At 45.0% G+C, this 144,179-nt stretch overlaps 1 protein-coding gene across 5 annotated transcripts; it reads right to left on the minus strand.

The window, feature by feature from the left end:
* Window positions 1-2,119: 2,119 nt before the first annotated feature.
* EPHA4 (EPH receptor A4) lies at window positions 2,120-97,449 on the minus strand. Of its 5 annotated transcripts, XM_068691519.1 has the most exons (18): window positions 97,285-97,449; window positions 97,001-97,068; window positions 92,941-93,604; window positions 62,123-62,278; window positions 48,304-48,642; window positions 29,101-29,225; window positions 27,747-27,906; window positions 26,581-26,692; window positions 21,408-21,466; window positions 20,489-20,602; window positions 20,123-20,308; window positions 16,267-16,328; window positions 15,514-15,723; window positions 12,814-12,963; window positions 10,223-10,416; window positions 7,630-7,785; window positions 6,451-7,344; window positions 2,120-4,424 (listed from the first exon to the last, which is right to left on the minus strand). In XM_068691519.1, the coding sequence occupies exons 1-17, from the start codon at window positions 97,373-97,375 to the stop codon at window positions 7,230-7,232; spliced, it is 2,961 nt and encodes a 986-aa protein (XP_068547620.1). In that variant the 5' UTR covers window positions 97,376-97,449; the 3' UTR covers window positions 2,120-4,424; window positions 6,451-7,229. The 5 variants fall into 5 exon arrangements, with proteins under 5 accessions (XP_068547620.1, XP_068547621.1, XP_068547622.1 ...); XM_068691520.1 differs by lacking the exons at window positions 2,120-4,424; window positions 6,451-7,344; window positions 7,630-7,785; ... (8 more) ...; window positions 27,747-27,906; window positions 29,101-29,225 and adding an exon at window positions 39,727-40,799; XM_068691521.1 differs by lacking the exons at window positions 2,120-4,424; window positions 6,451-7,344; window positions 7,630-7,785; ... (10 more) ...; window positions 48,304-48,642; window positions 62,123-62,278 and adding an exon at window positions 70,369-73,775.
* Window positions 97,450-144,179: the final 46,730 nt, after the last annotated feature.

Consider the following 144,179-nt stretch of genomic DNA (forward strand, 5'->3'; position numbering starts at 1 on the left):
ATAGAGCAGAGTCTGGAGTAAGTTCAAGAGCACCAAAAAACAAGGATTTCATTATCTTTTGTTGGTCTGGATACAGGCTAGTAATCCGCAGCAGATTGCTGGAATTTAACTAGAACATATAAAAAGTAAGTTACGATAGCATGGTCCTGTGGCTACTCTCTCCGTCCGCCCAGGGAGAAAACATTTACTAAGCTGATTGGAAAAGAATACTTCAGGTTTTAATTTTTGTTTTTCAAAGAAAACTTCTATGTATTCATAAAACTTCCTCAGAGGCTGCTGTAAACAAAGAATTATGTTCAGGGCCGCTGCCAGAAACGAGGTATGTCTGAGGTCTGTAACCCATTCAGTGGAGAATCAGTCAGCGGCCCAAGGGGACTCCCAAAAACAGAGAGGGTGGAATAACTGAGGTCAAGGCCTCAAACGCAGCTCTAATTTTAATTCTGTTGATTTAGAGCTTTTTGTAACATGTTGGATTTTTTTTTCAATTGTCAAAACCCATTTAATTTTTCTTGACATGCTTAGAACAGCCCCAGTGTGACTGGAGGAGCGGTGCCCATGTGCTTTGTACCCAACCAGTGTCCCTTGCCTTGTGCTACAGTGCAAGTGCGTGGGCAAAACAAGGAGCAGAGAGAGAACAAGAGTGTTGTTAGTAAGGAAATATCGTAATAAAATCCATATATTTCAAGAAAACAAAACCATTGTGGTAAAAACTTTCAGTAGGATGGTTCCTTAGATTTGGGAACTGGAAGGGAAACTGAGCGGGGAATCGGAGAGAGAAAAATGACGGTGCCCAATTCTCGCTGGACATTCGACAATTGTTTCTTAAAAAGATGTACAGGTTTTGCTTTCATTTCACAATAAGGCTGAACTATCTGTACAAGTTTTTCTTTGTGTGTGCGCAATGGAATCTGTTTTTCCAGCCAAGACACACATTCCCTCTTAACACACCGCCTGGCCAAATAAAGACACCAGAGAAACACCCAGTTTGTTGCCTTTGTGTTCTCAAGCACTGAAGGAAACAATGAACCAGCTTTTGAAATATGCTAAGCCAGTGCCATCAGCAGGACTTCCTGGGGATTAAGGCTGCATGTTGCAGCTCCATTGGCTTCACTGGAACCCTTCCCAAGAAGAGCTGGGTTCAAAGTATTTGTCAGGCAGACAAGTCAAAAGCTTAAGCACCATTTCTGGAAGAACCAGCATCCTTTTTGCCCTACCTTTGAACTGTGTACACCCATGACGAGGTGGGTGCAATGGGAGGAGCTCTGTGCACCCCAGTTAAGCAGGGCCACCCAGGAGGGGTGGTTAAGGACATGGCACCCTTGGCACACACCTGCCCAGGCGCTGCCATCGCCCAGCAGCACCCTTTACACACCGCACCCACTCCCCCGTTCCCTGCTCCGAGCCCTCGCCATCGCAGCTCCGTTTCCTGCTCCCCCTGACACTCACACCTCCGGTTCCCATTTCACCCCCCAGCTTCTTCTCCCTCCCTGGCCACGTTTCCTACACCAGCCCCAGGACGCCCAGCACGGCTGGCAGTGCCACGAGGCAGCAGCCAGGCTGCAAAAGGGAGCTGTGAAACCTCCAAGTCTTTGCCTTGGCCAGAAGAGACCATGCCAAGGCCCAGGCAACTGGAGAGATGGGTGCAGAATAACTCAGACTACCCCAGAGGACAAATGAAACTATCTCATGGTCCTGCAATTGGTTTGTCAGGGACAGCACCCAGAGAGGGGACCTAGTCCCCAAGGAAAAATCACTGCGATTGTTCACAAGGCCAGCCCGCCTGCAGCATCCTTCCCACATCACAGCTATGTCTGGTGGTTGGACTTGGTGATCTTGCAGGTCTTTTCCAGCCTAGGTGATTCTCTGATTCTCTGATGTTCAGCACACCACACAACCTGGGGCAGTAACAGGAGCATGAGACGTGCTTGAAGATACAGCTGGGAGCTGCACAGTGTAAACGAGCTTTGGGAGTGTGTTCCTCCAAAATCTCCCAAAGAAAACTGATCCCCTCAGGGCAAACAGCAGGGTTATTACCTCAAGTTTTGTATTCATATTTGTTGTGGATAAGCACTAAGTAATAAAAGAGTAATAAAAAGATGCAATAATTAGAAAGAGTCCATTTCAGGTTTGTACAGCAACTACTTTATTATTTTCAAATGCAAATGTTTGCATTGCTATTTTACAATTTTACAAACTAGGTATAAAAGACCATAAATAAATGACATAAGTTATGTGTACCTAAAATTCATGGAAGGGAAAAACATTACAAATTAAAACAAAATAGAAAATCTATATATCTAACCCAGAGATCGTTCAAATGCACGAACCAAGAAATGCTGTTAGATTTTTTCAGTATGAACTAAATTATAATATGCCTCATACATTCTAATTTTAACCACAGTCCTTGCATATTCCAACATACTTGCAGTGATACAAAAAAATAAATGCACTCTCTTTTTATTTGTCTGATTAGTATTTCAGTTCTTTTTTTTTTTTCTGGTTATGAAAATGTCACAAAAGAAAAATACTGCTTTTTAAGTCCCCTTTACTGGTTACTTACCAGCCTTTTGTATTTTATACATATATTTTTTAATACATAGATCCATCACAAAATTAGTACAGCAAGAAACCCGGACAAACATCAACCAGTGGGGTGCGAGCAGGACAATTCCTTAACGAGCAGAGGCCTGTGGTGCCGGCCAGGCTTCTCGATGACATCCTGGGCAGTGGGGAAGCTGCCCCGGGTCCCCTTCGCCCCAGCTGCCTCCGGAGCCGTGGCCCCCGGTGCCCGAAGCCTGCAGCCCCTCACTGCCTGCCCTGGCTGCCCCCAGCCCAGCTCCTTCTCCTTCTCCTCCTCCTCCAGCACGGCCACTGGTGGGGACGGTCTTCCAGTGCAGCACACCCGGATCCCCCCGAGGGGAGCGCTCCCCATCCCGTGACATTTGTTGCGCTGCTCTGGGCACGCGGTGGCACCTCGCGCCCTGCTCCTAACGCCCAGCGCCCGCACACTCCCTGGGCTCTAGGTGCACGGCTCCACTCAGAAACTCTGTGAGTTTACTGTAAGTTAGCAGTGAATTCTCTGAAGGCAGAAAGCTGCTGTAGGTAGCACCAGCAGGCCGTAGCACTGCTCCCTGGGCCACGGGAGGCGCCTCCTCCAGCACCTCACCACATGCTGGGAACAGGACACGCTGCAACGCTCTGGCTCTCTACTGTAACCTTAACAGTCTCGTGACTGTGTTCCTTAACTGTGCCAGGAGCAAATGAAGTGTTTTGATTATTAAAGTTACAAGATTTCACAGCTTGCACACAGAGCAAGGTGCTCCTGTGAATGGAAGAATTGCATATATTTGTTTGCATTCAACAAGTCTTTAAAACGCTCCTTTGCAGATAAAAAAGGCTACTTAAGAATGCAGTTTGGGGTTACCAGTGGATGGATGTGCAGGTGCTGCCTCCATCAACTTGCCATTGAGAAACTGGTTGCGCTTTATCATAAACAGGGCATTAGTAAGAATAAACAACACTTAGGAAAACCTTTAGCACCCTTACGGATCCTGTAATCTACAGTTTGAAAACTACCTTGAAATGGTCCCTCTTTTAGGCCGCAGAACTACTCATTACAGGTAGTGTGGCAGTTAAAAATACATCTACAGACACAGAAATTTCAACGTTTTCAAATGTGTGTGTTCTTGCTACCACTGCAGACAGGAGCTGTTGGCCTGCGCTCACGCGGCAGCGGGGCTCCTGCGCTTCCAGGGGTGCTTTCGGCACATTCACAGGCAGCTCTACACGAGGCGACTTGCACGCACACGCACACAAACACACATACGCACCTGTCAGAGGAGATAATAATCCATTATCCATTCAAGGAAAAAAAATATATTTATATCACTGCAATGGCACGTTTCGTGTAAAATGTCACTTCAGCAATGTATATAGGCAGCTCACAGGAACTGGGTTCTTTGCTGTGGCACCTGGCCTGGCGTCCATGGTAAGATGTGTAGGGTTCTGCCACCTGCATCCGTCTGCGATGCAGCAGTGACAGCCAGGGGATAAGGAGAGAAAACAACAAAATATATAAATAAAGTCCAAGGTAGGAAGAGAAAGCAGAAGGGGAGGAAAAAAAATCAAGAAGTCTGCAGGGCTTTGACACAGTACATTCCTCCAGTGACAACTGGGCGCTGAATCTCATCGAGTTAGTTATCTTTCAATGAATCAAAAATGGAGTGGCAAGGAAAAAAAAAAGAGAAAGTAAAAGTCACGCTCTCTTCAGGTCCCAATGACTGTTCAGTGCGTGGTTTCCAGGATCAGTGCTAGGGAAGACACAACCGTGGATCCAGAAGGCTTCGTGTCTGGTCTGTGTTCCTCCGCGGTCAATATGATCATCAGGACGGGCTATGAGGCCATGAAAGCAAAATCTGATTTCCCTGCACAAAAAGAAAACACAAATATTTCACCAACGCGCAACACAACAGACACCTACCCCTGCCCTAGTATCTCCTCTGAGGTTTCCCTGCAGAAGCTGCTGCTCCACCTTGGGCTAGCCAGCACCTCCTCGGCTGCTGCAATCCTTCATTCACATCCTTGGAACAGAGCTGAATTCATTCCTGCCTGGTGAAGAGCTGACATGGGAGCAGGTCAAGCTTCCACGACACACCTTGTAACTGCCTATGTAAGGGACTGGAGCTGCCTTCAGAGTTTTCACTTCACATGGACACAATTTTTCATTTTGGGTAGCAAATATTGGAGTGTCCTGAATGACTGTCACTAGGCTGCAAGAAAACATTTTTTCAAATAGGCCAGAAAATTGGTGTATTTTGTTTTAATGTAAAAGATGATCTCAACAGACTGCAACAGATCTACAGCAAGGGGAAACTGAAATGTATCTCTGCACTTCAGCAAAAGAATTTCTGCTGCTGGAAGTACAAGTGTCAGGTCTCTAAAATGAGTAACCGCTTCTTATGTCGCCTGGCAACGTGACATTAAAACATGCTGGTTTAAATAGTTTCTTATAAGAAATATTAAAGTTCTCCAAATGGAAAAGCTTTTATAAGTAATACTGCAGAACAGTTTTTACTAAGCTGTCATGACATGACAGGATGTGAATTTAGCATCCCATAATCTGAACAAGTTGTTTTCTGAGAAAGTTGGGGGTGAGGGAGAGTTAGTGGTTAAAATCAGCAAGTTATTGTTAAAAGTGACAAAAATGATGTGAGCAGCGCTGTGGATGCAGTAAGTGTGACTTGTCCAACTGAGTGAGCTGTTTTGGATTTAGAATAAAGTCAATCGTTAAAAAGAATCTGACATATAAAGCTGCTAAATTATTTCTGAATTTGCTGTCAGGTGCAAAGTGGGACCAAAATATTGCAGACCAAAGAACCAGTTTTAGCACCATCAAAATATAAATCTCACCTTCTTGACACTGTGCCTGGCACAGCTGAAATGCAGTGTCTCTTCAGGAGCATGTATCCTGAAAGTCCCCCTCTTCCCCATCACAGCATAAGATCCTGTCACTTTTCTAAGGTCATCTCACCCCTACAGTCCGCAAAAGGACTTTAAAAGGCATCCGATCTGTACAAATCTCAGGTCCCCTTTCACTGATCAAAGAGTTACAGAAGCCTCAACATAAATAAAACCCAGGCCTGTTCAGAGATTTGCTGGATAACGCTTTGTCCGACGTGATCTAACGAGGACAAGCACAATCCTACAGCAGCCACCTCCACCCAGCGAGCTAGGGGATGCTTCCACTCGGCTTCCCATCTGCTCAGAGGAAAGGGAGGCAGCTTTTCCAGCAGTTATGGGCCACCTTCTTGGCCATACTCACAGAAGGGTGCTTAGACCTCGGCCATGCAGCCTACAGCCACTGGTAGAAGAAACTGAGGCTGCACTTGGTGAGAAATATTCCTCTGTTCAAATTTGGCATGTGCCAGGCATTCAGACCCACAGATGCTTTGATAACCCAGGCTATGGGGCTGGCCCTAAAGGGGGCTGTGCACGGAGCCCTTCGCATTTCCTTCTACTCAGATAAAACCAGTGACAGCAACTCAGGCTGATCTTCCTGAAGCACACACACTGGTTCTGCCACTATAGACAGGAAAAGCCCTTGGTCCTCCTTCTGTGAACAGTTATCTGTGTATGTACTTTGAAACACTGCTCTTCCTTTTTATGGGATCCACATGTGGGTTTTTCCACCCCCAGAAATAAAGGCATCCCTACTGCTTACACCGAGAAGCGGGGTCAGGCTCTGAGCACTGCACGGCCTGAGGCCCGAGGCACTTTTACTGCACCTGGTCTGCACATCCCAGCCTGCAACAGCTTGTGAGCCAGACTGGGTTCTGGATCCCCGAATAATCCATAGAGGTTGGTTGGTTTGGTTTTTTACAGTGATGAAATACTAGCACAGGTTAAGAAATAAAGCACCACAAACATGTTGGATGCTATACTTCCACTGACCTTCTCCACGTGGCAATGGGAATCACTTCTTGAAAGAGCAAAGATGTCCGAAAGCTCCACAGCCACGATTGTCACAGCTGACTACTGGCAAGATGTTCATGAAAAGTCTCTACATGGTAGGATTCAGCACAGCACAACAGCCAGCAATCTCCCCAGAAGTCCAGTTTTGCCCAGTAATCCACGAGGTGGGTCATTTCATGTCTCAAGCCCGTCAGTGGGCAGGTCACGAATCGACAGGCACTGATTAGCCAGATGATATTCTCACTGAGGTTTCTGCAAGGTATTAGTGATGCATCAAGTCTGCAAAAAATATCCTAGGGCAGATTCTTCATTCCAGTGAAAGATGCACAACTGTGGTTTCACCCACAAATAAAACACTATGGTTGTAATCCTACAGGTCACAGGGAAAAGGAAAGTAATTTTTTTTTGTTTTTGTTTTTGTTTTTTTAAGGACAATATCTGGCAGCAAACATAGCATCAAAACTCGAATGTGACTTTATATTTATATAGATACATGTATTTTACATATCGTTGATCAACAGAGAAGTATGTTCCAAGAAACAATTTGTTCCAGGTCTGGTTTAAAATGACGGCTTGTCATTTCTGGAGGCCCCCCTCCCAACACACACGCTCGGTTTCCACAATCTGTACATCAAGCAATGCTGCAGATCTCTATTTCAACGGGCGAGGAGACGAAGTAAAAAAAGTGCAGTTCTTCAATTAAAGTGCATGGATGAGGTAAACTAATTTCAAGAGTTTTGAGTTTATTCAGTACTGGCTCAGACTGGCACCATCCTGCCGTGCATCTGTTGCATTTGGGTGCGCATGGCTTGAACGCTGCTCAGGATCTTGTTCTGGTGCGCGAGGGCAGTGATCCCAATCCTGGCCAGGTCGCTGCGGGAAGCAAGAGAAGAAGCAGGGGGCTGAGAACTGTGGGTCAGATGCTGATGCAGAGACAAATATTAAGTCAGCCACAAGTAACACAGCAAAAGCAAGGCAGATGTACAGAAATGTTTAATTAAATAAGTGAAGGCATTGTGGAGGCATTTTAAAGTTATACTCCGTCCAAATGAAAGGCATTCCATTCCTTTAATGAGTGTAATGATATGCAGCACAAAGCAAAGGAGGCTGATTAAATCCAGATTTACCAGTTTTTTTGTTATAGCGCTGAGTACTTACTCCTGGTTCATATGCACCACAGCCTCTAGGGTGGTATAGCCAGCAGCTGTGAAGTTATCCTTGTATCGCTCCATTTTAATGGCTTGGAGCCAGTCACCGACAGAAACAACCGCCGAGAACTCCGGGGAGCTGGGATCCAGCAGGGCTGTGCTGGGCCTGCATGCCAAACAGCGAAAGGACAGACAGACTGCGTCAGCCGCATCGTGACTTTCAAACCCAGCTTTGGTCTCTGCAATGCTTATTCTAAGTTATTAGGAAAAGCAAGGGTGACAAGTCGTGCCTAACAAAACCTGTAGCTCTCTGGACAGCCAAGGAGATCACCTGCAAGGAACTTAACCAAGTGCAAGGTAATGGGCCAACTTTTGCCAAGAATGAACTCGACCTTAGGTTTTTATTTTTGCTTTCATATGTAACTTGAACAACCACGCTGCTTTGTTTCCACCTCAGATGCAACAAAGGTCCTAGAAAACGCTTTTGCTGCGGGCACCAAAAAGATGGCATTGCCGTGGCGTGCTCGGCCGACCGGCTCCGCGTCTCAGTGGCAGCAGTGGAAGGCAGAGCCAGCCCCGCGTGTGTCAGCCCCCAGCTCGGCAGCTATGGAAACCCCACCCGAGTGTGCGCAGGGGCAGGGTGAGCTCGCAACCCCACAGACGCGTTTGGAGAGCAGAACTCAGGGCGGGTTCTGATAAGCCCTGTTCCTAGCCAGGTTCACAGGCAAGCTGGGTGCATTCAATCAAACTCAGGCCAGCAGGGAGCTAATCCCCTCTTTAATCAGCCCATTCCTGACCAGCACGTGTGCCAGCACTGGCGGACTGACGCGGGCTTTGATCTTTGTTTGCACCGTGGAATGTGCTTCTCATTTGGCCTTGCACAGATTTGCAAATAACTATTTTCACAAAATTCGCTCCACTTATTAGTATCTCATTTAATTTTTCATGTATATTGTAAATCACACCGTTTCATTAAGCCATTATTAATTACTCCTGTCTATCTAACCCCAACAATTATCATCTCGCAGTTTATTTGGGAAGGCGCATCATCAAAGATGAGGTGTGCAACAGCAGAGCTAAGTGCTGCCTACGGCACTGCATGCGTGGCGGCAGGGCTTGGTACGGCTCTCTTACACTATCTCACACAAGACCGGTGATGGCAACCTAATTATATACAATTATGCTTCACTTATAAAGTCATATATTATATTAATAAAGTTTTATGCAAATTTGAGATCCGTATTCCAAAGAAAAGAAAGAAAAGCATCTAAAAATAGTCGTGCACGTGGAATGACCTTGAACAGGTCTTGAACTTTTGCAAAATACGGGTATTTACAGAAAGCACCTGTGAACTGGAAGCAAAGCAAAATGGAGAAGGTTGATACGGCAATGCTCAGATTATCATAGCAGATCATATCATGATTCTCACCATGTCAATTATTTAAGTCTCGAGGGCGGATACATGTTTGCCAGGCTATCACTGCAATTAGGGCCGTTTGGAAGGTATCTAGTGACAGTGGCCTCACGGGATTAATAATCCCTCTTCGGATAATGCTAATTGTAGGTAAGAGTCCCAAAAGGACATGGGACTTAAAAAAAAATAAAATAGCTTTTCCAGAATGTTTTCCAGCTTCTGTTGGAGGCTGAATCTGAACCTCTCTGGCCCCTGTTATTCCTTCACTGTATCAAGAAGCTGAATTTTGTATTGCTCAACAGTCTTTTTTGCACCTTCTCTTCTTCTGAAAAATATTCTTCTCTTATCTTCCTTTTGTTTCTTCCCTGCTAAGCTTTTCTCCACATTTGCTGTAAGCAAATTCACCTTACAAACCAAAGGCATTTGAAAACAACAGAGCAAACTTGGTGTAAATTAGTACGGCTCCTATTACTTCAGCAGTGTTTCATCAGTTCAAACAAACTGCTGATCTGTCCCAACAAAGATTTGTTGTTTCTGTAACTCTGGGAGTTTCCTTCCTACTGTGCTTTTTTTGCACGCACCAGGTATACCATGCTCAGCAAACAAAACACAAAAGTAATGTGGGATCAGTGGAGACATGAAACTGGCTTTCCACAAAATTAAATTCAAATTCACATAAAAATTAATCCACACCTTCCCAATGCCCGCAAGGTGTTGGCTGTAATGCCATAATGCTCATTTGCAAATCCTACACAAATCTAGGGTTTATAAAACTTGATGATGTACTTTTCCTGCAGAAAACCACATCACTCTTGTTACCTACATTGCGTTAAGGAAACCCCTTCGAGCCCTTTTACTGAGGTGGGAGAGGGGAAGACGCCGCAAACAGGGCTTGCCCGCATCAGAACTTTTCCAGGATTTACTTTAGACTGTGTTAAAAACCTGGCCAGCGCTGGTGCGATGCAGCTCATTTGACTTTCCTTCTCACAGAGCAAAGAGAGGCTGAGGTGCCCAGCTGGGCTCGGCGGCGTGCCAGGACAGCCTGTGCTCTCTTGCACAGCGCCTGCTGCGCAGCCCGGCTGGGCAGGGCACGCTCTGATCCCAGAGCGGCAGCCGGGGTGACTTGCAGCTCTGCCTGTCACCTCCACTCTGCTGCCCCATACATCACCAACACAAAAGCACAGCTGACCTGGAGCTCTCGCTGCCCGTCCTCTTCAGGCTGTTGGGGTTGCGGATGAGTTTGTCCAGCATGTTGACGATCTGTCCAAATTTAGGCCTGTCGCTGCGCTCCTTCTGCCAGCAGTCTAGCATCAGCTGATGGAGAGCAATGGGGCAGTCCATTGGGGGTGGCAACCGATACCCTTCTTCAATGGCTTTAATAACCTGCAAATGGCACAATTAGGAAGACATTAGAGAACATCAGAGACTACTCACATCTACCAGCTGAGTATCATTTATCCTAGGGCAATCTGAAATATGGAAACAAATCCACAATTAAGTGAAGCAATATGGAAGATTGCACTCAGACTCAAGCAGTTGGTGGTCTCAGTACTGCCATTTCTCCTCAACAGTTCAGAACTAAAAGGGTACAGCATCGAAAGCAGGCATCAGATACAACACAGCAACGTACCATGAAAGAGCATCATGGGATAAAGGGAAGACAAAATAGAAAAGAAGGCAAAACTGTCCTCGATGCACAGAAAGTTGGCAAAGCAATAGATCTACAACAAAACTTCAACATCCATCAGTTTGGGGTACATAGTTATGCTGGTGATGAACATTTTCCCATCATTTTTAGGGGACAGCAGATCATCCCCTCTTTCCTCTTCTCCTGGGCTAGCTCATCTCTGTCAGTAATACAGGCCTGTGGAGAACTTGTTCACTCACCACTGCGCATTTCAAAGAAACTCAGAGATAGGAACCTTTTGGTGCAACTTTACAAAGAAAGTTACTGTAGTCCAACGCAGCAGCTCACTTATGCAACTCATACTTAATGGGATCCAGAAAAACTGCAAGCTGATGGCGTTTCGAACCCTCCAGAGACAGCTCCAGAGCTCAGCACTTTGATGGCGTGTTAGTTCTCTCAGGAGAAAGGGACATGACCAGGGCTCCATTCTGAGATGACAGGGACTTGCTGAGGAGCCTTCAGGCCTTAATCAATATGAGTTTCCTGGCAGGATTCACCAAGACACTAAAGACCAGGAGTGCACAGGGACTGAATTGCACTAAATTCCCTCCTTCTCGTCTTGTCCAATTAGTGGCTAAAACCCACTGGGAGAACAGAGTGGGGGGAAAATGCTTGCACTATTAGCAGCTAATCAGTGACCGCAAAGTGGTTTTGACAAATTCAGGAAGTAAGAAGATCCTTTTGCCTCCTCTTTATTCAACAGACATGGAGAATAATTTCAAATCCACTTCTGCTTTGTTGTGAAAGCACGGCTTTCACTGCTGTTAAGGAGAAAAAACACGGTATGTCTACGCCAGGTACTAAAAAGGGGATGCAGAGACAGTGTTGTTGGCTTTGACTGTCCTGTTCAGACTGTTTGACATGGTCTAGCACTGCACATTTGCAGTGTGTATCAGCCTAGTATGTCAGCTCCGTGGTTTTTGCACTGAGCTCCGCTATGTTGTGTAGACATGCCTGATATAACTCAGACACATCTGGTGTTTTATTTTCTTGCTAAGTCTTGATGACTTCCTCTTAGCAAAGGAAGGCAAGATTGGGTGCCAGAAGAGACATTTCACATCAGAAGGAAATTAAAATTACATCCCCCTGTTTAGATTAAATGCCATCACATCTAGACACTCTTTGAAAATGTTTCGGCTCTACATAAGAAAGCAGATGACTTGTAAAATGACTTAACCACTCCCATGACCATATATATTCAGATTAACATTTTTTTCTTCCTTTGTATGTTTGCAAATTCCATGGGAAAAGTATTATGGATAATCTATGTCTCGTTTCCACTGGATTTTTTTTTTAATTTAATAAAAAATCTATTAGCAAAAGCTCTTATTAGTATTAATACTAAATATTCTTCTGGAATAGCAGCCGTTGTGTGCGGTCCCTCTTGGAATACACTGAAGTAGTCCAGATGGTACACTTAAACAGGACATACATAATTTAAGAACGGTCATTTAGGAAAGCTGCTCTTTAATGTCCTCAGGGGGCACCTATGCAATTGTCACAAGGATGCTCTGATAATCAGAATCGGATTTTGGATGTGTTGTTTCAGATTTCCTACAAGAAATAAAATTATCTGGAAGAATTACAAGCATTCTGGGGTTTGAAGAATTAACTACTAATAGGAAACCCCATTAAATTCAAGTGTTTTTTCATATAGATTTTCAATAAACTTGAGATTTAAAATCAATATTCAACTTTTCCTCCTCTTTACAGTGTTATGATCTAATAGTTTAAATACATTCATTTTCCTTTTCTCCACTCTCCTCTGTCCTCTGTTTTCTTTAACTGATTAATAATTTTCCTTAAAAAAAAGAAAAGAAGAAAGATATGCGCACAAGTTAGATCCTGACTAGAGAATCCCCCATTCCCTTACCACAGATGACACTTGAAGTATTCAGGGAACTCTTTACTCTGGAGAGGTTCCCTGGGAAAACGAATCCACCACTCATGATAACCTTTTAAAAACCTGGAGTGTTTTATAACTGCACAGCAACAGACACAGAAACACATCAGGGAACATCTACAGAAAAAGATAAAGCTGTGGGGGAAGAAAGGGAGAGAAGAGGAAGACGAAGCCTCAGAGGGAAACTCACATCTTGATTGGACATATCCCAGTAAGGCCTCTCTCCGTAGGACATCACTTCCCACATGACGATGCCGTAGCTCCACACATCGCTCGCCGATGTAAATTTACGGTAGGCAATCGCCTCTGGTGCAGTCCACCTGATAGGGATCTTGCCACCCTGTCACAAATAAAAGAAAATGCAGGCTAGTGAGTCACTGACCCCGTCACGTGCGTGGCTGACACTGTTCCACATTGCCATTCCAAATACAAAATGGTTTCCTGTATGCAATTCCAGATTATTCTTTAAAAGGCCTTCACTTTCCCTTTTCCGTGCCATAAAACTGTCACATCTAACCAGGAGGCAATGCTGCCCATCTGTTTTCTTTAGTCACATGGAGGGGAACCAGGACATTGTTAAGTGTATTTTTATCAGTCCTCTACAAGATCTCTGCTCAGGGCTATGCCGAAGCATGAGAAAAAGCCAGGAGTTGTACAAAGTGTATTTCGGAGATTTGGTTGACAAACCAAGTATACGCTGTTAATTGCTATTTCCTTGCTCACCTGTCTGACCTGTTTGGCCTGTTTCAGAAAGAAATGGGATTATAACCGTTTTGCTTTTCAAAAAGGTAAAATAAAGGGAGGATAAACTGCAAAGATTTATGAATACTGGGGTGTTTCCCACGGGCAATGTCCCAGCTCCTACCAGAGATGTGAGAAGGCGAGCAAGCCCCTGGGCTCTCCCAGTCCCACACCAGAGCAGGTTGCAGAGTTGCTTTTGGTACCGGTTGGAGAGAGCTACCTCTTGTTACAACACTCCTTTCTACACAAGTAAGGACACTTGGGCACCTAACCCGGGCCACTGCGGTCCTGCACTGCTTTAAAAGGAGCTCGCTCCATCCTGTTTATCTGATTTTGCGTTAGCTGAGTGATCCCAGGCCACAGACTTCTCTTCTTGTTTATGCTAATATGCAAGGTGTTTTTAATTGAGCTTTTGGTTTCCTGCAGTTTCATCCGGGGAATGACTTAAGCCGAACAAAGATTTCATTTATTTTTTTCATTTGCTTTTATGCTTTTTTGATTAAGTTTATTTTGGTAATTTTTTTCCTCAGCAATCCTGTAGATAGTTTCTATCCAAAACTGAGTGCAGCATGTGCATGCTTAATGGCTTATTGTCCTAGTATCTCTCTCAAGTGTTTAACATGGACTCGTTCCAAAGCCAACTGAAATCAAAAGGGGTCCTTCTTCTGGCTCCTTTGGCCTTTGCATCAGACCCTCCGTGAATCAGTTCGCAGCAGTAAGTGCCTCATGGGGCTCCAGGATGCTTTCACTTTAATGAGATGTTACTAACGGGGAGCAGGACGCACCGTTCTCTTAAGAAAGGATGCTTTAAAAATTGCATTTGACTGCATCATTTCCGGTTACGAAAAAGCTCTACTCCCCCTTTCAGACACAGATGCGTAAACATTGCTTATACATGGTCATCATTCTAAAAATTGTCAATAAGCTCCTTTTATTTAGCTGCTTGACTACAGTGGAGTTTATCCAAATTTTCCTGATCCTTCATTGCTGATACCAAATGAAGACAATGCACTGTGATGCAAATTGCATTGATTCCCTCTAGTTTACTCGAGTACAAACATAATACTGTATCTGCACTCACTACATTCAAAGGGAGGCTTTTCAATCATTTCTTTCTTGTCTTTTTGTTGCCTAAACTTTGATTTCCCTGAATGCAGCTTTCCAGACCTCTGCTTCTGCTTTTTCCACTTGCCATCCTTAAAAGTGAGAAATACCAAGGTTGCCCAGCATTTAATACTATCCAAGTCTATCTTTCCCTGTAATGAATGTGAATCCATTAAAGGATGTGTGCTGGGATTAAACCGCAAAATGTGAGCACTGCAAACAAACTCTGCGCTAGGGAGAACAGATGGAGAATGGCAGATATTTAAAAATGAAGAAAATAAGCAATTTAAAAAAGAGACTTTATAAACTGAGATTTTTTTCCACGCACATGTTAATTACAGAGGTATTGGTACAAAGGTTGGTAACAGCCGAGATGTTGTTCTGTGGCCAGAAGTACTTGCATTAGCACTATTCCACATGCAGCATATTAAAAGGGCTGAGCAAAATTAGTGGGACACAGGGAAATATAGACAAAACAGGAAAGAAACAAATAAATAAACAAACAAAAAGTGAGGCAAAAGCATTTACTACCTCCAAGTTTGGGAAGGCAGGCCCAATGCTATTCCCAGCCCAAATTATTTGGAGTCAAAGTGACGAGATGAGCAAAAGTTGATTTATTTACTTATTTATTTTTAACTCTTTTTTTTTGGTAGCATATCTAGACTTGCTGTACGAAACCTCACTGGGACTAGCCAGTTGCAAATAATTATGCATATGTGTAGATATCAGAAGGAATAGAAGCCCAGGCTCTAATTTCTGGCATCAGATTCTTGTCACGCACTCCTAGCACACTGAGGAAACCAGAGGAGTACATGGGTCACAATCTCAGAGAAGAAATACTGATGTAGCCATTGATGGAGCAATAATACTACATCAATTTATAGCAGTTACGGAGTCTGGGCCGATGTTGATTTTTATGCTGTGATATAGGTTTAACTTTATGACTGCGATTATTTCCAAACAAACCATTGTCACCTCTCACACCGTCACACAAAAACATCAGGTAGGCAAGAAAACCCACTCGACGTTTTCTCTCCCCCCTTACCCTTGTGGTGTAAGCTGCCTCGGGGTCATCTTCCAAGACACGGGACATGCCAAAGTCAGACACTTTGCAGACCAAGTTGCTGTTGACGAGTATGTTTCGAGCAGCTAGATCCCGATGCACATAGCTCATGTCAGACAGGTACTTCATTCCTGAGCCAATGCCTCGAAGCATCCCTACCAACTGGATTACTGTAAATCTGCCATCATTCTTCTGCGGATGGGGAAAGGAAGAAAATCACATAGCATTAAGCTAAAAGCTACATTATTGCCATTGCTGAAATTGGCCAAGAGAATATCGCTGGATCCCCATCTTCTCTCAAATAAAATGCAATGTTATGTCCCCGCTCTCCTGACTAGCGTCTATAATTCACCCGTAAAGTACAAACTTAGAGGTTTTGTCACAGCTTCCACTGATGCTGTATCTGGGTTGCTATATATCCAGCTTTAATGAGTCTATAGCATTGCAGTGCTTTCAAAAATGGAGAAAATCAAATCCGTTCCCATTAAACATGGATTATTTAAGACCCTGCTATTTTAAACATCACATTTATTCTGTATTCATCCACATTGCATTTACTCTGTGTTTTTGATAGGAACAACACCAGAAAAGAGACAGAATTTCCCAAGTACAACCATAATTTCTTTTAGAAAGCTGAATTTTCAGTATCCCTCGGCAAACCAGAACCAAAATAAGAAACCATAAGACATTTCCCAATATAAAATCTCTTTAGCTTATTATGAAGAAATCACCTACCCTGAGGAAGGCATCCAAGGAGCCGTTCTCCATGTACTCAGTTATGATCATTACCGGTTTACCTAGAGTTCACAGAAAGAAAAACACAATTTCTTGATGAACGCCAATGTTAATGGGATAAAAATGGGTTGCACATGATTTTACTGCCAAGACACCTGTCTTGCACAATCTCATTTAATTTGAAAAGCACCGAGCTTATGCCTCAGCTGTGGGGAGCAAGGGAAGAAATATTATAGGTTGGGAACATTCAAAGAGCCCCATCTGGAAGGTTAACCCTTCGTCTGACTCATTGACAAGGTCTTTAACTAAAGTGGCTCCTGGTCTCTAAGGAATACATGAATTGATAATCGAGAGCTCAGAAAAAAAGATCCGTTCAAACTTGACAAAAATCTTTACTGTAATTAAATTGCTTACAGACTAGAAAGCTTTCCTTTTCTAAAATGGAATTCATGAACGCTTTCGTCTCCCTCTCTTTCAAAAGATCAACGCTTTAGGCGAGTTAGAAGCTGTCAGCAGCTACAAGGTACTCGAAGACAAGAGTGCAAAATACAAACTGTTCCTCTCAACTTTCTCTGTCTCGAGTCTGTATCCTTTGTCCCTTGTTATTTATAAATGAGCCAAAGCCATTTGCCTCATGAATTCAACTACAGGATAAATGATTCAATGAATTGTGTCACATGAGGTAAGATGCTTCAGCAGCACTCAGCTTTCCCCTCTGCAATACAGAGAACCAAGCCTGAAGAGAAATGTGATGCAACTTTGCTGACATGGGGATGCTTTCTAGGCACTCTGCTGCCTATAAATAACAGCAGATATCTAAGTAATGCTTGATGTTGCCTCAAGTGCTTTACAAAGTCATACAATGCTGAAACTGGAAGCATTTAGGTACATACAAGTAACACTAATTATTTCAAGGGGTTCATTATGTTCCACATTCAGCATCTGGGTATTTGCAGAAAAGGATCCAGTATCACCTCCCTTCTAAAAGTGAGCAATGGGAGGAGAGAAGAAGGTAAGTGACTTGTTAGAGACAGAATGGCAGGAGCCCAGTCCCAAGATGAGCACTGTTAAGCCCACCTGAAGTCAGGGGATCACCTTATCATCAACACCAGGCTGGCATGGCAGCCCAGCTGTTTGTTCTAGCTACTCGAACTAGCAAGTTTCTTCCTATATAAAAGGCACTGACCAAGAGAAATGCTGCTCTTGTACTTCCTGTGGCAGCTCTGAAGACGAAAACATTGTGAAAACAGAAGGGATCAACGGACACATCACTGACTGCACATAGCTCAATTCTGTCTTGGTATCACATTTCAGAACTGCTCAGCAACTGCACCAGCAAGTCTTTGCTCCAGAACAACATGGTATGAAAACATGCAGTATTTTAGTACCGAAAGTTCCCATCCTCATTTATATCTCTGTGAGTTTTTCATCAAGATGATTTTCCCTTTATTTTTCAGGGATTTCCCTTTTTGAAACAGTCCTTTTATTCTTTTTTGGGGGTTAGAAAACAATGTACTACGAGGACTACTGACTGGTTTTACATCATTTCAGTTAGACCAACATATATGTGAGACACATCACTTATTTCACCTATCATTAATTTAGTTCACCTTTCCAGTTTCAATCTAGCCTTTGCAGGCCACTTACTGCTCCGATTCTCCTTCCCCTTTCCAACCAGTATCAAAAATCTTAGTGTTTTGGTCACAAGCAAACTGGCACGCCTGTGAATGCCAGTCTGGCAGCTGAGCCCTTTCTGATTTGCATGAACAAAGCAGGGGAGAGACAGTATGGCATAAAGCAAACTATTCTGGATGTAGGGCTTAGTGACCTTGGCTGAGTACTCGCATCCTTACGGACAGAGATGTAATAAAGTAATATCCTCTCTCTAATTCACCTTTGCCAGCATTCTTTGGTAAAAAGAAAGAAAACTCCAACCAAATCTGCATGTGTCACTGTTTCATTTATCCTTTGCAACTGTGACCGGAATGCTTCCACTGAACAAATAGAGCTAAATGAGTTTTAATTAACCTTCCTCAATCAAAAGACACTATGTCAACGTAGAAAGGAAAAAAGGGAGACTCTTTCAGTGCATTAACACATAATTTCATTACTCAGGCACTTCTTTAGCAGAGAAGAGGGAAAGAGAGAGGAGAAGTTACCATCAGTGAGTCAATTATTAAAGTACTTGACTAGCAGCCAATAATGTATTCACGGTTTTTTGCTGCCTCTCTCCCCTCAACCCCCACCTACTCCACTATTTATCTCACATTTTAATTTTAAGTTTATTAAATGCATTCATTTATCACAGCATTCAGAAAACCTACAGAGAAATTGAGATAAATGTCTTCTTAAGTAGCCCTGTTTACCAAACACGCGAGCTCTGAGGTAAGCAAGCTGGCTTGCTGCAGGAGCAGTGCTCACTGCGAGCCAGGCAATGAAGCGTTCTTGGGTCAGGCTGCTACCTCCTCGGTGAAAATTTCCAATCATTTTAATTCAGTGACAACTGCATTATGCAAATGCAGACAGCCATTTATAACTGCTAAAGCTGTAATAGCTAAGGGGGTTCAAGCCTCAGTAGGTTTTCAACATAAAGACTCCCATGTTGCCTTGCTTTTACAGAGGTGCTTCAAAAATTATTGCCTGCAGCGAGCACTGTGAGCTGACCACAAACACCCCCTCTTTGTTACAGCAACAACAACAAAAGAGAGACGAGAATCAGACCTGAAAAATTTAAACAAAGCATTATTTTAAATTTCAGTTTTGAGGGAGGCCTTCAGTAAATGACAGGCAAAAAAAAAAACCAAACCCCTGTTTTCCCTAGCAGAATTTATCTTGAAAAGCCAACAGTGACACTCAGTACGAGCCCCATCCCACAACTGTTAGAGGGGAGAGATGTCCAGAAACGTTACATGGCAGTGTAAGCATCCAGCTCCTGCTCTAACAGCAGCTCACAAGCTCACTGTCTGCTTTCATTTTGCTCTTTCTGCCCTGAGAACGAACCCCTATGTCCAAAGGGTCCCTTAGGATTAGCAACCAGTGTCAGGCTTTGCCAACACACCACCTAGTGTGGTTGGAGTAGGGACAATAACTACATCATTTCAGTGGTGTTTCATCAAGTCAGACCCAAGTGCATCTGTCTCACAGGTGTATTTTCAGTTCAAGCCTGGAAACAGCATCCGGTAAGCTCTGTCTTTGTCTTTCTAAGGCAGGGTTCATGGCACAGTGAATGCTAACAGACTTAAACAAAAATAAATAAATAAATAAAGCAAAAAATTAATCAAACAAAAAAATCAGCCAGGTAATTTCTGCAAAGTGCAATTATCACACCTGTAAATCATTAAAAAAAAAACAAATAAGAAAGTTTCATACTAAAACAGAATACTTCATTTCAAAGGCTTGCTCCTTACATCTGTGCTTTGTACCTTAAACATATGACTCCGTAGTTTTGTTTTGGGATTTTTCTCCCAACTATTTTAAATTCTTTGCTCACCATCTGCTTTTGCCTATCCTGTAACAATCAGCTCAGACTAGCAAAGATGTGAAAGATGCCTGCTTGGCATAGCAAAAAGGAAAAAAAACAGTGAACCCCTGCTGTATTAATTCCCCCTACAAAATCTTGTACAAGCTGCCTACAGATAGAGTATCATCTGAAACCATAAACCCATTTATAGCTGACAACGAGATTAATGACTTGTCCCACACTGATTTCCTCCTATTAGCTATCAGTGGATCTTTTCCATCTGTCATTTCACAGGAAAGAGGGTAAAAAACCAGCAAAACAAAAGAAAAAAACACCCACAGACTTTATTTCTCAGTGACTTCTAAATTGGCCTTGTCATGAAAATGACCTACTTACATTTAGTAACTACTCCTTCCAAGTGGATGATATTGGGGTGGTCAAATTGTCCCATGATGCTGGCCTCGCTCAGGAAGTCTCTCCGTTGTTTATCAGTGTAACCAGCTTTTAGGGTCTTAATAGCAACACAGATCTCTCTTTTTCCTGGTACTTTGAGACGTCCACTGCATACTTCACCAAATTCCCCTTAAGCAAAAAGGCAAAAGAATCCATGATCATGAGCATGGAGCACATGTTTGTACTGTCAAGATGTTAAATCGGTTCATTCTGGGAAACTGTCATACAAAGATCACAGGATCCCACGTTTCCTAAAAACAAATTTTAAACTATATTTACTGCAAAAAATGCAAAAGTTCTGGCACTTACCCACACCAATAACTTTTTCAATCTTTATGCAGGAGGCATCAATTTCTTTGGCAAATTCCCTCACAGCTTGATTTGGATCCTCATATGTAAAAGGATCCACATATGTTCTAACACCTGCAAGGCAGAAATGTTTTATTTGAAGTCACTGATCTACATGCTGCTGAACACATAACATATGAGACTGAAGCCTTAATGATATACAACAGCAAAGAGAGTGCACAATAAAAATGTACTGTAAGCCAGGAATGACTGATGAAAGAAGGAAGGCCTTAATGTATTTTTTCCTCAACGTGATTTTTTTTTTTTTAACGTAATCCTTTAATATTTCCCAATATTGATGTAAGGAAACAGACTTTTGCCAATAAATGAATTTCACGAGTCATTGCCATCAATCACTGCCAGGCCAACAGCCTGGCCATAGACCTGTGAGAATAAAAGACATCACATTTCTTTTTTGGGATCCAAGAGCTCAGGTAATCGTTTTAGTAAGTGGATAAGTGGAATGGAAGTAATGGTAGGATTCAGTCCTAGAAACAGGGCAGCAAAGTTCGCATTTACTTTCCTGCAGGACTGCCTCTGGTCCATCCAAAAACTGCCTCTGCAGAATATTGTGGTGAAAAGTCATGCCTAGACAGCCTAGATAGTGTGATTTTTCATAGAAATAGAAATCTTTCAATGGAAAGGAATAATTGAAAAATTTCATGAACCTTTCTCCCAACTCAAAAATTTTACCCAGATGCTTTTATTGCCCCTGTTACTAAAGTGCCTAGTTTGGAAGGAGGATGGTGGGAAGCAAGGAAAACAGAAACATATTCATCTCATGAGGAGTGTCATCTCTTATTTGCCAAGCATCTGAACATGGAACATGTTTTGTGAACCGAACCAAAAAAAAAATGCACCAAGCACAACTGCCTTTTACCTTGGTTCAAATGTTTCTCCTCATCTGCCTCTTGCTTAGCCTTACTGTATTTACTGCGCCTGTCAGAACAAAAAAAAAGAACATTACAGTTCAAAATAAATATCTTACTTTGAGACAAGCTCTGTCTTCTTAACCTGCCGAGACTCGAGCTGTTTGCACCTGCCACGACCTGTGCTTGGCAGCTCCCCTACAACAGCCCGTGACACAACTTACACTTTCCAGAAGGGTAGGAGACTCCTCTCCTCAAACTGCTCTAAGTGTTATTGGCATCAACAAAGCATTAGGGGAAACACAGATCTCCATATTTGCATCTCGGCATTTAAACAAAGAAAAGAAAGCTTGTGTTCCAGCTACTTTTTCTTCAAATGCACATTTGCAATACTGTGCAAAAAAAAAAAAAAGGACTAAATTGCTTTTTAGCATGAACTTCTATAGATTTAGATGCTACAACAGAGGTGTTTTGGTAGATTGATTTTCAAACCCAATTAGGCAAATGCCAATACCAACACTCTTCTTCAACTACAAATTTAAAGGTGGAAGCAGTCTATTAATGCATAAATCAGGGTGGTAGCAAAAAAACCCCTGACCATCAAAAATGCAGATCCTGAGGATGTTGTTTATTCTTTTAATCACTGTACAACTGAGGGGAGTAAAGAACTCCTGATGTCAGAGGTCCTCTATTAAGCCCGAGTTGGACACAATAATACAGTGCACTATGTTAATTCTATAGATTATTATTTCTACAAGTACACACATGATTTTGTATCCAGTTACAAATTTAATTAGTCCAGCTTTAAACTTCAATGGACAAGCTGTATTCAGAAAAGTTAATGCAAGAGGTTAATCCAATAGAGAGGATATGTAGCTCAACCAAATGTGCATTGGGATTTGAAGTTCCCCAAAATCTAATGGTATGTAGATGTAGAGATTTTATTTTGAGTATTCATGGAAAATTCAGAACCAGGCACAAAAGCAGACATTGCCAAAGAGAAGGGCTTGTTGTTTACTCCTCAGCTTCCTTGTCCCTATGGAAGTCAGCAGCAAATCTCCCAGCACATCAGACCCCAGTTAGTCACTGTCAAGAGCCTGGATTGGAGTGAGGAAGAGGGAAGGAAGAGAAACCAAGCCCAGAGGAAGGGTGGTGAGACTGGTGGTGCCTGCAACGTGCAACCCGCTGCCTGGAGCGGGGCAGGAGCTGACCAGGCCTGGGGCACCAGGCCGAGACTGGGTTAGATCTCTGAAAACAGTGAATAGGCAGAGGAGATAAATGAGAATGGGTGAGAGAAAGACCTAACAGCAGATGTGAGATGAAGAGGATAAAATTTGGAGAAAACGTGACTTTGAGAGCCTTGGTTTCACTTCCCTTCTGCCTGGCCTTCAGGGAACAGCAGCTTCCCGTCACTCCCAGCTGAAAGGCCACGTCCTAGCTTTTGTCTTTGCAACCCTTTAGTGTTGGGGATTAAATACACTATTCTAGTAATGAAAGCTATAAATTGCACATGAACAGAAGGAAAAAAATCCAGTTTAACATGTGAAGACTACCTGATCTTTGAACCAAGCCTCGCAGCTCCCAGCATCACCAACAGGACTTGTGTTCAGACACAAGAAGCAGGTACATACCCAACCATAAGTGGCTGGGAGCTTTTTTTCTTGATGAAAGTCAATTAAACACAAATGGCACCAAATCATAACAAGAGCCTTATTAAAAACCACACTGGATCCAAACACCAATTTAAACCATTTTTTTGCCTGAGGACTTATGGCTCTGGTATAAAAGAGCTGAGTGAAACTGAGGGACTACGTTCTGCTCCCGGTGCCTGACCTGAATCAGGAGGAGAAATCTCACCCAGTGCCACGCAGGGCTAAGTCAGCTTAGGGGGACTGCAGAGGGGGTTTCAGGTACAACGTAACTTCTCTCAGAGGAAAGAAAAAAAGAAGGAAAAAAAGAAGAAAAAAAGATCCTGCAATTTAAGCAGGACCCTTTCAAATTCATATTATTAGTCTTCAGATACAGATGGGAAAAATGAAACACAAATGGCTTTGCATGAATGCATTTTAAGTATGTAAAAATGCTTTAAATCTTATTTCTAAAAAGTAAAATCACCCTAACAACAGATACAAATAACCTTCCCCCACTAAAACCCAAAGACATGCAAAAAGCAGAGGGAAACAAAGGGATTGCTGTTCAAGCAATATAATTGTAGCTTATTAACGTTAAATAATACCTTCCAAACTAACTACCTGCTTCCACCTCTGCCCCTGTCACCTGCTGACCTTTCCTGCCTGGCTTGGGGCAGGCCACTCCTGCCTGCCATTGTCCCCTGGCTGCTCGGGGCACCTCACCTGAATGGCAGAAGGGAGCCTTTGTCATAGGCTTGAATTCCGTAATTACAGGGATTTGGGCAAGAGTGATTAAATAGCCGTATTCAGGAAAAGAACACAGAAGCTTTCAGAAGCTGCAGGGGTCAGAGACATAGGGAAATCCACAGGTGGGGCCTGGAGATAAGGAGGGGAAGGTCTCTGCCCGGCCGGAGGTAGCGGCAGAGGGTATTAGCACGCACTGAGGTGAAGCAGCATGGAGCCCGCGCCCCCACAGCCCATGCTGCCCCTTTCTCCACCCCAAAGAAGAGGGCTGGGGGTGCTTCAGTGCAGAAGGTAAAGCAATCTATCTGCCAGAAAAATTTCCGATGGTAACTCTTGAATGACCAAAGGAATCTGTAGGGCCAACTTACTGCAGCCAAACCCCTCCAGAAAGCAGCTTACTGCTTTACACTTTCCCAAATCTTTTAAAACTCTGTCACTGTAATTTTACTCTGTGCTCCTACAGCGTAGGGTTTAGAAACACTCCTGCTACCTCTCCCGCATCCTGCTGTCCTAACCTCAGTAAATTTAAACTAACATTTAGGCAGATTACTTCTCACGTTGACACAAACACCGTGGTCGCAGGACAGACCCAAACAGCTTGAGCTGCCTAAAGGCAAAGTCTGTTGACAAATTCTGTTGAGAAGATGAATTTGGGGATTTGAGTAATGACTTGAAAAAACATAATGCTACATTAGTAATAACAACCTAGAGTTCAAAACTGGGCACCTCCAGCATATGTCCAGTTCCCACACTTGGCTCATGGATGCAGAGAGGCCATGTCCGCAGGCCAAAGCACAGTTTTGATTGTACAAATATGACTTCTAGGTCACAGCTATATTACAAAACCTCCTCGTGGGAACTCTATGGACAAAGAAGCATTTCCTCAGCTGAAGTAATTTTGGAACAAAGTATAATTATTTTGCTATTAACTTCAGCTGGTATAGGAACATCATGAAATATCCCCAAAGCCCACACCTCTAAATGACATTGGTGATGTGGTTAAAATCATGTGTGTAATAGTGAATATTAAAGTCGGTTCTGTTTATTGAGAACTACTTCCAGCTACTGGAGAGCTGTGTATTGAGGAAGGTTGCTAATTAACAAGGCACATGCATTAGTATGCACAGAGCAGTTTCACTGTCCTGGTATTTCATTCATATTGCTATTATATCTTTCCCCTTCCACAGCTTCCCTAAGACCTACCGGTATGGAACTACGGAGCATCTCTGAAGCCACTGCCACCAGACTACTTCCACCCCCATTCCCACCAGTGCTTGGACCAACCTCTTGTCCATATAGCCCACCTGCCTTTTTCTTTTTTTTTTTTTTTTTTTTTTTTTTTTTTAACTCAGTCCAAGTTAAACACTTGTGGGCAGAGATAACTGAACAGACAACCTGAGCAGGGAGCAGACCTGGCTGAGCAGGCACCCACACCAGCTTGTCTATCAGCTACCTGGCTCCAGGCAGCCTTTCCTTTGACAGCTTTATGGCTGATACTAAAGAGAATCAATATGAGGGCAAGGGGCTGACATTTCATTTTCTAAAAAGTGATCCATTGAGGGCCAATCACCAAGCAATGTTTATCAGCCTTGGGAAGTGACATTTTTTTTATAGGGGGAGGAGGGGAAGGAATCATCTCAAAGCAACTCGACAGGCTCAATTCTCCAAGGTGGCGACTCATAATTAGAAATCCAATGCATCCTGCTATCAATCCTGCCTTAAATAATAAAGTGATCAATAAAAGTGGAGAGGAGATTAAGTCATCAAGCTCAGTGATGCTATTTTCTGTTGCAATGGCTTTTAATAAACCTGTCTCTCCACATTACATTTTCATATGGCCTGTTCTTCTTTCTTATTGCCAGCATGGAGGCTTTGAGGTGAACACCCACAGAAAGCTGTAACAATGCTTGACTACTTTCCAGATATTACAGCTATAGTGACTTAACTGCTCTTTAAGACAATTTGAAGTGAGAAAGTAAATCAAGAAAATTTGTGTGCATTTATGGCTGATGCCATTAAACTGATCAACAGAGGTTGACAAAATTTGCATCCCTCAGATCCCACGCTTCAGATGCAGTAACGATATGTCCAATTTTATCTCTGAATTACATTGAGGCAAAATCATGCTGATCTTTTTAAATGAGACTGAACATAAACTTGAAGACAAACACTCACACTGTGTTTCTGCTACACTGTCCTCCCATTTGCAGGATTGCTCCTGATGCACTGGTTGAATTTGGGAATGAACAAGTACTTGGTAGAAGTATGGTTCTGCTCTGATCAAATAACCATCAACCCATTCTGCTGTGTTACTGCGTATGATGCTGAATGACTGCAGCTTCTACTTTACAATCATTTCCACACACAGTGGAAGGACTAACCCAAAGACTAATGCAGACTCAGAAAGCCTAAGACAAAATCACAAGCACAGCAGTCTGATAGCTTAGTTCATAACAGTGTGGTTGTTTATTCCCTGTGTATCAGGAGTCAGTCCAAGAAAATCTACTGTACCCATACCCATTAAACTTAACTTCAAATTACACTAACCACAAATCTCTAGTTGGCTTGATTCTCAGTGCCAGTTATTGGAACCAGCTTTGCATTTCAAGGGCAAATAGAGCTGGAACTATTGCCATTACATCACATGCTGCTGTGGTACTAATGTTGAGAAGATCAAAGCTACATGGGAGAAGGCTTGTAATGCAAATGCACTGTTTATGATGCTAATCAAAGAATTTAGCTTTGTTTGGAGGAGACAAAAAGCTCCCTCATGAAAGAGAGAAGGGGGGAGAGAAGCTTAAGTTCTTACCTCCTGCTGATGACAAAGGCTGCAATGAGAATGACCACAAGAACAACACTGCCAGCCACTGAAACAAGCAGCACTGTGGGATTGGTACCATCGCCAATGATGGGGGAAGGAACTGGAAACAGAAAAGAGAGCATTAGCGTCAGACACCCTCAAAATATCAACCTGGGCAGCACTCAATGAGGCTTTCTGGCTTGTGAAGGTAGTTTAGAGTAGGGCTCAAATCTACTTTCAGGCCTTTATTATATAGTCATTTCACACAATTTTCCAAGAGGGCCCTAATTAGCTGAAGACGTGATGTTTGATAATGATTTGGGGAACTTCAGTTCACTGGGAACAAGGACTCCCTCTCCTTCTCCCCTTCAGTGTTGCTCAGAGGGTATAATGGCTATTTCTTTCACCTTCCTAATTGCTCTCCACTCTTCTTTCCTCTTTCATTTTCTCTCAGTGGGGCCAGATGATCACTCCCCAACTGACACAAAGAGTAAGTCATTTTAAAATGTCTTCCGTCTTCCTGCTGGATTGATTATTTTCAGCTGTTAACATCCTGAAGGATGTTGCCACTGACTGGCATGACCTTAAATTGATTTAAACAGACTTTTATGTCCAAAATAAAACAGGCTTGGTCACATCACCTTCCTACCACTGAGAAGCAAACATTTTGGGGGGCAAATTTGCATGTTACCCTGAACAAAGGGAGAAGCTGTACTAACAACATAGTTCAAACATTCTGTCTTTATATGACTATGTAAGGGAAAGTGCAAATATCTGAGCTGATGTAGGACACCTAAGTGATCTTTGTCAATAGTTGCAAAGGAGAGCAACAGGGTTCCATTCCCCTGCAAATGACACGCTCCAAAAAACATCTGCACACATTAAACAAAATAGGTGCATGTATCTCTGAAGCATTGGTGGCTTCCAAGCATTTGTAAGCTGTGTATCTCCTTGGGCCATTTGAAGCATTTTCATTGTTAGTGTCTAGGATATAACATAGGTGTCTAAGGTCAGATTTATCATACCACTAATAGTCATGCAGCCACGGAGGAACGTTTTCCCAGAATAGATACACCACAGTCCGATTAACCAACGGGAGACTCCCAACACACGGCTCAGTTACATTTTCACTCCTCACTCAAAGAAAAGAAAGATATCAGCGGGCATGTTACTACCTGTGTTAGTTGTGAACTCAAACGGTCCGCTGAAGTCTCCGTATCCTGCTGCTGTCCTGGCCCGCACATGAAACACATATGAAGTCAGAGGGTTCAAACCTTTGATGTCAGTATTCCTGGAGGCTGTCTTCACAATGCGATAGCTGCGCTCGTTTTGGTCCTAACAAGAAAAGAACACTGCAGTGATCAAGTAAAAATGCCTCACTGCACCATGAACCATGGAATCCCACTTCCTTGCCAAAACTGTTATGATGAAAGAAGATGAGTAACACCGATGGAATTCTCAAAATACGTCCCGAGGGCTTCTGCTGTCTGCCTTGCTCAATACCCCTAGCGCTGAGTGCTGCATGGGGCTCTGAGCAAGCCAAATAAGGGTGGTGAGACAGTAGGTATGATGCTCATATATCACCGATTACTTAAGAAATCACACAATGAAATCCTTTGGAAAATAGCCAAGCCTTCAAATATGATCCTCCTGATGAACAAACATTTTACTCATCCATGCTGGCACTCTTTTTCTTCCTACCAGCCAGAAGCTGTATCAAAAAAAATGGTAATGTATTTCAAAAAAGAAAATGTTCTGAAAATGTCTTCCACAAATCCAATCTTGAAAATTTTTCTATTTTTGGCTGGAAAATGCATCAGAAAATGCATTAATCAAGTTTCCCTGAAAAATCGGTTGCCTTCTTCTGTATGTGTTGGGGAAGCAAATAACACAATTATCTTTATTGAAAAAAAAAAAAAAAAAAAAAAAGTACACATATACATGAGAGAGAGTGCAAGCAAGACCAAGTAATTGTCCATTTCTGCAGAGGACCTTCAAGGAAATAGCTTTCTTCATAGTTTCATAGTTCCATAGTTGAGAAGTTATTTGCAGGAATAACATCTCTGTGTAACTTGGAAAGTATAAAGAATGTAATTTTCTTTCCTTATTCTCTATTAAAAGCCATCCAGCCCACACCATCACTCTAAGCAGAAGCTATTGGCAAACAGATCTGATTACCGTATTATATACTTCATTATTATACTTCTGTCTATGATGTAAAGCTAATGTCTCACTTCTGCCCAACATTATTGATTCTCATTATAAATATGCTTGCTACAAAAGCTCAGTTCCAAGGTAAGAAAAAAATAGCAAAATAAATTCCTACCATGCAGCTGGAACAGCCTATAAGTCTTACTATTTCAAGCAACCATTCAAGTGCATGAAATCCTTAATTGGATATTATTAACCTGAACCTATTCAGTTTCAAATGATGGAATCCTACCTGGAAATAAACCGAATGGAATGAAGTAAAAAAACCTCTTTCCAAATTCAAACAAAGCTCCTTGCTTGTCTATTTTTGAGCAGTACCTTTTCATAGTATTTGACTTCGTACTCCAGAATGACTCCATTTGGCCTGTCGGGTTCTAGCCAGGCCAAGGCAACGCTGTGCCTCGTTATCTCTTTAGCCTGGATCAACGCAATTGGGGATGGAGCTGCCAGAAAGAAAAAAAAGAAAAAAAAAAAGATGTAAGCAATAATTTAGTTTTAATAAGACACAGCATAACATATGCACTTTCAGAAATTATGTTTTTCTTGTGTGGGGGTTAGAAGCATTAAGTGTTTTTCCTGTTTTCTCTAACAAATTTGCATTTAATTTCTCTCTAATAAAGGTTGCTCTTAGATGCTGGGCCATACTGGACAGGTAAGATTTGGAGTAACACTGCGGTTTCCTAAATACCATAATGTTCTTAATTCGTAGGTACAAACCTTCACAACAGGCTGACAGTGAAAGATTCTGCTTTTTTTTTTTTTAACCTTTGTTAGACCCAGCACACAGACTTGTCCCTGTGTTTTGGTCCATAATGATTCTCTTCTTCCATGTCCTAAAATTAACTGGTGTTACTTCATTAGCTATTCACTCTACAGGAACTATGAAATTCCTGACAGACCAATCTGGTTTTCTCTAAAGCTGAGAAAACTTTGCCACTGAATTAAGTAAGAGCAGAATAAAGCTGAATACATATGAACTGGGACCCTCCCATGAAAACCAGAAAACTTGTATTTCAGGAGTCGGAGCCAACCTGTGCTTCCTAGCTTGCCCTGCTTACACCCGCCCATGTCTGTGAGCAGTGCCTGGAGAATGAGGAAGCTCAGCGCCCGGGGGCCAGATTCGGCCTTTGATAGCTCCTTCCCAGCCAGGAGATAGCAGAGACAACTGGCACAACCAGACCCCGTCCCACGTGGCACTGTACAGACGCGAGGAGCAGAAAAAGCAGGACGTGGGTAAGGGCTGCCTGGCTTGGGGAAAAACCCAACCGAGCAACAAGCTGCATGCCAAGACCCTTTAAACTGTATCCGTGTGCAGTAATAAGGGCTGCCATGCAGAAGATAATGGGAAGCATCTCATTGTGCGCCCTGCTCAATAGAGCCCCTGCTAATGCTGAAGTTCAGGTTTTTGCCTGGCCGGAGGACAATGCGTTCTCCCTTTGACTGTGATCGCAGCAGATCCATGGCAGTGCAGGAGGAACGGGGTTTCTGAAGATTTATGAACCCGGCTGCCCCTTTCTTGCCGTCGTGTTGCTGTGTGGTCACGTCTCTAGCCAGCTGTTATCAAGCTCTTTTGATGCTGACAATAGCTGGAATAAATGGTGGAGTCTCCAGGGATAAAAAGGGACATTCATGAAATTTTTAATCTTATCTAACAAAGCTGTCCTGTATAACCAGAGATTAGAGGTCTTCCCAAATTGAATATATTTCTTCTTTTGTCCCCTGAAGCTGTAGATACGTTGCTCTTTTTTGCCTCCTTCCCTTTCTTTTTGCTGCTTTTTTCTACCCTTAACGTTGGGATGACGATCCATGAAAGCGTTAAAGAAAGAAAAAAGTATCCTTGAAACATATCCTTGAAAACTACCAAGAAAGACAAATAAATAAAACAGTCACAATAAATGAAAGGAAAATTGAATGTTGAAAGCCTCAAACCTACTTGACCATATCAGACAGCTCTGATGGAAGTGAAAATAACCAGTAGACGCCACAAAGTCACAAAAGGGTGTCTCCTCTTGATGTGAAACCATCAGGGAGCTGCTTCCTGATTTACTATCTGACAGTTTGGCATCTCTGTTAGAAATGCCTCCAGAACCTCTCTCTTTTTCCCTGTCTGTCTCATGCAAAGGCAAACGCTGGCTGACAGAGGAGACTATAAACACAGCCAACGGGGAGGATCCAGGTGTGCTCCATCAAGTTGTATCTGCGGCACGACTGCAAACCTGCTTAATAACCTCACCGTTCCTCAACACAGAACAGGACTTTTTTTTCGCCCTTTGCAGTACGAATGCCACACAGATAATAAATTACAGATCAGATTTGTTACCCTAAAACATACATGACGTTACTGATAAACCAACCAGAGAGAAACCTGCTTAGTTAATCCATGCCTCATGCCAGGCAGACAGGCAATTCATATTACCGAGAGTCTTTCACTTACGCCGGTCTGACCTCAAGAATTGCAGAGAGAAAGTTCACTTTCCTTGCTTCATCCTCTTTTTAACCTCCTCAGTTTCCCATTTCATTTCTTCAGGCATTTATATTGGAATTTACTGAGTCCTTCGATGCTGGGCTGGTGAGTGCTGGATGGCAAGGCATTTCTCCTCTGCTGTAAAGTGGCTATTCGCTGCAGCAGAATATGCATTAACTTCCAGCCCTTGTGGAAGATGCTCGGTTTTATACAGTTTCAGAAGTGCTTTCTCAGGTCTCTCAAAAATGGACAGTTGATCTCAGGCAGTGCTCCAAACCGGAATAAACCACCTGCTCCTTGCCTCCAGGACGGGAAAAGACTTGTACATCAATTCCTTCATTGATTCTTACTATTAGAGTTGTAAGAACAGCCCTAGTTTTACCCCTCCTGTCAAATACTAACCATTATGCAACTCTGTGCTGCTTAACTTTCAATCTATTCATTTGCCTCTCATTGCGTGGATGAAGACGTGCTGCCTATTTTTTAGTTTTGGCTGAATATCCTGCCTCTCCACACGAGTTACAGAAATCCTCAGAGTGCTAAAGGCCAAGGGCAGGACAAAGTACCAAAAGGACGTGAAGCGGTCTGGGGGCTCCTTAGCATTTCTGCAGCACAAACCTAGAGGGGTCTATGCAACAGGATGATTACCCACACCTCTGTGGACCTCGAGGAACTGGACTGTCAGCCACAGGGAGTACTACAGATACCCCACTGCGCAGATAAAACCCTCCTTAACCAACTCTGATACCTGCAAATAGCCCTGCAACTCGCGTTTGTGTGTGTGTGTTTTCCAAGATCTACCAGGTGACCAGTAAAAATTACTGCTGAAGGGCTGGGCTGCTGGGAGAACATCAGCTCTGGGTCTCCTTGGTCATCCGCACGCAAGAGGACGAAGAAGCCAGGCAGGATAGTGCTGGACAGACAGGGCAGCACCCTGCACACAGCATTTCCATTCTTTTTTCTCCTGCCTTTTGCCTTTCTATTGCCTCAGAGATGATGTGAAGATAAACATGGAGCAGACTGTAAAATGACTCTCTGACCACGAGCAGCACAAAAGGCAGGAACGTCCCTCATACACGCATGGGCTAGCTGGTTGCTACACACTGCAGGAAACATCCTGAGCATGGCTCGACCCGAAGCAGTGTGCCCAGCTGAGCACCCCACGTTCTGCCCCACGCACACAGGTCCACGCACCATGTCCCACCAGCACAGCCCATTGCACAGGTGAGAAGGACGAGGCCTCTTGGTGTTGAAAAAGTGGTCCCCTTGAACAAAAGCACCGAGTGTAACTTTCCTGAGTTCAAAGCTCAGCAGTTCCTCTCCCTCAGAAAACTTCACTCCCTACTGATGTGAACGTTGCAATTTTCTTTTATCTACTTCCTCAATAACCCACCATTAAACACCTACCAGTAGTTTTATTACTGCAGTTCTGAGCTTGTGGCGTACAGAGAGAGAAGGAGCACAGATGTACTACAAAAACTTCACCCAAATGCCATAAAGCCATATCCCAAGGCTAATAAGTGCTGAATTATAACAGTTTTGAGGCACTTTAAAGGATGGCAGAGGCAGAGTGTCAGTTTTTCATTACTGGTTCAAATTAAGAAGGGGGGGAGAAGGAAAAAAACAGGAAATAAATAGATGCAATAAAGTCTCTGGCATGTAGGCAGCCATGAGTGAAAACAGCCCTTTATAAAAGCAGGGAACATCAGTGCTCTGGAAGATACACAATGCCCCGTGTTTTAGGGAAGATGCCTTCTTAACCACAGCAGGGTTTACTTTCCACTCCCCATGATTTGAATTTAAATGGATCATGTTTACTCAAGGGGTCTTCCACTGATTGAAAAATATACCCACAGTTTGTACATTATCTCAGCTAAATTCAAATAACATATTTAAATTTAATTACTTGAAGCTTAGGGGTTTTCATGCTTTTCTTTTTTCCCTCAATTGCACACAACAACACTTATTTGTTCTTATCAATGGCTATGCGTTTTGTCAAGCATCAAAATTAAATGCTTGAAAGCACTAATGATGTTACTGTGATTAAGGGTTTTTACCTTCCAGGGTAGATACTAAAAGCTTGTTCCATTATTAATTACTTTAAAAAAAAAAAAAAGAAAGAAAGAAAAAAAAAAAGATTTCTGGGAATCTAACACTGAAAAAAAAAAAGTCCTTTTGGAAATCCAAACAAGAAAATAAAAGATCTTCTATTAACTGGAACAAAACACATTTAGGGAAACCTGGCACATTTCAAGTTTTCTCTTTAAATATTTACCTTGTAATATTGTGGGTTTTTTACGTGGCATTTTGTAAATTATATTATCAAATAATCTCACAGCAGGAAAAGGATATACAACACAGGGAATCAAATATGCTTTTAATAATTTCTAAAGGCAACATTCTCCAGGCCAGATCCTGATAATTTTATTCACGTAGGAGAGCAACCTACCCCAGTGAGTGCTGTGCCGAGTTCAAGTGAAGGGCGAAGCACCCGGCCCCACGGCGCCACACGGACCAGCCTCTCAGTCCCCGGGGCCGTACACCCACTCCTCTCTCTTGCCCAGGCAGAGCCAAACTGCTCAAGGAGCCCTGTTTTGGGGTACCACCACCCCAAGCCCCAAGCTCCCAGCAATCCCCTTTGCAAACGAAGGGGGATGCGTTTTGCCATGACCAAATTCCCAAGTGTATGCACAGCACGCGTGTAACCCATACAGGCGCCCAAGGACAAGCACACGGAAGGGTTTGGCGTTTCTGAACCTATCTGCACACAGAGTTGAGGTGCAGACACACATCTGAGGATCGCAGTGCTCCTGGTGCTCCTGCTCCTCGCCGCCAGCTGCGGCTTTCTCCCAGGGGCCGGCACGAGCCTGCAGGCCGGCCGTGCATTCAGCGAGTAACCGCACACACCTCGATTTTTGTCATTAATCCTTGTGAACAAGCGGAGCAAACATTTCTCCCAGTGATAACTGGACCGGGACGGGACTTGGCCAAGGAGGCAGAAGCCTGATTGCTCAGCCGAGCCCCTGGAAGCTTCCCAAGACATTCCCCAGCCCGCTGTCTTCCCACCGTCTGCCTCTCCCTCCCCAGGGAGGGACAACTGGCGAGGAACACCTCCCAGCTTGGAAATGGAGATGCGCCAGGACTCAGGCCAGCGTTTTCAAGCTTTAGCATTTAAAGCACAGACTTTAAGTCTGCACCACTGGAGAAAAACGCCTCAGGTTATTCACCCGCACTGGAAAGTCCTGGCAACGCCACGCGGCGCGGTGTGACAGCCGAGCGTGGCCTGCCTCTCCCAGCCCTCCCAGTCTGCCATAACACTTCTCAACTCCTCTTGCTTTCCTTCTTACTAGAAACTGCACTGCTGAGGAACAGATCCAGCTCAGCTCAACCACTCTCACACGACATCTCCATCCCCAAACGAACAGCACACATCATCCTTCCTCTCTTTCCAGGCCCACAACCCAGAGCCTAGGAGCGCTAAGAAAAACAAGGGACAAGCTCTCAAATCCCGGGACCAGCCCTCATCAGTTATGTTTATAACGATGTGTTCATAAAGGAAGGGGCTTGAAAATGAGATTTTAAAGACTGTTAACACTGCATTATTATGTTTTAAACATTTCCTCTGTTTTAAAGTTTTCATTTCTTGCCTCTCCCAAAAGAACCTGCACTGCAAATCTTGCCAAACCACAAAAGCTGGCTCTGACTTGCATCAAATCAAAAGCTCGCAGAAAAAAACAGGCTGTTAGCAGCAACAAATAGGAGTAGTTGAGGATTATTAGAGTACTTTATATTTACCATCCTACTCCAGCTTTAGCTCTTGGAGATGTGCAGCAACTGCTGAGGATTCACAAAGAGCCAGGGCATCTTCTGGACTGAGCATGTCACTGTTCGCACTTCAGCATACCAAAAGTGCCCTCATTTAGACCGAACCCAATCCTGAGGTCTGGGCACAGCTCACCACGGCTCACATCAGGAACTGCAGTGAGACAGGGGTGACAAAGAAGCTTTTGCACACCCTGGAGATGGCTCACCCTGGCGGTCCATTTCTGGGGACCAGCTCTTGACACCCACACATCGCTGTCAGGTACCGGCCCTCCGATTCTGGAGGCCACCTCGTGATGTCAGCTAGTGCAATGCAGGTCTGGAGCAGCTCCAGAGATCTGAATCTGCAACCCACAACCCCAAAGATTGCCTTAAAGCAGAAGAATCTGCATAATTTTTAGCAAGAGATCCGTATTGCAGCTCAAGCATGGGGTCTGTTTAGTCTGAGAACTGCTTGTTTTCTTTCTGCTAGCTTGCTAAGAAATCCTGTTGGCATGTTCTGACAAGGATAACTTAATAGTTGCCAACAGAAACATGGCATAATACTGTGTGTGTATTTCCTGTATGTATGAATGCCAGTTTAAAACAAACAGGAAAACAAGGCTTTCAGTTGGAAGGCAATTTATAAAAATCTGTCTGAACATTACAATCACTTACAAATCAGCATAGAAGCATTTCTAAATGCTTAAACCAGAATGATTAACACAAGGAGCGTGAACGTACTTAGTGCCGTAAATTGCCCTAAGAAATTCTACTGCTGTAAGCAATTTGTTAGGATTTGGAATTAGTCAGCAGCACTCTGACCTGAGCAGGTTGAGAGCCGCTGGCCACAAAGCAGGTCACGGTGCCGTTAGCCTTCCCTGCAGCTGAGGTTAGAGCCTGACCCAGCATAAACAAAAATAAATCCCTTAGCCCAGAGAAGCTAACAGCGATGCTCCGCTGCCGTACGCTGGATGGAGAGCCACACAGCCCGGTCGGGGCGTGCTGCAGCTCTCAGAGCCCTCCTTTAGGGCCCGGAGCAGTTGCAGCTGGAGGCAGGGTCCCACAACCCAAATTTAGGTTGAGCACTTCTGGGAAGCACGCGGTGCAATCACCTGGCTACTTCCCAGAGGCTGATCCCCCCACAAGCACCTCCAGAAGCCTCTGGCAGGGCCACAGCGTGCACGGCCCCGGGGTGCAGCAGCGCTGGGGGAAGCAGGAGGAGGACTGGAGAGCACAACCTCCCGTTACTAAAACAGATCGTGCTGTTGGAAGCAGGGCACTCCCCAGCCTCTCAAAGTAAGCATTCCGGAGCAATCTGACCCACTTAGCACCCTCCTTACAGGGCAACAGTGCTGCAGAGGAGGGGACTGCTGAGCTGCCTTTGCAGAACAAGCTCCTCTCCAGCTCCTTCCACGAGGAAACCAGAGCTACCCTCGAGGATGCACCGGGTGCCCTGGAACGATGCCCATGTCCCCAGCCCTTCCCCGAGTCAAGCAAGCACCCAGCTACTGCACTCCCTGCTCTCACCCCAAGCCACCTGAGCAGGAGGTTGGCTCGGCAGTCACGGCATCAAGCTTAATCCACCGAGGGGCAGATGGGGGGTTCGGGACCTAAGGCAACACATCTTCATTCCCACACAGTTCCTTTTTATGTACTCGAAACGTGAATGTCTAGATATACAGCTGTCAAATAACTTCCTCTGTCACTTCCTCACGGCATTGAGAATATGAGATTTTGTAAAAAGAACTGCTCAAAAGCCTCTTTGAAACCCAGACAAATAAAAGCCTCTGTCCCTACTCACTTACATGCTTTGGAAATATTGAAGTACCTTCGAAACAAAATAAATAAATAAAAGCTATGACTCATTTTCCCAAAGCAGCATTTGTTATTTTAATAAATAGATTTGGCCATGTTGTCTCATCCTGGCTGCTGAAGTGCTTCGGTGATAGCAGAGAGTTCAACTTTGCCATTTGGGTTTCTCAGATCAATCACCCAACATCAGAAACGCCACGGAAGAAAAAATAATAAAATCAGAAACATTTTCCTCCCACGGTGATACACCTCAGTGACAGGCTCTAGTGGCAACTGCAGGCTGGGTTTCAAATGTGCCCTCCTGAGCCTGTGGCACCTGAAAGAGCCAAAACCCAGGGCTCATCTGACAATAAAAAACGTAATTCCCATTTTAATGCTTGAGTATAACTTGTTTTGGAGTCACCCAAGATAAGGAACTGCACTTTAGGGTCCATCATGCAGAAGAAGCTGGTGCAGAAGCACCAAGCATTTATGCGCTAACGTTTTGCTGGATGACCTTAAGGTTTTAATTATACCTGACATTCAGGGAGTTCACGGGAACTCCGGTAAAGCACCGTCAGTACAAAAGTTAGATGGATTCAACACGATATAACCTCTGTCTCTGGGCTGCTGACTCTCAAGGTTCAGGTTTTCTGTGCTCACATTGGTAGCACTTTGTGAAGGACACTGCTCTGACAGCACTTGGAGACCCACAGCTCTTCTCCAAACAGCAACAAACCCTTCTGTGCCACCAAACAGCCTCTCTTCTCGAGTGGGAAAAAGAAGATCCTTTGTGCTTTTGGAAAAGCATCAAAATTAGTGAGCAGCACACCAAGCTCTCCCGGGCATTCCCAACCACAGGTCCTCTCATCAAAAGTGAATTAAGCCCATTTTCCTTCATCTGCGACAGGCAGATTTCTTCAGGAAATTAAAAATCCGAAATAGAGCTGCTGAGAGAGAGAACTACATCCTGCACACGGTGCTGCTGGAAAAGCGGAGCTACCTGAAGGTTGTTGTGCAGGTAAAACAAATAATGTGATGAGGGACAAACTGGGGAAGAGCCTTCAGCTTCCTGAAACACACAGGCCTTGAAATTAAAATCTTAGCTCATGATGTCAGTAACTGATTACATCATAGGTGGCACATAATTAAACTTACATAGGGGTTTCATTATTTTGGGTTTATGCCGGATACTGAAAACTAGTGCATTATTCATTTAGAACTTGTGTCAATTGGAAAAACCCCAAATGGAGTAAGCAATTAAATATTAAAAGTGGCTGCCTCAGTGGAAAATGGTCAGAAAGACGGCTGGTAAAACTTCCTGTGCAAGGCAAGTGCCATTACAAAGTCTGAGCAGTTTCAATCCTGAAAAAAAGAGAATAAAAAAACAATCAACCTCGGGAGGTTATGAAGATTTGGGGCTGCACAAAGAGATCTGCCACGCTTATTTCCTAGAGGGGTACTGAGTACGCCAGGCAAATAAAAGCCTGTGAAAACACTAATTTTTAGTGCCAAAGCCGTGGTACAATGGGAGCAGGACCCCGAGAGCCCTGCCCGGCTCCTGGCCAGAAGAGCCCCGGGGCGCTGCTGGGGCAGGCAGGGCCTCGGAGGGTTCTCACGGGGTGCGACTGAGAGGTGGTCGGGATGGGGACTGCAGTGAGAAGTACAATCTTCAGCCCAAATCTTCAATTCAGAAGGAATTTCTTCTGCTGACAGCATGCAAAGCACTTTGCAGTGTTACATTTGCCCTCCCTGCCAGGCTCATCCTTTTCCTTTCTGGTCTGTTTCGTCATCTACAGGCCCACAAATTCGATTATCTTCGTACTTGATCCAGATGAAGCCAAGCTGATAACCTCCAGTAAGGCCCGTTCTGGCTCTAAATAAGCTGGGCAACTCCTGTGCTGCAGAGCCCCTCTTGCCAGTGACGCTTGCAGCTCCGTGTACAAAAACACCCTCCGCTTAAAGACAAACTGTGTGCGTGCAAGCAGAGCTAACGAAGCCTCCCTCCAAGCCCAGTCCACTCCTTTCAACACCAGTCCTTCCCAGCACGTGCATAGTCACAGTTTTAACTTCCAGCACCAGCAGCCGTGTAAGTCAGAGGCTGAAATGCTCTTGGAAACGCACCGCTGGGTCTGCATGCCCTGCCTCAGGTACGACACAGAGCCCCCAGGTCTCTGCAGCTCCCCAGGCCCGCGCTTGGCCACCTTGCCCCCGAGCTCCAAAACCCTGGGACTGAGCACTCAGCCCCTCACATGCTGCTCTCGCCTCCTGCCTTACTGATGTACACGCACGGGAGCCTGACAGAGGAGAGGGGAGGATGCAGCCATTCCATCTGCATTCCCTTTTATGCTAAGAAAGATAAATGGAGGCTGATTCAGAGGACAGATTTAAAGAACGCACTATGTTATCTAGACAAGTGCAATCTTCCCAGGGAGCTGTTGTAGTGGTTGTCTCGAGATCATGCCTTTATTTGTTAGCTAAAATAAATGGACACCGCACAAAATTCAATTCATAGAGGAGGAATCCTTTCCAGCCCACTATTCCTTCCTATTTTACTTAGCCAGAACTGTCTTGTCTTATTATTTATTGATGTGACCATTTAATACTATATAGAAAATTAAAAATAATAAAAAGCTAATTAAAAACTTCAGTGCTTTCCTTTTAGCCTTCAGAAATCTTCTGAACTGCAAGACATTTATATCCACAGAACATTACAATTTAAGGGGTTTTCTCTCTGTCATAATCCACGGATACTTTCAATGGATTTTAATGTAGGCAAAACCAAAGAGATTTTCTTGCACAAGAAAAGCATTTAATAAAAAATCAGAATCAGTCAATCTTCTTTTTAAGACCAGGTGATAGAATTCAATAGCGGTGATAAAAGTCCTAATAAATTCTAGAGGAACAGTTCAGAGAGCTGAGAAAGAGCTTACAATTTCCTTTTAAGTTCATAAGGGACTTTTCTATAAGGGATGGTTTAAAATGTAAATGACCACGGGGATAAAAATACAGATGCTGTAGCTTCCTATGCCTCTCCAGACTGTATTAAAAAAATCTAAAACCACGTAACTTTTGTTATTAGCAGTTCGCAAATTACAGCTTCCATAGACCCTGAACCTGTTTTTCGAGTGCGCTGTAAGACTGCTGGGATCCCGGCTCTTGAATTTAGTAATGAGGGCAGATTACGTTAATCTAAGGAGACGCCATGAAATCCTTCAAGTAGCTGCAGATAGAGCCTAGACATTTGCCTGCTTTGTTTGGGAGGGGAAGCCCAGCGGAGCCTTGCCGCAATAATAAAGTGCTCCCTGCATGCCAGTTCACACGTGGGGCTAAATCTGAAGTGACATTTCCCGATGAAAGGAGCAGTATTCACTCGTGTGCTCAGCATTTTGATGTCCGCCCAAACCTGGCAAACATGATTACAGAGATCCGGCAGCCGTGCCACAGCTCTATTTAGTCCTCACGGCTCAACGCAACGCCACGCAGAAAATAAATAAAAAATCACAGGCTGCCTTGGGATGGCACTCTGGGAATAGGGCTTCATGCATATGGATGGCCTTGACACACTTTTTGCAACTCCTCGAACAAGGACGGAATATCTGAGGCGCCCCGGGCTGCTGTACCACCCTTGCCAGGCCAGCTCAGCCTCCTGCCCTTCAAACCGTGCGCCGGGGCAGAAACTTGGGCACTCGGGGACGAGCTGTGTTTATTTGTGCTCCTCTGCGTGGCATTTTAATTAGTAACTGTGCGGACTTAAAACCTTTGAATGGACGCACAGGGACAGTTGTGCAGCCTAGCTTTTGTGTTTCCACTCTCTCACAAGAAATCCTGTTTGAGGACATCAGCAGGGGGTTAATGGAAGCTTTGATAAAGTTCTCCGAGGCCTTTTCTTGTTGCTCAACTACAGACTGGACTCTGCTGTCTTTCTGGCTGCTTTCCAACTAATTAATTTAGTCAGCTGCAAAAAGAACGAGAAGAGTTAGAAGCCCAGATAAACATTTGGTAGCCTCGAATACTGCGAGGCGAAGCCTCCGTCCATATGAAAGTCCTTCCTAGCACGTTGCTGACGGGGAGCGCCCAGGCTGCGCGGCAAGCTGGGGGAACGCGACTTGTCAGCGTGCTGCCGGGGGAAGGAAACGAGCACTTAAATCATCCTCTGCAAATGAACGCTCCAGGACCGTGCCTTGATCTCTGTCAGGTTAGTAACTACTCATCTGTACCTCCAGACCCGAGACCAGAATTTGATCAGATTTGATGCCTCTTAAAAGTTAATTCATATAATTACAAGCATGTTCAGTGCTAACCAGTCCTGAAATTAAACACCTTTTTCCTGAGGTAACAAGCCCTATTTTCCACAGCAAACCATGAGATCCTTTTAAAAATGTGACCAACTTTTATTTAAATGCTGCAATTACTTCTTGGCACTATCTGACACGCAACTTGTCTAAGCTGCTCGCTGAACCCTGAAGCTGGTTATTTACTAAGGATCTTTAGAAAGCACTTTTTTTTTTTTTTCCTTCCGAGCAAGACTTGTATTCCCCACCTTGAATACAAATTCATGGAAATGGGTGGTGCAGGTGGCTTTGCCAGCAAGCAGGCAGTTGTTATTTTAATTATTATTTCTTTGTGGAAAGCTGCAGTTACCTTAAAATAATAATGTAATCCCTCCCAACAATAGCTTTCCCGGTTTTGTTTTGAAGACAGCAGCACGTATACTTACAGCTAGGCATTTATTACAGGCCATCAGCTAAAGCCTGCCCAAGAACACGGAGTCGTTCATAAGAAACTCCCACTTGCATCTGCCAGCTTGCAGAAGCTCCTTACTCAGAAACATTACCTTACACGCAGAATTAAACGTGCAGGAGGACAAAGCTGAAATGGCCAGCCCTTAACATCCCCGAGACACGCAGAAATCTCACGCTAAACACGGAAAACTTCCAGCTTGGAAGCGTTCCCAACTGTTTGCTTCCACGCAATTCCCAAGTTTCCTGTGCTGGGATCACTTATCTTCCTTGTGGATCTCCCTCCCACCGCGGCTCTGTTTGAAAGGTCTGTGGTTTCCCAAAAGACGTGGTTTGGTTTGCTTCAGAAGCCCTTGCGGTAACTCCCTTGGATGGAGATCTGCAGGGGGCAGGCACAGCTCGGCTCCCCCGCACACGGCTCGTCCTGCACCGTGGCACCTCGCCTCGCTGGCCACGAGACCCCACCGCAGCTGACAGCTCGCCCCAGCCCTTCTGCTGGAAAAGCAGGGGAGGGGTTGCTAATTCTGCCTAGCAGACCAGCACAAAGCCTTAGAAGGCACACTGGTTTAGATCCAAACTGAGAAAGTTGCATACCATTAGCCCGGAATTCGGCAAGATGCTGCAAGAAATCACCCGGAGTGTCACGCTCCCGTATCACCCCTTTTTTAAGTCTCTGCTTGCGGGTTTTGAATCTCTTTCCCTATTGAATAGATGCTTGACACAGCTCCACTTGAGGAACAAGGTGACTGCTGATCCATCATCCTCAGTACAAACACCTTTAAAGCAAAATAAAAACAACCCTTCGCAACTCCCCTTTTCCATCACCCTGGCGTTTTGCGGGCAAAAAAAAAAACACAGCAGCCAGAAGTGCTGAACACATCCAGAGCTCTGGACATCTGGCACAGACGCCGCTGTTTGCCAAGAGATTATTTTAAATCAGGCTTTGGGGGAACGTAGGGAGCCAGGGCACTGCGAGTGTTTGCACACCCACAGACAGCAGCACCGGGAGCCCCCCCGGGTGCTGTGCCCGGGGAGAGGCCTCCTGGAACAGGCTGTTTGTGTCCTCTGGCCGCAGGGAACAAGGAACGGGGAAGGGTGGGACCGTGCTGGATGCAAGTCCTTTGAGGAAAATTACTTCAACTCCGGGACCAGCAGCGGGGGCCCTTGGCCACCCGTGGCAGCGCCCAGGATTTCTTAGGAAAAAGGGAAAAGGTTTGCGAGGGCTGAGTGTAAAAGTGCAGGACTCTGAACAAGCAGAGAGCTTGCTGTTCCTGCAAGCAAAATTAATTTCTTGGACCACCTGCCTGTTGGTAAGATTCTCAAGATGCACATAGGTATCAATAGCTCGACTCTGCTTCATCTCTGTCCTCCTCTGTAAAAAAGTCAAAAAATGTTATATTCACTCTCCAGGTAAAGAAATTATTTGCTGTTATTTCTACTGAAACCAGGACTGTACTCAAAGAACACGATGGAGCTTCCAGAATCAGATGGACGGATTGATCTTCAGACTATCTGCTAATTTCTCTTTTCTAGTAGCAGTTTTAATGGTATTCATGCAGCCACATAAAGAGAATTCTGCAATTGAAATCTAGTTAACAATGGCTTTTGATGTTTTGCTCTATAGCAGTTCTCCATAGATAAGCTATAAATATCCAGGAAAGTAACACATTTAAAAAAAAATAATACTGAAAGCCTGAGGTTTACTGGCTTTGGCATGTTTTGCTTTTGATCTGCCTGAGCAACTATTACTTTGTCGATATACGCAGCGTGCACTGACCAAGGGCAATGTACGGCCATGAATTTTTACTGACTGCAAATCCAGTTCTGCACGGGCTAAACCACGCTGGCAGCATGCAAGACCTTATATGCATTTTCCGTGCCGTTCGGCACAACACGTGAGGAATGCTAATCGACATTTGAAAGGGAACGTGGGCTTTCAAAGACCCACCGAAAGGCCAAGTGGGAACATATTCCTCCACCACCGGGCCCAGCGGAGCTGGCGGGTCATCTGGAAGCACGCAGCTCCCACTTTTCCCCCCTTCATTTCTAACCTAAAACCTGATCTGCACCAAGAGGGTTTCAGATTTGTTGTTCTTGCCGATGGAATTAAGAACATCCACAAACGAGCACGCCTAAAGGCCGAATAAAGCCGAGCAGCAGCTGACATTTCCCTTCCCCGCACTGAATTTCGGGTTCACCGCAGCTCGGTCACCGCAAGCGCCGCCTGTCCCAGAAGAACACAGGATTCACGTGGGTCCTCTCAGCGGGTCCTGCTGGCACCGTGACCCATTTTAGCCCTGCCTGGAAGTGGCAGCTGAACAACTGCAGGGCTCTGAGTGACGGTGAGGGACCAGGGGAGCATACAAAAGAGGGGGAAGGACTGCGGCACCGCCAGGCGCGCCGAGATGAAGCGGCTGGGAGACAGGCGAACAGACAGCTAGACAGGCAAGGTGTGGGGGATCGGAGACAAAGGAGCGGGGAGGGAAGCGAGAAGAGAAAGAGGAAAAAATGGGACGGGGAGCCTGAGATATTCGTAAGGAAGATCCCTTCTTGAACCTGAGCACAGGCAGCGTAAAGATTTCTAGTTTTATGCAGGGGGAGAAGGAGGAAGTTTCTTTATTTATCCTCTTTTTTTCATCTTAATTGGCACATCCTTCCTCTACCGAGCTGAGATGGTCTCCTTAAAGACGCACCGAGCCCCAGGTACCTAACAAGGCAACAAATCACCAGGCAGCCTGCCTACTCAGAAACATCAAGCGTTTAACTCCCGTACGAAGGGAGCAAGAAGGAAGCCCATCCCTCACAAAACACAAACAAAAACAAGGGAGGAAGGAAAGCTGCAGAATGAGTTTGGGTTTTAAATCTCTTTTAGAGCTTACTTAGGTTTCCCCCCACCATTGCTCCCCTGCCTTATGAGCTCCTTTAGCACCCGTACAAAGACGTGGTCCCGGCTGTGCAGCACCCTCGGACACGCATGAGGCTCACCGGACAGCGAACCCATCTAGATGCCTAAGAAGTCAGGCTGTAGTCTTTATTAAAATATAAAGTGTGCAGTGCCTCTTCAAGAAAAAAAAAAAAAAAAGGAGAAAAAAAAAAAAAGCTTCCTGCTTGCTGTGAACAAGGTCTCTTTATTGAGAGATTTACTTTTAATTTTGAACAGCTTCGCAGCATTATCCTTAGTGGGGGGAAAAAAAAAAAGAGCCTGGAGATTTTTGAAGTGTTCAGTCAGCTGCCTGGCAGGGATTCGCACTGAAACCAGCCTCTTCGCAGCACCATATGAGAACTGCTGGTTTGCAGCTCTTCCACAAGTCGTTTCACATTTTTAAGGGATGGGCAAAGTGCTGATTTCATTTGAGCAAAAAGAGCCAGCCACAAAAGCCACCACTGCTAGCAGGGACCCTCAGTATCAGTATTTCCCAGTCCTCACTGTGAGGAGGTGCTGGCTGCAAGTTTCTACAGCTCAGGGCTTCATCCTTTACTTTTTTAATTTTGTTTTAATCTTATATGGGAAAAGAGCGGCAGCTCCCGTCTCAAAAAAATCAAAAAATTATTATAATAAACATGCGTAATAATAGCGAGCTGAATTCACCATTCAAAATTCTTAAAATGTCACAACACTGAAGTGTTTCACTAGGAGATAGAAAATTTTACTTGGTTCAAAGCCTGAAATTTAGATTCTCTCTTAAATATATATACACACATATATATATACGTACACATAAAAACCAGGACCTTTTCGAAGCAAGCAGGAAAAATACTTTTTCAAACGCTTTTTGATCCCACTTTGAATGGCAAAAGCTTATTTTCATTTAAACATTTTTCTACAGAATTGGAAACTGAAAAGAGTTTCTAAACAAAGGTGGAAAGTAAACAGCCTCATTTCATTATCTCCAGGAGTAAAGCGGCAAAAAGCAAACACAAAAACACCTGTGCCTTTCAACTGCACCTTTTATGTCACTGCAACACATTTCTTCAATTTCGTGCTGAATACACCAGTACCTGGTTTCTCATTGTTTTCTGTCTGCCTCCAAGCGCATGCCTTCTTTAGGGGCTGGCACCGATGCAAGCAAACATACAAAAAATAGGATTTCTGATTCCAACATTAAAAAACTGTGTTCTAAAATGTCCATAGATTTTCTTCAGACTACATGGTTGCATATTTGGGAGATCAGCTTGAGACTGTACGTAAGATGAAGCATTTTTAGTCCCAATCATCCCTATTGATTTTATCTCTAGAATGCACCTCTTGCAAGCAATTCCCTGGGATATGACCCACAAGCACTGCTCACATCACTAAAGAACCATGCTAACAACATTTCATTTCTATCAAATGTTGGAAAGCACAACCATAGATAGCAAAAACAGCAGAGCAGTTTATAGATTTTCAGTGTTGGTAGACTTGTTTTTATTAGCAAAAGAGTGAAAGAATTTTATTAAAGGAGGAGTTTGTCTCTAATCTTTCTTAAATTAAAAACTGCTGCAATGAAACCAAGGTAGCTTTACATTAGTATGAGAAAGGTGCAAGATCGAAATCATACCTATGGCAGTGCTCTGTCATGACATGATTTCTTTGTAATGAAATATAGTGAAAGAAAATGAGTGGCACTGGAATTCTACTGCACCCCAGACACACATTTACAATGATTAAACAGATCAGTACTTGTAAAACCCAAGGGTCCAACTTTATAAACCTATACTCAAGCCAAGCAGTTCCACTGAAATCAATAGGATTATTTGCATATGTAAGGACTATGTATCTTAGTTGAGATCTATACGTTTAGATCACACATTTCTATTCAGATCTTCTATGCAGCAGAATACACAAAGATGTATGAAGAACAGGAGAACAGCAGCACCTTGGAGTTAATTTTCATGTGTACCGGTACAGCTCTCTCCAGCCCTCTGAAGCATTTGATAGACTGGGCATGTCTCATAATTGGAAATGCTGGCAAAAATACAAATTTCCTGATGTGAAGAACTGCTACTCATGGATAATAAACAAAATCAATTCTTATTTGCATATTCAATCAGATTTCGGTTTGCATATTAAAGCGTAAGATGGTAGAATTTTCACACGGTAGATGGATCCCACTCACTTATTCATGCATATATGCATCCACTAATCCCTACACATGCCAAAATCAGTCAGAAATACTCTCTTTGCTAGGCATTCGTAGCACAAAAACACTGTCCCTGCTGCTGTTCTCAACCTTTTCTCTTTTCATATAGCATATGACAGCATTCTCCCGGAGCTTTCTCCTACATCTCTGTAATAGCTCCTGTTCTCTATTAATCGTCTTTTCACTGGACAAAACAATAGTTTGGATTTTTGAATTATAATTTAAAAGGGATTCTGTATCACTTTACTGTCATCTGTATGTATAAAGAACAAAAATACAAATAAAAAAAGGACCAGATTTGCAAAGGAGCTTCAGTGTGGACTTGACAATTTTACTTTCAACTGTGACTGCAAAATTAAACACACCTCTCACGGTTAATATTGAAGTGCAGTGGACTAGAGCTAGGATTTGCAAGTTTTGATTATGGGTACCTATTTTTCACATGCTTCTACTAGGAAACAGAACTCACAATATTTATGTAGTCCAGTACTCTCAGAACATACAATATTCATATTGTCCCATACACCAGAACTCCACAGATAAAAGATAACCCCACAAGCTACGCTTTAAGGTGCTGAATGCCTGCAATGTTTATAGGACTTGAAGGCAATCAGTGCTGCAAGTGATTAGATAACAGGTTTGACAGTCTTGTAGCCAGTCTGACAGTCTGGATATCTAATTTGCATATAGAAGAGTGTCATATTCAAATGTACATAATTTTGTGCATTAAATTAAAAATTGAACTGGAACCCTGTGCTTGAAATCCTAGCTATCTGCAAACAATAAAAGTTTTCATGTAATTAAAGAAAAAAAAAAGAAATTATCGTCAGCACTAAACCCCATTCTGCTGCAGCCTTTGCTAGGTCAAACACAGGGAACAGAAAAAAATGGAAGCATTTAGGATATCTGAAATAATCAGGTATAGACAGAAATAGTGTTTCACTCTCCCAGACGAGCGAAATGTAAAAATCAGGCAGCATGAAGATGAAAGCTCATAAGGGATTTCTCAAGTAATGCCAGCTCTGATCAATTGAAATGTTGTTAGCAGCAGGTTAAGGAGGTATTTATTTAACAACAGGACAGAATCTAATTGACTTTGCAAGGAGAAGAGCGCTAGCATGCAGGCAAGCGAGAGCCGACTCATTCTTCTTTCTGAACGGTACACAGAGCTCTTTGGGAGCAGGCAGAAGCACAATGCTGCGCTCCCCAGCCACGTATTTGTCCCTCTGCAAACTCCAAGGGCACGTCCACGTCCACGTGCGGCGTCTCCCTGACAAAGGGCAGAGCTGCTGAGTGGCTCTGGCTCTGTCCCCTCCGTGTCGCCCACGGCAGCTGTGCTGTTCTGCTTCTGCAGAATGCCTCCCAGTGTCCTCACAGTGTGCTGCAGCGCAGCTCTGCAACCAGCTACGCTAGTCAAACCCTCCTTGGTTTTTCTAGCTCTACAGAATTTAAACTATCCACATAAATAACCCAGAAAATAAGGGTTTGACCCAGTTATGCATCCTTGTGTTCATTTGCTCGTGTTAAATTTAATGGAAACCACAGCTTTCCTAAAAACAGGCAAAATGGACAGGAATAAAGTTTGTATTTAGGTTCCTACCTGCTTGGTTCGTTGTCACAGTGACTGACACAGCTTGGTCCTGGCTGGGATTGTGCTTGGACACTCCATTCACTGCCCAGACTTCAAAGGTGTAGTTTGTGTGCGCCAAGAGGTCGGTAATGGAGACCTTGGTGGTTTTCAAGCCGTTCTGCTGCGGGCTGAAATGCACACCACTGCCACACGACCGGCAACGGCTGAGGTCACCCGCGCCGCACCTCTTGCACACCACGTTGTAGGAGATGTCCTCCCGACCACCTTTGTTCTGCGGGGGGCTCCACTCCAAGTTCACCGATGTCTCATTGACGTTGGAAATCAGGTTCTGGGGAGCAGACGGAGGGCCTAGAAAGAAAACGTCCACATCATTAGTAACTGGAAAGACTGTGTGTACAATCCCAGTGAAGTTAATGTCAGCGGAGACTATGCAGAATTTTACTTATGTGCTTCATGAGGATGAAAAATTAAGTAGTAAATCAAACTCTAACCTCTTCATGAAGTAACAGTATTTTCCAGCTCAAAATTAACCTGCAAGTCCAGTACTGCAATCAAACAAGAACTGTATTCTTCACTTGCATTCTTTATACTCCTTAGGAAATCTTAAATACTTATTTGGTCTACTTTACATTCATTTTTCATGATCTCTCAAGCAAAGCATTAAATGCATAAAACTCCTGCTTTATTTGAAATTTTCAGGGTCCTCCATTACACACAGGCATACACCCATTCAAAATCTTGATCTCCCAATATTTTTATTTTCTTAACATTAGAAGTGCAATATTTTCCAGACCAATTGACATCAGATCACCTTCAGCAAATCCTGAAGCCCATCAAGCAAAGGGCTGGAGGTGGCGCTCTGAGAAGATACAACCTGTGGGGTGCAGGAGGAAGACTTGGGCAGAAGGAGAGCTACAGCTCTTGGGCAGAAGGAGGGAGGAGGTTGCAACACAGCAGCCCCATGCTGCCCATCAGGAACCTGCTGCCATGTTCAGGGTCGGCTCTGCCCGGCCCCGCACACTGCCTCCAGCACCGCCCTGCCCACTCCGCAGCCAAAGCACAGCAGAAACCTTATTGACATGCTTCAGTCCCCACAGGCACCAGCCCAATATGCACATCAAAAATGCAGAAGAGCTAATCCTGTGATCCTTAATCTAATTTCAATACAGTTGAGGTGAGACACACTTTTTCCATCCTTAAATTTAACAGGAATGATTCAGAGCAACCCCATGAAATAGATGAAGGATTTTATACAACACAAAAAGCTTCACTGATCATCAAAATGCAGCCACTTCTGGGGCTGAGCACAATGGCTCTCTGACTACATGCACAATACTGAGGTACGATATTTTACCTTGTGTCCTGTCCTAAACAGAAATGAAGCAGAGTGAGAATGGAGCATGCAAAATGTAATGATCCAAACCAGAATGCAGTGAAAATGGCAGTCCCTAGTAATCACGCATGGCTAGAGCTTTAAATACAGATGTTATTACTGGCAAAACACTGGAAATGATTTTGTAGGAAGTCACAAATCCAATTTTCATTCAAGACACAGGAGAGCTCCTTAAATTTCCCAAAATATATTTGATGGTTGGAATTCAAAAACATACAACTAGATCTGCAGGCAGAAAGGAAGGGAAGAAAAAGTTCTTACTACTTTCATTCCAGGTTTTTCGTTCTTGTTATTTGTTAAATGTTGTGAAATTGGAAAACAATTCAGCCAGCACCAATAGTTTCATTAAGCGTATAAATAAATTAATCTTAATCTCTCGTATGCCAAAGGTACAACAGCACCCACCAGGCTAAGCTGGGAACTGAATAAATTGTGGTGAAACTCTGCTGAAACCATGAAATGACTCAAGTATAGCAGCAAAGAGGTTAAGCCATCTAAAGGTGTCTGTGGTAAAGATGAATTTTGGCTGCCTGGATTCATCAGGGCCTCAACATGGAAGGCTGAGATCCGAGCACGCTGCGGAGGTGGACGTTTTGAGGGCTGCATCATGTCCTGGGGTCTGTGCTTGAAGCTGCCAGGATGTAACAGATGTTCAGCAGGACACAGAGTATTTGGATTTTTTAAGAAGCAGATATGTAAGGAAAAAGTCTGAAATGACACAGAGGTCAAATGTACCTACTTATCTTCAGCACCTAGATGAAAGGCTTCTGCTGCAAAAGTGGCTGAGCAAGGACTGTGTCTCTGTGCTCAACTTCACAAATACAAAATTAATATATTCATTTTGAGAGGAGGGAAATCCTCCCTTCCTGCCAAACCTTTGAAGCACAGTCTCTGGGCTAAGCCGAGCTGGCAGGCAGAATTAGTGCCACGAGAAGACAGAGCACAGGGAGGCCCTGCCACAGGGACTCCTCCTGCCTGCCACAACACAGGGCTGCAAGCCTGCACTTTGGTTTATGCACTGGCAGCACACGGGACTCCCAGGGACAAAACCCTTTTACCCAAGGGTCAGCTAGTGCACAGCAAGACCCTGAGAGGAAAAAGCAAGCAGCTTTTTCTTGCAGAGTGCTACCTGGCTGCATTGCACTGCCCAGGGCTGGGACAGCACGGGGCCAATGCCCCCTGCCAGGGCGGCCCTGGTGTGCCCGTTAGCTCACAGACAGCAGCCGGTTTGGGGTTAATCTCAGACTTGCTCTGACGTCCATTAAGATATTTTCCAAGGCTCTAGGTCCAGTTTCACGTGGGAAAATGTGCCAGAATGAATCAAGCTCCTCAGAAGCAAAAAGTCAGTAATTAGTATGTGGGACAGGGCAGAGCAGTGTCTAAACAGAGACGCACCGAAGCGGAAAACCAGGGAAGCAGATGCTTGCAGGTCACAGAGATGAGCGCACCACCTCCAGCATGAAAAGGAAGATGCGGGGGAGTTTCCAAATGGTGGGCTGACATTGCAGTGAGGGGAAAAGCAATTTCCTTTCTTTCTGGAGCATAGTTGTTAATGGAGCTGTTGGCACCGGGAGTGGGGAATAGTTACAGATTGATGGGCCTGGTTTCAGATGTTGAAACACGGGGCGTATCTGCTCCTTCAATGGTGATCAGGATTTGCTTTGTTTCTGACAACAGAGCCACTGCTGCTAGAGGAGAGGAAAACCCTTTCATGGCCGTGGGAGGCTGCAAACGCCAGCACGGGGGCACCCAGACAGGGACCTGCGGAGCTGCCCCACTCTGACACTGGGGGGACCCCAAAGAGGCCCCGGGTTGAGCACAGGGCCTGAGAGCAGGATCCCTCGCCCACCTATTCAGCAGCACCACGAGCAGACACGGGGGAACGGAAGTTTTTAATTTTATTCCTTCTTGAGACTCCATAAATCTTGCTTCACAATAAACCCATCGAAATCAACTGAGCCATGAAGCAAATGGAAAGGCCTTGGGTGGAGCAACTTCGCTGTGTGTGTCTGAGCTCAGGGAAACACCGAAGAGTCTGTTTAGCAACAAATAATCTTTGTCAAGCTAATCTTGCTATCTTCCTCAACCCTCCTATTAGATTTACTTAAATGTATTGGGCAATGCAGATTGTGTGTGTCTTTCCCTTGCTGCAATAAGCTACAGGCTTTATATCTTTCTATCTCCCTTTCATCCACAGATAGACAGCTCTGTCTGTCTTAAGGACACGTACCCCATCTCAAATGAATATTCAGGAAGACTAGAGTCTTTAAGGAGTTAACAGCATCAGCACTGACTTGCACTAAGGATATATTTTCACAGTCTTACCTGCATTTTAACGTTTCTATCCACCACTATTTCTCTCCCCCCATTCCTACAAGGTACCCAGGTCCCACTCCCAGGCAGAGGCCTCCTGCAAGCCACTGCAAGGCTGATAAGAGGCTGTTGAAATCCGTGACAAAGACAGGAATCATCACCTGACCAGCTCCCTCCTGCCTTATCCGAGCCATCTCTGAGGATTACAGGCCTCCCTGAGCACACCTGAGGAGCCCCCTCTGCCTTGTGCCAGGGACTGGCAGCTCTGCAGGACTGAGGGAGCCCCTCTGCAGTGCGGACACTGCTGTCAAGTGAAGCAGGGTACAGACATGAGGACATCTCATTACGCTGTTTGTTTGCACGAGAATAATGTTCAGCCTTTAAGACAGCTGCCCTACACGTTGCAGGACCACTGGAGGTTGCAGGCTCAAAGTGTGCCCGTTGTTCAGACAGCAGCCTGCCGAGGAAGCCATCCCTAAGCCCCTTTCTTCCTGCCACCAAACAGCCACGGGAGGTTCAACCCAGTGGAGGTAGCAGGAAGAAGAAAGCCCATCCCCAACGCAGCAAACAATTTCAAGAGGCAAACAGCACAAACAAGATTAGCAGCAACCGAGTGAAAGCTCCTCCTGCCCTCGGGGATCCGTCTTGCCCAGACCTCCAAGCGTGCCAAAGGGAAGGTGCCAACACCAGGACCCTCAGTGTGCCCCAGGACAGAGCAGCCAGCACCCACTAAACCTTGCTGAGCATTGAGCCCGAAGGAGAAAGCCTTCCCCTGAGCAGACTGGGTGTACCACAGAGCTGTGGGGAAGGGGGTGCTGGAGCTGGAGGGCCCCCAGCCAGGCACAACCTGCCCCTCCTGCAGCTGCGAACATGGGCAGCTGGCAAATACCTGTGGAAAGAACTGCCCTGGCATCTGAGGGCAGACCTGTAAATGTGCTGTGTGACTGCATTTAAATGGCTGGAACAAAGGTTTTAATATCACTGGTTTTGCATCTTGCTTTTTTATTTTTTTCTTACTGATCTGCCCAGCACTGTGCTTCTCTGAAAGCCTCTGTGGGTGTATGCAGTAAATTCAATTACAGTTTTCTACAACCAGACCAGACAGACTTGTTTGACACAGAGAATACTGTCTTCACTAAACCAGTTCATTTAGTTCAGCAGCAGTGTATGGTTAGAAGGCGTGGATTAAAAGGCAGCAAGAGGAGACGAGAAATAAATGATTCCAGGCAAAACACCTCCCAAGTGACTTCGCTGTCCCACAAAACGACAAGGCACGAGGAAGAACTTGCAGCTGGGCCCTGTGCTGGCCCAGGCTGACACAAGTCTGAACCCCAACGCTGACAACCAGCAGCCTCAGATTTTGGTCAGGCCTTTAGAGCAGCCAGAGCAGATTTCATCCCCTGTGAAGTGCAATGTTGACAAACAACTTTTGTTCACCAAAGCTGTATGTGACTAAAAAAAAAATTGTTGTTTTTGTTTTTTCTTTTCCTAGAGGTCCCATAGACAAAGCACTGAAGACAACAAAGCTGCAAGGCTTTGGCCTAGCCAATTTTAATGGACCTGAGTAACCTTACGAGCTATTTTCTCAGGTTGAAAACCAGAAACATCACAAAACAAACAAAAAAGCACTTCAGCACAAGGTTCTGACACTTTCTGACTTAAAGTGAATTCAGGACTTTGAGAAACCCACTGTGTTGGCACTGAAAGTAAGGCTCTCTCCAGCCACCCACAGCTGTCCCGGCCCAGCCCCTGGCAGAGGGGACTCCTTTCTTTGTGCTGACTGCGTCCTCAACCACTGATGGTGGTGGTGGATTACTTTGGCAGCAACATTATCCATTAAGGACTACGTAGATATTATCAGTATTTGGACTGTAACCACATCTGTTTACTATTAACCTGTGTTATGGTTAATATTTATTACCTTGAAAGATAGATCTGTGGGAGGACATCTATTAAAAACGCATGCTGAAACCCACACTCTCCTCGGAAGTGCTAATGGAGATATTTCAAATATATACCCTCAAGAAGCCAAGACTTCGTTATGAGCATCCTGTCAGTCACCAGATCAGTGCATTTAAAGTGCATTCTCTTTTAAAAAAAGGAAGATGCTTTCAAAACCTACGTATGCAGCTGAGTAACAAGCAGGATGAGGTTTTTCAGCCCTGGAAGGAGAAAATGATTAAAAAAATAATTTAGTCTGTATGTGCATGTGTGTAAAAGCACATTTCTCTATCAGGTAACGGATGCCTCTGCAGCCAGGGCAATGGATAATTATTTTCAAGTGGGTTGTCACCCTGCATTCAGCCTGCGTTTGCCTGACAGTGTGAAATCGGAAGGAAGCTTCATTGGCAATTCCCACCAGACATCAGAAAACCTCAAGCATGTAGAAAAGACTTTAATCTTCTTTAACCATTCCCGCGCTCTCCTTGAGGAAAATATCAGCTCTTTTTTGAGGCAGAAAAAGCAGACCTTAGCTTGATAAGGATTAAAAATTACTCTAAAACTAAAATAATACGATAGCCTGCTGCAGTTGGAAGCTTTTTAACTTCACCCTCAAACAAAGAAAACTCTATAAATGTACTGTTAAGTGCAGCAGAGTGCCAATTATACGTTTGTTAATCAATCAGACGGACAAGTAAGCTTCAATGGGCCTCAGACCAGGACTGACAAAAGGATCCTCTTTACAAGCCTGCACCAGAGAGAAGCTGACCCTCTTCATCTGCAACAATTTCAAAGGGAACCCAGGGTATTCAGAAATCTTGAGCTAATTTGCTATATAATAAACAAGATTCGTACAACAGGGAAGACTGCTATGACTCAGTGTACTGAAAAAGCAGCCTAGTATGAACAGGACTGATTTGAATCAGCAACTTTGGCTCTGGCTATACTACAGACATGCAGTCAAAAGTTAAGTCTTTGATAAGTTACAGGAACAGCAGGCACCTGGAAGTAAGCTTCCAACTGCCTAATAGCAGGAAAACCTAACCGGAAATGCAGGATCAGAAACAGTGAGAAGTTCAGCCCATCTTCTGCTATACAAGATCTGAAAGCCAGCGGCTGTGTACAACACAGCAAGAACAAGGAGAGCAGATACAAAGGTGTGCAGCAGAAAGGACCCATACAGCAAACAACTCCAAAGATCTCTGGAGCATATCTACAGAGAGCAATGAAACGTGACGTGAAGTACATCACGGCCCTTTGCAGGGGTGAGCTGGGGCTCCGAGAGGCAACAGGGCTGCACGAGGGCTTTCTGCTGTCCTGTCAGCCTCGTCAGTGTGGCCACACTGCGGCTCTCTCCATGGAGCTCACCATGCCGTCACTGCAGGGCGAGCCTTGAACAATTCCAATCAATACGGTAACTCAATCATCAGCCGAACATTTGTCTCCCTGGAGGCAAGGCTGAGTGTGAAATGAAGAGTTTACTATTTTTGGAGTGGACGCAAAGAAAGTAATTATTAAATAATCAATTAAACTCTTTAAGTTGCCTTACTGAAATGTCTGGCAAAGCGGTGCCAGGCACAGCCTTTAAGAAAAAGCACCTCAGCCTCCTCTTTCCATTTCATAAAGCTTCATTAAACACGGACAACTGTGGTGCTGTCAATAAAGCTTCAGCAGGTGAGACGTGAAGCCCTTCGGATAAACCTTTCTTGTTGATCTCTACCCATCTGAAAGACAAGTTATAAAGCAGAGCAAACTCCCGGGCTGTGCAGTTTGGGCTCAGAAGTAAAGCCCACGCTCCCCCGTGACAGTTGTGTATCTCGTGGCCACTAATTGCTTCTTTCAGCAGTTGTGGACAGCTCTCCTGTTGCTGTGGGCTGGTTTACACAAGTGCTGACAGTTGGGGAAACCCTCGCTTCTCGTCTGGCTGGCTACCCCTGACCATTTATCATTACAGATCATGTGTTTTTACAACTGGTGAGACTAAAGTCAACAGCCTGCAAGGCGCAGCAGCCACTTGAAATATCAGTCATCTGCTTCCCCCTGCCTCCTTTCTGTGCATGGTTAGCATTGCAATGGGGTTTTAATAAGGCATCTGATTTGGTAAACAATTCTTAATTTATTTACTCGGGCAAGACTCCTTTGACTTCAGCAGGAGTTCTGCCAAGCTAGGGATCTTGGGCCGATGCCAATGATAAAATGCCCATTTCACTGGCATGTACGATTTCCTATTTAGTTGCCAAAGAACCCTGGTTACCAGCTTCACAATAGGCTTTGTTTCCTTTACATGGAGAACAATGCAATTGATATTTCCTCTTCTCTCCAGGCAAAGGGAGTTAAGCAGAGAGGTCCAGTTACTGCTGGCAGAGGCATGGGAAAACTGATGCTTGCAGGTGCTGCTCCGTGGGCTCTGTGTTTCTCTCCCCAGAACTGCCAAAAAGGAACACTTTGCATTGCCCCATATGCTAAGACACGTTACATCTTCTCTAATATGCTGTGCTGCAGACAACATCGCATGTGTCCACTCATTCTTGCAAGATAAAAAGAAAAATTCCACTGTGAATACCAGAAGGTTATCTGACAGGTTGACAAGAACAAAGTCCAACCAGAGAAACATGTCATTCTGTCACTGGCCTGACTGCTGGATTTCTTATTGTTAGTCCTCTAATTTATTCCAGTGACTCTGCAGAACTAGGGCCTGACTAACCAAATCAAAGCCCCCACTTAATTGAGTAAACGTCTCAGTTAATTTAAGGCTCTGAACAGAGAAAATCAGAAGACAGCTAATAAACAGTTGCTGTATTTAAAGGAATGACGATTTTAAATCTACTGATTATAAACACGCATCGTCAAATTATGCCTGTCTCCTCTCTTAAAGCCATAACCACTCCCCTTCTTATTCAGTGCTTCCTCAGCTCCTTCAGTCTGTCTCCACAGACGACGGGACAGAGCCTTCTCCTCTGAGATCCCCGTCAGTCACAGTCCCAGCCCTTCCCCTGGGTCTGGCAGCGATGGAGGATTTATTTTCCCAACCTGCCTGGAAGAATTGTTCTTTCCATACCGCTCACCCACTGCTCTCTCACGTTGCAGCTGCCATACTGCACCTGATGAGGCACTCGGACACACTGTTCACACAATGAACAACCTTCCAGGATGTTTTAGGAACAAAATCATTTACTGGAGGCATGAACATATGGAAAGGTGCAGAAGAATTATGACGCAGTACACATTTCACTTCTGAAGATGAGGGGCTGTGCTGGCAGATAGAGGGGGCTCCTACAGAACCAGGGCCAGAGCAAGCGTGCAAAGCCCTGTGAAGGAAGCAAGGCAAAGCCAGTGCAAAGCTACCCACAACCTACCAGCCATTATATGACCTTGCGCTGTATCCTACTTTCTCACTCTTCTAAAAGGCAGAGCACTGATAATCAGCGTCTGTCTGGAAATCCAGAAGAGGCACAAGTTAAGTTGAAGGAAAAAGAGCACACTTGTTTATTTAGAAGTCTAAGCAATCATAATAAACATATGCTCAAATAATCAGCTCCCATGTAATTACTCATTTGCAAGCATAGTTATTAGGTAGGTAAATTCAGTCTTTTTTGGAAATGCAGGTCAAATATTTATCTCTGAGATACATTAACTTCAACACAAGATTGAGCTAAGGGCACATATTAGAGTGCAATATTTACCAAATTGAAGTGTTTAGACCTTTCAGACCTCTTTTAAAACCTTGACCTTGGAAACAAATAAGGACAGTGTTATTTTAATGTGCATTCAAATTTTAACAACACAGTCACACAGCTCTAGTGGAATCCACATCGAGTTTCCACTGTAGATTGCTCATCATTTCATTATGGTTCATTATGCTGATAACTGTCAGAAAGCATTAGAAGCAGGGGCCTTGAGTAATAGCACTGAAATGGTAATTTAAAAACAATATACTTTCTGGAGGAAATACAGCAGTGCACTAAATTCAATTAGAAGAGGCGAATGTAAAGACAACTAAGTGACGTTTGCTGTTTCAAGTCAGGCTCTTCGATTTCTTGATAACCTAAACTGGAGAAAGACCTTTCAAAGCAGGCACTTTTCTCTTGCATCTCACTGAATTTGCCCTCATTATCTCTAAGCTTCTCTGGTATAAACTGTCTTAAATGCAACCGTTTCAGAAATATTTCAGGCCACGCCAAAATACCAATCAACCAGTCACTGTTTGGGTGGCAACAACGGACTAAATTTTTCAGGGTCATTTACTGAGACAAATTTCAAGCTGGACAGCCTGTGCTGGTAATCTCTCTTTTGTAAAGGGCTTCCAATTAAAAATCATTAATAATCGGAACCAAACGGACAATATAAACAATACAAAACCATCCCGTACTTGCTCATAATGTGAGCATTGTTTGGTAAGACACAGTCTGAGAACCCGACTCATTAATGGTGGGGACGTGGGACCAACGCCCATTAGCTTGGGCAGGAGCTGCACCTGCCTGCACCAGGCTGCAATTCGGTCTCCTACCCGCATCCTTACGGAGAAGGAAACTTGGGAACGAGGCTCATGATTGAGACTGATTGTTCGTCAGCCTTGGGGATGTGTGTGCTGGTAAGGCAATTTATTCCCCATTAGATTGCTAACCCTATGAAAAGCCCATCCCCTCAGCAAGCACTGAAGCATAATGAAGGTCTGAGTATTTGTCTTAACGCAACTTTTGCAGTGCTTCCAGAAGGGAAAAACGTCTGTGTTTTCGTAAGTTTATGCTCGAGTGTACTACGGGTCAATCATACCACCTCCATGCCCAAGCACACAGCTGACAAGCCCACTGTGCCTCAAAACTCAGTCTAAATTCCCGAGTTAGGTCAAGGAGGCAGACCCAGGGTGGCTCTGCTCCTCGGTGGTGACAGACACAATGATGAATATCCCCGTGAGGCAAGAGTGAGGGAAAAGAGGCATCGGTAAATGCGTATGTCAGGGTTTCTATGCCCGGCCTTCCGACACAGCCCACTGTCTCCTATGCTCACATCCAGCCATCTTCTGCCCTTTCTCGTAGGAGATTTAAGGCAAACATAACCACTCACTTCAGCAGAGATAAATAGAGCAGAATGCTAAAAACGGAGCACAAGTTATTTGTTATATGCCTGGCTTAACTGAAGGTTAGGCACAGTTATTACAACTCAGCAAGGGACAGAGATGTCAGATCGTGGTGTTAAGGAGCAGGAAAACGCTGGAGCACCTCTTCTGACCAGCGCATCAGGACGTGGGTATTGCTCAGGACTTACCATGGGATTTGTGAGAAGGGAAAGGAAGGGGATTCTCCAATTCCCCTTCATCCACCAGCACAGTCAGGCTAATGGAAAGTCCTAACAATCCTCCTCCCTCAACCCACAAGGCTAGATAAGTGACGAGGCCAGCCAGTCTATTACTAAAGGAAATCAATAGCCAAGGGTCAAAGCTCTACAAAAACACATCCTAAGAAGCCTGAAGTTCTTCATCTCAAAAATTGTTTAGAAATAATAAAGAAAGTATCAATCCTCAGTCTATTCCAGGTGTTCTCTCCAAATTACCTGATGTTACTTATATTCACCTGGTCTAATAGTTCTCCAAGTGAACAGAAACCTGATTTTACAGGCCAGTGGAGCAGAGTCTATCTTTTTGCTAGAAGAATGGATCTCAGATACTGCGTTTTATTTCTTCATTAGTGTGCCGTCACACTGAGTGATTACTAAATGCTGGGCTGAATGAGAATACCAGGGTTAAAGAGACCATAATGAACAAAGAAGGTGCCTGATTATTATGGCTGTCAGCACAAGGGAATTGGGTTTGTCACCTGGTTTAACCAACTGGTAAGAACTGATTAGAGTCTGAATCCGTCTGAACGAACCTTTGATGTTTATGCTCCCTTCCGTCTCCGCATCTTGTCAGGAAGGGCGGACAAACGGGGAGTTTCTTCCGGAGGGGCTTCCTTCAGCAGGAGCCCTTTAAACAGCTTCTGTCACTTGCCTCAAACACCGGGGAGGTGACCACTTGGTCCGGGAACATGGCAAGCAGCGGCCCCACCGTCCCCATGCACCGTGGGCCTGCGCCACATGGGCTGTGTCGCGCCCATGCAGGTGGCACCACCACAGCCATGTTCAAGCTCTGCTGAGGCAACCTCAAAGAGAAGGTGGCAGCGAACAAAGCTGCCCCAAGAGCCAGCTCAGAAACAACTTCTGAGTCTTCCTTCACTTTGGATCACAGCAAAAACAGCTTTTAAGCTGCTGGTGAATTCGAAGCTCTGAAATGGGATCTCCAGAGACAGGCCTGTTTCCCAGGGCCAGACGGCCGTGGGATCGTGCTGTCGGCCTGCCTCTGCGTGCCAAGTCCTCCTAGATGCTGCAGAGATGAAGACTGAGAGCAGCACCGTGGCCCTTGCCCTCTCTTTTTCACTCTTCATATTTGCAGTGTAAAAGACCGAGATCGGGGACTTCAACTTTGACTGACCTCCAAAGACCAGAGTGGGGAAGGCTGCCAGCAGCAGGCCCAAGACTTGACAAAAAAGGGCTAAGCTTGCAGGAGAGCATGCTGCAAGCAAACATACATATCATTTGTTCACAATTCCCCCATCTGGAAGTGTTTTGCTCTCCCTTCAGACTTCGGTCCCTGCACATGCCTAGTTAAATTCAACCAGCTGATTACTAATTTGATTTCTGTTTGGTCAGGATATCACTCACTGCAACCAGGGCTTTATGAGAAACTTTTGCTGCTATAATGTTATTTAGGATGTATCTTGTGACAACAGTTTTATTGTTGCAAAAAGACATTTTCCCTAACAAAATTGTCAGGCTTTACATCTTCCACTGTAAATTGTGTTATAAAAAGCATGATCTTACCCACTTCAGCGAGGTTTCACAACACAGCTAGACCTCCATCCCCAGTCAATGTTTGGCAAGGGTCACAGGGACCTCTCTGCTTTCTTGCTAAGCAAAAGCAGCTGCTCCTGCCTATGCCCAGACCTGCTTAACCACCATCCAGCAGAGTTTACAGCTGAAAGGAAGGAGATTGCTGAGGAAGAGCTCAAATCAAGGGGGTGTGGGGAAGGGATGAGTGCTGCTGAGTTATGGACATGCTTTGTTTCTGCCTTGTAAGGGAGAAATTAAGATTTAAACAAATGTGAGTCATCTCTCTAAAATGAATTTGGAATATATTAAAACGTTACAAAAGAAATATCTCAGCCTTCCCTCACAGACACACACACACACTACATAAATATACAGCTGAGCTCCAAAAATCTGGAAGCATTTCCAATGGCTTTCAGGGAAAGCCACACATGGATATCCCCTAGCAAAACACAACCCTTTCACTTATTGTTTCAAACTGCTCTGCTCCTATAGAAACGAAAACCAAAGCTCTAGATGATCACGATTTAACACCAGGGCATGTCTAGAATCCCAGGTCTTTGGCTGCCTAAACCATTAGCTGACACAGAGGAGAAGGAGCTGTTCCAGTAACTCTGCGGGTGCGCTCAGCGTGCTACGCCTCTTATTCCCCATGCTGAAAACGTTCTGGTGGAACTAAAGCATAATGCCATTTGCTGTGCACGATGTATTTATATACAAAGGATAAAATAAACCCTATTTTGCTGGGTTTGTTTCATTATGGTTTCAGATTTATTATTACCATTCTTTTCAGAGGAACGGTTTTATGCTCCTAAGGATCACCAGCAACATTTTGAGCAAATTCAGTATTTAATGGAATTATAAATATTATATATTTACCCTATGTAACATAATTATAAGAAAACCTGAAACAATTTCTAGAAATATCAACATTTAAGATGATGAAAGGTGATGTGATCTATGGGACAGGTGCTCAGACTGGAAATTAGACCTGTAATTAGACCCAACTCTGTTATAGACGTCTGCAAGTCACTGCTCCTGCAGCTCCTCATTTATTTAGACTGTAAGCTCTCAAGGGTCAGCGCAACCACGTCACTGTTAGGAATTGTGGGCTGAAAACTAAACGTTTTCTCTCCCAGAAGATGATCCAAAATGCAGACTGCAACTGCAAAGGACTGCAGGAGCTACCGACCGCTGCTGTCAGAAGTCGGACACTTCCTGGACACAGCTCTCCAGGCAACATGCCACCCATGCACATTTGGAGAACAACAGAGGAAATAGATGCCGAAAGGGAAAGAGACTGTTTAAAGACCAACTTACGAGTGCAGGGCATGGATGCTGCATCATTTTCAGCTCGGAAAAAGCCCCGGTCGCAGGTGCAGGAGGTAGAGCCTTCCCAGATGGAGTAGCTGTGAGGCGGGCATTTGGCACACGCAGCATCTGTCGAGAGCGCCTTGTAGTATCCGATTTTGCAAGCTACATGGAGGAACAGGAAGGGAGAGTGTTACTTGCCCAGGATGCGATCATAAATTGCTGGCTTACTTATTCAAAATCGAGGAAGGAGACATTTCAAAAAGATCTAATGATGTCCTCTTAGCCCCGGGTGAAGAATTAACAATCATCACACTCTTAATGAGTACTCCTATGTCAGGATATACTGATTTCTAATTCCAACAAGAGCCATTCTGAAAGCTGGCTTGGAGATGGTAAAAAAAAATATGGTCTTGTGTTGACACTGCCAGAAAATCAGCTGCCTCTTTGTGCTTACCACGGAGTTAACACATCACTTAACCCATGTCCACCTGCAATCACACACACACACGGAGCACAACAAAAGGGGTGCGATTGGTTTATTCTGTGACCACTTAAGGAATGGCAGCTGACAGCCAGACACTGCCAATTTTGAAGAAGGAGTGGGAGAGGAACCCACTGCGATTGGCAGCGAGGCCCTCAGCCTGCCATGCCCGGAAACAGCTCGTCTCCCTCCTGGCAAGGCAGGATTCGTTTGGCTCCTTCCCCCCCGGGGAGGAAATCAGTGATGCTCTCCCTCCCCAAAGCCAGGGCCCATCAGTGACTGCACCGCTGGCACGAGGACCCATGTGCGGCTTGGAAAGCTTTCTGTGACATCATCTTCACAAATGCAATGCTTACACGGGTGGCTGCTTCTACATCACTTGGAAAAAAACTCATTAGTATCACTAATAACACATTTTTAATAGCGGCTAACAGGTATGGCATCCCAGAAACAACTCCCTTGGCTACAGATAAAAGCCCACCGTCACCACTGGCGTTCAGCGCTATGGAGAAGAGGGAAGACGTGAGCACTCAATTGTGCAAAAAGGAAAGGTGGTCCCAGCACCTGCTGCGTGACTCACTCTTGCCACTTGTCACCTACAGTACCTTTAGGGCTCGCCAGATGCAGCTCCCACCTGCCCCGAGCCCACCCTGGGCCACCTCTCCTGCTTTGCCTTCCATCAGCCCCTCTCCTCTTTCCCTCTTTCTTTTATGAAGCTGTCCAAATTGGGAACGGGAAGGGATTTGAGGAACACATTTATGAAGAGGCAAGTTCCTTCACACGCTAACCAAAGCCATTTCTGGCACTTCCTTACCGAGCCCTGATTTTAGGACATGCCATGCGCCAACCGTAAAAGCGCTGGGACATCAACCCACTTTAGCTGCCCCTGGACCAGAGGATTGTACCAAAACACATCGCCCGAACGACTAGGACATGCTCCCAGAGTTTATATACATCCCACAAGCAGATCAGGTTCAACACGCAAGGTGCTTTTTGGCCACGCTTCCAATGGCCTTGGGGATCCCATGAAAAAAGCAAGGGGAGCTCTGGAGGGAGGACAATTACCTTTCCTTTCATCCTATGACTGCAATATGTGGAGAGGGAGCTGTGCTACCGCTGAATGTCCCAGCCGAGTGGCAGGATCTGATCTGAGATCTCACTCCCAGGTTTTGTGGTTGCAGCTCAGAGCAGAAACATGGCCAGGCCCGTGCACGGCCAGAGCAGGTACCCACGGATGGGACCCTACGGCCACACATAAAGAGAAGGGATGGGGAAAAAAACAGCACAAGAGGAGAGCAAGCTAACTGCTCCCATCCATTATTCAAGGTTTTTAAAATAAAACACGCAAACTAACATTACTTTGAACATGAGCATGACAGTTCACAGAAATTATTAAATGATGAGCCGCCTTTTGCTTTTTCACAGTATTCGAGTACTCAGAGACAAACAACCCTGCACCAGCTGTAATGTGTTATTGGAAAGGTAGAGAAATGGCACAGGTTTTTGGGACCATTCCTCCCCCTCTTCTTTACAGGGACCAAACGGATACAGTGGGTACTGCAAGGTCAACAGACTCTAATCCAAGGATTTTTTCCCCTTTGTTTCATGCGCTGTATTTTGTTTTCTACTATATTAAGCCAAGATCATTAATATTTCAGGACCTGAAGAAAGCTCTCTGAAGGCAGGGGCTGCTCCTAAAGCACACACAGCCATTTCGCTTCAGCTGCACAAAATCAGCGGCTGCCCTCTTCATTTTAGCATGCCCATGGCAGCACGTGGCACAAAACAGGATTGGAGAACACTGCGTTAAACCGAGACACCTCCGTGGTACCGTCACCTAAAAACTTGAAACTAATCCTGGAGGAGCAGCTCCTCGCATGGAGAGCTTCGCTCTGCTCAGGCTGGGGCCGGGCGTTTGGGTAGGTCACTGGTTCAGCAGGCAAACAAGCAGCCTGGACACAACCTGTCCCTGAAATTCCTTACGGCTCGCTCAGGACAAATCTCCATTCTGCTGCTTTTCTGGGAAGGATTTGCCGGGTGAGACAGGGCATGAATGGCGTCCTTACACAGCTTTCGAAAGATACCATTGTAAAAAGATTAGTTCACATGTGCAATGCAAACTTTGAGTTCAATTCCTTAGCTTTGCCTTAATTAGTTCTTTCTGTTAGCTTAAAAAAAAAAAAAAAAAAAAAAAACACGGAGAAATCTTTTCTCACATTCAGATCACCCACAACCATAACAAGGTTACAACCATCTGCACTATTTCCAAGGAAAATTGTCAAACAAAAATATTTTCAATATGAGAAAGCTCTCGGCTTTTTCTCAGAACAAATCACATTGATTCTAAATGGACACCAGCATGAAGTAATTACGCTGATATCTTTGAGTTCCAACGTATAAATCTATTTAATTTATATTTCTCTGAAAGTGAGACAGGATTTACCAAACATTGCTGGGTGGTTTTTTATTTATTTATTTTTTTAATTTACCAGTGATACATGTTAAAATTGCAAAAACTGTTCCAAAGAATGATGGAGCTTCAGTCAAATCTCTATGCAAATTTTTCTCAAGCTGTTTTTCAAACCCCATTTTCTCATTAAAAGCTGATTTTCTGACTCCTATGGTTTTCTTTAAAAAAGAAGAAAAAAAAAAAAGAATGCATGTGTGGGCTGGAAAGTCTGCTTGCTTGCTCTCGCCAAATGCTGAATTTTCCATTAGAAAATTTCAGCCAGCAATTTCAGAATTTAAAAACCTATCTCCTAATGGATGTGGTCCCAGTAATATCCTTTTAGTCACAGCTACAATAAAATCTAAGTATTAAATAGTTTTTTTAAATATTTTAAATATTTTTTAAATAGGTTTTGATTTTTCTCTGATTGGGGGAAAAAAAAAATCTTTAAAAAGCATTCTTCTTGCATATTTAAAACTGTTCAAAAAAATAAATTGGGCACAGGAAACCCGGGCTGCAGAGCCGCCCCCTTGTAAATCACGGTGCCGAATCTGCGACCTCCAAGCGCGTTCTCTGCAAGGGGGGCGCCCGCAGCCTGGACGGAGCCCAGGGTGGGAGCAGAGCTGAATGAGAAATGGGCTCCCGCCGCGCCCCCCTGCCCAGAAGGCACCGGCGCACCACCAGCAACATTTATTATGGCAGGCAAGTGAGTAACACAGCTAACAATCTGGGGGGTTAAAGTCAACGAGAGTAGCCGACTTTGATGAAAAATCCTGGAATAATATTCTTGGTTAAGTGAAGGACAGCGCAAATAATGTAAGAACAGACACGTCAGTGTCGAGCTCCTAAATTTCATCGAGAAAAGAAATTTGTGCGTCAAATGCTTTGATAGCACATTCCATGTTTTTCTATCAGTGGTTACTTTTTCTACAGCTCCTGCCCGTGTGAAAGTATTTTAAGCTCTTGCTTTAATTGTGCCCTTAGGAATAAAAAGTTAGTTTTATTTTCCCCCTCTAATGTTCTTCCTATTCTTTAAAAGGATGGATTTTCTCTCTCAGATTGTAACAAAACCACATCTGCCACATAAGTAGGCAGCATCTTCTCAGCTCTCTTTTACTGTTATTACCATTTCTGAGCAGATTTTTGTGTGTTAATTATAGAACTCAATTGTTTGGATAGCCTCTTTTGATGAGCTTTCTGCCCCGAACCATGAACCCCTCTGTTATTGTACAGCTGTTTTAGTTCCAAATGCTCATCAGGGTTTTCTAATTGTCAAGCTGTCCCAGTGACTAGTTCTTTTGACCTAAAAGTCAAAGAAAGGGAGTCACCCTTGTCTCCCCGACATGAATACCATGGGAGTCCCAGTGGCCCCCCTCATGCCTGCGAGACAATGCCTTTCCAGATCATTGCCACTACAAGCATAATTGGTTTTTGGGTGAAATGAGAAGATTTTAAATAGGATGAATTAATGAGTTTCTTGTAAAATTAAGTCGTTCTCCTGGTCCAATCTAATTACTCACTGTAATGCCCCTGAGGGTGATAAATAAAGATCCTTAGAAGCCAGCGGGTGAAAAGGAAAAAAAAGAAAAAAAAAAAAGTGGCTTCTATTTCTTAAAAGTCAGGTTGCAGAATTAGATGCGAGGCACCAAACGCTGTTCCCAAGTAAAGCCAGATTCCTTTGATGTTCATACTGAAAGATCTTTACCTTCTATTTTGCCTCCTATTAATAATGACTGTATGATCTCTACAAATTAAAATGAGCTCCACGGCTTTAACTCCTGTCTATCTCCAAGGGGAAAAGCTGAGCCCGTATCCCTGTGGCACTGCCACACGGGAATGAGGAAGAAGGCAGTGTCCCGAGCACAGAAGGCGCAGTGGCTGTAGGGTCACAGCAGCACGTGGAAGCCTCCAGCAGTTCAAAGGATGAGGTGCTGGCTGCTAACTGCAAGCCGCTGACTGCCACGGCCTTCCAAAGCCCTGCACTGACACCAGCCAAACCCCTCAGCACCCTCAGGTCCCACAGACCTGCCCACGTCCCGCTAACTTCCACGGGTGCCCCTCCTGCAGCACCTCGCTCGCAGACCCTCCTGCACCCGGATGGCCACGCAGCCAACGCGATGGGTAAAACCAAGGCCAAACACAGCATCCAGTGAACCTCAGTTAGCTTTTATTCTAAAAACTATTCAGAATTATTCTTAAGTTTGCCATGCAGTTGATAGATCAACTGCAAAAAAAACTCCCCAAAAATACACACTCCGAAAATATCATATTTGGATGAATTAGCAAAAACAGCCTACATACGCAATGCCCATCATTGCTCTTGCTGTATGCTACTCGCTCTGCTTTGTCAGTTGGACGTTTTCCACACCATGATCGCTGCCGATCTCTGATGCTGCCCTGATCTTCCATCAGCACCGCCAACACCGCCCACACGAGCTGCTCCCAGCCCCACGCTGGGAGGCTCGGCTCCAGCATCAAGACATTGCAAAAGGAAAAGCAGCCCCTGGACTTAATATCTGCCACATTTATTTATTTATTTTTTGTCTGAAATTAAAACAAAAAGGCAGAAGGACACCCCGGCCGCAGAGGCCAGGCAGCACGCACAACTTCAGCGCCTTCACACAGCTCAGCGAATAGGGACGTGCTGCTGAACCGGGCGCTCACCACCTCCACGGGGTTGGCAAGAATTAATGCTCTCATTCATTCATTAATCCGACAAAAACAGAGTTAAGGCATTGTTTAAAAGTGTATTCAAGCAATAAGCCCTGGTGAGGTGAGTCCCCTCGCCCCAGAAGGTGGCATCGGGCTGCTGGTCCTCGCTGTGAGCATCGCTGGGAGGCTGCCGAGCCCAGCCCTCGGACGCTCTGCACCTCTGCTCGAGCTGTCGCCGTGCTCTGGCACAGACTTCATCCAACTTTGAAAGTTTAATCACCTTTCTCCAAGCTGTGAGGTTTAGGGGATGAGTCAACTAATCAGTTTCAAATAATTACTCAATTAGAAAAACAATTTGACAGTTTCCCCCGAACAGAAGCAGCAAGAGGAGAATTTCTAACAGATTTTTAAGCCAATCTAAGATCTATTTTTTTTTTTTTTAAGAAACAGAAAAATAATGGGTTTCTTGTTCTGCTAAGAAACTAAATTTTACAAAAAAAAAAAAAAAAAACACATTATTACTAAAGTTTTACAATCTGCTCTAGTGAAAGCTGATTAATTGTCCTAAATCTCCACATTAACAAACCCTAATCCCCTTGTCAGGAGACCTGCTTACAAGCGCCTCTCCCCAGCCCTGCCAGCACTGAAGGGAGCAGAGATCTGTATCTCAGAGCACTGTCCGGCCAGCCTGGGATTACCTCTCATCTCCTGAATTTTAACAGCTCCGTAAAAAGGCAATTAAATTTCCTAAATGAGATAAAGCCTGCGACACGGCGTAGTAGCAGCTTGAAATGGAAAGACCTAACACTATTAACACGGAGCCCCAGCATTACTGTTTAACGCATCTGTTTGCTCCCAACCCGGGCATCAGCTGTCATCAGCTGAAGCCTTGTGCTAAAAAAGAACGAGTGCTGCCAAGGTGCTAACGCGCATCCAACGTGTTATTTTCGGGTATTTTAAAGGTGCCTTTACTTTATATATGCTAATGAGGAATTGCAATTTGCCGCGAGTAATTATTACATTAATCCCCTCTAAGGAATTGTCTATTGACAAGAATTTGTGGATTCATCCTGCCTATAAATCCTTTAATGCTGTTTCCTTTGTGCGGGAGGAATGCCGCTCGCTGCAGCAGAGCTGGGATGTTTTCTGCTACTGTTTGAACTTGTACCACCACTGCCACGGAGCCAGGTCCTGCCAGCACACCAGAAACCAGCTGCTTCTGCAAGTGCACACGCACACATCCACGTACACGCGCGGCTTCTTCCTTTTCATACTTGGGTTAACTGGGGACCGTCCTGATCAAAGTTCGAGCCGATCCCTCTGCAGCTCCAGCAAGATGCCTTAATATGGTGTAATTGTCACATCCTCTCTCCATGGCTGTGCCACGCGACTTAAAAAAGAAAGAAAAGCTATTTTTATCTCCCCAGAGAACTGCTTGACACAAAGGTTTTGGAAGATGCCTAAATATAGACAGTTCTGGTGAGATCAGGGTGTATGCAACCAGATAACAACTGCACTATTTTTGACTGTCTCACATGGACCCTGGATGCGTGGCTCTGCCCCGCTTCAGAGAAAATAGGCAGAGGTACTTCTGGGAGCCTCCCATCAACATCACTGTAAAAAACTATCAATCCTCTCCTAAGTAGTACATCAATCAAAATGGTGGCGTGCAAATCATGATCCATTAAGTACTTCACACTTGATTACCCCTGACATTTTAGAGAGGGTCATACACTGATGAGTTGCTTCTCTCTTCTTTGCCCTTTGCTATTTGGAGTGCACGACCACTTTTAGTTCATTACTGATGCAAAGATCATCACGGAGCTTAATTTCAACAAGAGAGGAAAACAGCAGCTCGATTGTTTGTCCTTTTCTCCTTCTATGTCCCAAGCTGTACGTTTCTTTATCCTATGCAGATCGCACCTTTCCGAGGAGGTGCCCGACACGGTGCCGTGCAGATTTGTTCAGATTTGGCGTTCTCCACCAAAGATGTTCTGAACGCGGAGGAGAGTGACTCAAACCGCCCACCGCTTCTCTTTTTTCCACAACTCTAGCCTAGATGTGAAAGCGAGGCTGGGGATTTGCTCCACACTGGTCTAATTCACAAAAATACTCAGGGAGGCATCTGGAAGCCGTCCTCCTGCGCTTGCTCTCACTGCAGCCTGGTGCCTCGCAGCGAGGTGAGATCTTCTCCTTCCAGCTGGTCTGGCCTCAGCCTCTGCTCAGTAACTTCCAGGCCATCTCCCTGAGGGTGTCGGTGCAGACAACCCCTTCTCATCGGAGCTAGGGGCAGGAGAGCAGCAGAGAGCAGGGAAGGGAAAGCAGGGCCGTTCCTCGGGGCCCCTTATTTGAAGGGAGCAACTGCACCGACACCCAGAGCGTAAACTTCAGCACCCCTGCCTCAGTTTATCCACTTACAAAGTGGCAATAAAATTCACAATAGATGCGTTGAAAAGCTGTTGTGAGGTTTAATTAAGCAATAAGTGCGTACAGAGCACTCGGAGATCTCCAGATAACGAGGCGCCCGCACGAGAGAGGAGGTGATTACTTCTGATGAAACAAAATCTCATGGCAACAGCCTGGCAGCCTCAGCGGGGAATATCCAGGGCTGTCTCAGCTCCCCTCTTCCAGCCTCGGCAGCGGAGGCGCACGGAGGTTGTTTACCTGCTCTTTTGCATCACAGGCTTTGGCAGGATAGTCGGAGGGAAAGCAGAGAAATGCCAGCATGGGCTGGATGCTCCGAGCTGTGAAACGCTGTCCCTATTTAAAAATCAAAAGAGCCGGGAATCTGCTCCTGTCAACAAGCCTTTCAACAGAGAGCGCATAATTTAGCGGGAATAGATGAAATCTCCCACCTTAGGGTGATCTGGGTGGCTGCGAGGGGAAACGCATCTTGGCAGTTCCCACATTCTTTTGTCAAACGTCTCTTGTCTGGGAAAGAGCGGAGCGCCAAAAGCCCTTGCAGGTGAATACCTTGGCTGTTTCAAGTTGACTTGATTTAGAGCGATAGCACGTTTATCTGGGCGTTTGGAAAGTTATTAATGAGATCAGCAAATCCTTTCCATGTATAAATTATAAATCACCTTCAGCAATGCCATGTAAATTATCAAGTCAAGTGAGAACATGCTTATTTATCTGTGACAGTCTTTTATCACCAATAAATAAAAGCAAGAGAGGGAATTATCTGCGGAGAAAGACATCCCTCGGAGCACAGGTGCCCAGGGTTAGGTGCCGGCTGGCAGCGCAGGGCTGCCTATCGCGACGCCCCGAGGGATCAGCGAGGAAGAGCGATGGAGCAGCGTGCTCCAGCCCTGGGCAGGCGCTGCAGGACAGCTTCCAGCTCACCACCGCTGAGATGGGTGCTGCACATCTCGGGCTGGCCTGCAGGACCTGCTTCAGTGGCCCCAGCAGAAATGAAGTTCAGAAAGAGAGTAACCAACCAGGCTTACTCTGGTTTCATGGGTGGCTGCCAGGAGTTCTGGATAGGGGAAATTACAGCATGAGCCAACCTGAGCTTTTAAATCCTCTCCTATCACGAACTCCCGAGACACACCAGGCGCTAACTCATTTTAGCTGATGTACGGTATCTTCGTATCGCGACGCAGCCCGTCCATCTTCGGGGTCCAGATAACCCACAGACTTACAGCACAGCTGCTGCTCTAAGAGCATGGGATTTGGCCCAGGTGTTCAGCAGGCATATTGCTTGGTAATATCTGAAAGCTTGTTTGTTTGTTTGTGGAGATGGAGGCAGCCATTTGATGAACGTTTTAAGCCAAGCTTTTCTTCAAGAGTTCTGGGATGAGAGAAGCTTCGTTTTGCATAAGAAGGTGTATAAATAAATGAAATTAAACAAAATCTCAGGGAAACAAGCTGCAGAAGCCGATGTTTGACATGAATAATGATTGCTGCGATTGGCCCTGGGTGAGCAGTCCTCTACCTGGCAGTGGGGTGAGAGGAAAGCTTCCTTTCCCATTCCTGCATGATGTCATGTGGCTGCTAGTTAGGAGAAAGTGGCAAAACAAACATCATTTTGCTTGTAATCTGGAAAAGCATCTCCTATGAAACTATTGGCAAATAAGCCTGACAATAACATCACATTTTTGGCTCAGAAGCCCTTGTAGCTGACATGACGGATCTATTTATTCAAATATCCACTCGATACATAAATTAGCGCAAGATAATAAACAAAGAAATTCATTGTGGTAAGCAACAGCTAGTTAGAAATGGCCAAAAGCACCACTGACTTCAATCCAGGCCACAAAAATTCACCCTAGGAAAGGAATTTGGCCCCGAGTCTCAGCGAGGCCTGGCGCGTGACTCACATCCTCGCCCATCGCCCGCGCTCCTCCCGCTGCGATAAGCGCTATCAGCACGCGGCTCTTCTGAGCACGACTTATCTCACGCACCACACCATATCGAGGCTTAATTGTGCCTCAGCAGTTAACACAGGGTGCTACCGGTGGTATCCCAGCTGCATTTGGATTGTCTAAGAGAGCGAGGTTTTAAAAATACGGTCACTAAGGGGACCTCACACCTGCCGCCTCTTTTCAGCACATACATCTCGCTTTCCTTTGAGGTCCCAAAATCACATTGAGTAACCTCTGCTTCCAAACCCCAGCTGAGCAGAAACGTTCCCCTTTTTCCCTCTCCCTCTGTCAGCTGTTAGTCAGCACATCTCAAATGAGAGAAAAGCTTCACTGCCTTCCTGGTACGCCTGTGCCTGTCGGGCTTCATGTGTGCAGCTTCCATGAACAACCCTCGAGAAGAGCCCCGCGGCCACCGATGGCCATCAGGGACTTCTCCCCCGTGCCCACCCCACAGCAGCACGACCTGCACTTTGCCTCTGACCCCAACAGCTAGTCACTGTCAAATCCGTCAGGCTTCCCCAGGCAGAACTCCCTTTGAGGACCGCCCTTTGCTTGAATTTTCAAACACAGCATCATGAGATTACCAAAATCTGCCTTAGCCTATCAGGAAAACACAGGAGAATCTGTACTTTTGGATGCTAGTGCTCAGACCAGTGTATTGATTTTCCTTGTTCATTATATGCAATTACTTCAAACTTTTTCTTGCCTGCACTCTTTTGTTAAGAGATATACACTCAAACACACAAACCCGGGGTTTGCTAACAGAGCCAAACAGAGAAATTTGTTCATAATGAAAAATTGGGGCAGTTGAGCAGCGCAGAGTGAAGAAAAGCTGGGGCTGCAATGCATTGGTTATGGCGTGTCTGATGTGTCAGGTTTATTCCCTAGATGTATTTTTCCTTTGTGAAGGTGCAGTCAAACAGCAGCCACTAATGGGCCAGTAAATTTGCACGGTGCCAGGCAGAGCTCCGGCTGCATGAGATCAGCCACTAGCTGGGGGAGGGGGGAGATGGATATTTCACCATATTTTATTTTTATGCATTTGCTTACATTTTGTAGATGTGCCACTTAAAGAGAGCTATTTTTTAAGTTGTGCCCAACTCATCATGGTACATAAGCAATCTTTTGAAAGACCCATATGAATCACCTTTGTCAACAGTAAGTGGGTTTTGACATTGCAAATGCTTGGTGACATTACTCAGAAACACACAAACACGCCTTTTCCCCGCTGCAGTCATTTTAGGGCTTCAGAAGGGCATGACGTTTGAACATATAACTGAAGGAGAGGAAATGACACATCTAAACTAGAAGTCCCCTACCCCAGATTGCCTTCAAGCAACAGGGAAAGTTGCTCCCATGTGGGAGCAGTCACGCTGGGCTCATCCCTGGCCTTACAAACCAGCTCATGATGTCCCTGTCCCATGGGCAAGGGTGACCCAGCGCAGCTTCTACCCCTGTAACGCAGAGGACACCTAGACAGCGACCAAAGACAACGAGTGCACAGGACAGAAGAGCTGCCTGCTGCACCAAGAGCCTTCCCAGAACTGCTGCGAAGGAGCAGCCTCAGCATCCACCGATAGTTACCGAGCACTGGCGGAGCTGACGCTGACTCAGGACCCAGCTGCGCTCCACGTTCTGCAATCGGGGATTAGGTGCGCTGCCTCCGAGCTCGTCCCCCTCCTTACACGCGCAGCCGACGACAGAAAGCATCTGCAAGTCAAAGCACTCACAGGCTCAAGGTCAGGGTTTTCCAGTCTCAAGAATTCTTCATACGTGCAGAGTCTAAAGCACCAATCCCAACAGATTGATGATTTTTTTTTGATTTTTTTTTTTTTTACCATCTCTCTCAGGAAAGCAACTATGAAGGCGAGCATTATTTCAGCTTCTTGAGGGGGACTTCCCTGTCAGTGTGTGTTAGCGACTTGTTAAACAAAATGTTTTGCAGTAAATCACATGGAAATGTGAACTCAGCAAATGCCAGAGGCAATGACAGGCGGATACAAATGACAATTAGAAAGGTGTGTCCGGATGCTTGAGGTATGAGCAATGATAAAGTGCTTGTGAAATTTCACCTGCCTGGATTGGGACAGAGGTTGTGGCCTTGGAAAAAAAAATCAGATGTGCTAATTAAAAAGAAAAATATATGTCTGAGCAGACATCCAAATATTCCAGCCTCAGCAGGGAATAAAACCTACAGATTGTGGGAATTAGTCTGAATCAGACCTCATTAAATGGTCACAGCAAGGTTGGAGAAAGAGAGTACAAGCCAGTGGTTACTGCAGGCATCTCCTTCCTGAGCTGGTGAAAAGACCGAATTCTTTTCACATAATCATTCATTTGCACTCACAGTTTCTCAAATGGATTTAGCAGATCTCTTGTCACCCTCTCTGAGCTGACTTTTTAGAAAATATACGGAACTGATAACAATCCTCTCAAATTCTGAGAAAGAAAAGCAAGACATCCTTTAGCTGATTAAATGTTTAACATTAACAACATCCATTACCATCACCAGCAGCCAGCGATGACTAACAAAGAAGAACATGAAATCACATTACCGCATTCAGCAAACCTTTAGAATATGCCACTTTTCACAGTCAAAAATAGCATACCTTACCAGCCCAGCCTTCGTCAGCCCATTCTGTCAGCAGTAAAAGCTGTTTTCTAGGCCACAGCGCTTTCCATTAGTGCAATGCGATTTGCCACAGCATTTTTAGAAAGCTGAGGTGAACGTGTGATACAGAGGGGGCAATGAGTAATCCAGAAATGAAAGTCTTCAACTTCTCATGTAGGGCAAGGTCACAGAACAGCTGCCTATGGAAAACCCCACGCAGAGTCACTTGCATACCACGCCGTGGCTGCGTATTCCCAGGAGCTTTACGCTAAGGATATTTTAAACAAACTTTAAAACCCCTCTCAACAAATGATTTTAAAATGTGGCCATAATGACTTCTCATTTGGCTTTATATGCTTGTGCTTATAAATTCGTCACCTGGGTAGTTTTATCTCCCACATTAGCTGATGTTTGAGAAGTTTTGATCATTACTCACATTGTTTGAGCATTATATCTGTTCCTAGTAACAAGGAGAAGAAAACAAACCAAAACAAACCTGACGGTATTTTTGAAGCTACAATATCTAGTTATCTAGAATAAAATCCTTCCTGAATATTTGCAAGATGTCACACCATGCAGAAGCAGTGATGAAAGAACTGGCAGCTTTTTTTGATAGAGAAGATAATCATTTATAAGCTACTAACAAACTAAACAAAAATTAACAAGCTCCATAAACCAATTAAAATTCAAAATGTAAAATGGATGTAATGACTCAACAGCCTGATCACTACTCTCATAAAACCAGCTTAATAACATACGGTCTGAGTCTCTCCACATCGACACCAACATAAATTTAAGCAGCAAATTGAAATTCTCGTAATTAATGGAGTTTCACTGATGTAAAAGCTGTAAGACAGGAGAATCAGACCCAAGGGCTGTGCACAGAGAAGACTGACACGAAATCAGATTTGTGCAAGGCGCTATATCGGAGAGCGGCTGTGCTACATGGCACTGCACGGGTACGGGGCCAGCTATCAGGAGCCTGCTGCAAGGTCTGTGCAGCAGGTGCTGCATTATCGAAATCTGTCTGAAGGCAATTAAGTGGGCACTGTCACTCTCATTTAAGAGCCCATGCACATCCTCCCTGGCAGTGAGGAAAAAAAAAAAAGCCTGGAATGACGGCCTAAATATTCTCCAGGAGGTGTAAAAATAAAAAACAACAGGAAGATACAAGGCCAGGAGGGACAGAACAGCATGTAAACTTCCTATTTTTGTACTTTAGATCTGTCTCATTACTAGGGAGGAGAGCCCTCCCCTGCTCTGCCCCCTTTCAGCATTTGGCAAGCGACATTGCTTAAACCTTGCTATACGCAACTCAGACTTGAAAAATAATTCTACTTCTAGACTTAAAGATTCAAAGATGTTGCAAGTCTGAACACAATACATCTGCCCTCGTCTCCCAGATAACAAAAGCAAGGCTTTTTTCAGGTGTTTCAAATAATCAATAAACATTCTATGCATATTTAAGCACATCTTTATAATGCTTCTTTATAAAAACAACCTTGGCCCTCACAAGAGAGGCTCTTCATGATCTTAGATAAGACAGGGTATATTAATTGGGGACAGGGTATATTAATTGGGCAATGCCTCACAATTATGTGGGTTTTGGTTTGTTTTTAATTTGGAAAGGCCCTGCCTCTCACTGCACTGACCAGCCATTTGCTAACTCTCAGTGAAGGAGGAACATAATGAGGCGTTTGCAGGGTGAATTTCAAGCACGCTTAGTTGCCACAGCATGGTTTGAGCAGCGCTCCTGAACCATAAAGCAAGCTGTTGGGTTGAGATTTAACAATCTAGTTTACCTGCTGGATGTCACTGACCGCCTGAGATCAGCTTTTAACTTTGGATGGAGGAAGAGAGTTCAAAAATTAACTAAATGCTCCGTCAATACCTGTCACCAAAGCCTCTGCCAGGAATGAAGCAGCTATTATTCATCACTTACACAGCCCATATCAAAGTTAGCCCTCAAACTCATGCTATTAAAGAGTCCATGCTACGCAGTAATTTGGGGCACCGCTTGCCTTCAGAGAAGGCAGGCAGGATGTTTAAGCAAATGTTGCAGCCCGTGAATCAGAAAGCCTCCAGAGCTGGGGTTTGAGGCGAGCAGCTCCAACCTGCCCTCCCCGAGGCTGCGCCCCGAGCCGAGGAAGCAGAGCTGGGCCAAGCAGGAGGGAGCACAGCACCTCTGAAGTCAGGGGCTGCTCAAGGAGCCCCAGGCTCCAGGCATTAAAGGAAGCGGCCTCAGGCTCCTCCTGGTCTCTGCTCATCTGCACTGGCTTCTCAGACCAGAAAACCTGCTGAGGGCAGCAGCAGCCTGCGAGCCTTGGGGCTGCAGGTGTTGGCCCTGCAGCGCTCGGGGCTGCGTGTGGGGGATAGCCCTGTGGTAGACACAGGGTCTTACAGCGCTGCCAGACCTGGTGTTTATCAAAATCTGGTCCTTAGCCCTACTCCCTCTGTCCCTCCCTTTCAGGATTGTTGGACCAAACCAGTATCAGCCAAATACCTTTGCTATCTATAACGATTTGCTCAGCTGGTACTGCCCCAACACAGCCAGCAGCTACATGCAGGGCTTGCAACCTTACCCCTGGTGTGTTCACAGCCAGACCTCGTCCTCCCTCCTCAACAAGAAATTTTTAGTCATTGCAAAATAAACGCAAAGAACCAGAAAGACATTTCTTTCCTTTATAGACTTTCTGCCGATGCCCGCCCCATGGCCAAGGCCCAGGCCCGGCACCGCCATGCCAGGCCCAGCACTGCCATGCCAGGCCCTCTGCGCTGCTGCAGGTGCTGACCCCAGCCCTCGATTCCTGCTACTGCCTCCTTGTAGGAATGAGATTCCCAGCAAGAGCTCCCAAGAACAGCCTCGGGTACAGAACAGTGACTAATTCTTTACGTTTCATGTCGTACATGGAGATCCCCTAACACGCAACAGCACTTGCAATCCCTTCCCGCAATACTCTGCATTGCTGATGTTTTTCTCTGGAAGGGTGTTTCTAGCAGTGTCTTTGGGCAATTAGAAACCTACGTTGCTTTCCCCTTTCCCCTCCTGCAGCCCCAGGCTAGCTGGGGCAGCCACAGAGGTGAGGGGCTGAGGGACACCTTAGGAGTCCCCAGAAAAAGTGGGGAAAAAGCCTGCAGGATCTGCTGGCATTAACCAGCACGTGGGAGCTGGGGCAGGAGGGCCAGTCGAAGGAGGAGGGCTTATGCAAGGAAGAACATCGCAGCAGGCAGGGCAGGAGAAAGCTTGAGAGGTCCACATGCTGTCCCCCAGTGTCTGGGGGTTTTCAGGCAGCACTAATAGGAGAAGTATTCAGCACACAGCACCTTCAGCCCTTCACATTTACACAGAACAGTGAGGTTTTACTGTCAGGCAAACAGGGTCACTGCAAATGTGTCATCTATCATTGCTCTGGTATTGCAAAATAACACACTGAGCCTGTTCAGAACTCTAGAATAGTCTTTATGAGTTAAGAAACTTTAAAATGTTCATAGTAAAATCAGTATGATCTGCTGGCTACAAAATACACTGCCAGCACATTAAAAACTAAAGCCCTATCATTTGCTAGAACTCACTTAATTCAAAAGAATAATCTTTCTCTGGCACTTCACTAAGCTCATGAGTTTATGCTACCAAACCAAATGAGTGCTGTAGACTGAAGTTACTCTTTGATCTGGGAAATAAATCCATAGTGAATTCAGGTTCAATTATAGCGTTTAAACGTATGACAGCCACAGTACTGCAACAAGTTAGCAACAAATGCCACTTTCATAGAGAAAACATGCATTAACATGCACAAGCTACAAGGAAAGTCAACTGGTTCTATGCAGGTTTATCAAAAAAGTACTTTGGCACTTTTATGCAATCTTTTATATGTATTTGTCAACACATTATAGTGCAGTTCTAGTTACTATGTACAATCCACTACTACAAAGAAATTTCTAATTTGGTGTACTGAAAAGTAAAATCTGCTTTACTGATATTTGTGTGCGCGTGCTTACATGCATATTCACAGATGCAGTTGTTGCTACTGCTGAAATTTCATTTGCATGCAAAATACCTCTGGTGCAAATTACCAATAACATAAGGGAGTCCATGAAATGTTAAAGACTTCAAAGGATGAGAGAAAAACTATTTGCATTTTGGGATTGATCCAAAGCACATTAAAGTCAAGGGGAGTCTTTCCATTGGCCGCAACAGATGTTCTGACTCGAGGAAGTTTTGATGCAAGTTATTGACATAACAGTAGACAAGCAAGACCACAAAATCCATTTTCTGAAGAAACTCAACATTAACATCGATAAATGCTGATTTTCTGGTTTTTGTCATGGCAGTTGTCTCCCAGCTTCATCTGGGACAATCCTTACTCAATCTCCTGCTGCCTGCAATGCTTCTTTCTATCTGGATACCCCACATTCATTCCAGTTTTTACACCTACACACTTTTCTCTGTTGTTAATGGCTTTTACATTCTTTCTCCCTCTACATATACCTAACTTTCTAATAGTGTTATCTAATTCCACAAAAGTGACTTATGAGACAAGTACCTATAAAGGACAACATTAAAACTGCCAAAATATGTTTTGATAGATCGCTAACTATAGAGCATACAGATATCAACTGCTTTCCGTCTTTGAAAAACTGCTAGTGGCTTGCCTGACAAAAATAGACAAGAACAGCTAGCAGTTTATTTGAGAATAATCAGCTTAATATTGCTTCTGTGATCTATGTCCCATTCGATCGATGTTTTAGTGCATCTTCTCATTTGGCTTAAACATAACAATGCCCTCTACAACAGGGCAGAAATACTGTTCAAGTGAAGGATGGGAAGCAGAATGTGGTAAAATAAAACAAGGGACTGAGCTTGCACAAATGCAGGTACCAGGAATATAAATAATGCCATGTTTATTTAAATAAGCTTGAATAATTTATTCATGTTAGAAAGGAACATTTTTCCTGGCATGACCCAAAATGAAATGAACTAGTAAGAGGAGCATTTCTCTAGCAAAAATGCTATTAACGAATGCTATATCTATCCTATACGTGTCACCTGTAAACAAAATCAACCCCACTGCAAGAGAACAAAAAATGCACTAGAATGTAGTGTGCATTTTTCTTCTTCTCTATACTTCAAAGTCATAAGCACTCCTCATATTTCACGGTAAGAGGTTTTATTTCTTGGTTCCCACAGCTCAGGTAATGATATCGTAATTCAAAGGTGGTGTAAAGCTCGCTATAGCTCTGACCTCGTAAACAATTTTAACGCCCTTCTCCATACCCCAACAGATACAGGGCTGCACCTGAGCAGCCAGTATCTCCTTAGGAGGTACCTGTTTACTCAGCTTGTAAGTGAGCACGTGCTGCCCATTAAAACCAACCTGGATGCAAAGAAAAGGTTGCCATTTGCGCGCAGGAGGCCATCTTTCAACAAGCCGAGAAAAATTTGCCAAATACCTGAGCTGCGTGGGAGGGAATGGGAAATGAAGCCAAAACACAGCGCAGCCTCACACAGCAAGGCACACGGCACCGCCTCTCAACAACCTGAGGGAGGCATGGGCACTGCCAGGTGCCTGACGAGGCCCTGGTTAGCTGGAACCACCGCGTTAGCAAACTTGGAAACTGAAGTGTGGGGACTGAGCTCTCAGAGCCCAGAGACCTCATCAGACTGAAACAGCTTCTCTTGGAGGGAAGAAGCTGTGAGGGAGTGAGACCAGGTCTCTATTTCCAGGTCAAAGCCTGGGGGCTACATGCCAGCTACAAGAAGATGGTGATCCCACAGCAACCCTCCAAGAGCATTTACTGCAGAAGTCAGGTGAGCCCCCCAGTGAGTCTGTTCTCCTGCCCCACAGGAGGATAACCTGTATCTAAACGATGCCACAAGATTTCCAGTGTCTTGTTCTGAAAATCCTCCAGTGCAGATATCCCTCCATGTCCCAGGGCAACCTGTGTTGGCAATACCATCTTCTACAATTATGATTTTTTTTTTCCCCTCAGGTCTAGCTTAACCTGCTCTTTTTGCAATTTAAGCCCATTATTTCCTGCCCCATTACCAGCTCTCTTTGCAGCCAATTCATACACACCTCTGCTTAAAGGAAAGAGGCATTTCAAGATCTCTTCAGCTCTAAGCAAGAATGAACTTCCAACTCCTTGAAGAGATCTGAACAGTAAGTGCTAACATAGCCTTCATGGCCCTTCTGCCCGTGTATCCAGGAATCAAGGTCTGAACTAGCAAAAAGACACCGCCTAGTATTTCAAGTATTTCCTCCTGGAATAAAGCCAAAGACATTCTAGGTGATGTGAATAAGAAAATCAGAATTCACGACATTCAGAAAAAAAACTTCTTGAGTAGCAAAAAGGAAAGTAGTTCCTTAAAGAAAATTAGGTTCCCCATATCATGTGTATTTGTCTGTTATCAAAGGTCTACTTGCAAGACCCATGACTGATGAATTCATGGCAATAAACAGTTTCTTTTGAGAAATCACATACAGGCTGAAAGAAGGATACAGGAATTAACAACTAAGACAGAAAGAAAAGGCAGCTCACAGCAACACTGGACAATCTTGGCAGTAAGTCTACAGAGTGTCAGTAGTGCATACACTCCAGAATTAATTTTATACCAAGCTTGTGTTTCTTCAAAGGATCTTGACTAAAAACCTTGTAAAAGGATAGATGGTATTCTCCAAACATGGTTGTGATGTGTGACTTGAGCGCTTGCTTCATGCAGCTCATCCATATCCCCACCGCTGCAGCTGACAACTTCCCTGTACAGAATCCATCAAGGTGCTAGCACCAGCCGGCTCCAAGTCTACAGACTGCAGAACAACTGGGAAATATTTAGCTTTCTTCTCCCCAATAGCTGCTAATGCTCCGATGTTGTGGCAGGGGAGCACAGCAAGATTTTGTCTCTTTTATCATAAAGAGCGTTAGGGTATTATATTCATGTGTTTGCTCCAGATTGTGTTATAATGGGCAAACTCTGCCCGCCCTCCATTGCACTTTGATGACCCCCAATGACTCCGTCCAAGAGATGAAGGTATAGTATTTGACCCAATTGCATTTTAAAGCCTAAATAAGGCTCTCACACTCTACGCTGAGACAGGCAAGTTTCTTCTTTGCCCTACCCACAAGTTACTGTGACACAATACTTAAGATGTATTGCAAATTTCTGAAGAGTTGCTCCTTCCAAACACCTATCTTCCTTGTTATTCAGCTGGCTGAAGGGCAGTTTGCTGTCATTTGTGATGGAGGCACAGAGACAACTGAATAGCAATTACTCAGCATTTGTTAAAAAGAAGGCCTCACCTTTAATAATTGCACAGTCACATTTCTTTGTGCAGGGTCAACCAGAAGTCCGGAAGGGAGACTTGCTGATTGACACAAATATGTATTTCAAAGGGCGAACTACAAAGTCAAATAAAAGGCAGTGTTTGCCCAAGAGTTAACTTAGCCATTTGGCATTCGCAAAGAGCTCAACAATCCCACGGAAAAACGTCTCTTCTTTGCTCTGCTACAGTGCATTTTTAACTCAAACTTTAATACAGGTATACAGAGAGGTCACATTACCATGATCCCTGCAGAAGGTTAGCTAAATGCACAACCACAAGAAAGGAGTTAATAGTGACCTTTGAAGAAGCAAAGCAACATGGTGGGCAGAGCTCCACCTCCTGAACATACCCACAGTGAGCAGGCAGCAGCTAAAAAACGCGGTGCAAGTTAGGGCTACAGAGCTCTAGATTGCTTGGAAGAACAAACCAAACTCCAACGAAACAGGCAAGATGGAGAGGGGACCTTACTTCACACTTACATACACCACTTACAGCTCATCCTGAACCCACAAGACCAGCTCTGCACAGTCACTGATCTAGTGCAGCCTTGCAGGAAGGAGACATGATGCTTAGTAAGGCCTCATACTGCTTCTGGCACTGCACCAGTCATGTTAAAACAAAAGCAGGTCCCCACGGTTGTGGCCCTGCAGTGCTGGATCAGACCTGCCGTGCACCTGCTTCAGCCTCCATTGGGAGCCAGCACTGCTCTCTGCTCCCAGCCCTCAGTGCCTCTTGCTTGCTCAACGCTCCTGTCCCTTCTGCTGTCGCTCCGAGCTCTGCTGCAGGTGACATTCAGGATTTTGTTCTCCTTTCTCTCATAAATCAAAGTGCTTTATCCACCCTAAAGCTATGAATGGGTGCTTTCATAGTGCCCAAATCCCTTTGAGCTCAATTTCCCAAGCTATTAGGTGCACTGAATTCAAGGTCACTGGGTGCATTAATTCTGGGTACATTAAAACCAGGTACCAAGCGCTCGTCTTCAAAGAGGCACTGAGAACCTTAAGGTGAATCACCTAGATGGACAAAGCATCTGCACACAGGCAGATTCAGCCAAAAGAATGGAAATACTCTCACGGGTGATTAATGACGCTCCTGAAGTTATCCATGCTGCCTTCACATCTTTGTTGATTCCTTTCAGCTTTCCCCCTACCTAGACAGGCCTTTGAACCTCAAAGTGTTACTGCACAATGTACTTTATCAGCCATGTCTATGCGTATGCACATTCACCCAGCACTCAAAAACGTTGTGTCCAGCCTTCAGTACTGGAACCAACAGTTAAACAGGCATGCATTTTCAGAAGTCATCTAAACTTGAGTCAGCGTGACAGGAGCAGGTATCTGGGATCAGTGCAGAAGATGGTTTCTAGCGTGCCATGGGAATGACTTCAGTAGCAAACTGCAAAAAAATAAGTTACTTTGCATTAAATGTAACTATTGCTACTCTGAGATTAAATATTACCTGGAAAGTACTCATTAACTGCAGAATCCTTGATTAATGAGCAGGTGGAGCGTGTACAGGGACCTTGTCCTGATTTCAACTGTCTTGTTAGCTCTACCCTGGACACTTCTGATCACCACAAAAATAAACGAGGAAATCCAAGAACTAATTATGAGTGGACAAAATGTGTCAACCTAATAACTGTGTTATGGTACTTCAGAGATTAAGAGGAGGTTGGCAGGTGCGCAAAATGCAAATACCAAAGCCACTAAAAAGAAACAGCAACAGAGTTTAGCTAATCTCCTAGCATCTCTGCTGCGCAAGACCACAGGAAGACTCCCAAGAAATTGTCTCCTCTTCAGAATAGCTCAGGTGCAATTTGGGGGCACTGCAATCGTTTGTTCATTGCTCGAACGTTGTTGGATAAGAAGGAGTCTTAGACCCTCACCACAGCTCCCAAGGAGGGGCTGTCTCTGCCAGCAGGAGGGCACTCAGGTCACAGCCTTGGGGCAATGCCCAAAGGCTTTGGAAGGGCTTTTGTCAGCACACAGAAGTTTGGGGAGCAGAAAGCCAAGGGGTAGAGGAGCTGACCAGCAGGTACCAGTGCGGGTTTTAAGGCACACACACACCAGGCTGGGGAAGCCAGAACCATATTCTTCAGCTTGTCAGCAAACACGGTTGCATCTAAGCACCTCCTGCTGTAATTATCCAGCAGCCGCTGCCCCCAAGCATCTCTCTGAAACAGTAGGGACTACCCACACACCTTCTTAATTTCTGTTTACTTGTCTCTTGAAAAAGCCCAAAAGATATCTTCTACATGCTCTGGCTAAGTACAACAAAACGCAGTACTCCAACATCTGAAGAGGAGTTCAGGCAACTTGTGCCCTCCTATTGATCTCCTAGCCCTCCATTCCTCCTCTAATCCTCTCCATAATTACATGAGCAGTGAAAGAAAAAAAAAGTAAAAAAAAATAAAAATTGATTTTTCCGAAGCTGTCAGTTCCTCAGATCCATTTTCCAATGGCCACCCTCAAAAGAGCCCAGGCACTGGCTCATGCTGTCCCAGCTGGGTGTCCCTGTGACGGATGGTGGCCCAAAACAGGCTGGGGCTGGGGCCCAGAGCCACCAGCGCGGCCCAGCCCAGGAGCTGGAGAGGAAGGTATTGATCCAGTCCTTTCAACACACAACCCTGCCTACCGGCGGCTCCAGGTGCTGCCAGGCCAGGAGCTTCAAAAGCAAACTGTTTTCAAAGCAGCGATGTCTTTTTCAACTACAGAAAACACTTCAACCCAAAAACAAATGAATTCAAGCACCAAGTTCACAGAAGCCTTGGTTGACAGTGCTCCTCTGCTCCCCAGACAGAGATGTTTTATGTACGGAAAGACAGACTCGTTAATTAACGCTATTACAATGTGGCCTGGCAAGAGGCCTCTGGGACTTAAAATAAAGAAATCCACACCCTTTAAGTAAACACTTTATTATAAAGATAGCCTGCATTAGTATCAAAAAAAACACAACCAAAACCTCTTCAAGTACTCCACTGATTTCCACCCCCCACGCTCACTTCTCAGAATAAAAATGAAGGCTACTGAAAAATTAAGTTTCTGTAATTCAATTCCTCCAGCATCAGTGCTGAAGAACATTTTGGCCTCTCTTAATGTCGATAATGAAGAAAATAAAGCTGATTGTTGAAGCCATTCGGAGCAACGAGGAGGCACAGCGGAGGCCAGACAAAGCCCTCTGCGTGACAGAGGCATTAGTGAAGTCCGAAGGGAAATATTCAGGAAAGCAGCAGCGGTATTGACCGAGGCCTCTGCTACCGTCACACAGGCTTCGATCACAAGCTACGTGTAGTGCCAGGTATGGATACAACAGGATTTAATCAGCGGTCTGTGGATACACCAAGCCAGACGTGTTCCATCCACAAGACTTACAGACGAGTATTCAAGTACTCAAGTATTTTCTGTCAGCATTTGCAGCCCACATTACTCTCCGACTAAAACAGGAGACGAGCCATGACAGCCAGGAGAGCCCTCCAAGCTGGAGGCAAGAGGCTGTAGCTCTACCCATGGCACACGATCCTGCCCCCAAAGCTCAAAAAGCTCCAGCTTGACGTCGGGTCCAGCAGGGAGCTCAGCGGGTGGCCAGGATGCCAGGCCTCGGCCCACGGGGCCCGCACGCAGCAGCAGGAGGCCGGCCCGTGCTGGCGCAGACAGTTACTCACAGGAACGCGGCGCGGAGAGATAACGCCATAAAATATGAACAAAATGGAACTTGTTTCCTTGCCACTAAATTGTTAGCTTTATGGGACTTCATGCTGAACGGTATGAAAAAAAAATCCAATTTGCTTTGAAGCGCATTAGTCTAACATCCTAATTATTGTTTACATTGCCATTTGCCTTCTATTAAGAATTGAATAATTACCCAGCGCTTCATAGTTTAAAAATACAAGCAAACAGGATTATCTGGGTAATTAAGACACTGTACTGCAGCTTTGAACTGTGGCTGTACAAAGTATCCACATATACAAGGAAAAATGATAGTTATCGATTGCCTTATTTAAACAGCACTTTAAGGAGTTCCAGCATGCAAGACTGGCAACTTCTGAGGAGAAGGTGACCAAATCCTTTTGATGAGTGAGGAGGGGGGGAAAGAAAATAATAATAAAAAAAAAGCTTTCTTGTGTCTAGGCAGAACCAGACAACCTTCCTTTTGGCCTTGTCTCAGCCACAGCCACCCCGTGTGCCTCTGGGGAAGGCACCTCACCTTCCTCCCCCCATCCTCCAGCAGGAGACCTCCATCCAGCAGGAGACCATCAGTCATCCTCTTCCTCCTCCTCCCCAGGAGTGCCACCCCTGCCCATCCTGCTGAAAGCACGACCTCTGTAACATGCCCTCCTGCAGCAGGCCCCCAATAAATACACCCCCTCCACTACACGGGTCTGAGAGATTAAGCTGGTCTACATACACCCACTGAGAGCTAAACCCACCCCCAAAAACACAAAAGCAAAAACAGACCAGAGAGCTGGGCTTTCTCTAGGCACCCACGACTAATGGAACTAAAGCAAATAACAACTGTACAGTCTGGCTTTTTTTTTTTAAAAAAAACCTTAATAGCCCATCCATATTGTACTTTAAACAGCATGGTCTCCCCTTCTGGGTGACTATTAGGGCAAAACCAAAGTTTTTGCACGTTCCTTTGTTGTTTTAAAGAGCCTTTCCTCCATTTAATTATGCCACCAGGTTTCACACTGCGCACTTTACTACCCCTGTGAAATTACCTTCAAGTTAAACACTAATGGGGCATCAAAAAAAAAGGAAAGAAAGAACACCACCACCCCCCAAACCTTCTTTTTCCCTTTGGTTTGTTATAGGATGTAGCCCCAACACAATCAGGGTCCTAATTTCATACCACTGATTTATAAAGACACAAAATGAGAACTAGTCCTTTAAAGAAATACAGTACATTCATGCAGCATGTGTTCTAGCTTATATCAATAAACCTTTCAACAAATCCGTTCTGAACAAGCCTGTGTTTTGGGAGCATTTAATGAGCCTCAGCTTTATTTCAAGCCAAAGGCAATTTTCAGTAAAGTTGAAATAAAGAAAAGTTAAAAAGAACAGAAAGCCACTAAAACCAAAAATAAAACAAAACATGGGTTCTTGTGTAATCGTGAGGCTTAGCAAAGCAGAACTTTTCTCACAGATTATTTTTGTGCAATAAATAAAGACAGCAGTTCCCTTTGTGCATGTTTACCCGAGTGCTACCAGCCGCCTCGTCCCCTCTGCACCACCAAAGGCCGAGCCCGCTCCTGCAGCCAGGCCGGCCACGAGAACGGCACCACACCAGGGCCGAGCCCAGCCTCAACCCACGGCACAGAAAAGGCCATGAAGCATAATGTTTTTGGGACATACGTGTGTGTAGGCTGCTGGGGCAGGGGGGATGCCTGCCACCGCCTGATGCGGGTCATTCCCCAGGCTGAGGCTGTAGCTACAGAAGGGTCCTGTGGCTCCTGGTGAGCAGCTAGAGGGGATCACAGCCAGGAGCCCGTGGCCCCACCAGCCACGACAGACAGCGCTGCCGGCACCTCCAGCAAGCGTTTCCCAGACAAGCCCAGGGCGCTGGAGCACAGCACTTTCCCACAGGCTGGCTGGAAGTGGGCTGCAGAGACTGGGGGAAGAGCCACAATCAGTCCTCGTCAGGAGGAGACCGGGACACAAGGAGCACGCTGTGCAAATATTACACTATCTCTTAAACAAAGAATTTAAATCAAAACGGGATGCGTTTGCATAAAATCCAGATCTCAGAGCTTTGCATAAACAGAAGGAGATTTTGGCTGGCGTTTCCAAAGGAAGCTCTTATCTCCTTTGTGAAATGGGGAAATGGGTGTGCTACTTTGCATGAGGGTGTATACAAAAGATGTAAATGAGGAGTTTGCTTGCATGCAAAAGACGAAGTGGCCTGACAGCTGCCAATCCCCCTTCACAAGGAGAGCTTCCTCAGTCTCCAGCCAGAGGAAAGAGAAGGGAACCCAAGTGTTTGCTTCCCAGGGAGGTGAAACAGGCCCTGAATATTCATGAAGTGTCCATTTAGTCGTGGGAGTGGTAATTGCCTCTGATTCACAAAACTGGGTGACCTCACCTGCTCCCCAAAACATATCAAAAGGATGTGGCATAATGGAATGAAACCTGATAAGACACCCATCTCACGAGTTTGGGGGGCTTTTTGATGCAGCCTCCAAAGACTGAAGTGTACTGCTGAGCATTTCTTTAATCATTTCTCACTAATGCAATAAAGACCAAGCTCAGTGGAGCATGTTATTAGACAGATAATCACCCTTACGCAGCCAAGATCTAAATCCTGAAGTCATCACACACAAGACAAGTTGTCTGGAAAGTTTGTTTTGTTTTAAAATCCAACACCAACCAAAAGGAACCTTGTCACATGCCCCATCAACGACTACCCAGAGCTACCATGAAATTCATAGTACAACAGCTCACCTGTCTTCCACAGTGAGGACTGAGCTGCCTCTTCACCAAAAATGTGCAGAATAATGAGCAGGTGTTGCTCTCCTATGTAGCAGCAGCAATTTTGTCAGCAATTCAGAGCTAAGAAGCACGAGCTTTTTTTCCAAGGAATATCTAAAGGAACAATTGCTTGACAACAGCAGTGGCTTGACTTCTGAAGGGGCCAGCAAGGAAGAAAAGCATTACAGAACCTGCATGACATTTAAATGAAGGATCTTAAAACACCCTAGTTGGTAACAAAAAAATAAAAAATAAATCACTGAGAGAGCAACCCTTGGAAGATCTGTTGAGCTCCACCAGAACATAATATAACCAAATCACTTCTTGAGGAGATAAGCACCAGCTAAATTTGTTTCAGACAGACTGTGTTTCAGTATTGCTCTCATGCCCCTCCTGGTAGCTTCCTTCTTCTCAGCTCCTTTTAAAGCTTAAGATGTTGAGTCTGTGCATTTTTTTTTCCCCCTGCCAAAAAAAATCAACCCAAAAAAAAAACCCAACTATCTTTCTGGAATCTCAAATCTGTGCAGTCTTAGTCACCCTTCTGATTACCCTTTTGTGCAGCCAGACTGTTCATCAGTGTTATTCTGACAAAAAAAAAGTTGTCTATGACTAAAATGGGAAAGCACACACAAATTGCTTCACTTCCCCACCCTGACAAAACCCACCATCCAAAAATCTTATCACAGAAAAGAATATAATTAGACCGGTGTCTTCTGATATAAACTGAACTGCTGCTCTCAATGATCACAGTCACTCTTCAAAGCCTCTGAGATAAAAAGCATCTTATCATTCAAATTATTACTTCTTAGGGATGCTTTTATCGAAGTTAGAAGGAAAATTCTAAAAACAGCAGCGATATGAGAACGGGATTGAGCCATATTTTAAATGACACTGGATTTTCTGCCAATTGGCCAATTCACAACTCAAAAAAGCAAGTGTAGATGAAGACAAAGCTGTTGGCTCTCATAACCTTTACAATATCACAGTAAAAATCTCAACTGTCTCACATATTTATACTAAATGGCAGCTCTAAAATTGAGATTTGTAATTTCACAGCATCAAAATCATCACAGATGGCTACAGTCTATTGCTTCTTTAATCTGTCTTTCCTCCCTTCCTGCTTGTTTCCCCCTTCACTGTTTGAGATAAAAAGATATGCAGTTTATCATGAGGAAATCATAACTAAATGCAAACCACAATATATTAACGTGTAACAAAACGATCTGCATAACAATGACACATACAAGCAAATTTTAGAATAACTTCATGTCTCGACTTTACCCTAAAGCACTAATTGCCTTAGCCTGGAGATGTGTCACTAGTCAGGATAGTTTCTCATTCCATCAACGCTATTCCACATTTATGCTCTCCTGAATGGACAGCCATGAGCACGAGAAATTTGGGGAAAAAATACAGAAAAAAAGAGAACAATAGGAAGTTCTCTAGTTCTCTTTTTGCACTGAGTTCACAGCTACAAATGCAGCTGTAAGAAAAGAATCAGTGCTCATTTAGCATTTTTACTGATCGAGACAATATTACGGAACCATCCCTGTTACCCCTGTGAAGTTTCTCAAATAAGCATGAATTAAGTACTTTGCTTCCTTCCCTTCCTGCTCTGCTTTTCTGCGCACATACATATATGCGCATGCATATAGATGTAGAGACATGGATGTTCAGTAAGATGATCAAAGTCTGATGGAAAAAAAACAGCAGCTGTTTGAATGAAGGACAGGCTGTGTGTAATCAAACACCTCCATACCACACAATTATTTTTTTATTTTAAATAAATCCTCGCCAAGGTCAGAGAGTCGTTAATGCCCACTACAGGAGCCACTTCAGAAGTGAAGTGCTTCCCATTATTTTTCTCCCACACGCAGCAGAAATTAAGCAACAGCAGCTCCAGGGGCAGCGCCTGACGCAGCACTCGGGGGGTGGAAGGAGCCCACCGGGGCCCGCGGGGCTGGAGGCTGCCCCCAGGGGAGCCGGGGGTGCACAGCCCCTGCTCCCTCGGCCCCTGCCACTCCTGCCCACCAAGCTCTTGTCAAACTTTTAAGATCTTAATGAATCCTAACTCCCACCCGGGGATCACAGGGGAAGATGGATGAGGGAACGGACAACCTCTGACCTTCCCTTGTGTTCATCCCGCCGCAGTCAGCCTATTGAAAAACAATTGGGGTGGAACCTGCCCACCAGCCCCGGGTCTCAGCCCGGCACCCTTCTACAGCCTTTCACAGGCTAGGCCCCTTTCCTCCGCCCCGTCCGTGCTCCAAACCCACATAAATCCTCCTTGCTTCACTCCAGCGGCCTGCCGTGACGTGGGGCAGGGCATGGGGAGGCTCACCCCACGGCATCAGAGGCCACCCCACCATCACCTCCGTGCTGGAGGCCCGAGCAAGCCTGCTCGGCTTGAGGAGCTCGAGGAGCTTCCCGGGGAGCCGTCCTGGCTGGAGAACGGCAGATGTTAGAGAAAGGAAACCGCAAGTAACCGCTGATGAAATGGGCTTAGCGCTTCGCAATTACTTGCTGGCTGGAATCCTCTGAGCAGAGCTGGCACAGGCCGGCTCCGCTCCGGAGAATGGATCCAAGAGACAAAGTTTCTTCCCCTGCTCTAGGAGCCACGCCACCTGATCTGCCTCCAGCCTGGGAACCCGACCGTCGGGCTGCAGCTACGGGCCAGCAGGTAACCTGACCTGACACGCTCATTTCTCAGTCCAACAACAGAAAAGGATGAGAGAAAAAGCAGCCCGCTAGCACCTCTGCCCACCAGCAAACCCCATGTGTGCAATCAGCTCATCATGTTCGGGCCACTGACGAGGAGAAGTGTTAGATCTGTGTCAGCCAGCGTGCCCGGGGCTGACCCAGCAGGCCTTCAGGAGAAGGCAGGACAATTTCCGAGCAATAAACCAAAGCGCATCCCCCCATTCACTTCCTCCTCTCACTTCCCAGGCTGTAAATGTGTGGGGAAGCTTTGCTGGAAGTTACGGATCTATTTGAGGCTAGCAACACCTCCTCAGCCACCCGTGGCTCTCCTAAGCAGCACCCATTCAGTACCACGTCCGTGGATTTGCATCTTTCATCGTACACAGCTTTTCTTTCCAGGCTTCTGTCTCGCGGGACTCCTTGGGTAATGATTTAAGCCAAACAGGGTGCCCCCTCATCGCGCTGCTCATTTTTCAGCTCTCCCTGCAGCCCATGGCAATCCTGCTCAAATGGAGGCTGAGGTTTATCCTTGGTGCTTTTTTCCTGCCAAAGCTTAGTTTCAAGGCGTAATAGGGAACTTCATATTGACTGTAAATTATCATTTAAAAGAAACCAAGCAGAACATTCAAAAGGCTCTGTTCTCTTGGGAGTCTAGCACAAAGGCGGTCAGTTGCTTGCTCTGCTACCTTGTTCTCTGACTCAATGACCTGTGAAAAATGCACCAAGAGGATGCAAAGCCAATACATTTGGAACACTGGGATCCAAAACACCTTTACCAAAAAACAAACAAACAAAAAAACAAGCAACAACAACAAAAAACAGGCTCCAATCCATTAAGGAGCTGAGTACCTCCAATCTGGTACCCAGGAAAGTTAAAGGCCATTGAACTGTGCAAGAAGCCATCCCAGTTTGATATTAATTTATGCTTACACGAGCAAGAGTTCAGTCACTGAGGCCAAAGATATTTTATTTATAAACTCTTTTCTCCTACCTTAACCTTCTACTATTTATTTTTCCAGGAAGGGGAAGTGAATAGAACACAGGTTTTAAGGTGTTGTTCTGCCTCCCCTTCTTTTTTTAGGATAATCTGTGTTTTCTATAAACTTTAATCCCCAATTCAGCAGGGCACAGGACAGGGGGAGGGAGGGGGGCTTTTAGCATTTCTAAGAGTATCCTAGCACCTCCATTATTAAGCTAACAATGGAGACCCTCTGAGAAATTAAAATATTTAACAAAGGCAGTGGTGTCAAATATCAAAAGGTTATTTAGCACTCAAAAAATTTGCAACAAGTAAAACACCAAAGACTTCCCCTTCCTAAAGGGGGAAAGTAATCCAGCTAAAACTCCTGTTCCACTCCCCCATCCCGACTCTGTTCTCACCCCACTGCATTATCCAAGGGAAACTTTGTCAGAATTTCCTGTGCTTAACAAAGCTCACTCCAGATAAAACTTAAGAGTTCTCTCTTTAAAGGACGGCAGCTCAGCTGAGCTGTTTCTGCAGTCATTCACATTTTGGTGACTGCTGTGAGCCAATTCAAATTGAGGTGCCTGCTAGAAAGAGCATTTTGCCTTCTGCCTATCAGCAGTATCATTTGCTTTGCATTGTATGATTCTTAGCCTTGCCACCTGGAGCTACTGGACTTCTTCATTAAACCCCTCTGTCCCACTGCATCCCATAGGGGCTGCTAATTACTGGCTTGATTCCATTTACTCTCATCTCCGATTCAATTATGCATTCTCCTAAGCCCTAATGAAAAGTACAATATGGCTCATCTTACCTTGGCACTCGCCGTTACGCTCTTCATAGCCAGCGTTGCACAGACAGTTGCCAATGGGCACCAGCCATTCGCCATCTGCCCCGCAGTACATTTTTGGCACATCCTTCTCTTCCGAGTTGTTGACACAGGAGCCGCGAACCTCCACCAGAGAGGATGTATCAGCCCCGGTAATGGTGTCTGGAAACTGTGCCAGGTTTCGAACTGTCAGCGGGCACTTCTTATAGAAAACACGGACGGACACCAAAGCAATGCAGGCTCCGACGTCCTGAAAAGCCAAGTAAAACCCTTTCTTGCTGAGAGGTCCCACGTCCCGTATCTCTGTGTTCAGCTTCATGATCCTGTCGCCAATGTCCACCTGGGTGAAGCTCTCATCAGCGGCGATGGTGTCGATCTTGGCAAACTGGCTCTCTCGAATAAAACGCTCCTTATCGTTGTTTGATTCATAGTAATAGAGGTTGAAAGTCTCTTTGCAAGTTCCCATGACACCTGGCAGGCTGTTGCAGTCTCTCAGCGTGAACTTGATTTCAATATATACCCTCTGAGCCCCCTCACGGGGAATCCAATCAGTTCGTAACCAATTATTCTGACTGGGCTCCATCACATTGCAGACCTGATAGGTGCGGATCGGAGTGTTTTTCTCATCCATAATGCTCACTTCCTCCCACTGCCAAGAGGGAAAGGAGAAGAAAAACACATCAGGATTAAATGGAGTAGCAGAGCTTCGCAGCAAAATTAACATCCATGTTTCTGGCGTCACTACCATGGACCTTAAGCTGCTAAGCCACCCCTTATTAGTTCTGAAAGCTTCCAAAGCTGGGCTAGCAACGTCCCAGGCACGCAGACGGAGCAGCCTCTGCTGTGGAGCTGGGCAGAGCAGCTCTCTGCAGAACCGGGTCCTTGGCCTGGGTGGCACTTGTGGGTGGAAGGAGAGGCAAGGAGACCACACCACTGCTCTACCAGCATGCTGCCATAGCACTGCCACCCAAACAAAGCTGCTTATCACTGGCAAGGTGGGAAGAGAAGGTGTACTATACACCTTTGTCCTCCAGAAGTCTCAGTAAGTATCATTAAATTTACACGCTTGAAATAAACCAGAAGGTTCAAAGACAGCAGCACGCTTTCAAACTCTCGCCCCTAGATCAAGTTTGGGCACCTTCTTCAGAAGCGTGAAACTAACAGGAAATTCACAACAAAAATACAGCAATCCAGGGAAGATATGCAAAGAAGACATCTGGCCCTAAATCAGCATTTCAAGATGATGAACTTATAAAGGGAAAGAAAACAAAAACAAAAGCTTTGATTCTTTTAATTATTTTTATTTGTATTTAGTATTATCAAGCAAAGTTTACTACAGTGCTTTCCTGGAGTGGGAAGAAAGGAGGCAGTGGGGGCATTGGCAAGAGAGACAGAGCTTTCCAGCAAAACCCCCACAGTGCTTTGGTATTAAAAAACCAAAAACACTTATTAATAAAAAAATAAAATAAAAAAGTGTATTAGAGAATGTCTACATACTGCCTGGGTTTGCAAGCTATACAATAAAGCATATAAAAATTATCCTTGGAAAAACCATCAGTAACTTCAGAGCCTTCCCAGAAGTGCTTTTCAGAGCTACTGAAGCCGTGGCTTTGATAAACAGAAGCCTTCTTAACATTAAGGGGCTTCTTGTATAATATCCTGCATTCTTCTCGCAAGGACTGCTCTTATGCAAGTGATTTTTACTTAAAAAGATTCCAGCTTAGCTGAATCCATTTATAGGGTGACAGTAGTTAGCACCATGAGTCACTGGGAGCAGAAGGAACAATATTTTATTTACTGCCTTGAGATGACTGCAAATTAAAGCAAAAGCAGGGGGGGCTCAATACTCAGCGTGTCACTCCTTTTCACAGAAAAAGGGGAAAAAACAAACCTTAAAAAGCCATCTATCAATGTAAAGCGCAGCACATTGTGGTAAGAGGACGGCGCTGTTTAATTTGCAGCTGCCGCAGCCGAGCTCCCTGTTACGGCGCTGTCCTGACGGGCCATCGCCTCCCATCCCGCTACCCTTGGGCTGCCCACGCTACCTGTGCTGTGTGCGGTACAAGGGAAAGGAAGAAGCAGAGGGAAACAATACTTGTTGATGGGATTTCCTTTGCCCCGCTCAGACAATGGAGGATGCCGCTCTAGGATTCAATAGAGACCGCTGAGGTCAACGGGCAGGCTGCGACTGAATTCAGCAAGTCTGGGATCGGGTTCCCAACACGCCCGGCTCCCAGAAGTGTTTCTCATTTCAGCAGCACACATCCACAAACCAAACCCGAGCGCATCGCACTGCCAGAGCTGAAAGTGACCACAGCCCCAAAATTTCCAGCCACTGCTAATGATTTGTAACTAAGTATGTGGTCAGAGCTGTAATTTCAGCTTGAAAGAAAAAGTTAACTTTTATAATTCAACTCTTCCCACGGTTTAATGATGCAGAGTGAAACATTCTGGGCACAAAACCTGCTTTTCGACTGTGAAATGCAGGAGTAAATCATTAATTATATTTATAATGCAATTCACAAATTCCTCCAGGGCTCCTATATATTTGATTACAGTTAGTCACTGCTAAATGACTACGTTTATCTGTAGCCCTTCTTATTCACACAAGCCTCGCACCGCAGGAACCACCTGGTATATATAGATCTAGAAAAATATCTTTTGTCGGAGACAAAAAGGTGCGCACAGCTCAAGAAAAACTGGCTCCAAAGGACAGAGCCTTCCCAGGAAGATAAAGAAAAGAGTTCACTGCTGCTGCTTGAAATAAATCTGCAGCATATGAAGTCAAAGCAAATGCTTTCCAAGCACTGCATCTCAGAGACAGACCATGTACTCTTAAATTTTTCACTACGGGCTTAAAAATAGAACACACGTATGTAGGTTTAGTGAAACGAGTCACGTCCACAAGAAGAGCACACATTTCCTTCTCCAGCTTGCATGGAGCTTCCAGAGGAAACATTGGGAGGGGGGGGGAAGAGGGAGAAACCAAGAGCTATTAATAAAATACAGCTGTCCCCGGTCATCTATTCGCTACTGACTTAATAAAACTTATACGCCGGGTCCTGTGTTGACGTACAGCACAGGCATCCCTTGGAGAGCCGCAAGGCAGAGCCCATCCTCATGCCTGCCCTTTGGGGGGCAGAGGATTAAGGATGCTCTCTTTAGGGCTGGGCTGCACCTTCCCACCCCGTCCGAGGAGGAGAACAAGCGCCTGCCGCCAGCAGCAGCCCTGCCAAGCGCCGAGGTTTGGGGACAGGGCTGCCGAGCCAGGGCTGTATCAAGTTCATGCAGAGCCACAATGGGGGCGCAGAACAATCCCCCTTTCTCCCGTGTTATGGCTATTCACAGCTTATGCATAATGCATCGCCAGCCAACGCAGCCTCGGGTTCCTTCCACCCGCTGCTGTTTCCTTCGCTCCCCGTCTGATTGCAAGTGGGATCGCACAAACACAGACACAGACACACACACACCCCAAAACTCAGTGTGCAAACACACACACAACTCCGTGTGCAGGTTTCCCCAAGTACCCAGGGCTTTGCTGCGCACGGGTCCTGATCTCTCAGCACTTATTTTCCCACCAGCTTCACTTCGTTACTTTTCCCTTGAGCACACTAAGCCGCTCCATTCATCTCATATTAAAAGGATTTGAGTTTTTTTGTTTGTTTGTTTTGAGTTTTTGGCTGGGTGTTTTTTTTTTGTTTTGTTTTGTTTTTAAATTGCCGTTTAGGGTGCTTCGCTGGCATTTTCCTTAAATCATTCACTTTGAGGCAGGTTCCTAATTGCCTGTTAGGAAGCCCCGGCAGAGCCCACGCAGCGGGGGCTCCCCCGGGCCCCCCAGCCCCGTCCGAGTCGCGGGACGGGGCCGGGGCAGCGAGCAGCGACCCGCACCGGCACCGGCACCGGGTCCCAGCAGCCTCCCACAGACCCTACGCGACGGGAGCGAGCCCGGGGGGTCCCGAGCGGCCCCTACAGCCGTGCCTGACCCCAGACCCCTTCCCCGCCCCTCCGCGGAGCTGGCACCCCAAGCCCCCCGCACGGCACTTACCCCTCCTTCCAGCGGGCTCGCTATCCAGCCCAGCTCGCCCTGCACCGAGCGGGAGTCCAGCAGGGTCACTGCGGGGAGGAGAAGCACAAACACAGCACGGTCAGTCCCGGACCCCAGAACAGCGCCCGGACACCCCAAAACACCGCCCCGGGACCCCAAAACAGCGCCCCGGGACCCCAAAACACCGCCCCGGGACCCCAAAACACCGCCCCGGGACCCCAAAACACCGCCCCGGGACCCCAAAACACCGCCCCCAACTCCCCGCCGGGTCCCCGCCGCCTCACCTTCGTTGGCGGGGTACACCCGGGAGCCGGTGACGGCGCCGCAGACGCCGACGAGCAGCGGGAGCAGGGCGCAGCCCCGCAGCCCCGCCATGCCGCTGCCGCTGCCGCCGCCCGCTCCCTCCCAGCGGAATCGCCGCCCGCGGGCCGCGCGCCGGGCATAGGCACGGCATGGCCCGGGGGGGCGGGGCCACGCCCGCCCGTCACGCCCCGCCGCCAATCGCCGCCCGCCCCGCGCCGGGAGCCCCGCCCCTCGCCACGCCCCCAGCCACGCCCCGCCCCGCCCGGCCCCAGCGCTTGGCAGCAGCGCCACCTGCCGGGCCGCCCGCACCACCGCCATCTTGCCAGGGCCGCCCCCCCCCCCGCCGGGTGCCAGCCCTGGGGACGGGTTGACCTGGCCGCCGAGCCGGGGGTGTCCCCTGACGGGGGGCTCGAGGTGTTTAGCACCTTGTGTGGCATCGCTGCTGTGTCTTTTAACCTTAACTGGTTAGAAGAATTCACGTCAAACAAACGCAAAGTAAATCACAACTCTCAGAAACGAAACGCTCGCAGTTCTACCAAACCCCCTGCGTCCTGGCTCTACGAAAAGGGTCTCTCAGGCGCCCTGCCAAAACAAGCACGGTTTCCATACTCCCCGTCACTCCAGCGGATCGTAAAAGCGCAGCTTGGTTTCGACAGATGCCATCAGCCTAAACTCAGCCCCACCGAGCAACCCCGCTGCGGCACCGAAATTCCTCCTCGAATCGCTCCTTCAGCCACCGCACCCCTCACACTCGGTTAGCGGCCCCAAAGGGCACAGGGCGCTGCTGTGGGGACAGAAATTCATCTCTTTGCCACCCCGGAGCCTGCGTGCACCTATCTGCGCCTGCAGCTCGCGCCGGGTCCTGCTGCATCCCTGAGCACCCAGGGACCAGAGGAGCGCACCAAAAGTTGGCCGCTGGCACACGCGGTTTGTCCCGAGCACATCCCCACAGCATTTCTGGCAGTGCTTTCTGCCAGACAGATGTTTCACACACACGTTGTGTATCGTTAGCTGGTTCACGTTGGGCCCAGTGGCCGACCCAGCACGCAGACCGCGACGCCTCGCTGCCCAGAGGGGCCGGGGTCCTGCCGGACACCGCTCCTTTCTCTCCTTTCTTTCTCCATTTTCCTATGTCCACCCACTCGTGCTCGTCCATCTCCCCAGAAGCTTTCTGCTGTCAGTCAAGTGACAACCTCAGTAGGAAGCTCTGTGTGCTCGTGGGCCTCCTGGGGCCCAGCACTACATTGAGATGGGGGAAAAAAATAAAAAAAAAGGAGGACAAAGAAGCAGCGGGGGGAGGCAGCGCGCGATCTTCCTTCAGCATGCAACTCCACAGCCTGTGGGGAAAAATTCACCTGGCTTCTCTGAAAAGCGTTTTACCACAAAAAAATGCAAGCACTGACTCTGCTCCCGGCTCTGTGGACAAGAGGGTGAGCGGGGCAGGCAGCGAGGCGCTCGGCATGGGCACCCAAGGGCACTGCAACCCCTGGGCACCGTGAGCAGCGGCCGCGGCTGGGCCCTGCAGGTGGGGCAGCCTTTCCCTGCCCAGAGCTAGCGATTCTTAGTGCCTGTGAGGATAAAATATCTGCAGATAAATTGCTTGGCAAAATTCGGAGCTAACAGCTGGTTACCCGACGTGAGCGAGGGTTGGTTCCTCACTCAGGTGATGTCTGCGTTAGCTGGAGCCGCGGTCTGTAATGCAAAAAGCCGCAGCAGGAGACAGCTCGAGGAAGGCAGCATGCCTTTCTACACGCGTCGGGCTGGCCGAACGATTTTGTTTCGGGTGGGATTACCAGGAGTTCTTCAGCTGACCCCAGTAAGGAAAGGATCAGGTTTGTAGTTCATTTGCAAATCCACTCTGCAAAAAGTGAGCTTTAGGCACTGCAAATTACGTACACTTCCTTTCATTAACCACGATCATCATCACAATAGTTTGCTATTTATTACTGCCTTAATGCTGATTACAGGGACTGTGACAGTGTATTTATTCTGATGAGGCACCGTGTGACGACCTGACAATATCGAGACAGACAGACACATAGATTTTTTGCCTTTTCCAACCAGCACCGCCAAGGAAAGCCAGATAAACGTAAGTGAAAGGATTTTAATGACAATTGAAGCAGGAGCTGCTGTTACACTGCTCCTTACAACAAACCAAAAAAGTCTCCTGGTTAGTCTAAAATTTACACTACGCCATTACGGGTCCCTGAAAGGAAATCCCGTCACCAAAAATATTTACAAAACAGGAGTGTTTATGATGCAGTTCATGCTTCCGAACATAAACAAGCACTAAAGGGCACTGGCAAAACGTAAAACCTGAAAAGGAGCAGAGACCTAACAAAGAAAAGAAAAAAAAAAAAAAAAAAAAAAAAAAAAAAAAAAAAGAGAGAGAGAAAAGAAATGCCCCAGAATGTCAAAGCAGGTATTCCAGCTTTTCACCTAATAAGCAGAACAAACACCATAAATACAAGTGCTCAGCTCTGCAAGGTAAGGCTTGGCTTGGCTCCTTGCAGCTGCCAGCCTCAGTAAGACCAGGAGGCAGGCAGCACTCTGCAGTTTTTTCATGGAAAAGTGTCACCAATAAAGCCGTGCAAATAACTGCACGGCCCTGCCGGTTGTTTGCTGTGCTGGCACAGATGCTCGGCAACCCGGAGAGGAATGCGCGCACGCTCGTTTCATTGGAAGGTTATTGAAAGCTGTGGCGGTTTGCAGATACCTTAATTGTTACAAAATGCTTTCGAATATCCCCAGCTTTGTGCTGCCAGCCCCCGGCAGCTGCGCTCCGTACTCATCTTCACCCATCCGGGCGCAGCACCAACAGCGGGATGAAGGCGCAGGGCTGGTGGCAGCAGGGTGGGCTGCTCGCACGGCGCTGTGGGGCAGCTGCAAGAGCTGCTCGGGGCGTACAGAACAAGGCTGAGCCCAACAGCCCGGGCCAAGCAGCGCAGGGCATCTGTCTGCAGCCATTTCAGAGAAGCCTGGGTTGCACGTGAAGGGTAAAGCTGGAGGCTAAGCACAGGGAATTGCAAACTACATCCAGAGCTGTTTAAAAGCTCACACCCATTTTTTGCAGCGGGAAGAGGACTGAGTCAGACAGACGTAGTCTTCCTCTGACAAGAACAAGGTCACAGTTTAAGATTTCTGAACTGGATTCTGGCCTGTTCTAAGGTGAAGTCAAATTTTTGTAGTAGTTTGGCTATGAAACTTTCATAGGTAGGCAGAATTGGGCCCTTTGTGTGGAACATGATAAATCTAAAATTAATATTAATGAAAAACAACTATGTTCTGGATTTGTTTTCATACTGAGATCTCTTTTAATTTTTTTAAACAATTTTTACTGCAGGCATTATTAAAGAAGAAAAAAAAAGTACAGGGTAACTTCTATTGTAACAATAAGCATTCCGTACACATGCCTTCAGATGTAAAGATAGTTTTAGTGCAAAGTCTCTGAATCATCTTTTTGGTAAAATATTCTAAAGAACAGCATGTCAGAGCTCTAATTCATGGTTATTCCGTGTGTTTGTAGACAGCAATCTTTTCAGAGCTTATTTATGCAATAATGGTACCAATCAAGTTGTACCAGAGACAGGTTCCCTACAGAGCCCTGAAGATTTCTGGCACTTCGAAGAGAGTGTAAATCCTAATTAACTCAAAGTAAACCACGCTCTCTCAGAAAGTCCACCCATTCTGAGGAACAAAATTTTTTTTGCAACCATACAGAAGGAAAGTTTTTCTGTGTGCGTAAAGTAAGAAATAAAAACAACTGCTGTTTTTTTTATTGTTTATTTACTGTGTTCTTCTTTAGTAGCAGAGCAGAGTCTTTGTCTTTCTGTAGAATGAAATGTAAACACCTTGATTTTTGTTCTAAAAAGTGGAAAGCATGTGTGCATTTCTGCCATGAATGATGTGACTGATACATTCCCAGGACAGGGGAAGATAAAGGTTGGGAGTTTGCACCCAGGGGGAGGGCTGCACTCTGACTTCTGCACACATTCCCTGAGAGATCGTAAGCAGCCGTTCCAGCAAAACCTTGGAGGTTGGATGGAGATGATTACCTCAAATGCCTGCCTTAAAACAGAGATGCTAAATAAGTATCAGGTCAGAGAGATCTGCAGGCATCACTCCACTCTTGCGAAGAAGATGGAGAAGCACAGCTTCATTCAGTAATGCCTATAAGGCACTACGGGACCTTATACCCATGGTCTGTAGGCTGGCCAACCTGAAAGCAATAATGCTGAGCTCAGCTCAGTCTGACCCATGGCTTGCATTTCTCTGTCCTGGTTATGGAGAAGCTGCAGGTACCAAAGAGTGGTCATTTATTAGCTAAGAAGTGATTTGTTGTATTCCAGGGGAACCACTAGCTGGGGAAAGTGAGTACGTGTATGCGCATGTGTTCTAGCTCCGTATTTACACTGATTTTATAGCAGAATATTGCAAATTCTAAATTAACTCCATATGAAGCAAGATATAGAAATGAAAACCTGTGAGAAGGACAATGAAAAGGAAAAACAAATAGATTTTACATTTAAAAAATGGCAACCATTATTTTCCTCAGTACTGCCACTGACTTTGGAAGTGCTCAGAGAACAAGTTTGTCGTGCTGGCAGCACAGCCACTACATTTCCTTGTTTTCTTTTTATTTATATCTATCTGCTGGCTCTTGTCATATACAGAGCTACTTGTGTACAGCTTCTAGCACAACCACATCCCAAGCCTGCTCCTGGGGAGCTGAGCATCCCTGTAGCACCAGAACACAGACACGCTCAGGTTTGCTCCTGCATCCTGCGTTACGCGGGCATGAACCTCATTTGAGGAATTTTTCTAATTTATGACATACAAATCAGTCCCTCTGACTTCCTACACCACTGGCACCATCCAACAATTTCTCTTTGGTTGCAACACTGTTTGCCAAGCCCCATTCTGCCCCGAGCTTTCCTTAGCAGCAAGCACCTCATTCCGCCAGTGGAAGTCAGCCCCAGACCCGAGCTGATTCTCCTGCGCATAGGTCCGCATCGGCAGCAGGGTGCAGGAGCACGTCTCTGGACTCACCCCCGAGGCTGGGTTTCCATCAGAAATCACTCACGGGTGTTGCTTTCCTGAGTCACTCTGCTGTCACACTTTCCTAATACATATGTAGCTGCTATTTCCAACAACATTTTTTTTTTCCAAAATATTTTCTCGCGCAGTACCCTGAGGAAAACAGCAAAAACATCACCTCTGGGGAGAAATGTGCAACTGCTGTGGCTGGTAGGCACAAAGCTGCCATCCTTCCCCTCGGCAGCCTCCCGTGCCCACCACCACTACCAAATCTCACTCGCATTGCCACACTGGCCACAGTTTCCTCACATCGGCTAAGATCAGCAGCGGAAAACTCACCCAGCCTGCAGGAACAACGGGCTCGGTTCGAAGGAGGAGTGTGACTAACTGCTTGCCCTGACCCGTTGCGATCCCTTGTCCCCCATTTCAGGGGCTTGCCCAGGACCAGGAAAAGAGCCGTTTGCAGCGTGTTGGAAACAAAAGCCAAGGGCTCTTGGTAAATTTTTTTGTCCGTTCCTTATAGAAGCAGAAAACAATGCTTCTGCATGCAAGGAGCATGCGTGGTGAAATGTATGTTTTTTCTTTTCTTGATTTCTATCAGAAACTTTCATCATAATATATCTGTGGGACAGATCAAAGCACAAGACAATGCAGGCTTGTTTAAGCTTCACCCACTGTTCAAAAATATCCCAAAATGCCAGCAAGTCACTCCAATAAAGAGCTGTAAAAGTAAAACAGATTCCCAGCGGTGACATCTGTTAGTGTAAGGATTATTCAAACATCTCTAGAGTTTTCCTTAACAAAAAAAAAAAAAAAAAAAAAAAAAAAGCCAGAATGGCTTCCTACCAAAAGCCAGCTCAGTCTAATATCCTTCCCTGGCTAAATCTACATACAAACCGTATTTCTGTATTTTGTTGGCACCAAGAAACCCACATGCTTGTCTGGACATGGAAATAAAAAGAGATTGCCAGGGAATTTAAAAATGTATATGCTGGGGAACCAGTTTAAACTGACCTTGGGCTTAGAGAAGTACATTTTTGTGAAGCTGCGCACGATTGTCAATGCGTGGTACAATACAAAATACATTTCTGCTGAAAGCAGCTTCGTTGCTTGATGCAAGATGGTTTCAATTTGAGGGGATACCAGTGTGACCAGGTGGTCTGTAAAGGAATACCGCATGTCTCTTCTGGACTTGCTCTACCTATGAACGTGAACACACACGCAAACATGTACAAAACCCAAATAAACGTGTAGCCAGGCACATGGACAGAAGGAAAACCGAGAAGGACCCATCTGAAACTGTGCTGTAAGCAGAGGGAGAGGCTGTAAAGCTACTCCAGCATTGTTCCCGGCCACGTCATTCTCCGTTTTCCTCCTACCTCTCAGGTGGCCGATGCAGACCACCTACAAATTCAGCTTTGCTGCAGCGTCATATACAAAATGTGGGCATTATTCCATTTGTGTTAAGGAAGCCAGCTCATGCCAGTGGAATTGCAGTGGTAATGATGTGAGATTTAATACCAGCAGCTCTACACCCCACGTGCAAATCCCATGATGGTTTCATTACACTGGGAACTTCCCAGTGCCTGTAAACAGATGAGCAACCTTACTTACCTGAGGATTGCAGCAATATTCGTAGCACTGAGAACGAGTCCATCAGAACTGAGCAGAGCTACTAAGAAACTTAGGGTGGTAGAGATTTACCAATACACCAATGAAATTAAATATACGAAGATGGCATTTACCCTGATTCCAACCCATGATGCTTGTGAGCACTAATGATTTAACTAAAATTTACTTTAAAGTGTTCTCTAAATAAAAAATTGCTGAAATGTAGCATATTCTGAAGAGTATCACTTGCACAAAGCCTTCAGAACCCAGCACTGCACCTTAGAAGGCATTATAGGATATTTAGTCTGGAGCTATCTCACAACATGTTAGCTGGCTGCTTTGTTATTTCAGCTTTAAATGTTAAACACGTGGAAGGAACATAAAAGGAGCTTCCCTGTAAAGCCTATTTTCCAAAATCTATCTGTTATTTAGAACCCCATAAAGATCTATGTGTATCTACCCATCTGCAGCCGCATTTATTTTTACATGTTTTTGAGCGCATATCTCTCAGTGTCATAAGGTCTTCATAAATAAATCAACCTACTTAGATCCGCATGCTTTGAATAACAAGTCAGCCACCAAACCAGCAGATGGATACATTTTTAATTAGGTAAGCAGTCAATGCCTTTTGGTTTGAAAACTCTCTTGTTTCTCTTAAAAAGACGGAAAGTAACCAAATTAAATCCAAAATTACAGTGGGATGGCATAGTGGTTTTATTCTGCATGTAGTTGCAAATCAGCTTAGAGCCCAGCCTGTGTGACAAACTTGAAGAAATGCAATATTTTATATCAAGCAAACCTCAAAGTGAAATATTTAAGGATCTTGTAAGACTACGTTGTAAACAATATGCATTTTTCAATAACACATGTGGTTGCTTACGCGATCTTCTCACTTGAGCAAGACTCTCTGATCTTAATTCATTTACTGTGTTGCCTTTGCAATCTCTCAAGCAAAATATTTTTAAGCAGCAACTTTTAATTTACATAATCAGACATACTTTCCTGAATAACATGGAAGAAACTCAGAATTGACAACATCTTGTACTGCTTAAAGAACCCATGAAAAAAAACTTCAGCAGTTCCAGTTAACTTCTTCCCACAAAAAGGTTTTCGGTTTTGGACTGGGAACAAGATCTGGCATGACAGATACACGTCTCACTCATACCGAGCCTCCCACACTCCTCCAAACTGCCCAGGCTCTGAAAGGTCCAGGTAAATTCTCCAGGCCTGCAGGAGGGCTCACCCGCGTCAGGGTGCCCCAAAGGAGACCTCAATGCCCCAAGGACCTCCAGGGCACCTCGCTGGGGCCCGCAGGGAATGAAGCAGCCTGGAAGCGCCTCTCCCACTGTGCCCACCTTGCCTCTGCTTGACATGTTTCCTCTCTTAGCTCCTGTTAACCTGAACAAGGCCTTTAGTTCTTTTTCCCATAAATTTGGGAAGTCTTCCTGTGGCTGAAGCGGCCTTCTCTTGCTCACCTGAGCTGGAGAACAGGATGCCATGGCTGTCAGGGAGCGCACTGCCTCTCCTTCGCTCGAGGAACAAGTTACAGAAAACCTTCAACAGAAGGTCAGTGCCCACTGCCAGGATCTTACGCTGGTACCGAGGCAACAGAATAAGGTTTTCTGGCTCCTCATTCAGTTTTATGTTTACCAAAAGAAAAAAAGGTATTTTGAAATTCACGTTAAACTCCAGACATAAAATCTGATACTTAAAGAACATAGCTTAAAAATAAATGGACCAGATTTAATCTTTGATGTCACTTCCTTGGATTTCATGACACAACACCTGAGAGGAATTTTTTCCATTTTACTTCAGCTCTTTTTCCTGCATATGCTCATGGTAAAAAAATAACCAAGTTTCCCATATGTTAAATAATAAAATTTAGTTCTATCATTTCTTTCTATCCCTTTACAGTTCTTTTCATTTGACTAAATGGAAAATACTATATCTTTAGAGCTGACTGGAAAAGAAATAAAGGCCTGACTCTCATCCCACTTTTATGGGGCTTGTGCTGATGTAATCGTACTGATTTCAAGGAAATTGCTTCAGATTTGTGCCATTACTTAGATCAGAATCTAGACGTCCATGCACCCTGAAAATACCTAGCCCTGCTAAAAGGTTCAGGATTACTCGCAGAGTTTTACGTCCTGGAGTATAATTGCGCTGTGTAAAATAACATTTGTTAAAGATCAGATATGAAGCATAAAGATGGCAATTATTTGAAACTTTAGGAAATAATATTTGCCCACTGCTCTACATTGGCCATTATGCTTAAAAACTGTAGCAGTGCAGGAAATAAAATTTCTCTTATATGTGGTAGGACTATATATTCTTATTTGAAATGAAAATAATGTAAAACGGAGAATACAAGAAGGGTGAGCTGAAGCCAAATTGTATTGTTTATAAATTCTTTTTAGCTGATAGTTACTGTCCTGTGCTTCAGTTTTCCTTGTGCCTAGTTTGAGATGTGTTATAGGTCACAACCAAGAGGGAAGGAAAATGCTGCAATTTCACAGTCACCTACGTGTTGTTTTTTTTTTTTTTTAAAAAAAAAAAAAGTCAAAATTTACAGCGGCCTATGCAGTGGTCAGGGCCCCCTGAACTTCTGGTCCCACACATCATCCTGCGCCCACACACACCACAAGTGCTCAGGACTCGTCTGCAGGATCTGGAAACTGGGAGGCTGGTGAATAGGGCACCAGGCCCACCAACAATTCTGGGGGTGGGAGAGCTGGAAAAAATGGGACAAAAACATCCTTGTTATATTTCAGCATCAGCTTAGCAAACTGCAGCTCAGCTTCACAAGGTGGAGAATAACTGAGCTTGAGCCCTTTGCATTCAGATGTGTTTGCGCTGGAGTTTGGAGCCCTGTGCTCCAAATGCCCTGCAGACCTGCGATATGGCACTGCTCAGCCCCGGGGAAGAAACCCCATTAAACAGCTGCCACACTCCTTGCTTTAATACTCCGCAGAGCCTGGTAGGACGTATGCAGTGGATAGGTCACGTTTCTTTTTATAGGCAAGAGCAGAAAGACGGAGCCTTTCTGTCGAGATGAAGGGCCTTATGATTTATACCGACCTGATGATCAATATTGGAATAAGTTAAAGAAGAGCTGTGCCTACTCCATTTAGCAGAACTTGTGACCAGCGTTTTTAACCACAAGGAGAATCAGAGTAAATTTCAAAACAATGCTTTTTGTGCTTATCCACCAACCCTGTTCTGATCTCCCCTACCAGATCCGCTTTTAAGTTAAAGTGTGTAGGAGCCTGAAGAACACAATAACATTGCTTAATTTTGTCTGCCTTTCATTAACATTTATATGAGTTTATGCCATGGCTTTTACTGTTTTCCAGCTGATAAATGTTTTTTTAATATTGTGCACAGATCATTTTGCTTATAATCAAGGAAGGAAAATTAAGTTTAACATCTGAGAGCTTTAGGCAAAAATGTCAGGCGTGGACCAGATGACCACATGAGAGTTGCAGACTCGCTTTGTGCCCCAGATTGGCTGGTATTGTTTTGATGCTGTTGCGCTGGAGCAATAGCACTAACGTAATTATGAGATCAAGCAACATCTGGTGGATTTGGCACCCAGCTCACAATCGATTGTTAGTTCGGGTCAAAGGATGAATGCGCCTTAAGTGCACGTTAGGGTGCGCAATCATAAAGCTCACATTAGAGGGGAAGGAGGAACAGCGGCATTCTTGCATTTCACCGCCCAGCAAAATTGATGGCCCACAAAAGAGCAGTGGCACAACACACAAAAGTGATGATGCCAGAGAGACTGAAGCGCTGCGGGCGGTAGTTGACATCTTCTGGCTGTGGGCTGTTGTGTGTTGTGATTTATGTCACCGTAATGATTGATTACTTTCAGATCATTCCCATTCTACCATATCTCTGAGAATTTCCTTCTTCTTCAAACATCTTTTTGTTCCACAAGCCCTAGGCTGCAGATGGCATCAACCCACGCATCTCCATTGTTTGAAGCCTACAAGAACTCCGCCATTCTTTGGAGGAATGCTCACGCTGGAGGAGCTAGTGTCCAATTAAGTCCCGAAACTCTGGCTGCGGGCGCTTTAGCCTTTTTATCTCCTTCCTCTTTTAGGCGTGTTGTTGTGTGCAACAGTTACAATTCAATGATACCTAAAGAGTCATCAAGAAAGAAAATCAGGAGATGTATTTTTCAGGTTACCGTAAAGTACTTCAAGTGATGGCTACAGCTGCATCTGTCGTGCCTCCATAAAGATTCTTCTGATCATGTTTCACAAAATGAATTATCATCCCTGGCATGCAGTATTACAGCAGACTCAGGGTAAAGGCAACAGGCTAGATCTTTTGCATGCTAGAAAGCCAAAAATGCCTTCAGGATCCTTATGCAAATCATCAGCTCCTCTGATATCTCAGCCATTCTGCGTGCCATGTAAAATATCAATGACTCAGTATCGGTGTGATGGGAACAACAAGAATTCAGGGCTTGTATCAAGATAAAACTGAATTTTAAAATATATTTTTTATTTTGGCAGATCTAACATGGAAGGGTGTCAGGGGAATTAGTACGGTGGAGAGTGAATATCTTCTAACCACAACAAGCAACTGTAGCAGACTTTATTAGTTTCTATTTTCTTCTTCCTTAGGAAGCAACAACACTAAGCATATTTGCTGTTAGTTTAGGCACCGACAAAATACCCAAAAGGACTCACATTTTGACACATTTCACCAGGCCTAGCCGGCAGACTCTCAAAATGTCCACAAAAGGCTTTTTTTCTGTCATATAGGACCTCGCTGTGCACATGCAATACCACAGCCCAGCACTCCCTGAGCTCTGTGCACTCTCCCTTTCCTTTCTGGAAGTCCTGGGAGATGCAGACGAATATACCACAAGCCCCCAGAAATCCTGCCAGGTGTGTGTTCCTCAGAGTCAAACACCACCGCTCAGAAACAATACAAAGAAGTATGAGAAAAAGCTTTTTCTGTCCTCAAACCACACACTGATTGGGTTCTTGGGCAGGACGCGACAAGGTCCAACGGGTTGCATTTACCAATATCTGGTTCAGAGGCAGTAAGGCAGAGGGCTCAGCTCCTAAGTCAACCTAGTGAGGGCTGAAGATGCAGGCGGGCTGTGGCACAGCAATGCTCTTCGCCTGCCACACAAAGAGATCTCAGAGGCTCTGGGGCTCCTGGCTGATGGGACTCCAGTAAGCGTCGCCTGCACCAGGTGTGTGCCATGGTGGTGTCTGTGCCACGGGCATCAAAAGCACCGCTTCCCGCTGGACTCCTGCAGGCCTGGTAATACCAACAGAACACCCGGAGTGCTCACATTGTGCCCAGAAATAAGAAAAAATTGGCTGGAGAACGACAGCTTGAGAGCAATAGGTCAGCCTGCGCTGGCTGAAGCTACAGCTCATTGACCTAGTTCTTCAAACCAAAAAGATCTTAAAATAGACCGTGTCATATTTACATGGACGGAGTTAATTTCTCGTTTCCAGTGCTGCTCATCGCTGCTTTGTTTATTTTTTGCAAGGGTAGCTATGGACGCAAGATATTTATCAATGGCTTCAAGCCTGGCTCTGTCCTCAGAGTGAAGATGAGAGGCTCTGATCAGGCGTTTTCTTTTCTTCTTTCTCTTTTCTTTAAATATGTCAGAGGAGTTCCTGTGGAAGCAGTTTATGTAAGTGGGTCACAAAGAATGAAAGCTGTCCTTGGGCAGTCTTTGAACAGACACGGATATGTTTTCCTCCTTATTTCTTTTTCAGAGGAATGGAAAATAGAAGTCCCTTTTTTAAAGAAGTATTTTATTCCTGTCAGGCTCTATGATTCTGCAGAAACCATGAGCTTTGCCGAATGTAATTCAAATAGCCCCTGATACACACGCTCTGGGCCCAGTTCCCACTTAAACTAAGGTTTGCGTGGTCTCTACACCCACCTTAATGCTCTTTCACTGCTGGAATCGCATTGAAAGCTTCAGACTTAGGGAGGAGGCAGGCCAAAATATTGTTTAAATGCCGTGGATGCGTAAAGCTTCTCAGATGCAAGTAAGGGAAAAGTTTTTTCTGAAAGAAAGCCCGAGAGACCGTGTGCCTGCCGTGGGGAGCGGCTGCATGCCCGAGTGACCCTCTACAGGGCAGGAACGGCCCCACCAGACAGCTCTGTCTTACCTCTTTGATAAATTCAATATAACCTGGCTTAAATAAGTCAGGAAAGAAGGAGACAAATGTAGCGAATGCACCTATAGCTTTCTCTTACCTTGCTGCCCTTGGCTGCCTCCTGACGCCCTAACTCAGGTACTCACAATGTGCTGGAACCGAGCGCTTGCTCGCCGGGTGAGCCGATGGGGCCGAGGGCCTCTCCGCAGTTGCTGGCAGCCCAGAAATAGGCCTGGCAGCCCTCCCTCGCCAGCAAACAGGCCAAATAACCACAGAAGACAAAGTTTGCCCAATATCCAGCTCACTTCACTGCCCAGCAGTTGTGCGCTGGCCTGTCGGAGGCAAGGCTGTGTCTTTCAGCAGTGCTCACAGCTAAGTGTCAGATTTTCAAAACTATGCAAAAGGCAGAGATTTGCACACAATTAATGCCCCTCGCTCTGCTGCACAAACTATGTGCACTTCTCGGTACTGTTTTAATGAAAAACAAGAGTATGGCTCTTATTCAGCCAAGCTCAAGTATTCGCTGTAAAAGCACCTCTCTTGACTTCCTCGGGATTATTCGTGTGCCTGCCTTTGGCATTTACGTACTCAGTTGAACCAGAGCCCGTAGCATTATCAAATGAAAATAACTAAATATGTTAGACACACACAAAATTTGTGATCACCATTCCTGTCGAGCCCATTTTGTCGAATGGATCCCATTTATAGAAAAAAATGGGACAGATTTTTCTATTGTAATACCATCTGAATCAAGATGAAGAGCCGGAGGGCTTCCAAATACAGGACTGCAGAAGGGCTGAGGTTGGAAGAGACCTCTGGAGGTCATCCTGCCCCATGTCCCTGATCGAGCAGCGTCACCTAAAGCAGGCTGCCCAGGCCCACAGGCATGTTTGTCATTTCAAAAGGATGTGTGAATACTGTTAAGATGTGCCAAACTAAAAAATAAAAATAAAATTAAAATTAAAAATAAAAATAAAAATAAAAATAAAAATAAAAAATATTCATTTTTTGAGTAGGTTTAGTGAACCCTGATAGCATGGAAGTCCAAGCAAAGGCTCTCAGGAGAACAGAAACAGTGGTGAGCCCCGCAGAATAAACTGTACCCTGTCTCTGATCTGGCAGCACCTGATGCCCTTGAGTTGATAAATCATAAATCATCTTGGCCTAAAGACCTGACAGTGCTCTTGCTGTGAAGTAATATCTCCTGCAAAAGGACAAAGTCTGCTCTCAGTTGAATCTGTATTCTGCTGTGCAAAGACCTTGGGGACACAATGGAAGATGGAACTGGGCCGAGTGTGCTGATGAGAACAGAAGCCATGCAACTTCTTGTCTAAGTTAGTTATTTTTTTGCCTGCTGAAAATTATCAAATTTTAAATTTACTGTTACACCATGAAAATTCTACAGTACCTGCAAAATGCTTATATGCAGCCCCAATCAGTCTCCACCTTTATCACGGAAGCAGAAAATGTGCTTTTAATAGGGATTTTGCGACGGAGACTGTCTATTGTCATGCAAAGCAGGATTGCCTCCGCAGATTCTACAGCTCGCAGATCAATACGAGACCTGACACAGGCAGCACTTGTGCTTTCAGTGTTGGACTCAAAGTCACGGTCAGCAGAAGGCACCAGCAGGGTGGGACCTTACAGAAAATGAAGCGGTCAGAAGAATAAAAGGAGCAGAAATACTCATCTCTAGACTGCACATGCTTTCTAGTTCCCTACTGCATTTTTTTTCTATACAAAGGAGTAAGCTGCCGTAATAATAATAATAATAAAAAGCAAGCAAACAAACAAAACCTACATCTATATGCTAGGCACAGTTCCGATAATGTTTCTGTGAAAATAAGCCCTGCCACAGGCTCACTATAGATGCTTTCCTCTTTTTCCCCCCTCTATCAAGTGGAAACAGGACTGACACGTGGACCTGTGTCTGAATTTCTGGTTCATGCCCATAGAAAGAGGGGTATAAAAATACTGATCACTCTTAAAACTCCCTGGGTTCCCACACTCCTCTCGTGCTTGAGCTGTTTGTGGAGAAGGAAGCACAGCAAAGGTTGACCAGTGTCCAGAGCATGCTCTCAGGAAACGAACAAATTTGGGCTACCTCCACCAAAAGTCAAACACTATTCTGTTATACACGACCAGGATAACGCTCATCAAGGCTTTTCCAGCATTTTGCAATTTCATTCAGCCACTGTAACCTTCCTTATTTACCCTCCTGGACAACTTATTTATTTATTCAATTTCTGAGGAAGTTCTGTGGGCACGTGTGAATAAGAGCCGTAACAATCACAAACACACTTGCAATCCCTGAGGAACAGAGTTAGGAAAAAGAAATTCTTCATGTTCTGTACGATTCCTCTCCACACTGAGATACTTTACCGGCAGTGATTGCTTTTGTCCAAGTGCACGTGTAACAGTCACCGCCTTTAACCTTGGAAATGGCTGCCGGAGAGCCGCACATCTCCCAGGGGTAAAGAACAGGGTCTGAGGCATCTTCCCCGCACGATCAGAATATTTTTAACATAAAAGGCTGGGTAAAAGGTTTTCTCAGCTACTTCGACGGCTGCCGCCCCGCGCTGGGCCACCCAGCAGCAAGCAGCAGTGCAGGAGCTGGGGGCTTTCCGCCTTCCCCCCGCTGCAGAGCCAGTGCCCTGTCCTCCCTTCGTGGCACGCTCAGCGCCCTGCAGGACGGCTCCTTTCTGCCGAATTCTCCAGGCACACCACACATTCTCTTCTGGTGAGCTCCGCACGTCTTACTCATGGTAATTACGCTCACATCTTTGATCTCGGATGAGATCTCTTGTGCATATTTTGTTCTATTTATGTCTTTGATCTTGTTACTTGTTTTTCCCCCTTTTTTTTTCCAGTCGCCTGTCTTTTCATTTGAAAGACATTCATCCTACACCACTTTAAAGACAAAAGGTGAAACACTGCCACATGTATCTCAAGTAACCTCGCGAAATACACAGTAGCACCAAGCAGTTTTTTGAGCAGAGCGCATCTGGGTGTTGTCTCCCGGTTTAAAAGAGCAGCAACACATCACGCTGCCAATGTCAAGGATGCACCTAGGCAGCTCAAAGTGATATGTGGTACCGAGAAGAGTTTATTAAAAAAAAATAAATAAGCCCAGTTACTGTGATGACTGCAGTGACAGCAGATCACCCTGGAAGAGAGGAGACATGGGACCCACTAGTGTGCATGGCAAAATCTGCTCTCCATGGCAACAGGCGAGCAGCAGGGGGAGAGACCCACAGGCAGCATCCCTCGCGGGCAGCATCCCTCACGGGCAGCATCCCTCAAGGGCAGCACATCCCTCACGGGCAGCAAATCCCTCACGGGCAGCATCCCTCGCAGGCAGCGCATCCCTCGCAGCAGAGCCCAGCTCCCCGGCCAGGCTTTGCAGCTGTCGAAGTGATGGAAAGCCTCAGCCTCCAAAGCACCTTCACAGTAGACTTGCCCCACAACAGGCATTTACAAATAAATTGAAAAGAAGAAAGAGATCTTTGCAGCTTTTCAGGTGCTGGCGTGATGGGCGGTGCTGGCAAGGAGTGCTGCTGCAGGCCGGTAAGCATGTGCCAGCTTTAGCGCTTGAAGGCAATGGGATTTGGATTTATGGTTGAGAGTAAAAATGTAATACTGTTTTGCTAAAGCTGGTTCTTCACAAGGCATCAAAGCAGAACAGAGGAGTAAAATTTCCAAGGCTCAGAAATTGCTATAGGAAGATGACCTAAATTTATTGTAGTGTTTCATGGAGATTAAGCTGAAAGACCAGGTGGGTCTCCAATTATGAGGGGAAAAAAAGTACGGATAGGTAAAAGCTACCATAAAGCAAGCGTCTCCAACCTCAAATTCAGTCAAAACTCACTTCTCTACTGTGAAACACCCGGCATTTATCATTCCTCTCCACTGTGTTGGCTTGGCTAAAACTACAGAGGAATGACAGACCATATCTAAGTGACAGAAACATGACAAGGATGCTCTGCTCTCCCTTATCACCTCACAGACAAAATCTCATATCAATAATAAATACAGAATTGCCACAGGAGGCTACAGGGCTGCTTAAGGATGGATGGCAGTTTCCACCTGAGAATTTATACAGATTAATTAACACTTTTGAGCCAGAATTTCTCAGGCTACAGAAAACACATGGAAGAGGGTCGGCAGAGTTCATTGGTAAAGTTGTTTCTAAACTGCAAAGTTTATTTACCAAATGTTAGTACAACTCTCCAGCAGCCACACATGACCATAGTATGCTCTAATACTGAAAAGCTCATAAATCCCTGTTTGGTTTCCCTTGAAGCACATGGAAGTTAAGGTAAATCTACGGTAACAAAGCTACTAGTGCCACAGTCTCTGCCGTGTACGTGCAATTAATCTCTCTGAGATCTCAATTACCTCTGTACTTGTCCTGTCAGGAAAGTGGAGTTACTATCCCAGCGGGAAATAGTATCACATCGCTTACTTTGTGCAGGTTCCTCTCCATGTGACTAATCCTTCACCCATGGCTATAGAGGTGCGGGTCTCGGTTGTCAAAAGCCCTGTGAAAACAGCAGGCAGAGAGTGCAGCTCCCAGGTCATCCCTAATCCGACACAGGTGTCACTGAAGTATGAGCAAAATCTGCTCTTCTTTTTTTTTTTACTTAGGCATAAACAGAGAAAAAAAAAAAAAAAGAAAAAAGTCTTTTTCTTTAAAATGTCACAAAATATCACAAGGATAGAATTAAAATACTATTATCAGACTAGTAGCATTTTGAAAGATAGACAAGCGTTGAGTAATTTCAATCTCTCTTTGACTGCCTTAATTCCAGCAGCACAGAGCAATAATGTTTGCTTTGTGCTGGAACTCCTCCTGTCCCTCTCAGAAGCAGCACTCCTGTTTCGTCCTGACATCCCAAAGCGTATCACAGACCTGCCTTTCTTGCTGCGGATGAGCATTTCCAGGCTACTCTCATCTTTCTTACAGCAGCCCCTGGGAGTTTGTCACAACCCCACTTTCTGCTGGCAGGATCCCTCCCCGTGCAGTCGATGTGCCTCCTCAGCCTAAGCTGCAAATTGTGCAGCAGTTCTGTCACCCACTGTCTCAATGGCATGCAGGCAGCACAGGTCTTTTGCAGCCCAACACAATATTTGGCTGGAAAATCCTTTCTTTTTAAATTGAGGATAAATGGAAAGAAACCTCCGTGTGTGATATCCCATTAAAAAAATATCCCATTAAATAAAAAAATCCTCGTTTGATTTAAAATTAAAACTCAAACAGAACGAAGATGTTTAAATCCTCCCATCCGTGTTTTTCCATGATCCCTGTAATATGGTTAATGCTGCCACCTTTCAGAAACTATTCCAAAGTCTCAGTCATCGCTTGATCAGACAGATTTCCCCAAATCCATCCCTCTTGCCCCATTTTAAACATCAAACCATTAAAAATAAATCGGGGAGAGAGGAACTCGAGAGGTTTAAGCTGAGCCCCCTGTCCCAAGGCAGCACACCGCTCCAGAGCGCCATTTGCTCACTTGAAGATCTGCATGGGGTGGGTTCGTGTCCTCCACCGGCCCCCATCCCACATCTCCTCTCCCTCCCGGCTCCGGCAGTGCCTCAGGCACGTAGCCCACCTGTGGCAGCTTCGGCCATTGCTTGTTACAGAGGGCAGGGATACAGAGATATATATTTATAGATTTAACCATTTTTGTGTGTGTGAGGAACAACACGCTCCTCTATTTGAACATCTGTTAACTTTTGACCACTGTTTCTGCTCAGGGAATGTATAGATTCCTCTTCCACACCAAAATATACACCTGCCTGTATAATATCATCTACGTTCATCTATATATTCCGCATCCATCTATAGAAAATATGACTGCACTGTTGTGATTGTAATTATTTCAACCTTTGCCGTAGCAGCCTCTTACGGAGAAACTGAACTCATTCAAATGCGAGACAATTAAGTGTAGCGATACTTTTTGTCACCCCAGGAAAGCTGTGGTCATTCCAGACAAGATTAAAACTTCAGTTCTTAATAAAAAAAAGTTCTTGATACCAAAAGCCCTCGATTCCAAATTTTGTGATTTTTCTCTTTTGCAGAAATATTCAGTCAAAACATTTTGGCTGCAACGAAAGGGGTTAACAACTGTTAATGCCTTTCAACAGCAAAGATTTACATCATGATCATTTCTTCTCTGGGAGAATTTCATGTCTTAGAAAAGTATCTTAATTTCAGATTGAATACAATAGGTTCAGGACTATAATTACCCCTCCCCCCCTCCTTCTCTTATGGAAATAAAATTCATAATTCTTCCTGTCATTTTTACATATTATACTCATGTCATCAGTAGTTTTAAAGTTTCTTTTTTTAAGGTAGTTACTGGCGGTATAATAAAAGAGAGAAAATTAATTTCCTGTAGTTTGAATCAAAGTGCCCTGGTGTCTCAGGATGCAACGTTACAGTAAAACTGCAAAGTTAATGGAATATTAAAATCTGTCAGCTGAGCTTCTCAGGGAAAAATAGTTCATCGTCTGAGGACTGAGCGCGCCGTGGCAAAAGGGGCTGTGTAAATCACCAATTAACTGCACGGAATTAGGATGCAAGAGGACCTGTCCTTCCTGCTTACAGAAATGAGAGCTGTATCACAACAATCGAAAGCTGCTTCTAATTTTTAGGTAAATAACAATTACCGGCTCCTTTTAAATATCATATGGCAATAACAGCGCTCACAACACAAACAGTTTTTCCCTGCCTTTCCTGCAGTGATTAAAATGTTGAAGGCATCACGGCGAGTCCCCGAGCTCCTTGACAGCTGTCATTGCTATTGAACACAACTATAACAGCCAGAGAGAGCTTTATTGGTAAACTGCTCTGTGCTGCCACAAAGGCAGGCTCGCTGCTCCATGCAGGCATCTGTTGCCATATTTTGGAGCTTTATTCCTTTCCCTCGGACAGGGCTGGTGATCTGGTGCCATGTGCGATGTCTCCCTCTTCATCAATACCATTTGGTGAGGTTTGCGCCACCAGGGCTTGAAGGTTTTGTTTCCAGGAAAATGAGCAAGGAAAATACATTTTTGCCGAGTATAATGGTCTCTTTCTGCTCCACTCATGTGCAACAACAGAGCTGAGGGGTTTTCAATAGTGAGCGGTGTGACTTCTGTGTTTAAATATAAATGCACAGAGTTTTTACGAGAAGTGCTGTACCCTTCCAATTTACATCTTTTTTTATGGTAGGAAGAGGAGAAAGCTCCACCACAAAGAGCAGCCAGCCCCGGGGCGCTCTGCCAAGCATCGCTCCTTCTTCCTCACCTCCTCCTGCCCGCTGCACGGCCCACACGCCACCCCGACAGCTTCTGGCCCCCCAAATCTCCTCAGACAGAGCAAAGACCATCTTCTGTGCTGCCCAGATTTTACGAATGTCAAACTGAGGAGGAGTGAAATAACACTACCTGCTCAGCTTCACCAGGGAAGCCTGTGACGGGGCTGCGGGCTGAGCCTCAGCTTCCCAAATCCCTCGTTTAACTGGGGGGTGTTGGTGGCCTCCCTGCCAGCCTGCCCCATCATCTCATCTCATCTCCACCCTGGGCAGGCCAAATGTCAGGAATCCCGTGTCGGGGATGATGCAGTCGACCTCAGCCTCCCCCCGCAGGTCCCCACTGCCTCGCCAGCCCTGTGCCCCCCCGGCACACCGCGGCGCTGCCCAGAGGGCTCCAGCACCCATCCTGGGTCCCTGGAACGCCTCCTCCTCCCTGCCCCACACCTTCCCCACATTCAGAGAGCAATGGGGCTGCAGGGATGGCCCCACGGGACATAAGATGTCCCTGGGATAAGGGACGGGCATGAACCTGCACCAAACACTGGGCCAGGGCAGAGGCAATAGAGCCCAGATGTGTCAGGAACTTTAGGATGTTCATGCCGGATGCTCCCAGAATGATAACCAGGCTGTAGGTAGAGCTCTTCTCTGCTAACAGCTTCCCTCAGTGGAAAATGGGGAATCGGGAAACAGCGATGTCAGTCATGAAGACAAGCAGTATTGAAGAGTCTCAAATATGTATACATCTTAGGGTGCTGAAAGCAGCTAATAGCAACCTGTACTTATACAGATCTAATAACCCCCAAAGAAATCTTAAGAACAGCAGGATTCGAACAGACACAAAAGTCATTTTTATTCTCTCAGCCCAGATAATGCACTCGTCAAATCTCTTTGCACAAAGCAATAAGCAATTCCCGTTTCTGAAGAAGTCATTGCCTGAGCGACATTTTTAAGTTCCAGAAATGTGATGTCTTTTCTACGCTCTGCATCTTTAAATCTGTCAGACTACCGCTATCCATTTGAGACTTATTGTGCTCGTTCATGTGTGCAGACGCACACATTGTGTCGTGGAGGCTGCGGCACGTTCTTGCCTGTTTGGTGTTTTTAAATATAAGATAAAAGTTATTCAGAGAGCAATGATCTATTTATTCTTTATTGAAATATGTAAAGCTTTATCTACCACTGAAATGCAGTCGTGTTTGAGGTGCAGTGTGAGAGCTGCTTAGCAGCACAAAGGAGCACCAGCACTCGAGCTGGTTAGGAAATAGATTTTCTGTCGTGCAAAATAGTCCAGGATTTCTTCTCCTTTGTTGTTGCTGTTCAGAATCAGGGCAAAAAGCTACGTTTATAAATGTTTTCACATGGTGTGATTCTAGGGAAGGGAAATTATTTTTTTGTTTGATGTATCAGTCCTCTTCATTTTTATGTAAAATGGACATTTGAAACCAAAAGCATTTTACAGCTACACATTTGCACTTCAAAAATGACAAAAACCAGTACCCTTGGATTCCCATTAAGGTCACAATCCCTTTTTCTTTGCCCAGTCCCCATTTTGTGGAGAAGGGCCATTTTTTCAAAGTCCTGTTGTCTGCATAGGAGCTTTTGTCAGAAGAGGAAAAAAAAAAATCTGACCAGATTCAAGTACACAAGAAGAGCCTCTGAGCAGTTATCATGGTCTGTTCCCGACACCAAAATGTGAGCGCAGGGCCTTAACATTCACTCTTCCCTAGCTGGCAAGTACAGCCGGAGACCCCTTACAACCTGTGAGAGGGGCCTCCGTGTTTTAGGCAGGTGCTCCCACAGGATCCCCTAACCTTGCCTTTCAGACAAGTTATTTCACTGCTAGGATACACCACCTTACATTTCAGCTTACGTCCGACTGCTCTACAAAGTTCAATGCAATTGCAAAGAACCAGCCCCACATTGGGTTAAAAAAAAAAAAAAAAAAGTGAACAGAAGTACTGTTGCATTAAAGTAAATGGCTAGCAAGTGGTCTAAATAAAGCATTGCTATCTGATGCCTGAAAACAGATTTGACTGAAAAGGTATGCTTTCAGACTAAGAAAGCAGAAAAAACTAATTAGACAAGAAGCAACCGTGAACAAACATGTTAGCAGAATCAATAACTGGAACTGATCAGCTATTTCTTTAATTGTGCCAGCTGGGCTCTAGCGATGTGCTTAGAGGAGCATAATTACCCGTTTCGGTTGTACAGCAGAGCTCTTTTTCTTTTCCTATCCTTTTATTCACCCTCCTTTCTTTTATTTTACGTTAGGAGCTGGTCATATGCCATTAGAGAAAGAAAAACAGGGTTGAGAAATTAGTGGAAAATGGGCCATCCTCATGCGTAAGATGATATTATACAAATAATTAGAAGAAGCCCTGAATAGTTATGCCAAATGTGACCTAATAAGAAAGTGAGCCATCAAGGAAATGTAACTAATTTCTTAATGTAAAAGGACATTGTGTGTTCTGTGTGCAAAGCAGCACTGTAAAATAAAATAAAATACATAAAATAAAATAAAATAAAATAAAATAAAATAAAATAAAATAAAATAAAATAAAATAAAATAAAATAAAACAAAGTAAAACAAAACAAAACAAAGTAAAACAAAACAAAATAAAACAAAATAGGGACCATTTTATTTTATATTTCAACACGTGTAGCAGGGATTGCTCCAATTTGTAAGGCTATGGCTGATCCAGGCACTGAGTTCTGCTACCAAAGCCTCAGGTCCTTGCTGTACAGCTGCCTGCTACTGCTGAAAACCAGGACAGACAAAATGAAGCACAGAAAGGAGAGGGAGAGCAGAGAGAGTGAAGGGGTTCACTGATTAATTACCAAGCCAAAAAAAATACATATATATATCTTCCTTGACTGATGTTTACCAGTCTTTAATTGACAGCAAAACAAAAGGATTTAATAACTTCAAGGCTCTTATGGGCAGCTCCATGGAAAATCCATAGTGGCACAGAGGAAGCTTGGCTTTTTTGATCTATAGCAGTGGCTAAATGGGTCTCCATTAGAGCAGTGGCTATCCCGAAAAGTGAAAATTAAAAAGTGAAATATACATTTAATCAGCAACAGGCTAATATATCAAAAGAGTCGGCCTGTCCCAACAAGGGCCTGATTCAAAACACATTGACGTGAGTAGAAAAAAGATTCGTGCCCCACAAAAGCTTAAGCTCAGAAACTTGTCCAAAGCCGATCTAAACCCTTTAAGCAGCTGAAAGCCTTGGAGAGCCGAGCCTGGCCGCATTTCCCGTGCCAGGCCGGTCACCTCCCCGTCCCCAGCCCTAACTGGGGACATGACCTGGAGCTGCCCGAAGCCCCGCGGCGTGACGGGGTCTGTGGGCAGCCCGACCCAGTGCCCGGCCATGCCACCAGCCCCGATGCACCATCAGCCCTGACACCCATGGCTCCCAGGGCCTGCCTGCGGTGTGTGGGCCTGCTCTGAGGCTACGGACCGTACACCAGAAAGGGAGAGCCCTGCAGGGCACTGTAGGAAGCTCAAGGGAAGGGGAAGCACAAGGAGGATACTCTGGGACTGCGATGGCAGAGGCGGCCCCGTGGCAGCCCCCAAAGCAGGCCAGGGCTGGCCCCTCGGTGAGGCTGCTCCCCCAGCGCCCACCCGCCGCTCGCCCAGGCCGCAGACCGCACACAGGCTGTGGTGGTCCGGGGCCATGTGGGTTGACGTTTTATCCGAGTCAGTATTTCCAGCCTTCATGTCATTTTTCTAGCTGAAGCGATTTAGCTTTATTGTGAGGCACGTATGTCTTTTGATATGGAAAAGAAACTTTTGTGAGGCGACATTGAAAGGGGTCTGCATTTATGTGGGCAGTTACTTCTGGCAGGCGTCAGTTCTTTGCAGCGAGCAGTAGCAGGATTTAGAGTTAATTAGAGAAATTATAAAACAAAAAGGTATTCTCTGACAATGAAAGATTCTTCAATCAAGACCAGTCAATCATCTTGACAAGGAAAATAATTTAAGATTACTTGGTGGGAGAACAAAAATGCATTACATGGGTTTAAGTCCCAACAACTTTTGTGTTATCTTTTAACATAAGTGTCTGTATAGGTACTTAGCATTATATAGCGCACATAGAATACCGTAACAGAAGATCTGAGTTTCACCTTTTAGTCTTTCAAAAAGTAGCTAAGTTCCTGTTCATTTCAGTGTTCACTGATTATCATCACTACCACAATTTCAGATAGGAGATCTAAATTAGCTGCTTACTATGGATGATATGCACCATGCTGCAGAGCACAGACGTGGAGCAATCCTCACAGAAGTAGTAGATGATAAATGCTTTCTGTGCTCATCCTGAGTATGGTGAGCTCCATTTCAGCACCAAACAGGCTAGCTCTGAAGGTGGCCAAGGGGCTGGGCTGTGGAATAATGTAAATACCAACCTTTACAACTGGCCACCAGCCATGACACAGATGATACGGAGCCACATTCCAAGGACTTCATCCTCCAAAAGCCTGACTATGCCAAAACTACCTCAGAAGAAAGACATCTCCCCAGAACGAAGTCAAAGCACTGATTAGATCTCTCTGGAATGCACCCCTACACTAATGACATGCACTACCTGGTGAGGTGCCCCATACAACAGGACTTCGATGAGCTCAGAGCAGCCCAGAGGGGGATGTTTAGGAAAGGGGGAGAGAAAAGATTGCTCACTCCTCCCCTTCAGCAAGGGCTCCCCTTCACTCTCACCCTGTGGGGCCTGCCTTTATATGCAGGGAAGAGACGCCTTGCAGGCAGGTGGCACGCTGCTCCCTGTCCCATCGCTCAGGACAGCGGGCTGGCTGTCCCCTGCCACCACGCTGCAGGTGAGAGAAGCTGAACCACCCAGATCATACAGCATCACCTCAGCTTTGTAGGAAGAGAACATTCCCCTTTGATTTCATATCATTGCTGTTTGCATTGCCGTTGTCCTTGGGGCCTCCACTGAAGTCAAGTGCCCACTGTGCCAGGCGCTGCACAGGCACAGCCCCTTCCCCATGGGGTCTGCAGCCGAACCAGACTAGACAGCCCGAATTAACATCATTCCCACTTCTCAAGCATGAAGCTGTGACAAAGAAGGATTTCAATAGGAATTGGGGACCTAAATGTTTCTGAACTAGAGCTTTCAAGCTTTCTGGATCTCAGAAGCAGATTTAAATTCTATCTCTGACTACGAAAATACAGCCTGACTTTGGAGTGACCTTCAGAGCCCACGGTACAAAGGGAGCATTTGGTCTCATTCAGAGCATGAAAGCCAGCCCCAGCCGCAGAGCCTGCTATAACAACCTGACAGGCTTTTACATCTCTAAATGCCAAGGTGAGAATTTACTTTGAAAGGGAAAACATTTTAAAAACCAAAACAGCTCTGAGAACTGTTAAGCAAAGCTGTCATCGGTAAATTATTCCTTTCTGCTGGTGTGGTTTTTTCCCTCCTGTAGTATGATCTGAGAGCTAAGTACAGCAGTCAATATGTAGTAATCAGGCTAATGATTGTCTAATAGCTAAATTAGGAGAGTGACTCTTAATCATGCAATATGATGCCAATAGTCTAGCACCGACATCCAGACATGAAGCAAAACTCTTTGATTACACTTCACGTTTTTAAAGACCTAATTAACTTTTATAAGACTTCTTGATTTTTAAATATCTTAAGTGAATGGAGTGTAATATCAAAACTCCGTAGAAAGCTGTAAATGTGTTTCTTAGACGTATAGCTTCCTAGGCCTACAAAGATGGTAGCCCTCCATACAAGTACATGGAACAGTTAAAATTAGGGAACACAGAAGCATATTTAATGTTACACATCTTTTGATACTTGTATTAATTTTCTATAAACCTAAGCTCCCTAATAAATATAATTTAACTGGTCTTGCAGAAATGCAATCCATTAAGCACTATGCAATCTACTCTGGGACCATCCTGCAATGAACCCTAAGTGAATTTGCCCAGTTGAAACTCAGAGAAAAGGTAAAGGAAAAATCAAAAAAAAAGAAAAAAGAAGAAGAACTAAAATATAGACAATATAAAACATGAACAAAAAGACAAATGAGTCTATGCAATCTCCATTCCGTGCACTAATATATTTGATTAGTCATGTACCAGTTCTATCATTCATATTTGGAAAGAGCTTCCATTAAATTAGAGTGATTTCAAATCCTTTATTACAAATCTGTTGAACTTCTTCTAATGAAATAGGAATAAAGAGATTCTGATTTTAAAACAACAAAATCTCAAAATCTACTTTGCTGAAATTACTGAAGATGGAACAGGGGAACAGTCTGGCCTCAAATAAGATTATCGTTCCTGGTGCCACACACACACACACACACACACACACAGAGAAAGATATAAATATCCTACCATCCTTGCAGTCTGGATGTTCTTGCAGGCCTCCTGCCAGAAAAGCATCTCAGAAGCCAAGAGGAGTTTACTATAGCAAAAAATGGCAGAAGAAATAACCTATAAAACATACATCTAATGCTCACCGAAATCAGCGGAGGGTCTTTTGGATAAGTGTATAAAAATGGTTTCAATTAATGTAATTAAAGACAATTCTCTGTACCTAGAAATGCAATTCTGGTGGCTTCAAGCAAACTGAGTGTGTGGCTCCAGCAAGTGGGCCTTGGCCCATCACTGCTGGAGTGCACTAGGGCACAGCATGGCAGCTAAGAGAACTGCTTCACGGGAAGAAGGGGCAGGGAGGAGACACGACACGCTTTCTCCCTGCTGACATGCTGAACTTGCTGAGGTTTTGACATTCACTTCAGTCATGTCCAGCATGCTTTCCATCACGGGGAAGCTACAATGCACCCTTTGATTTTAAAGGAACTTTGGATTACTCTCCATCCGCCCAGATAATGGAAACAAGATCCTCAGGTACTACAGCATTTCAGAAATCAGATAATGAACTGAAATCATATATTTCATGGATTAGGCTCTCTGAATCAATTTATATTGGGTATTTTGCTGGGAGACTGACCCAGATTCCATACATTTTTTTAATTACTGGAAAATCACTTCAGCCAATTCTCCCATTATGGATGACATATTTCATCGTTGTTCAATATTAAATCATGAGGGGAAGAAAAAATGAATGGTGAGGTGTAGGAGGTAGCATTTCACTTCCCCACACTGACTTCAGAACTTTGCTGAATGCTTATGCCTAGTCTTTATATGTTATTAGTCTGATGGGTCACTGGATTGCTTTTAGATTAGTAGGTCCCACATTCAAAAGCCTCTCTTCTATTATTGTTACTTAAAAATTCAGCCCTCTATTTTTTATATATATTTTTTTTAACAAAGGTGCAAGTCAAAATAGAGTTTTATAACATGTTATAATATGTTTTTTCTGGCTGCCTGCCTGTGGTTGTTTGGATAGCTGGCAGAGCGTGTAGCTGACAGTACAGGAACGGCGTGGATAGTTTGCCATTCCTTTGGGGATCTATCTTGGGCAATAAATTTGGTCTGGATGTCTGTTAGTAGAGTGTGTCAAAACTATGCCAAAAGCACTTTAGGGTATATAATAATAATAAATGAGTGTTGTACAGCATTAGTAGAGGAATTCTAATACAAGTTGTCCATCACTTCACAGTAAGTTCTTTACCATGTTACTAAACTTACGTCTCATAATAAATTAACCGTATCAAGTACTTCATCCCATAGGTTCAGAAAAATAAACAGACATAAGTCTAGGTAACTTCTGTGCCAACAGAACAATGCCCATGTCCCCGTGCATTCCTTTAGCATACAACTCAAACAAACACAAGTCTGGAAGCCAACTGCATGGCTGGAGCAGGAGAGCACCGTCTGAGCTCCATCAGCAGAGCCGTCAATCCGCCCGCTCGCCTGAGGTTCTGCAGAAGTCCTCAGCTGATGGCATACAAAAGCTCGTTCCACATTCCACCACACTCAGGCTGTAACAGTCAATCTAAAAGGGCTTATCTCCGTATAGTTTTCCAGTTTGATGCAGAAATGTAGATAATAAATCTCCGTAGGAAAAATATGACTTAATTCCTATGAGAGTGATGCCAATACTTTCCAATATGGCAGTCAGTGTTTATAAAACAATAACTGCTGTTCAAAGCAAACAATCACATCAGAAATGTTGTGTGATTAGTGAAAAGCCTCATAAATACAAGAGTAGGTGAATACCCAGAACAGTTTTGGCATCCACAAATCATGAGAATATTTGTGAAAACAGCTGTGTTCATATGATAGGACTCTCTGAAGACACTGAGGTTTGGCATGCAATGGTCCAAAAAAACATTGCACACCAGGGGATGCACACAATGGCCCAAACAATCGTTAAGCTCAAGGAACATTTACACCATAATCTGTATCATGACGGAGGGATGAGGGGAAGGAAGAGTAAAAATGGATTTTATTTGGAAAATGGAAAGTCATCAAAAGCCAAACTTTGCAAAGGAAAATCTGCCACTGAGCTTCTGCGCTATAGCTAAAAATGTCAATATCCCATTTTATGATCAACACACATGAGAAATATTTTGCAACACTAGGCTTGAAAACACTGGAAAAATGCAGGAATCAAAAACTAGTCTAACATCAGGAACTCATCCTTTTAAAGCCAAAAGAAGTTACAGGTAAGCCCACTAGCCAAAAAGCAATTTTTTTTAAGGTGCTTAACACAGACTGGGAAGTGTCCGTGCTTGAGCAGTGACTTACAGGCACTGACTCCCCAGGGACAGCCGGGGGGTGCATGCAGGAATGAAAGTTGTCTGAATAAGAGATTCAGCCAACGCTCTTTTCTGCCAAGTGGTGTGTCTTTTGAAAGTATAATACAGCAACGAGCAGCGCAGGGCAGTAGGTTAATGATGCTGTAATTATCAGTGTGTACCTCAGAGTGACATGGCTATGGACAGCAGTTATCTGGAATTTATGCTGTGCTATGTCCAGCAATGCATTTTTCCCAACCCAAAGCACCCGAGGAGGGAATTCCTTTCCAGCTCATTCCCGACATTTCACAAACATGCCACGTGGGCCAGCAGCTCCACGCATTGCACAACCAGCCTGTAAGTCCTCCATCCAGATAAGAGCAGGTACCTTCTGAGAGAGCCTGCACGCTGCCAGCTCTCTGAATGGAGCAGCAGGCAGGCATCGAGCCAGGGGGCAGCCGTGATTGATGCGCACCGTGTGCGTTGTGTGGCTCACGCTATGATATTTCTAAAGCAAAATCTGTGGCGGAGTGACTGGCGCTTCACTCGTGCAGCTTCCAGCAGCAGCAAGTGGAGCCGCGGAGCTGAGCTCCAACAGACCCACAGAAGACACACGCGGTGCCACACCGGGGTGGTGACAGCACGTGGGCTCGGGATAGCGAACACCACGTTTAGGAATAACAGCCCAGCACCACGTGCTTTTTGTTTGTACAGGTGGCTTTCTTTTCTAATTTGTTGTGCTGAGGAGGTGATGGTGAGGGTTGCACCGAGCAAGTCGCAACGAGCTTGTTGAGAAGGGCAGAGTGGGGACCGGCCGTGGCAGCAGCGTGCAGAGCAGAGGGAAACAATGTCTGTCATTAGCAGCGATCCAGCAGCAGGCTGAAACATCACCTGTTAAAGTACCGCTGCCACTCAGCCACAAAGATTGTCACACACTTGGGATAATCCCAATTCTGCTCCCAGAGTACATGTCTCCCAGGTCTGCTCTTTGGACAACATAGCTGTGTGCTGCCTCCTACTACAGGGAAGTTGGGAAAATGTAGTTTAAAAAAAAAAAAAAAAAAAAAAACAAGCTTAGATTTAAGGTTAGAAAACACCTTTCCTCTTGTAGGAGGTATAATAGGTACTTCAGCAATGAAGATGTTGGTTCAGCCAACTGGGATGGAGTAATTCAATTTCAACAAGTGGCATTTTTCAGCACTCCCAAATGAATATTTGGCTTAGGAAGCAAAAGTCAAAATGTTGTACTGTGAAAGCTCTCTCTCTTTTTTTTTTTTTTTTTTTTTTTTTTAGTTTATAAATGCTGTCATTTTAGTTGAGATAAAGCTTCCACACTTTCTTACAGGAAAAGCCACACATTTCTGAACTACATTTGTCTAGCGCTGAAGAACAAACAGCAAACATCTGAGTGAAAATTATATTATTCCCACTTTTGTGGTCTGAACAAATATATAGGCTTACTGTGCTCTCAGGAAAGGTATGAGGGGTAGAGTGCTGTGGCTCTGATGTTCCTGAGGACTCTTCTGGACACCTATTATAAAGCTACTGGTGATAGCAGAAGATTGATCTCGAAGTGGTGTCTCGGTTTCAAGGTTTTCAAGTGACTGCTTTCCCCTGGTCACTGCATGACCCCTTCCTTTCAGCACCGTGTGTGTTCTGGCACTGCTTTACAGGGCCTGTAGCCACACCGACATCCGCAGCGCGAGCAGGTCCTGGGGAAACCTGCCTCTGCAACAGCAATACAGCTACCGGCAAAGCCAGATCCCCCGGTGAGCACTGACCAACTGCTTCAGGAAAGCCCAGTTTGGACAAACGCCCACATCCACACCCGGGTTTCTGCTAATGAGGGTCTGAGCTCTTCACACTCGTATCCCCCCAGGCTGTATCAGCAGAGGTCAGCAGCAGGGACCCAGCCTAACCTCTATTTTTTTCTCCCTCCAAAATAACATACAAGAAGTCATCCAAAATGCTAACACATCGAATCAGCCGAGCATTTTGTGCAGGAAGAGGTTAGAGAAGGTATCTCCGTGCCCTCTCCCAGCCCTCCCAGGCCAGATGCAGCACAAGACCCCGGTTGCTCCAGTGCTGCCCTGCTTCACTCCCAGCTCCTGCTCACCCCCGCTGAGATCAACTCGAACCTGCCCTCATGACATACAGCTTGATTTGGGTGCCGAAATACCTTGTGAACAGGACAGCCAGAGATCTAAACGCCACGGTAGGTGCTTATGATTAATTCTGGGTACATGAGCAATAAACACGTCTCCATTTGAGCCCACGGTAGTTCGTTTTTCTAACTGTGTGTCAAACGATGCTCTTGGGCTCGTGCATGTTTCGGTCTCCAGCTTCTCCAGTTCAGCTGTGAGTGCATGTGCAAGCCCACTGACAATGGGAAACGGGAAAACCTAAGCTCTGGTTTATCAATCTAAAGCCTTTAAAGGCCACCTAATAGCATTACAAATTTCTTAACACAATTTAATCTGCGTACATGCAACTCTTAAAAACTTTGATTTTCCTGACAACCAGAGCTGATGTGTTTTGATTCTGCTTTTATTGTGTATACTAGCTTCTATTAGTACCATCATAATAATATACACAGAACGATTAATACACGAAGTAAAAGCTTTTATTCCTTTCTAAAAGCCACTTAATGTAAACTGTAAACATCACGAACACTCTCATTCGGACTGATTCGAAGTTCTTAGCTGGGGCCAAGAGGCACAAGATGAAATGACTGCAAATGATGACGGATGGCTTTAAGCAGGGTTTGCTCACATTTGCACTGGAACAGCAGTGCACTCCGAGCACCTTACTAGAATACTGCAAGCTGAAAACCATCAGCAGTCATTCCAGGTAGACTGTAACCCCTTGAGACAGCATGGAGATTTTATTATGTGCGACGTCTTGCATTGGCATGGATATTAAAAATTACCTCTTCCTAAGGCCACTAGTCCTTTGCATCATTTACACATTCAGAATAGGCCTTAAGCAAATCTTCCTATTCTTCATCAGGTGTCACAACATCTAGTGCCATGCTGCCTGTGAGCACGGTCAAACTTGCTGTGTTTTAAAGAATATTCAGTGTAACAAATATTGGGAACGTTTTATTGCATACATGTAAGCAGAAGGACTTTTTCTAGAGATGCTCAACAAGTGCAGCCACTTCAGCCAAAGATCAGCCATGTACATAAGAACAGGTAAAACTTCAAGCATATGTGCTTCACCCCTGATTACAGCTGGCAGGCCATATATTTAAGTACCTACTTAAAATCTTTATGGAAACATGATTTTAAGGCATGCGAATTTGAGGTAGGGGGTTCTCTGGATTTTTTTTTATTTTTTTTTTTTACTCCTCCAGCTTGGACTGATTTTTTCAGCACTTCTATCATTTTTGACTGATTATTACCCAATTTATTTTTAATTTAAATTCGTATGTGCCATATTTCCTTTCAGACAGAACACTTTCTTTCTTTTAATAGATTTCTGTCGTGAAATACTGACCTATTTACCACTGGAAAGAAGTAAAATATAGGATCTGGTATAATGCCTACTGAAATCGGTCTTGAACAGGTGCGGGCTCTGACACACATAGAAGCCCGTAAAATGCAAATGGTACTTAGCTATTGAGGCAAATGGCAAGCTTTAAAGCACCACCTGTGTATATTTTGCAACATATCATGAAAGTGGTGAGAACCGTCCTCATTTATTCATGCATTAACTTATGACATTTGGCTCAGAACAAAAAGCTGTAGAAAAGGGTAAGTTATGAGATGTCAAGGAAAAATGATATGGCGCACTGTACGATGGTGCACTTTATATTTTACTGTTCACTTCGGTGTTAAGCTCAGCCCTGCAGTAAGGAAGGGGTCTGCCTGGGGGGAGGAAGGGGAAGAGGGAGCCCTGAGTTTTGTTCATCCGAAGACTCTGCTAGCCTGACTTTGGCCTCTTTGTTAGAAGAACACCAATTGCCTTGTTGCTCTGTCATCCCTGCAATGCCAACGTCCTTTCTCCATCTGCCATCTCCCCCAAGAAACTCAGCAAGAGAGAAACCCACCCCCTCCAGCGGGCCAGCATAAGGCAAATCCCACCTAAAACTATGATGTAATGTCTCTGAGCCAGTGAGGCAGATCCTCAGGCGGTGTGTCCCATGCCAGAGGACATCTGAGCCATTCCTAGGGGGGTGCTGACCTCACGCTTCCACTAATGCCACAAGCCAGCCCAGAGGAAAACAGATCAGCTCCCGTACAGAAAGTCGAGCTTTATTTTCTGTTTGTATTTAGACTGTTTTAATAGCTACAGAACCATATTAACATAAGAAATTGCAACGCTGCTTTGCTATTTACTTCAATATATTTACCAGTAAAATCTGACAGCTGACAGCTTGTAAATGTGATGCTAATGTAATCATTACATTTACGCTGGATGCAACACACAACTTTCTGAAGCTGCATGCTAATATTTTCAGACTTAAATGATGTTTTAGGAATAAAGACATAAGTATTTGTTTATGAGTAATCTATCTTGAATATGTTCATTAGTAATATTCCTGAAGGCCTCCAATGAAAGTTATTTGATATTAATTAGAAGAGAAACTGTTAATTTGTCTGCCCAAGTGGTTATCATGTAAACCCTGAACTTGAAATAGCACCTAAATAAAACAAATATAAACCTGCCACAAAGATGTGAACATGCTATCCCAAAAGGCAAAACCACTTAACTCGTGTAATTGTCAGTACAGTCAAGAAAAGCTGTTCTAAGATTTAGTTTTCAACACCAGATTACACAGCATGTCCAAATAGAGCAAATTAAATTAGGCTGCGTCTAAATGAGACTTCTTCCAGTGGCAAGAATACTTTATATCAACAGAAACATTGATCTGGGTGAGCAGCATCTACCAAGGATGACAACAGAGCCGAGAGGAGAATTTAGAAAGGCTGTCTTATGTTCAATCCATTTTCCCCTGTCCCTGACATAAGCCCACATGCAACGTGCTTGGTTGGGTTCAAAGGGCTCTGACAACCCCAGTGTTCCTGTAATACTCCGATATTTCTGTGAGAAGTTGCCTGTTATAGTCCTGTTCTGTTCAGCTCATCTCTTCTTGACATAAGGCAAATCGCTCTATTGCTGCATTTATTTATGGAGTACTTGAGCAGAACTTTATCATCTAAAAGCATCTCTCAGTGTCTCAGTGTAATAAACCCTAACGGGAAGAGATCAATGTCAGTTTATACACTTCTCATTAAAGCATTTGAACTAAAAGAAAAGCCTTTAAAGGCCTCTTCGCTGTTGAGCTTATTTTAGGATATAAAAAGATGACCCAGAAGGCTTAAGTTTGAAGTTTTCCTGCCTCTGTCTTTTCAAGACCGCTTTGTGCATCATGTTCAGGTAGCGAGGGGCAGGGAAGGGGGAAGCACGCACTGCTGAGGGACCTTCCCGTCTCTTGTAAGGATGAGCTCCCCTGAGATGTATCTGCAATCCATGGGAAATATCCTCTGAGAGATGCACTTCTTCAACCTGGGGTAGTGAAATAGAGGGGGGACTGCATATTTGTGTTAAAGTCTGGTGTCTGCATGCTCTGTTTGGGGTGGGGGCATCATTAATGCTTCCTATTCAGAAATAACCTTGCTGGGGACAAGCACCCGGCTCCCTGCTGGCACCCGCAGTGACCACCCCACCATCGGCCCAGTCAGCCGAGGACATCAGCTGCTGTGCTTGGGCAGATGCCACCTTCATCTGTCTTCTTCCCCTGCCTGCACTGCCATACCACTGTCCCTCTCGGCAGCACAGCCTCGCGCTGGGTACCCACAGGTGCTTTCTCCAGGATGGCAGTGCTGTGCCTTAGCGTGGCAAGCGAGCCACAATCAATGGCAGAACGTCTTTTCCTGGGTTAAGGGACGTTGTACATACAAGAAGTTTTGTTTGGGTTTTTTGGTAAGGTGCTGGAGGTGAACGGCACTACAAGGAATTACCTCTCAGCAGGCACAAGAGGAAAGCAAGACACCCCAGGTAGACACATCACATGAGACATGCCCAGTTCTTCCTTAAAATTAATGCGTTTTTGTTGATGAAATCTTCCTAACACCCTCTTTCTTGTGTCCACCTTCCTTAAAGAATACAGGTAAGAAGACAGCAGCTGCTCCCAATTAATTAAGCAGCTAGCTGACTGCTAAGTGTTAGTTAAGCTGTGGCAAGGGCCCAGGGACGGTGTCACGGTGCTCCTGGCACTGCCGGGCCGGCAGCAGAGGCAGGTCCCTGCCCAGCAGACACACTGCAGGCGGATGGAGCAACCAGGGCAGGAGCTGGGTGGCAAAGCCTCCGAGACAGCGTTTTTGGGAAGGTGCATATGTGTCATGTACTGAACGTTACAGAATAGCTACCAGGGTTCAGCAGATTAACATAGAATGAAAAAAAAATGACTCAAAATGAGTGTGCAGTAAGTGGTTTTCCTCTCTTCCACTAGCAAAAATCTGCTTTTTATTCAGTACAGAGCTTCATTATGCACCTAGGTAATTGCTTGGATAAATTTGGGGCAGACAAAAGTTAGGCACTATTGGAAAGTTAATTTGAACATTCAGTGATGGCTCAGAAATATCTTCTCCAGTTTCAAACCAGAGGCCTTTCCTGGTGAAAGAAAATCCCTTTTCATCCAAAAATAAGTTAAAAATCATCCAGGAGAAGCTCAGCTGAACAAAAGGTCAATCTTAGCTCAGCTCTGTCACCCCTGTTTAGTATCACAAAGAAAGAGGTGACACAACATGTGAAAAGCGAAAAGGCACCAGAAATCCTGGCAGAAAACCGCAGCCAGCCTGCCCGAAGGGGAAAAAAAAAAAAGTGGTCTCAAGAACTGAATGAAACCAAATCCCCAGTGGATTTCTTCTCAGAGAAAATGTGGTACTTCCTGACCTAAAGGACAGGATTTGAACAGATAATTAAGGCAGCTGATGACAATGATTGTATAAATACAAATACATGGGGCTAATAAATATTATGTTCATGGAAACATTCTGATTTTTTGTGGAATCCATAAAATTTCTACTCATTTATCATCTCATTTAATTTCAAGGAAATATATTCATAATAGCGATTGTATTCAAAACATTTGAGAAAAAAACTGCAACAGGAATAATTCTGCATAATAATTCTGAATAAGACTGTGTCTCACAGGCTACACAGAAATGATTTTCAGGTATAAAAATACAACCTGTGAAACTTCCCTTGATGCTTTAAGCTAGCTACCCTGTAAGTGTGCGATGCCTGACTGCAAAGAGCAGGCAAGGAGCAGGTCTTTGGGCCAAGGCTCCTCGTGGTCAGGCTGGGTTTCAGCAGGGCAATGCTGGGTCCTGATTCAGAAACTCTGTGTGAATGACACTGAAGAGAGCTGATCAATACGAGGGACAGGAACAGCTTTTCCCTTGTTCTAAGAGGTTTGGAAACCAGCACAGGAGTCAGTACCAGACTGCTTCGTTCTGCACAGGCAGGATTTGCAAAAGCCCATTAGGAAGGCAGAAGGGAAACCGAACGGAAGAAGGGGAGTGCACAGAAGAGGAAGAAACTGGCACGGAGCTCTCCGACAGAAAAGAAGGCATCTCCTTCAGCCCTGCTGGAAGGAGCGCTTTCCCTCTGGTTTGCAGTTAAGCTTCAGAGCCTGCTGTGTGCCGCACGGCCCCATTAACACCGCCTATCTGCCATTGCTGGCCATCCATCCTCCCGCAACCTCTGTACGTTTGCATGGCCTTTCTAACGTCCTTCCCACAAGGGCTGCATAAAGGCACAGGCAGGGGGTCCCCTGGGTTTCGGCACAGCTCCTGCTGCTGCCTGCACTCGGGCCGGGCTCTCACCTGCCCGCAGCACAGCAGAATCGTGTCCCACAGCAACTTTATGGATTGCCCTGCCATTCACCGGCACATCCCTTTCGGCAGTGACTGCTCCGGCCACCCAAGTGTCTGACGGAGCTCCAGCCAGCTGCTGCCGCCGTCTAAAAAAATATACATGTTTTTTAAACACGGCTCTGCTTTAATTCCTTTTAACTCCGCAGACAGCACACAGCTGTTGCGAGCTAATGGATGCTGCTCCTATTGTAAGATTGCCTGAAAATATAACAGATCGCACAATGGCAAACGAACAAATATATTTTTATCAACCTCTGAAACGAGCCATCTATCTTCTGGGCTATGTACTGAATCATGACACCAGATGATAAGTTTTATCTCTTTTACTGTCAAACTCAATCTCAGTCAAGCCCTAAATTGCTGAGAATACCAGAGAAGAGTGAGCTTTACCCTGGACTGAAAATGTAAGCGGGGCTGGCTGGCCGGCCTTTCCCTAAGTGGTTTTAATCTGCGGGAGGCTTGGCTTGAACGAAAACACACGGCAGTGGCAGTCTCCATCGGGCAGCACGAGCCCCGGCAGCTCAGGAGGTTATCAGCGAGCGGAGGGCCTGTCTCCCCGTTGGCTCTTCACCTCTTTACTTTTCCCCAAAAAAAACATTAAGCGTCCTCTAGTCACCCAATCCCTCTCTGCTATTCAGCTAAGCACATAAATTTCCTTTTATTGCCCTCTTTTAAACAAAGCCAACTTTCCATCATACCTTACAATTAAAACTTAATTTTGTGTTAATCCCTGACAAACGATACCTAATATAAAGGTCAGCCCCTTGGGATCGGCTAACATTTAAGGCTTTGATGAAAACCAAGCGCTTATGACCTATAAAGCAACAGCTGTAATATTTTCACTTAGCTCACGGATAGCTGCCTCACTTAAAGACATCGTGTTACAAAACTCAGTGACTTCCTTCTGAATTACTTCAGAAAGACCATGAAAACCTGGTAGTGGCAAAGGTTCCCCATACTGACACCCCAGAAGTGACCGTTCACACTAGGATCGAGGCAATGCAGCGTAGTTTTTAGGTGTGGGGTGCAAGCTCCTGGTGCCAGCCACCCCAGGAAAGATGCTGTGGCAACATGAAGCTGAATTGATACTCTTGAGGTGATCAACCTAAGATCTACAAAAATTCCTCCAAGTCTAGCTCAAAATAAATATATTTTTAAAAATCAAAGACCACTGACACGAAGTAAGAGCCTGTGGCAGGAAAGGAAGTGAGAGAAGATTTATGGTAGGCTAATTTCATTTGGAGCAACCTGTTTCCAGCCAGCTGAAGAAAACAGAACCCAAAGGAAATTTAGAGCAAATAACCTTTAGGTCAATTTGATATCTGTTTTGCTATGTGTGAAGAAACATCCTTCACAAAACCAGGACCCTCTAGTCATAGGAGAACTGATGATCACAACTCGTGTGGAGGAGAAATTGTCGACTGTCCCCATAAACAGCAGCAACTTTAAATTACTACAAGAGATCCCGAGGCACAGCACCCATGTCTGCAGGGAAAGTGCCTGGCCTGTGGGGCAGCGACCGCTCGTCCCAGCCCGCTCTGCACCCCCACCGCAGCTCCTCAGCTGGGTCCTGTTCCCTTCTCCTCTTTCTCTCCTTTCTCGTTAAGAAGAGCCCATACCAACCTGCCACCAAAGTGGAAGTGATGCTGTGACAGCAGGCGGGCAGGCAGCTGATGCTAAGTGTGGCCAGACCCAACGCACAGGTTTGCTCCTGTGGGACACTGACTGACAGACTGGGACGGACAGAGGGACGAGCCTTCAGGGGCCGGATTCTCTGCCCTTTCCTTGATCAGCACCATGCTCTGCGTCTGGATTTGGGGGTGAGGGCTCCTTACAGGCTCTGCCCAGTACAAGCAGCATGCAAGAATACAGGCATGAAGTTTTTGTTTTAATAAGCCACAATTTCATATCCCGAATGCTGCTGCTTGCTTTCCTTCTAAGGACCATGGAAGTGCTTGGACGTGATCTAGAGTCCAAAATGCTCTCTGATGACATTTTCTCTGTGTGCTCATCTACTTGTAAAATAACAAGTAAATAACTTATCTGATCCTTCTGCCAACAAAATCAGAAGAGAAACTTATTCTCCTGCTAATTTATGTGTTTTTATCTGTCCGTAGTTTCTACAGAAAACAATGTCACCTGTGATCTATCTTTGTTATAACCTGTTGTGGCAGTCTGTTTTGCATTTTTTGCCATAACCTTCCATACAAAATTGATCTGTCATGAATAATAGAAGTGCCACCACATTATGCATCTCCATTTCATAACATCTCATTCAATACCAAGAATGTTGGCTTAAAAAAAAAAAAAAAAAAAAAAATCCATACCATTTTAAAATGCCAGATCCTTAAAATATGTTCAACCTGAATTTTGTGTGCTGCATAAAAGTCATTTCAGACCTCCGTTTAACTGAACATACAAGAAATGTGGATCCTCATTGATAGGGAAATGGCAGAGTGCACAGCAAATTATTTCAGCAAGTCTGTGCAGGGAATAGCAGAGACACCAAGGAACAGGCAACATAAAGCACAAGCAAGCAAGAACATTTCACAAACTTCTAATGAGAAACACCCCGGCAGTGGTGCACTTAGTCTGAGATTATGTAAAGTAGCTCTAATTATTGATCTCAGTTACATACCATGTAATTTCCAATTTTACCTACTCTGTAAGTACTGCTGCTTCATACAGAGGAAGTGGAGTGTAAGCTGTTTTAAGTCTAACTATTTTTGAGGAGGAAGGAGGGGGAGAACGATCACTGGAAGGAAAATGCCAGGTTCTGAAAGCTCAAAAATAACTGTGGGCCAAATTTTCCACTTGGCAAGCGCAGCATAACTTTTGTGTTTCAAAAGATCCCATTTCAGTCGCAAGACACATTAATTCTGCACTGATCATAAGCCTTCTACTGAAAAAAGGAGTTTGGACTCGAGCACTGAAATTCCATTTCAGGTGAGGCCCAAGTTTATGTCCTGAAAGCCCCTGTTCAAATATGATTTGATCTTGGTGGCAGTTGCTCTGAGGACAGCTGTGGCTAGGAATTGCCTCTCCCACAGCCCAGCACTTTGCCTTAGCTGAGCATCTTTTGTAGGAGGGGGCTCCAAGCCATCCCTGCCTTCCTGCTGGGAGATTGGTAACCCTTGGTAAATGTCCTCCCCCAGGGCTGGGGGTATGTATCAGGATGTATCCCACAAGCATACAGTTGGGATGGGACAAGAGAAGTGGAAATGCTCACCGGAGAGCAGGGATCCCACTCTGTACAACCCCTACCAGATCACAACTGCAGTCCCTCACACAGCCTATTTCCCTGACCCCAGCACCCTTGACTTCTTTTCTTCATGATACACGTACCACATGAAGAAAAGCAACCATCTGAAAAAACAGCCAAAAGCACTCTACAACCATCTAAGAGCAGCCTTCCAGCAGATGTGCAGTTGAATTTATTCTGGCAGAAGGAGGAACTGATTATTGTTAGTCTGTTAACCTACTGCAGAATGAGCACCTTCATTTTTACTTCTACTTTTCAAAGTGATTTTTCTAGGAAAATGGGGGCAGTAGGAAAAAGAAAGAGTGAGAGCCCTGCCGGGTTATCTGGGAAGAGGCCCCTACCTTCAGGACAGGTCTCCAAGCTCTGGGTATCCCATCGCACAGAGCCTCTCTACAGCCGCACGTGATGGCTGGAGGACTCACCCTTCTCCCCTTCTCCTGCCGGCTGGTTTAAACACCCATGCTTGGCAGACTGCATGGTTTACAGCCCGTTCTGAAGCAGCACTGCACTTTCCTGTGAACTGCCAGTGAGCTCGAGGCCACTCTGAAGTGTTTTACTGCATCTAGTCCAGAGCTGAGCAAAGCCACACCAGTGCTGGTGCGACCCTAACTGATCAGATATTGTAAACACGTGGTTCTGCGGGGCCCCGTCAGCACACACACTGTAGGAAGAGCTCTAATTAGCGTGGTAGAAGATGAACACGTAGAATGAAAATATTTACTGTTCCTTTTTCTTTGTCATCTTCTTCTGTAGCAACAACAACCCTACTCCTGAGCACGCACAAGTTTTACTGCCCTGTCTGATACAGAAGTCGCTGGGCCATGTTCTGCGATGAGCTCTCCCTACCCGCAGACCTCGAAACCTTTTTGCTGGTTTCCCATCTCCTGCCACAAGCGGAAGATTGGATTTCAGCACTCTCCTTAGCCCTAGAGCATGCCTCCTGACTTGTCTCAGTGCACGGGGAATATCTACCACCTGAGCATTTCCATGTGCAGTTGTGAGCCTTATTTCACCACACACTTGCCACCTCTGTTCGTTCAGACCAGGCACAGAGAAACAACCAACCTCCCCTCTGCAGGCTGCCACTTAGCACTGTGCTCACTCCTAGCAATTGCACGTGTGAATTATGCATACCAATGGGCATATATTTTGGCGCAGCAGTCAAAGAAAGCATGTAGAGCCTAAGGTCATTGCTGTTGTAAAGCAAGCTTCAAAGATTCCCATCACACGTCGCAGAATAAACAGCAATGGAACTTGTCCTGCCTAAAGAAAAATGAAGGAACAATGATTAATATGTTGTAATGGACCTTTTCATCCTTATCACTTCCAGACTGTGGAATGTTATTTCTGGCATAGAGATTCTTGGTTAAGTATGAAGAGACATCGATTGGATAAAGTGCTTGATTTAGCCCATTTTTATTCTATTACAGAACAACAGAAAGAGGTTTTAGACAGGAATAAAATCAATAAAGGGAAAAAGTAGAACTTGGCAGAATAGCTATAGCTTGAAATGAAAATGATATATTGGTAATGCTGAATTTTAGGGTAAAGATTAATAAAAAAATACTAGAAATCTACTGTTAGGCATCAAATAATTATGAACAAGAATATGTTTTTATAAGTGCCCTTTATCCTTACACACACAGCAAAAATAAATATTAAAAAAAAAAAAAAAAGGCTTTGCAAACTTGGTGTAAGCAGCTTCTTGGGCCTGAAGTGCCAAGGGGGGTCCCTCCACATGAGTGTTGAAGCAGCTGGCAGCATCTCTGCCAGCCACCGCGTCCCCTTCTCACCCTCCTCTGGTAGGGAGACGTGGGTCCCATGAAACCCCAAAGCCTGGCAGCCTGCGCTGCTCTCCTCCTGGCCCACAAAACATCAGAGGGTGCACGTCCCTCTGCAGATGGTCTGCGGAGAGGAGCTGATCTTGACCTCAGAACTCCTACAGAAGAGGAATGGGAAAAAATAATTCCCCTATATCTGTACAAAACCACAATGGCAGCTCTGACAGGCTGAGTCCAGATTTCTGGCCGTACATCTGAGGATGAGGATGTTCTCTTCCTCTCCAAAGGTTGTTATTTATATTAAATATTGTTGCAAGGTCCAGGTCAAAATTAGGGCCCCATAATGCTGCAAACTCCACACGCCCAACTTCAGGTACTGTCAGTTCCTTCAAATGTTCAAAATGTATTTTTTTAAGGAAATTAAAGCCTCTCCCCACTAAATGGGGGCAGGAAAGCTGCCCCTGGCCCTCCGCAGGCTCTTGTTGCCAGCGGTCCTTAACGGGAACTTTCTCCTGCTTGTCCCGTGCCTCCCTCCCACAGCCAGCCGCGACGGCGGTGCACTGGCACTGGCCCAGCAGGTAAACACTCCGCCAGGCGTCAAGATCCTCAGCAAGAGTCAACACCGGCTTTTTCTTCCTCCAGTGTTGTGATCAGAGCTTCCAGGGGAAGACTGATAAGGCGAGCAGCCTGCTATTGTTAAACACGGCGAGCACACATGGGGCAGATTAATCTCCACTTTACTCAAGGGTAACTGATAGCCCGAGTCAGGTTAGAGAGATAGGAAAATGAGTTTCTTTCTTGGCTTAATATTGCATTAAGTTTCTTGCTCATCAGAATGGGAATGCAGCTCGTAGGGGAAAAAAACTACTTATTCCTAACTCAAGGAAGAGGATATATAACAAGTGGTAAAGCCACAGGAAGGAGTGGAGAGCACAAATACCCCATCAGCTGAAGAGAGGAAGGTTTCTAGTGAATACACAGAGATTGCTCAAAACTGGAACCACTCTGAAGCAGAGGCATACGTGAAGGTCAGAAAGGACTGCGCTTGCCCTTTCTTCTGAGTGTGTTTCATTTCCCCCCTCCTAGTTGTCTTCAGTACCTGAATTTCCCCATGCACGCAGGCCTCTGTCCGGAGGGCTCAAGGCAGCTCCTCACGCTCACAGGCAAGCAGAGCTCGAGTCCAGCTCGTGGCATGACCACAGCTTGGTGCCCTCTTTCCCAATTCATCTGGCGGTGATTTTCTGCCATCCTCCCTGTCCCTACATTTCTTCTTCCCCTCTTTTCCAGCCGCTGTCCCCCCAGAAGGTGTTACAGGACCAGTGCCGGGGCCACCCTTTGCCTGCCCCAGCACCTGCACAGAAAAATACCATGGGTCTACGGGTGGCTCCTGCGAGCACATAGGAGCCCCTGCCACAGGCGCCTTCCATTGTGCACCAAGGCCAGGGCCAAGGACAAATTGTTCCTTTGTAAAGTGGAGACCCAGAGGAGAGGGGGGCGAGGGTAAGTCAAGCTCTTATTGAAGTCAATGAGCGGGATCAAACCACTAATCTGGGTAAACAAAATACAGAAAATGACATTGATTGCAGATTGGCTTTAACAATGAATAACTGTGCTTTGATGTGCACATAAATGTGATAAAAATCAAGGCAATATATTCAAAACAAAACAAAAGAAAAAAATACAAAGGGGTATTTTACAACTAGGCTCCATTACCATCTATCCTAACAAGATTAAGCAGTAATTGCTGTGTCAAGAAAAAATATAGTGAGCTCAGCAAATGAAAGATCATGATAGGATCCCATTGTGTTATGGGCTCACGTCTAGCTGGAGAGCAGTGATGGGTTTTTTCCAGCATTGCACAACCAGTTTTTTTTGTTGCCGTTGTTGTTGTTTTTTTAAGTATCAAAGGCATTTCCCTGGAAATGTAATCCTTCGTGATAAAAATGTTCCTCTTTAAGCATTTCTGTAAGCCTTCCTGAAGCTAGCTGCAGGCTTTTTATTCTTTCACTTTAGTATAAAATATCTTGAAATCAGTACTGTTGTTTAAGCAAGATTTCCTGGCCTCTCTTTTCTTACTGAGGACACGAGGTTTCTATTAGTGATGTTACACTTGATCATCTCAAAGTGCAAGTTTCAGCACCATCTAGCATTAATGAATAATGGATCAATGCAAGAGTTTACTAAAGGTATTTGAACTTGCGTTGCCCAGGAGGTAATACATGTTTGTTTAAGCTGGAGTCTTTGTGGAGCCTTTAAGACTGAGACACCAATGTCACCCTAAAATTCAACAAAAATTAAGCAATTACGCTTCCAAGGTGTCTGTGAAAGTTTCTGCCTTAATGCTCTCTTGCACCTATACACTGAGCGTAAGGTGAACAAAGGACAATAGCTGAATCGATACCCTTTCTGTGGCAAGAGAATACTGGATTTCTTCATCATAACGTTAAAATTTATGAAAATAAAAATTGAAAGACAAAAACTAAATAGTAGGTGGAAGAAATTCACATTTCCTCCTTGATTTCTTTATTTCTGAAATCCTTTAGGCAGGACAGAAAATAAGTTGCAAGTTTCCGAGACCCTTTGAGGCAGAACAATCTATCCCAAAGAAGTCTTGGTGATGTTATTAATGAGCAGCGACGTTACCTGGATCAGTAAGCGCATCCTGGTGGTAAGGAGCAATCTCTCTGGTTGCCTGTGATGGACACGAGTTGTAACGCTCACCTTAGGACATATTCTAACAGCTCATTTGTTCACATCCTGCATGTTGGTACAGTGTCAGTGCCATGTAAATGTGGAGCACGTCTCTACCCATAGCTAGCTTCAGGCAGCAGAACAGCCAGGAGCAGACGGGTCTGAGGAAAACAAAGAGCTGAGCTGGTGCAAAAAATGAAAATTGAATTTGTTTGGTCTTCCTTATATAAGGGATGAAAGCAAGTGAGCTTCAGTGACAAAAGAAAAAAGATGAAAGGAGTAGAGATGGGTTCTTTGGTTGTATTAACTCAGCTGGCACCGATGAACTCACTCCTCTCTCATTTTCCTGCCTCTAACGACTGCGCTCAACAAATGACATCAGCAAGCCAAGCCTCATGCCTCATGCATGCAGCCCCATCGTTTGATCCGGTGCATCCCAGATGCAGGCTTTGTTCCCACCTGCTCCCTGCCGAGGGCCCACGAGCCAGCAGTGATCTGCTGAGAGCTGGATCTGGTGCGGGGATTCCCCGCGTGCCGCCACACCGAGCCACAGCCAAGCCCAGCTCTGTGAGCTGCCACGTGCAATCCAGCCTCCTTAATGCTCTTGGTGCAACCACCTCTGCTCTGCTGCAGGAACCCACCTGTGGAACATCGCCTCTGGGCAGGGAAAAACGAGCGTGGGTGTCCATACTCACTGCACTGATGTCCCTTTCAAGAGGTGCTGCATTAGCCCTCCTCACTCCCTCCCACGGCTTCACAAGCCTTGCATATTGCGGCATATTTTGTCCTTACAAACTGCTGAACTCATCACAGACCGCACGGAAACAGCAACAGGGAAGCTACATCCCCAGGTTATTACAGTGCCCTAAGTGTGATTTAAAACACAGCAAACTGAACGGCCTTCATGCTCATCTGTTGTAAGGTAGGTATTTCATGATTAATATGCCACAGACAGACAAAAGAGCCAACGTACCTCCAGTCAGCATCTGGTACAAGGTGGGTGATATACAGCAAATTGCTGCTGTTGACAAAACACCAACCCAAGAGAGGACTGTGAAATTGTTTGGTAAAGAAAAAAAGCTGAAGACCAAGGGCCATGACAAGGACTGTAACAAAATTACATATATTTTTGGTATCCTAAACATTTGTAGCTGCTCGTATACTTCTCCCTAAGACACTTACATGATCTTCTATTTTTAGGCACTGGTAATTGGAGTTTATGATTTACATATTACAGTGCAGTAGAATCCAATTATAGCAAATCTACAGAGAGACTGTATTTATTTCAGGAGAAGATACTGAGGAACCATGTCAACACGTAGCAACATAATGACCTGCTCACTTTCTGGCTTTCATGCCAAACATTGCAATGATTAGGTTTCAGACACTGCACGAGGATAGTTAAGGATGCACCATAAAACCATTCCACATCTGTGTTTGTTTTATTAGCAGGACCATTTCTGGGAAAAACAGGAAAGCGAATGCTGATCCAGCTGCTAATTCTGGCTAATTCTTTTAAGTCGCTAACTCCATTACCAAACACTACTTCTTGTAATCTTTTTTCCTTTTCCTCCGTTCTACATTAAGTATAAATTTCTTGACATTTCCCCCATCAGCACTGAAGTTTAATTATAACAAATGCTAATTGCATATATTTTAAGTTCCACGTAAACTCACTTACAGAGAAGATAGTTTGTCGATGGTAAATTGACAGCTGATGTATAATCAGTGAATGAACAAAAAATACAAGTTCATATACAGCCTGGACAGATCTGGATGGAAAAGAGAATTTCTATTTTATTTTCTATTTGTACAGATAATCACTCTGTCTATTAAAAAAATGAGGACAAGTGCTAATGGCCTTCTCCTTAGGGGAGCTGGTCATGGCCCATTGCTCAAGGCCATGGCTATTGGCAGTGTCCATCAGCCCCCAGACTTTCGCTCTGTTTCTCGCTGGACCAGTGACCGCAAGTCACTGCACATACACAGTTTTATGTAGGTAAATTCAACAGGACTGTTAGTCTGCTCTGAGCTAAGATATGCCTGGCTGATTTTCTGATGGATTTTGTGTGAGTTGAAATTACCGAAGCTGCTGAGAAAATGTGGGACCCAACACCCCATGCATTTTGAAAACTTCAGGCTGATGACCGGAATATTTCAAATCTTTCCTTCCTCGTGGGTCTGTGGTCTTCAGGACAATATTTTCATATGTTACTGTGATATTTTTATTATTATTATTATTTTTACATCTTTCTCACCCTTCTTCCATAACAATCTTTTGTTGTGATTGTTCTTGAGTCAGTCATTGTAACAGGCTTGTGCTTGATTAATTAATAAGCCCAGTACAGGGTAATCAGGGAAGCATGCTACCCCCCTCCGCCATGTGAAAGCTGCAGTTCAGCATCGTCTGACTGCAGAGCCAGGCTGAACAATGACACTTTGAAGTCTGTAACTCCCTACGCTTTATTCCAGAAGAGTAGCAAAATTA

Source organism: Anas acuta, chromosome 9 (assembly GCF_963932015.1).
Source record: "Anas acuta chromosome 9, bAnaAcu1.1, whole genome shotgun sequence".
Taxonomy (NCBI): Eukaryota; Metazoa; Chordata; class Aves; order Anseriformes; family Anatidae; genus Anas; species Anas acuta.

Bases quoted from the DNA above. Each gene is read 5' to 3' on its own strand.
- EPHA4 (XM_068691519.1), bottom strand. From the start codon at position 97,375: ATGGCGGGGCTGCGGGGCTGCGCCCTGCTCCCGCTGCTCGTCGGCGTC. The intron at 27,907-29,100 runs GTACTGCTCAAA...TTTTCTTGTTAG, and splicing joins AAGTCAAATACTATGAAAAG to GACCAAAACGAGCGCAGCTA. The intron at 12,964-15,513 runs GTAAGGGGGGAG...TATTTGTGACAG, and splicing joins AGGCAGCTTACACCACAAGG to GGTGGCAAGATCCCTATCAG.